Source organism: Sceloporus occidentalis, unplaced genomic scaffold, assembly GCF_023333645.1.
Source record: "Sceloporus occidentalis isolate IW3139 unplaced genomic scaffold, rSceOcc1.0.p SCAF_3, whole genome shotgun sequence".
NCBI classification, from domain to species: Eukaryota; Metazoa; Chordata; class Lepidosauria; order Squamata; family Phrynosomatidae; genus Sceloporus; species Sceloporus occidentalis.
Genome location: NW_028316983.1, coordinates 202,175,741 through 202,319,919, shown reverse-complemented (window position 1 = coordinate 202,319,919; position 144,179 = coordinate 202,175,741). Strand labels below are relative to the sequence as shown.

Sequence of the window (144,179 nt, the reverse complement as noted above, 5' to 3'; positions counted from 1 at the left end):
CTCAGATCTGTAACATTTCCACTTTAACTTACATGCTTTTTTTCTGACATTTTAGCAGCCACTGCTCCACCTGGGGCTCTACAATGCTATTGGCTTCCTGATGCATCACTTACACCTTTTAAATGTTACATTTTTAGACCCGCAAAGCACGATCCCCACATGTGGTCAATGGCCATGCCAAATGGGAATTCTTGTAGTTATAGTCAAGAAAAATAACCTTTCAGAACTCTAGATTTGACCATTACCCATGTGGATACAGCCTAATAGTTTAACAGCCAGCTATTCCATGCTGAGACAGACGCTGTCCTTTAACACAGTGTTCAAAGGGAGGAAGCAATTCCATTCTCTTTCTGTGACATACTGCTCTCTTTTCTTCCGTACTATCCTTTCCTTTGAGGAAAAAAATTTATTCGTTCATAAAGTTGGAAACCAGTCCACTAGGTGGAGCACTTGCATCAAGTATGTGTCCAATACTTGCAAATGTACAATAATATCAAAAAATGAATTAACATTTTGATATTATTATCCTAGTACATCACTGTTTTATGTATTGTACTTTATAACACAGTTACGCTGAGTTCCTGGGAAAATATTAATGAATTAATTAGAATGAGCTATGTACAGCCCTAAGTTCAATTTTATTGCCCAGCAAAAATTACACTGTAACATTATTTGATTTCTCCCCCCATTTATTAAGCATTGCTGTTTAGTTTACTTATCAAAAAGATTGGGTGCTATCCCATCAACATGAAACCATTTCCACTGATTTAAATGGAGACACTGATCATGTTTAACATTTCATATTTTTTTTTCTTATGAAATCATTAGAGTTAAAAACTGCTGGATTTTAGTTGAGTTGCCAGTTATTAATAGCTTTTCTAATTAGCAATGTTTTTGAACACTCATTTTATATTATAGATTCTGCCCTGGCTTTATTTCCTCTTCATCCAGGTTTATTTATCATCCACATGAAGTCACATACAGAGCTATGTATGGAATGAAGTAGGTTGCATCTTGGAGATATATAACATGGTATGCCTTAATGACTCCGTCCTGCTGCTGGGCTTATTTTTAGAAAAATTACAACAAGTTCTTGAGCCATCAACATTTCTCGCAGAAATCATCAGTCGGATATTGATATCATCATCATCATAAAAGAAGCTATTATACATTCAGATACAATACTTAGATATGTTCAGGAAAGAGAAAGTTGTCCTTCAGTCTTGTTTATAAGAACTTTTCAGTTTAAACCATAAGTTCTGAAATGGTGGGGCGCCCCCCCCAGGGCACAACATTTTCTCAAGGGGGAGGAGGGGGCTGACCTGCGATGTGGATTAGTTGACCCTTCAAAGAGGGGCAATGCTTGGAACATTTTTTAGGGTCCCCTTTAGCTCAGACCACCTGGCAGGGAGTGAATGGATGAGAAGAAAGTGAGTGTCAGGGTGGTATGGGCAGGCTGGGGCTTGTGTGTACATGGTGGCTGTTTGGGAGAGGGAGAAGCAAAGTTCATTGTCCCCCTTTCCTTTCCCTTTGCTAATTTTACCTATGCAACACTTACATTCATCTTTTTTATAACAAACCCAAAACAACTAACTATGAAAGCAGCCAATCATGGAAAATAAAACTAAAGGGTCAAATTTTAGGTCCAATTCAGAAAATTAGGTCCAAAGGAAAAATCCCTAGTTTCTCTCTTTGGAAGGAGCAAAATAAACCTTTTCCTTTCCCTTTGCTTTTTCCCATATACTGTCTCAAGCAGGAGAGCCCCCCCCCCCCCACAACATACACATGTAGATGTAAGGGGGGAGTAGAGGGGAAAAGTTTGAGAACCACTGGTCTAAACCCATTCAGTCGAGAAGAAAGGACACCCTTTACATCTGGGGTTGCAAGGCTGCAGCTATACCAGAATTATTTACCATTGGCTATACTAACTAGAGCTGCTGGGATTTGAAGTCCAATAACATCTAGATACTAGAGGGACACATGATTCCTACTTCTACTGTACATGGTTTGAAGCACTAATGCCTTTGCTCAGTTACCCACATCTGAGCCAAGATCAGGTTGACCATGGGTCAGTTTTACTTCCCTATCCTGATGCAATATAAGCTCTGGATCATAAACAGAGGTGGAGAAAGATAGTTAAGGCTTTTCTGCTAAGACAAAATAACAAAAGGAAACAACAAATTCAACCACAACCCTAAGAATCACAAATTATAATCCAGGAATTGCCAATCTAAAATTGTGCCAAAATTCAGTTTTATTACACATTACAGTCCTCTATAGACTGACCAACATGATATCAACTTCACTGTGCAAAAGAAAGCTCAGTAGATGTGTTGTAAAGAAACATGCTTTATATGCAACACATGGTCAAGAAAATAAGTGGATTACAATATTTCACCTCAGCACTTTAGAATAAAGAGATAAGTAGTTCCCATAATGCAGTTTCTGCATAACATGAAATTCCTTTTCTTTTTAATTAGAGGTGCACACATTGACCCACATGGCCTGTCACACTGTGGATGGCTGCTCACCATAGGCTTGGTAAAACTGTTGTTGCCTTTTGCTACCTGCCCCTAAATGATGAAGCATTTGTCATACCTTCTTCTGCTTGATGGATCACAAATTCTACAAGCCTCTTTGTCATGCTCTCTCTGGAATAGTCTTCTGGAAGAGCAGATCTGGATAATGTGTGACCTTCCAGATTTGTTGGAATGCAGGCCCCATCAGCCTCAACCATGATAGGTAATAGTGAAGGATGATGGGAGTTACAGTAAAAAAAATCTCTAGGGCTTCATATTTCCCATCCATGACCTACAGATCCCTGAGCCAGATCTTGCAGGGGAGCAGCCTGTTTCAAGGGACCTTGAGGGAGATAAAGGGCATCTTAAGAAAGAAAGCACCCAAACTGATTCCTCCAAACATGAACAGCCCCTTTTCTGAGTTAGGTGAAGAGGCTGAGCTACCATCAGTTCTGAGGGAATTCTGAGGATTCAGGTTCAGTCAGTTGCTGGGCAAAATAATTTTTATCCCTGATGAAGGGGAAAAAAGAGCCTCCTTGAGTAAATGGTTACTCATTGAGTATAAACTTCAGACAATGCAGATAGTATGCAACTGTAACTGAGAGCAGGATTTTGGTAGAAAAGCTAATTGCTAGACTGGCTGGGTGTTCTGGGAAATTAGTGAAGAAAAGTAACTTTACCCAGCTGTGAAATAAATAAAACGTAAGACCAACTATATGTCTTCTGGGTTCAAAATACATCTTCATTTATGTGTGGCACTAGTTGCTCTAACTTACCCTATCCCGGCTCAGCCATGTAAACCTACTGGGTGATCTTGGGCAAGTCACACTTCCTCAGTATGAAAGGATGGCAATGGCAAACCACCTCTGAAGAAACTTGCCAAGAAAACCCTATGATGTGTTCACCTGAGTTCAACAACAGCAACAACAAGTGAATCTTGGATCTTTTTACAAGATGCACCAGTACTGTTTGCCACTGTATCAGGGACTCTATGAATAAATAGTGAATGGTTGCTTATCCAAATGATACTTTTCACAATGACATTTGGGGGATCTGATATCAAAATTTTGCAAAGCCAAGTATGATAACTGTGCACTATTCTAAATCTTGGCACTGGTGGCAGTTGGTGACTTCCATGCTACCAGGGCAGTGAATCTACTACACATTTTATTCCAGGCTTTCTGGGAGCCCTCCAAGGCTTCAGTTGCACTACAGAAATAATCCAGGTTAATACGGCTTTAACTGCCATGGCTCAATACTATGGAATTCTGGGAACTATAGTTCAGTGAGACATTTAGCCTTCTCTGCCAGAGAACCTGGTGCCTCAACAAATAATAATTCCCAGAATTCCATAGCAACGAGCCAGTTAAAGTTAAACCTGGATTATGTCTGCAATGCAGATGCAGCCCAAGGTGCCAAAGCCTATTCCTATACCAAGTATCCAAAACCTGGTATGGATTTATTGCTCTGCTGACCTGGGTGATAAGTTGTCTCTGCTTGACTATCCACAATCAAAGCAGGTGACATGATTGAAAAGTAAGGCTGGTTAAAGCCATTTATTGCAGCCCTTTGTAGCCAAAGAGGTTGGATCCCTCTCCTCATGATGCGATTGGACTGAAAAGTGTCTGATTCCTTCCCATAATTTCTTACATAGTACTCTGGAGTATTTCCAGTATTCAAGCAAAAAGCAACATTCTTTCAGGGAAACACAAATCCCACGAGATGAACTGAAATGATACATTTGGTGAAACCCAACTTTGCAACTCCTTAAAACAAACTGTTTGAAACAAACACACAAACATCAAATATATTAATATTAATATATTATATTATATTATATAACATAGGTGGGCAACTGTGGAGTGTGTGAGGGCCAAATTTTGCTCCCAACAGGCAACATCCACTCAAATCTCTGCTGCCAGTGTCTTAAAACAAAACTAGAAGTGATTTTCAGTTTGTTTTCAGCTGGGTGTTTTTGTGTGTGCATGTGCTGGAGGATGGTTCTCACTATGGACTATCTTGTGGATCAGGCATCTTGTTAGCAGTATTTTTGATAGTGACCATTTAAAGTTAATTTCTTGTTTGCCTCAAGATGTGATACAGTTCAAGTGGCTACTTTTCGTCTGTCTGTCTGTCTGTCTGTCTGTCTGTCTATGATCTATCTATCTATCACATGACCACAGGATTTTAATGTATAATATTTGAAGGGAATTTGGGAGGAATAGCAAGGTTCAAAACCTCAGTTAGCTGATAAATATTTTTTAAAAGTTTAACATGAACAAAATTTGAAGGAAATGTGCATCCAGAGGACAATGTTCAATTTTTTTATTCTACAATTTACAATTTTGATACTGGCCCATGTTCACTGATACTGAGTGGAGATTACAGATTTTATGTGTGTGTGTGGGGAACCAAGAGAAAGGGAAAATTACCAAAGAGATTATCTGAGATTACTAAACTAATGTGGAGAACCTCCTGCTATGATGAATGGGATAATATGACAGTTGATCTGGTGATGAAAAGCAATGTCTTTTAAGCAATGTTATTATGCTGATAAATATGCAGCTTCCAGCCAAAGCCTGTTCCCTTTGATTTATTAACTAATAATAAAATGATTTAAATGAAGAAATGGGGTTAATATAAGCAATCAGTCCTGTCAAACATCCATTTCTTGTGACAAAAGTCTCTCTTTATATTGGGGAGCGCCTTTTCACATATGCATTATTTTTATGCATTATTGTTTTAATGTTGTTGTTGTTGTTTTGTTTCTTTTATGCTGGTTTTTGACCATAATAAAGTATATTCATATGTAGTCCCATGGAAATTATGCAGGGAGCAAAGAACAAGTTAACATGCTTTGCCAAAGTATTTTGTGGGTTCCCATACAAAGCTTCTTATTCTACAATCATTCTACCACTTTCATAGAATGCACATGTGGTCTTGTAGGCATTTCCCATTTATAACCCTAGCATGCCTTCTCACTGCTTCTGCCATCCTTTTCCTTACCTAAGAAAACCTGTTAAAGCAAGGAAAGTGGGAGAGCTGCGCAACAGCTGCATCTGCAAGGCACAAATAATCTGTTTTGACACCACTTTAACTGCCATGGCTCAATGCTATGGAATTCTGGGAATTGTAGTTGGATGTGGCACAAGAGCAGAGCTCCCAGAATTCCCTAGCACTGAACCATAGCAGTTAAAGTGGTCAAACTGAATTATTTCTACCATGCAGATGGAGCCATCAGCATTTGATTGGCAACACCAACACGAGGAATACATCTCCGTGAATGTATCCACAGATTCTTTGTCTGAAAGTACCCAGAACTACAATGGTTGTTAAATGTATGCTGCTTTCAGTCCCATATTGGAAGAAAGGCAGGATGTAAATCAAATTAAATCAAACAGTGAACTATGCCAGGGTAGCATATAATTGAATACCAAAGTCAGGATTGTCCAGGCTAGTATATTTCCAATTTCTGTGTATGGTTGTGAAAGCTCGACAGAGAAGAAACCAACAGGAAGAGAATCAACTACAGATACCACAGTATGGAGTTTATCACATGGGAGGAATTTCTCTTAATTTCAAATGAAAAGAAAGTGGGGCCAGAACACTTTCACATGAATTTGAATTGTGTTCAAACTGACTTCCCATTGCCCAAAAATAGCTTGCCATTGCCTGAAATGCAATAACATGAAACCCCATGATTGTGTTCAGACTGACTTCCCATTGCCCGAAATTGTGTGTGGTAGTCTATCACACAATAACGTTAAACCCCATGATTGCATTCGGATTGCCATTGGATTATACTTCCAATTTCCCTTGTCTGATAACGTCCTATGTAGAGAGATGTTGTGGCAGCTTTGAGACTAACTGAAAGAAAGAGGCTGGCAACAGATACCACAGACTGCTGAAATAACCAAACTGAGGCTATCAGGCCATATCATGAAATTATATGGTGCACTAGAAAAGACAATTATGGGTGCATACAGACAGGCCAAAATAAAGCTGCTTCAGGACACTTTAGAGGTATGCTATTTGACGCATGCATCTTAAGAGGCCAGAAGCTGCACCAAAGCTGTGCTCCAGTTCTTAGGACTGGAGGATGCCTTTGGCGCAGCTTCTGGCCTCTTAGAACACATGCATCATTTAAACAGCATACCTCCAAAGTGACCAGAAGCAGCTTTATTTTGGCCTGTATGTATGAGCCCAATGCTAGATAAATCACTAGGAAAAGAGGAAAAGCACATTACAGGTAGATTGATTCAATTCAGTAAGCTACAGCCCTGAATTTTTCAGGACTTGAGGAAAACCATTGATAACAGGGTGTCTTGGAGGAGTCTCATTCATAGAGATGCCATAAGTCAAAGCTGACTTGACAGCAGTTATCAATGAAGTACCTCCCAAACTACATCATCTGCAGAAAATTCTAAGAGCTTCATGGAACTCCAAATCCCAGGATTACCTAGGATAGAACCATGACAGTTAAAGTGGGATTGAAGTGCTATAAATGTGCAGTGTGGATACACTCCTAGTTACTTCCAATGAATGGAACTTCTGTTTGCCACAAATTCATAAGAGTTCTTAGTAGTAAGCTAGTAAAATTGAGGTGGTACACTGTATGATCAAACCTCTGTAATGTTGGAGATTACTAATTTTTAATTAGAAAATTAGCTGTTGTTTCCCCATATATTCCATATCAATGCCCATTTGTTGCCCTAAACAAAGGCGGGATACAGACCGCCGCTTTGTGGCGGTCTCCCGCCGGCGCCATTTGCTCCGCGAGGGAGCCGCAGCAGCCAAACCGCGCGGCTCCCGCGCGGAGCTTCTTTTTGCGGCGCCTTTATGACGTTGCGAGGCGCCTGGCGCGGACTCGCGACATCATAGGCGCCGCGACACGTACGGACGCTCAGCGTCCGATACGTAAACATGGCGGCCCCCATGTGGAAGGGGCGCCGCCATGTTGTACGTATTCTATACGTACTAGGGTTAGGGGGGTGCGGAAGCACCGCCCCTTCCTAACCCTAGTACGTATAGAAGACGTACTATATGGCGGTCTGTATCCCGCCAAAGAGAACTGGGTTTATATTAAAATGCACTCCATGGCAACTTTTTATTACAACTGTCTAAGCAACTGAACTTGAAAGAAACATCACAAGCCTTTATGACACATATTTGCAAAGGGATCTTTAGCACCTTTAAGACTAACTGAAAAAGAAATTGGTAGCACGCAGATAGTTCTTCACTTTTAAAATATGTGAAAGTGTCCACTGTAGAAGAGAATATATAAGGCTGCAAGCCCTAACAGTGGAACTATTGCTTTATGGACCATTATAGACCTATGATTCTGGAGCCATATTTGGGGATTATTATGGCAAGAAGAAACTGAAAGGCAGTGACAGGTAATGATTATCTGGGTATTTAATGACATCTGTAAGAGATGTGAAAGAATATAAACTCCTAATATAACACAATGAATAAATAACATAGTATGAAACACACTGTGATTCTGAAAAGAGCCAGCATGGTCTCAGTGTTGGGCTGGAACTTGAGCGATCCAAGTTCAAGTCCCCACTGAGCAATATATGTTGGTGAGTAAACTTAGGCCAGTTACTTTTCTCCCCAGTATGACTTGCATCACAATGTTCTTGTGAGAATAAGTAGGGAAGCCTTGTTGATTGGTGTGAATTGATTGGATGACAGGTGGAATATAAATGTAGCTAACAATGAAACAGTCTGCAATGCATTATATCCATGATTTCAGGGAAGATTCCTTGCAGAAAACCCATACAGGGTAGATAGGCAATCTCTCTCTCTCTCTCTCTGCACATGTGTGTGTGTGCACTCCCCCCTTGGCAACCAAGTTGTTTAATGCTTCACTGAGCTGGTCTAATACCATTAGATTTCCTAGATCATGTGTATGCTGGCCATGAATGCTTCCTTTGTATTCACTGTTAAGTGTAGCAGCACAGCCAGTAAACCTGATAGAACTGCTTTTCATTGCTGAACATGGTTGTGACAGCAGAAAGTCACCCTCAGTTAAACACTTGCTCTTCTTTAGGAACAACTACATATGACAATTATTGAAAGAGTGAACAGGAGATGGTTAAAATGGTCAAAATGTAGAAGCTGTTCAAGCATTTTTTGTGTAGCTTTCTTTAAAGGTCACAAATTAAATATGTGCAACTGAAGAAGAATCAAAGGTCACAATGAACAACTGTAAAATAAAATGAATTAAATGTGGTATAGAAATATTTTAAATGAATCTAGACTTATGTTCACAGATCACATAGAAACTGAAATCTATACATTATACTGTCTGGAGAAAAGATAACATCAACAAATAACAACAACATCTGAATGAAATTGCCATAGATAGGTTCACAGTAGCAAAAATACAAAAAGCAACACTGCTTCAAATGTGCCACATTAACTGATCATATTTTGCTGATTCTTAGGTTCTTGGTTAGGATCTGAATCATTAATGGCCCCAAACTCCACCCAAACTGATAAAATTATTTTCCCAATCTCATTTATCTTTTGTTGTTGTTTTAAAAATATGAGTTGTTATCTACTGGTATTGTAATAGAAATAAGCCATCAAATTAATTAATACAGAGATTTCATCATGTCAGACTAACAATAATTTTGACCTGAACTGTACATAAAATGGGCAACATTATGTAACACACATTTAACAGTTGAAATCTTTCTACCCTAAAAGACATAAAGGTACAGGAAGAGATACCATGAATTTTTCTATGTAGGATTACAGAAGGTAAAACATTCACTCCAGCTAAATATGTGATCAGGTTCCATTGGCTAGAGAGTCCATATTTTTCATGATTTAAATACTTAATTCTCCAAGGCTATAAATTTTGTAAGCATGATTAGTCCTCATCATTAACAATCCTCATGAGAGGCTTTCAGTGCATACATCTTGTTTGAAAGGCAGACTGGGGATAGGACCTCATTCCATGCTGGATGGGATTTACACTTTCCCTGAAAACTCAGGTTTGTACTTTAGAAGTACTCTTGGGCCTGTTACAGACTGCCAAAATAAAGCTGCTTCGGGTCTCTTTGGAGGTATGCTATTTAAATGATGCATGGGTCCTAAGAGTCCGGAGGTCGCACCAAAGCCACACTCCATTCCTAAGCACCGGAGTGCAGCTTTTGGTGCAGCTTCCGGACTCTTAGGATGCATGCATCATTTAAATAGCATACCTCCAAACAGACCCGAAGCAGCTTTATTTTGGCAGTCTGTAACAGGCCTTGGATTCATCTGTGAATCTGAAGACATAGGTTTTTGCAGTGGTCAGGAGTGCTTTTGCACAGCTAATTCCAATGTGCCAACTGTACTTGTTCCTGGAGATGTTAGATCAGACCACGGTGACATATGTATTGAATATTTTCTGTTTGGATTACTAGAATGAACTCTTAAGTGATGGTGCCTTTAAAGAGTGTTCAGAAACTTCAAAGAGCTGGTACAAAGAGTTGCAGCCAGATTGCTAACTGGAGCTGGTTATAAGGAGTTCACAACAACCTTGGTACAATACCTCTGCTGGCAACGGATGCATTTCTGGAAATACTTCAGTGTGCTAGCTATGACCTATAAACATCCAGGCTGACAGTCTATATAGCTTCCCAATTTATCTTACTCAGATTAGGAGATCCTTAAGAAAGAGAAGCTCTTCTTCCAGAGTCTCACCATCTTCACAGGTACAGCTAATGAAAATGTAAAATAAAGGCTTGGCAGTAGTTGCTCTTTATAAGTACTGAGGCTGCATCTGCACTCAGAACTAATCCAGTTTGACACCATTATAACTGCTATGGCTCAATGCTATGAATGTCTATGAAGTGTAGTTTTTTGAGACATTTAGCCTTCTCTGTCAGAAAGCTTGGGTGCCACAACAAACTACAGTTCCCAGAGGTCCATAGCACTGAGCAACTGCAGTTAAAGTGGTGTCAAACTGAATTATTTCAGCAGTGTGGATGCAGCCTGAAACTCCTCTCTCAATAAGGGTGGAATGACCTCCTCCTTACTGTTTTGTTGGCAGACAGAGACTTTATTATTATGACATATGTTCAAGAACTGAATATTGTTAAAGAAAGAGCTTCAAATATAGTGCTGTAGTTAGAGATGAAAATTTCCATAAATCCTTAAGCCATGGGGAAAAACTGTCCCCTTGGCTTTTTAAAAGAAAAAAATAATAACAGAAATTTGAAAAAGTGATATTAGGGCCTATACAGACTAGCACTTTGTGCCTGCCTGTGGGTGGAGGCAGGGTGCAGCCTCCGCATGCGGGACGCCCTAACCCCATCCCCAGGGCATCATTTTGGTATGCGCTGGTCTACACGGCACATGCCATCATGGCATTGCATGTACATGATACAGCTCTGAAGGGGCATCATAAAGCCGAGCTGCCACAGCTATGGGGCCCTTTGCTTTTTGCGGCTCCTTTTTGTACTCTCTGGAGGCTGGATCAGAGCTGCGGCGTGTGGTTGCCACGGCCCCGATCTGGCCAGTAAAGGGGAGGCTGCATGCTGCCCATCTGTACAGCCCCTGAGTCTCTTTTATGCAGAATCTACCAAGAATCATGTTCCATAGGCATAATCTGAATAAGAAAGTGATCCTGGTCCTAGGGTTTTCTCCTGCATTGTCCAAACTAGAAGACACAAGACCAGGAGGAACATGGGCATTTACAGTCCAACATCTGGAGGAGTGCACACTGACCATTCATGCCTAATGGCTTGATTGTTTATCTTTTATATTTGTGACTTGCCTTTATGATCACACATGGACTAATTTTATGGAAATGAGTCTAAATGTTAAAGTTACTCTTGAGTGTAAATATACTTTCCTGGGCATCCCTAAGTTGAACCAGTCTAGAAGCCACAAGTGGAAATCTAACTACAGTATGTGTGTAGAGAACTGCTATTATTGATTGATGCTGGGGATAGGATGTGACTATTAATGGACACCAATATTTCATTTTTATGCTGATAATTTCATTTTACTCTCTGTTTTGTAGAAGCCACAATCATCCCCTACAGGCATATTTCCTTCTATCCCATCCTCTGAACATTCACATTCATTAACATGTTCCTGGTTACAGCAACAACATTTCCAGGCAATGTGGTTTGTGTTCTCAACCTGCAACTGTTTGATTACAGTACATCTTAGCCAAGTTCCTTTCACAATCCCAATACATCCTTGTTGGGTGAAGGGTGAGTGATTCCTTTATAACATGTTATTTTTTCCCTTCTACTGAATGTCGGCTATTTCCTAGGTGTTGAAACACAATGGAAATGATTCTAAGGTTACCCAACTTCTTGTAAGCATCCGTTTAGCTAAAGCCATTCCTCAAACATTTGAAGTCCCTGTCACAGTTGGTGGGGACCTCCCAGTCCCCTACCTTTTGGGGAATAACATCAGTAAGTCTAGTTTGGCTCTTTTGAATGTGTTAGTGAAATGAATTTAGAACAAATTATGAGGTATTTGTTTGACCCCTTCCAGGAGAGACAAACCAAGAGTACAGGATCCAGCCAGATTCAGAAGATAAATCCCAGGTAGAAGGTTTGTAGTTTGTGTAGCAACTCAGGCTTGCAGTGGGAGTTATTGGCTAGTGTGCATCATCAGCATGTTGGCTTATTTGCACAATACTTGCTTAGGAGAAGAAAATTCAGATATGCCTAGTGGCACCACAGTTTTGAAAAGCTGATATTACATTAACTTTTATTCAGCTCTGGAATACTTATAGAGTAAAAGCCCCAATATGTGAGTTCTGCAGCTCTTCAAAGGACTACACATGCATATCCTCAGGACATTTTTACATGTTGCATTGCTTTATTGATTACAGCAGAGCCGTTGACTGCACAGACCATGAAAAGCTATACAATGCTCTCAAAGAAATAGGAGTGCCACTACATCTAACTGTACTAATGCATAACCTATATTCAGGACAAGAAGCTGCATCAGAACTGAATATGGGAAAATAATAGTTCCCAAATGGCAAAAGGGTCAGGTAAGGCTGCATACTATTACCTTGGGGATGTTCCCATTAGGTGAAACCCCGCGTTCTGAATCGAATCCAAGGAGTGGCGTTCCTATTAGGATCCGATTTAAACCTAGAACGGTTCTAGAGCAACCCGCAATCGTCCCCACTACAAATCGAATCGTAGAGCGGTTTAAAATTTTGAATCGAATTTTCGTCATTTAATGCGCGTTAAAAAAGACGAAGGGTCTGACCTTCGTTTTTCCCTTGATTCGAGTTAGGAACCGGAGCATTTAAATAGGAACGACAGCCTTTGAAATCGGGTTAGATGGATGGGAGGAGCCGAGTGCGATGGGGCTGGCCTTGGGGGAGTTGCCCTTTCTGTCCCCATCCGTCATGGCTGTCGCCATTTTTGCTTCCCTCACCCCTTTGTCCGCTGTGGTCTTTCAATAAGAGATAAGGATTATTTTTATTTTTTATTTTAATGGTTTACAGGCGCTTAATCTCTTCAGCGCTTTAAGCGCCTGAAGTCCCGGCTGCTCAAGCGCCTGCATCTGCCGGTGGATTGCAACCTCCCCTCTGTGTGGGGAGAGCCCATTTCTAACGGAGGAGAGGCAGGAAGGGAAGGCTCCTCTCGAAGAGGCATTCCCTGCCCGCTTGGGCTCTGATCTCGCCCAGACAGGGAAGGGAAGGCTCCTCGCGAGGAGGCATCTGATCTCGCCCAGGCAAGGAAGGGCTCTGATCAATGGGGGGGGGGGGATAGAGCCTTTCTCCCTCCCTTTCTCAAATGGAATCTGCCTTCTCCTCCAACCCTGGAAAGAGAATTTTTGGGAAGAGTGCTCTCTCCCTGCTTTTCCAGCAGCCTCCTTCATTGATCTCTGGGCTGTCATGCAAAACCTATCTGGAAAGAGCTTGAGTTTCCTAAATTCGCTTTGCCAGAAGCCTCCCCCATTGATCTCTGTGCTCTCTGAAGGGATTCTCCCTGGCTGTCTTGGGAGACATGAAGAGGGGATGCTGTCATGCAAAACCTATCCCATAGTTCCTCTGGAAAGAGCTTGGGTTTCCTAAATTCGCTTTCCTAAATTCGCTAAATTCACAAACAGTCAATGAAATGGAAACGATGCCAAAAGATAAATCGCTTCCAAATATTCCGGATTAACGTTACGTCATTCTGACGTACTATTGATTGACAGCTCCAAATAAGGTATGGAGGAGAAGAATCGCTTTATTTAAACACCGATTTCATGCCAAGTAGGAACACTTGCAGGTAAAAACTTCGATTTAAAAAACCAGATGGGAACGAAGAATAAAAGCGATTCGGAACGCGGGATAAGACCAGGGTTATTTTGAATCGGATCTATTAAAAACATTATATTTTAAATCGTTTCAAATCTTAAGTGGGAACATTCCCTTTATCTATTCAACCTTTTGGGAGCGCTTTTGTTGTATATTCCCTGCATGGCAGGTTTAAACAAGATGTCCCTTGAGGTCCCATTCCACTTTGTTTCTATCATTCTTTTTTCCACAAAGAAACATCTATCAGACCTGCTAGGTAGCTGCATTAACAAAAAGAATAATGTTTTGTGTAGCATGAAAAACAAAAAATATTGCTGTGTCTTAAACATTACTATGTTTTACTTGGCATTGACATTTGTGGATAGAGTCCTCTCGTCTTTCCTGCTACCTGAGGTGGGAGAAGTGTCATTACTGCTGCCATCCTGGTTGTACCAGTTCTTACCATTAGTGAAAGGAAGGAGGAACAGCTGCCATGTAAGCAGGCAGATTGGGCACATCACTCTCTCTGAATCTAAGAGGAAGGCAGTGGCAAACCTCTTCTGAATAAATCTTGCCAAGAAAACTCTAGAATGGGGTTGTCATAAATTAAAGTTGACTGAAGGCATATAAAAATAAGGATTTTCCAGCCAGGAACTTATCACAAATTCAGCTTCCTTATAAGAAAAAAGTACTGGAGACTTATTATGTCACTCTAGTATCTGTTTATTTACAAATACATCATGAGTATAGGTGACTAGGCAAGCATCCAGCAGGGGAGCATTAGCTTTTAAAGCAGTGTCAGTTTCTGGCCTGTGAAAGTAAACATCGTAGCCTTGGAACTCCCTAGGCTCCCTCTTGACAGCTAGCTATTAAAAAAATAAAATAAAAACCCTTCTTTCTCCAATCCTCTGCATTCAACAATTAACAATTGTTTCTCCCCAGCTCCCACTCAGGCAGCTAGGGAGTACCCAGTAGCTACTAGCTACCAGCCATTAAAAGCCATTAATGTGGATTTAAGTGACCATCTTCCAGCCATCAGCATCCCTTAAAAACACACATTAAGCTATTAGTTCAACAACCAGACAATATCCTCACTTTGCATAGGTAGTAATGGGTGAAAGAAGGATCAGTTCTCCCCGCTCTTATGGGGTCCTAAACCACACTTCTGCCTTCCCAGTGGAGTACAGAAACTCATCAAAACACTCCATAACCAGGCCTCCAAGGAGAGCCCATAAATGTATAAAGCTGTGTTGATCCATAACAACAATCCACTTCTATTTTCACCTCCAAAGGGAGCAGATCTTTTGTAAAATAGTGTATGTGTATGTGTGCCTTCAGGTCATCTATCGAGTTATGATGATCCCATTAATTTCATAGGGTTTTCTCAGGCAAGGAAAGCTCAGAGGTGATTTGCCACTGCAATAGAACAAATAGAGCCCACATCATCTTATCTTCCCATCCAATTACTTACCTTAATTGCCTATTCCAGAAGAAACTTTGGGTACACAGGGCACCCTTACTCTCTAGTGTTTCTCATCTGACTCATGGCCAGAGGTGGCCTTTTTGGGACAGTAGAATGTATCTGTGCACACTAAGTGCATTTCCTTGGTCATTTTCCCTTGATCCTTGGCTTTGGTGCAGACTGACTGACTGTCTGTGACAGGAGAGGTGTCAGAGAGAAACAACAGTGGCTTCCAGTGGCCTTGGCTGAGTTTCCCTCTTCAAAAATCTGGCCGGCATGCACATCTGTGGTTTTCAGATCTCTGGAGGGGGTGTGCTGGTTTCTTCCACAAGGAAATCTTCTATGGGAACCATGCCTTTGTGGGCATGGCTCAGGCCTCTGGTTGGCTCCTAGAAGGCAGAGTAGGAAAGTTGAGTAATTTAATGGGAATGAATTCTGACACATGCATGTATCATGAGAATGGACAATTTGAACATGGGAAAGCTATAGGTAATCAGACACAGTTAAGGTTATATTTAACCTGGAGCCACATGGTATGTGGGCAAAAATAAATAAACTAGGTGGCCAACCATTCCTGGAAATGGAGTAAACATTTCTGTTTTGGCAGCAAGATGTTCCATACTACACTGTGCTATACACAGATGTTACCAATAGACAAATGCAATAGACAGATGGCAGTATTATCTCTCTTGATTGAGTTGAGTTATATTATGTTTCTGTGCAGAGGCTGACATTCCCAGTTTGAAATCTGGCTAGCTTGGCATATTCTTATCATACAATTCTCATCTTTGGGAAGATTTTAGAAACTGACAGGCATAATGCAGATTTCATTATGCAAGAAAATGTGTATATAGGCAGCACTGTATATGATAAGCTTTCGGACATGGTTCTCTTTGTCTTTATAGAAGTGTCCATGTAACTGCTGCTCAAAAACCCCTCCCTGGACCCTCTGGTGAGAAATAATTATAGACCGGTCTCCCTGCTGCCATTCTTGGGCAAGGTAATCAAGAGAGCGGTTGCCTTCCAACTCCAGGCTGTCTTGGATGAAACTGATTATCTGGACCCATTTCAATCGGCTTCAGGGCAGGATACGGAGTTGAGACTGCCATGGTTGCCTTAGTTGATGATCTCCATCTGGGCATCGACAGGGGAAGTGTGACCTTGCTGGTGCTCTTGGACATCTCAGTGGCTTTCGATACCATTGACCACGGTATCCTTCTGGAGCGCCTGAGGGAGCTGGGTATCGGGGGCACTGCACTCCAGTGGTTCCGATCCTACCTCTCAGGCAGATTCCAGATGGTGAAGCTGGGGGACACGTGCTCCTCTAAGAGGGAACTGACATCTGGTGTCCCTCAAGGAGCTATTTTGTCCCCCTATGCTGTTCAACATTTACATGAAACCGCTGGGAGAGATCATCCGGAGACATGGGGCACGGTGTTATCAGTATGCTGATGACACTCTAATATGTTTCTCTATGTCTCCGACTGATACAGGGACTAAGGATGGTATTTCTCCTCTGAATGCCTGCCTGGAGTCGGTAATGGGCTGGATGAGGGAAAACAAACTCAGACTGAATCTAGAGAAAACGGAAGTACTTGTGATAGGTTCCTCGGGTCTAAGGAAGGAAATTTGCCAACCTGTCCTGGATGGGGTCACACTTCCCTTGAAGGACGAAGTTAGCAGTTTAGGAGTACTTCTGGACTCGTCCCTGCAATTGACATCTCAGGTAGATGCGACGGCCAGAAGTGCTTGCTATCAACTTCGATTGATACGCCAACTGCGACCCTACCTAGACCGAAGGGACCTTGAAACAGTGGTACACACTCTGGTAACCTCTCATCTAGATTTCTGTAATGTGCTTTATATGGGGCTACCCTTGTACCAAGCTCGGAAGCTTCAGTTAGTGCAAAATATGGCAGCCAGATTGGTCACCGGTTCATCAGAGGGAGCGATCAGGCAGACCCAGCAACATCGGGGACTGCCTGAAGGAAGAGGCTCCTCCCTCTTGTAACTGTCATCTTGGCCTCAGAGGGAGCGATCAGGCAGACCCAGCAACATCTTGGACTGCCTGAAGGAAGAGGCCCCTCCCTCTTGTAACTGTCATCTTGGCCTGAGAGGGAACGATCAGGCAGACCCAGCAACATCGGGGACTGCCTGAAGGAAGAGGCCCCTCCCTCTTGTAACTGTCATCTTGGCCTGAGAGGGAGCGATCAGGCAGACCCAGCAACATCGGGGACTGCCTGAAGGAAGAGGCCCCTCCCTCTTGTAACTGTCATCTTGGGCTCAGAGGGAGCGATCAGGCAGACCCAGCAACATCGGGGACTGCCTGAAGGAAGAGGCCCCTCCCTCTTGTAACTGTCATCTTGGGCTCAGAGGGAGCGATCAGGCAGACCCAGCAACATCGGGGACTGCCTGAAGGAAGAGGCCCCTCCCTCTTGTAACTGTCATCTTGGCCTCAGAGGGAGCAATCAGGCAGACGCAGCAACATCGGGGACTGCCTGGAGGAAGAGGCTCCTCCCTCTTGTAACTGTCATCTTGGCCTCAGAGGGAGCGATCAGGCAGACCCAGCAACATCGGGGACTGCCTGAAGGAAGAGGCCCCTCCCTCTTGTAACTGTCATCTTGGGCTCAGAGGGAGCGATCAGGCAGACCCAGCAACATCGGGGACTGCCTGAAGGAAGAGGCTCCTCCCTCTTGTAACTGTCATCTTGGCCTCAGAGGGAGCGATCAGGCAGACCCAGCAACATCGGGGACTGCCTGAAGGAAGAGGCCCCTCCCTCTTGTAACTGTCATCTTGGGCTCAGAGGGAGCGATCAGGCAGACCCAGCAACATCGGGGACTGCCTGAAGGAAGAGGCTCCTCCCTCTTGTAACTGTCATCTTGGCCTCAGAGGGAGCGATCAGGCAGACCCAGCAACATCGGGGACTGCCTGAAGGAAGAGGCCCCTCCCTCTTGTAACTGTCATCTTGGCCTCAGAGGGAGCGATCAGGCAGACCCAGCAACATCGGGGACTGCCTGAAGGAAGAGGCTCCTCCCTCTTGTAACTGTCATCTTGGCCTCAGAGGGAGCGATCAGGCAGACCCAGCAACATCGGGGACTGCCTGAAGGAAGAGGCTCCTCCCTCTTGTAACTGTCATCTTGGCCTGAGAGGGAGAGATCAGGCAGACCCAGCAACATCAGGGACTGCCTGAAGGAAGAGGCCCCTCCCTCCTTAACTGTCATCTCGGCCTCAGAGGGAGCGATCAGGCAGACCCAGCAACATCGGGGACTGCCTGAAGGAAGAGGCCCCTCCCTCCTTTAACTGTCACCGTGTATTTTATATTGTATTCTATTGCAATTTTTACTGTACACCGCTATGATAATTGCGGAATAGTGGTCTATAAATAAAACGTATTAATATTATTATTATTATTATCAAGGTTCGACCATATTACACCTATCTTAAAAGATCTTCACTGGCTCCCTATCTGCTTCCAGGCACAGTACAAGGTGTTGGTTATTACCTATAAAGCCCTACATGGCTTGGGCCTGAGTTACTTACAGGACCGCATCTCCCTATATAATCCGCCCTGCACTCTTAGAACATCGGGTAAGAACCTATTGGAAATAGCAACCTTTAAATATGTTGCTACTTCGCAAAGAGCATTCTCATCAACGGCTCCAAGACTTTGGAATAGTCTTCCTGAAGAGATCCGCTCGGCGGCCTCATTAGAAACATTTAGAAAAGCAGTTAAAACCGAGCTTTTTAGCTGAGCAGATCTCCTCAGGAAGACTATTCCAAAGTCTCGGAGCCATTGATGATATGAATACCCCCCTGATATAAATACTCTCCTGATATGATATGAATGATATGCCCCTGTCTGTGTATGATCCCTGCCTTGCTTGTTGATAATAATAATAATAATAATAATAATAATAATACATTTTATTTATAGACCGGTATTCTGCAATGATCATAGCGGTGTACAGAACAAAAATGCAATACAATACAATCTCTCTCCCTCAAGAAGGTGGTTGAAGGGAGGGCTTGTCTTCTTCCAGGCAGGCCTGGTGGAGCTAGCCTGCCGTTCTCTCCCTCAAGATGGAGGCTGAAGGGAGGGCTTGTCTTCTTCCAGGCAGGCCTGGTGGAGCTAGCCTGCCGTTCTCTCCCTCAAGATGGAGGCTGAAGGGAGGGCTTGTCTTCTTCCAGGCAGGCCTTGTGGAGCTAGCCTGCCTTTCTCTCCCTCAAGATGGAGGCTGAAGGGAGGGCTTGTCTTCTTCCAGGCAGGCCTTGTGGAGCTAGCCTGCCTTTCTCTCCCTCAAGATGGAGGCTGAAGGGTGGGCTTGTCTTCTTCCAGGCAGGCCTGGTGGAGCTAGCCTGCCTCTCTCTCCCTCAAGATGGAGGCTGAAGGGAGGGCTTGTCTTCTTCCAGGCAGGCCTGGTGGAGCTAGCCTGCCGTTCTCTCCCTCAAGATGGAGGCTGAAGGGAGGGCTTGTCTTCTTCCAGGCAGGCCTTGTGGAGCTAGCCTGCCTTTCTCTCCCTCAAGATGGAGGCTGAAGGGAGGGCTTGTCTTCTTCCAGGCAGGCCTGGTGGAGCTAGCCTGCCTTTCTCTCCCTCAAGATGGAGGCTGAAGGGAGGGCTTGTCTTCTTCCAGGCAGGCCTGGTGGAGCTAGCCTGCCTTTCTCTCCCTCAAGATGGAGGCTGAAGGGAGGGCTTGTCTTCTTCCAGGCAGGCCTGGTGGAGCTAGCCTGCCTTTCCCTCCCTCAAGATGGAGGCTGAAGGGAGGGCTTGTCTTCTTCCAGGCAGGCCTGGTGGAGCTAGCCTGCCGTTCTCTCCCTCAAGATGGAGGCTGTGTTTAAAATGCATTTTAGGGGGTATACCCCAGTTCTGGTGCTGAATGGGCTGGATGTTGTCTGGTATGTTTGTATCAGACCCAGCATTTGGGCCATGTGTCATCTGGTGTCCTTGTTAGGAGGATGGGGGCAGGGAAGCTGTTTAATTTAGCCCATGCACACCGGATCTTAGATTTCAGATCTCAGAGAATGCAGTCACCATGACTGACAGTCAGCGATCATAGGAACATGTAATCTAAAACATCTGAAAGACCAAATGTTCCTAATCCTTGTTTTTGTGTTATATGTATGTATTTACAGATATTTACAGTGCCAAACCAAGTGGAAACTGAGATGAAGGCATGCTCCGAGGTTATAAACCATAGCAAAAATAAGCTCTGATATTCCATTTTCACACGGAAAATGTGAATCATTACACTGGCATGTAAACAGCATGGCATAAGTGCAGGAATGCAGGAAAGCCCAGGCAGTGTATGGAAGTGGTCTAGAGTATGTATCCTGGGATCAGTGAGATGCAACCACTAGCACCCTTGCTTGCCATATCTTTTTTTCATTTGAACATACAGGCACACGAGTGGCTAGCTGCGCCATCAACTCATTGCACCATTGACCTGTCACACACCCCATGATGCAAAGGTACAACAAACATGGCAGGTCACCAATAATGCAATGGGTGTAATTAAAACGTACACAAACCAGACACTCCAACAGGGAGGCATGGTGTGAAAGAGGAGGGAAAGGAAGCTTGTATGAGGAGTGTTCATAATTGTCTTTTGTCAGTGCATCACTGAGTGAACTAATGCACTGTACAGGTGGTGTGTCGCTTGTGCAACTGTTTGGCTGGTCACACAGGGCATCTAATGGAATGGCAGCTGGGTGGGAAGAGGGAGGTAATTACCATTCTTAGGTGGTGTGTTAATGCGATGGTGCACATGCACTGGGGGGGGGGAACCCTAAGAAGTGCAGCTTGATGCTGTGTGATACAGAACTTTATTGCACAGGGCTCCAGGCAGGGACAAGAACGGAACAAGAGGAGTATGAAAGGGAACGGAATGAGTGGGGGACTCATTTTACTGAAGACAAGGGAGTTCCTCACTCATTCCGTTCCCTGCCCTTCCGTTCCCAATCTGTCCCCAGAGGAGGAGATTTGAACAGTTCTCAAAAATCGCCCCCTCTGGAACGAATGGGGAATGGAATGAGCGAGGGACTTTGCATGCAATAAAATGCATCCGCGACTCATTCCACACTCGTTCCTGGCCCCTTTCGTTACGTTCTCATCCCCGCCTGGAGCCCGTAGTGCGATAAAGTTCACAGACACCCCATGGGTATTTGGCCCACCTTCAGAGTAGGCCAGGCTGACACTGAGGCTTCCACTTGCTTTAAAAAAAAACAACAGGATTGGTCTATCTGTTCAGCCCCTATATATGAAACAGAAAACTGCTGTGGGTTTAAAATGGAATCAGTTTGAGGAGAAGGAGAGCTCGTGGGTGTATGCATGTAACCTTATGGTTTACTATTATGTTTGACAAAGTTCCTGTATGAGTAAAGTCAATTTCCACATGTTAGCAAAGAGCCCAGTGAGGCAGAAAACAAGGAACAGGTCTACTTCAGCTAGATGCCTGCGAGGGAGTGAACAGGCAGGCCCAACTCCATCAGGGCTAGCCTGAAGAAGAAGAGCCCTCCCTGCAGTCCATCTGCCTTGGTCCAGGCCTCAGAGGGAGAGAAGAACAACTGGACCTCATCCCCTTTCCCACCATTCCCTTCTCCTTTTCTATCGTGTCTTTTAGATTGTAAGCCTGAGGGCAGGGAACTGTCTAATTAAAAATAATAATTGTAAGCCGCTCTGATAGCCATTAGGGTGGGGTATAAATACCATAAGTAAGTAAGTAAGTAAGTAAGTAAGTAAGTAAGTAAGTAAGTAAGATGTATCAGGGCTATTCATGCATAACTGGAGATATAATTTATATACTCCCAGGAAGTATCTGAAGCAGCAGACATCACTGTGAACAAAAGACGCATCTTGAAATTCCATAGCTGACTATAGGGATGTATATGATACCACCAGTAGTTATTTTTAAAAAGTGAAAAGAAAATGTAGCAACTGTGCATCTTCTCTTTTGATGTTTTGTGGTTTAGTTGTAGGAAGTGACAAGTTAGTTCTATGGTCAGTCATAAACTGAGTGTCATCTGTGTTTATACTCTCAATATTATGGCCAAACTATTTCTTCAATTCGAGGTCCCCCAATTTCTCTGTTTTTTTTTTTTAAATGGTTAGAAACCGCATAATTGTAAAAAATGTATGAGGCTGGCATAGAAGGTAGGTTAACAGTCAGTTAATCTCAATCTTTATAATTCTTTCTCTCGAGTTGAAAAATTTAACTTTGTATTATATAGTCTTTTACTCTAGCCATTGGCTATTTCCCATGATGCTCCAGGTTCTCTCAGATACAATAATCAATGTTAGTACTGTATTTTCAAGCAATATTTAATTGTTGACTCTACTACAATCAGTAGAAAGACCAGCTCAATGCAAGAGTGTTTCAACATGACCTGATTAGTCTCGCTAATTCTTTCAGGAATCCCATCGGCCTTCAACTTGATTAAGATGAAGAGAATGATCTTTCAGTACCTCGTGACTACAGTTTTGTTTTGAAAATCTAAATCAGTTCTTTTTGTTAGGTTTGGCTCCCTGCATGTTCTTGTCTCACTTCCTTTCTACAATACCATAACATTTTTGTAGGAATTTTGCCTTTTCATTTCCTTCATCCCCTCATCCACATTTTCATTTTTAGATGATCTTGTTTCTACAGCAGAAAGGACTTTGACTGTCCTTTCTATTAATTATTTTAGACACGGCCTAGAAACATCAGAATGTTGTAGCCATTTTAGTTTTGAAGGGTTTCCTCTCATAGTTGGTTGGATTTATTATCACACTGTAAACCATGGGATCCAGGTGCTACATGTGTATTAGTGAATTCCAAGACTGTGTCCTTCAAATGACTTGACACATATGCATTTTTTTGAAACTTGGGTATGCCTGAATACTCACAGTTGAGTGATTGTGGTTTGTGGGATATAGTGGAAACCAATGACTTTTTTCTCCTTTAAAAGTGAAGTTTTGGGAAGAAATAATTAAATTACATGATAAGTTGAGAAAAAGGGAATACCTGACCATTTATCCATTCCAAATTTCTGCACTGTATTGCCCTACCTCCATCTCTTGGTGTTAAAAATCATACATGTAAAGCACCCTGGAGGAAAAAAATGTGTTTTTTGAGAACAAAGAAGCATAACAAGGAAATAGTGGGGTAAACTGGGCACCACCATGAGACAGTCGTCTTAAGTGGCTGTTGCGAAGTGTCCTGAAAATGAAGTACAAGGACCAAAAGTCATCCATTAGTACTTTGCAAATTGATATGATTTCCTGTATCAGGCAGCCAAATGTATTTGGCTGGCCTTGATGGTGAACCATTTGAAGCAAGGAAATGGTTAAGCAGTGGATGGGTGGGAACAATGTAATAATATTTCCTCTGAGTTCTGCCAAAGCAAGAAAAGAGTCTTGAACAAGCTATATTATGTCCTTTTCTATGAAAGGTCCCTATTATATAAGATATGACTTTGTATTTTTTGTTAAAGGATGTCTTTTAAGTTTTGCTTGCATAGTTTTACCACCCTTGAGGCCAGGAAACCTGTAGTTAGGGACAGGTTTGTTTAACCCTCATGCACTAGAATTAAAACAAAACAAAACAAAACAAACATAAAGACCTTGCATTGTATGAGCAATTGTATGACTTGCACAGTGTGAAGTGTGGGCTATTTTTTAAAAAAAAAATCCAAATGAGAATTCTTGTACAGAATTGAATGGTAGATCCACTGCCACAAGGGCCGTGCCTCCACTCTAAGTTTTACCACCACTCCTCTCACCAATGCCCTCAAGTCAACCATAACTTATGGCAACCCTGTAGATGAGACATCTCCAGTGCCTTTATGCTCCACTGCTTTGCTTAGGTCCTGCAGGTTCAGAACCAAGACCTCCCTGATTGAATCTATCCTTCTGGCATATGGTCTTCCTCTTTTTCTACTGCCTTCCCCCTTCCCTAGCATTATTGTATTTTCTAATAAGTCATGCCTTCTCATATGCCCAGAATACTACCACCTCATTCTTGTCTCAGTTGACTTCCAGGATGATTTCAGGCTTGATCTGTTCTAGGATTCATTTGTCTTTTTCACTGTCCATGCTATCCTCAGCACTCTTCTCCAGGTCCACATTTCATATGAGTTGATTTCCTTCTTATCAGTTTTCTTTATTGTTCAGCTCTCACATCTGTACATGGGGAATACAATGGCTTGGATTATTCCAATTTTACTGCTTAGTTATATATCTTTATTCTTTAGGATTTTGTCTATTTCTTCCATCATTGTCCTTCCCATTCCTATCAACATACTGGCACTCCCTTTGCTTTTCATGATCTCTGCAGTGAAATGTTGTGCTGCAGTCTATAAAGTATAGGCTGATTTTCTTCTGGAATTCCTTAATGTGCTCATTTAAGCATAATATGTTGGCACTGTGGTCCCTAGTGCCTCTTCCCAGCAGAGCCAACACTAGGAGGAGCAGAGGTCAAACCCAGCATGGATTTGCTGGCCCTGCAGTGATAGATTCACTGGGGATACTTGTTTCAATGGCTGGGACCAAAAGACAAAACAAAAACAAAACTCCACTGACAGCAAGCAATGGATTATTTTAAAAACTTCTGCCTTTTTGTAAACAATTTGTGTAACTGCATTGATGACAATGTGTAGAATGCCTACGTTGTAGCTGTAGGTTTTTGGGTTTTTTTCCCTTTTTTTGGTGGATTCTATAACAAAATGTGTCCCTGGGGGATTTAAAGATCCCTTCTGGTACATGAAGGAAACTGATGGAGAAAGAGGACTAACTTCTTGGCTTGAAAAGGTCAAATAAGCTTTAGCACTTTCACACTGTCAGGTATTACATTGTTTCACTCTTTGATCAAAGAACAAACAATAAAAGTTCTGCAAAAAGTAGGCTGTGTTGACATTTCAGTTTCAGACCTTGGTGTATTCTGCCATCTGTTTTTTTATTGTCTGTACAAGTAAGGAACTATAAGAGTGCAGAAATAACATTATCAATGTGCAGTGCACTCTAGTTTCTTAACACTATCTGCATATGCTGCTGAAAATCTGTCCCTATGTTAAGCTCACCAAAAGGACCTGCAATATGGCTATAATTTTCAAGCTGGGATTCATGTTAAGGAAAGCCTGGCTCAGGAGATAGTGTATTGTTACTATAAGATTGTCCCAGGGCAATCCTTTAGGCTGTGCTGTGAATCAAGGGCCACACAGGGAACAAGGATGCCAGAATTGTTTTTAAGGTGTGTGTGCTTGTACAGGGCTAAGCATTGGCAAACAGATTATTATTAATTTTGCCTAAGTACCTTAAAGGCACCACATCCTGTCTGATCTTGGAAGCTAAGCAGGGTCAGCTCTGATTAGTACTTGGATGGGAGACCACCAATGAATACAAGGTGCTGTAAGCTATAATTTCAGAGAAAGGAACTGACAAAAACCATCTCTGAGCATTCCTTTCCTAAAGAAAATATATGAAGTTTATGCATTCACCAAAAATGTGTGTGCATTTATTTTCAGCTACTTGAGGGGTGAGGAATTACTTTTCCATCCATTATTGTTCAAACATATTTTAATATTAAGATTCTTACAAGCACAATGCTACTTAGAAGAAGCCTCCATGTGTTCAGTTTAGGTTACTCCCAGATAGGTGTACATGGTAGGCAGCCAATATTATTCCTGGAAGAGCTCAGTGACAATAGCTGTCAGAACATTTCTTATTAGGAGGAGTAACTAATACCCCTAATACCCTATGACCTGAATAGACTGAAAAGCTGGGTCAAAGCTAACAAAATGAAATTCAACATGGAGAAATGTAAGGCACTGCACTTAGGGCGGAAAAATGAAATGTACAGATATAGGATGGGGGACACCTGGCTGAATGAGATGGCATATGAAAGGGATCTAGGAGTCCAAGTAGACCACAAGTTGAACATGAGTAGACAATATGATGTGGCAGCTAAAAAGGCCAATGTGATTTTATGCTAAATTAAAAGAATGATCTATAGTGTCTAGATCAAGGGAAGTAATAGCGCCACTCTGTTCTGCCTTGGTCAGGCCCCACCTGGAATACTGTGTCCAGTTCTGGGCACCACAATTGAAAAAGGACATTGAGAAACTGGACTAGGTCCAAAGGAGGGCAACTGAAATGGTGATGGGTCTGCAAACCAAGCCCTATGAGGAATGACTTAGGGAGCTGGGGATGTTTAGCTTGGAGAAGACAAGGTTAAGAGGTGATATGATAGCCCTGTTTAAATATTTGAAGAGATGTCATATTGAGAAGAGAGCAAGCTTCCTTTTTGCTTCTCCAGAGAACAGGACCCACAACAGTGGATGCAAGCTACAGGAAAAAAAATTCCACCTCAACATTAGGAGTAACTTCCTGACAGTAAGAGCTGTTAGACAGTGGAACACACTCCCTCAGAGTCTCCTTCCTTGGAGTTCTTTAAACAGAGGCTGGATAGCCACCTGTCAGGTATGCTTTGATTAAGAGTTTCTGCATGGCAGGGGGTTGGAGTGGATGGCTCTTGTGGTCTTTTCGAACTCTATGGCCCGTTACAAACGGGCCAGAAAGTACGCGCAGAGCGCGTACTAGGATTAGAAAGGGGCGGTGCTTCCGCACCCCCTAACCCTAGTGCGTGCTCTGCGAGCACAAAATGGCGGCGGCCGTTCCACACGGCCGCCGCCATGATGACGTCATGACCGCGCCGCCTCTATACGCCTCTTCACACAGCTGCACCCAGCAGACCAAAGGAGAAAGGGGCCACGCAGCCCCTTTCTCCTCCTCCCCGCCACCGCGGGGTGTCCTTGGGGCTTGAAGCCCCAAGGACACCCCTTTCCAGGCTGCAGGGAAGGGGCTTTTTGCCGCTTCCCTACAGCCCAGAAAGCGGCTGATCGGGGCCTCAGCGGCTGCCGGTCTGGCCACTGAGGCCCCATACCCCGGGGAAAGGGGCGGGTACAGGCCGCCGCTTTTCGGCGGTCTGTAACCCGCCTATGATTCTTATTTTTTGATTGTTTAATATTCTTCTGATTAATATGCCCGAGGAGGGTCAACCTACATAGGAGTTCTAATGGTTCAATTTTGCCAGATCATTGAGTTGGGGCTCACACCCCCCCCCCCGCATCCTTGTGTTAAAGGAGCTTCAGCCCCCTGCTTGCCAGATCCAGGCATAAGACATTCAGGGACCAGATGGACCAACTCAGTGCTTCTAGTATTGTGGTGCAGCCAGGAGTTTGAAGGCCTTACGGATATGCATTGCTTCATTAGCAGGGATGGTGATGTCATCTGTCATATTCCTCAGTCTTCTCTGCACCTTCTGAGTTTGGTCAGCAACTTTAAAATTGAGATTTAACACTCAGAGCAGATTCACCACTCCAATGACACAGAAACCACCAGCTAGCTTTGGCCTGAATACAGGATTGCCACAAAACCAGGACAAAAATTTGTGGGACTGGATTGGGTATATTATCAACAACCTGCCCTTAAAATAAACCCTAAAATATACACGACACATGTTCACGTTTAAGATTGTTTTGTTGCATATTTCAATTGTCGTTGTTTGTTTGTTTATATATTGCTATCAATTTAGATAGCTCAATCCTATGGAATCCTGAGATTTGTAGTTTGTTGTCTCACCAGAGCTCCCTGACAAAGCCTACATCACTCACAAAACTACAAATCCCCGATTTCTATAGCATTGAGCCATAGCAGTTAAACCAGTGTCAAACTGTATTATTTCTGTAATGCAAATTAAATCTATGTTTCTGAATTCTAGCTGCTTGGAAGAGAACTTAGATCCAAAACACACCGCAGAAATAATCGAGTTTGAGACCATTTAAGTGCCCGGTCTTGTTGCTAGGGAATCCTGGGAACTGTAGTTTATTGTGTCTCCAAAGCTCTCAGTGGGGCCATTCTCACTGGCACCTTTGCGCTGGAAGGAACTGGGAAGCTTTGGTCTCTCCCTCCCCGGATCCCTCCGGAAGCACGTGCTGACTACCAATCAGGGGCATTTTAACCCGAATGCCCTCTTGGGAGAAATAGGGTTGAAGGTGAAGGTGCCTGGCTGTCAATCAAATTAGTTCTGTGATGGTCATAGGTGACGTTTGCAGCACTCATTGGGCAAAGTGTGCTTTCCGCCCCTCCTTTTTTTAAAGGACCAGGCACCACTTGTCAAATTTAAAAACCTCTGGTGTGTGTGTGTGTGTGTGTGTTGTGGGCATTTGGGTCAGTGCAGGAGATCTGCCCTTGGCCCCATTTTCAACCCCAAAATGCAAGCTAGTGCCATCTCTGTATCCTGTATCCCATTCCCTTGCCACCCCAGAATGCCTCATACACAGGTAATAATAATAATAATAATAATAATAATAATAATTCCTCACCTTGGAATGCCAGAAAAGGATGCATTTTTTTCCTTTCCCTAGGCTACCCCTGAATTCTTTAGAGACAGTAGCAAAAGCTGTATCAATTTGCCAATTTGCCAAATTGGAAAAAGAAACATTGTAACATTCGCATTGGAGCATTCATTCGCATTGCAGCATTCATTCTAAAGGAAAAAAAGGTTTTTGCAAAGTAATCTTCTTGCAAAGGGCTCCTGAGGAAGCCAGATCTAAATATAGATCTACCCATTGCAAAAGATATGCGCATAGACAGAGAAAAATAATAATAAAAAATAAAAGGGAAAAGGTCCCTGATGGATAGCAGAGGCTTGGCTTGCTGTGGCCCCCTGACCTGCCCTGAATTGACCCTTCCTCCTGCTCATGTTCTATCTATATATCTATTGCAAAAAATATGCGCATAGACAGAGAAAAATAATAATAAAAATAAAAATAAAAGGGAAAAGGTCCCTGATGGATAGCAGAGGCTTGGCTTGCTGTGGCCCCCTGACCTGCCCTGAATTGACCCTTTCTCCTGCTCACATTCTATCTATATATCTATATATCCATTGCAAAAAATATGCGCATTTTTTGCCAAAAATAATTAAAAAAAAAAAAACCAAAGGGAAAAAGTCCCTCCTGGAGAGCAGAGGCTTGGCTTGCTGTGGCCCCCTGCCCTGCCCTGCCCTGAATTGACCCGTCAGTCACCCCCTTTTTGCCTCCTGTCACCCTTTTGCCTCCAGATTCCCCTTTTTCCTTCGGCTCTTTCCTCCTCCCCCTCCCTTTGGATGAGGGGAGGGAATGCTCTGACCTCTGCCTGCCCTCTGACCTTAATCCCTCCCTGAATTTGCCCCGATCATGATCGAGGGCAAGTTTATATTTCGCGGAACCCTAGTCTTTTAAGAAAAGATGGATTTTAGCCCGAATCTGGATAGCCCACATTAAGGGGCATTTCCCTGTGCAAGCCTCGACATGGATTGTGACAGAATCGGACTCAATATGAACTTCACGTGGAAGAATCGGTTTCAAAACCGGTTTAAAAGGTAGTGTGAATGGGCGATGAGAGAGAAGGCTAAATGTCTCACAAAACCACAGTTCCCAGAATTCATTAGTATTGAGCTAGGGCAGTTAAAGTGGTCTCAAACTGGATTATTTCTGCAGTGTGTTTTGGACCTTAGCAAAGATTGGTTTTGGGGTTTTCCAACTGTTGCAGTGACTAGGGATGGCATCTCTCCTCTTAATGCCTGTTTGGAGTCGGTAATGGGCTGGATGAGGGAAAACAAACTCAGTCTGAATCCAGAGAAAACGGAAGTACTTGTGATAGGCTCCCCGGGTCTGGGTAGTGAAATTTGTCCACCTGTCCTGAATGGGGTCACGCTCCCCCTGAAGGACTCAGTTCGCAGCTTGGGAGTGCTTCTGGACTTGTCGCACCAATTGACATCTCAAGTGGATGCAACGGTCAGAAGCACCTGTTATCAGCTTCGGCTGATATGCCAGCTGCGACCCTATCTGGGCCGGGGGGACCTTGAAACGGTGGTACATGCTCTGGTAACCTCTCGATTGGATTTCTGCAATGCGCTCTTCATGGGGCAACCCTTGTATCAAACCCAGAAGCTTCAATTAGTGCAGAATATGGCAGCAAGATTGGTCGCTGGATGTTCCAGGACCAACCATCTAACACCTGTTCTGCAAGATCTTCATTGGCTGCCCATTTGCTTCCGGGCACAATACAAGGTGTTGGTTATTACCTATAAAGCCCTAAATGGCTTGGGACCAGGCTACTTGGAGGACCGCCTCTCCCCATATAATCCGCCCCGCACCACTCAGGTCAGCCAGGAAGAACTTGTTGAGGGTTCCAACCATGAGATATGCGTCAACCTCGCAAAGGGCCTTCTCCATCTCGGCCCCTAAAATTTGGAACACTCTTCCTGATGAGCTCCGTTCCATCACTTCCCTGGATTTGTTCAAAAAGAAGCTTAAAACCTTTTTTTCTCACCAGGCTTTCCCCCATGTCCCTTGATACTATGTGGCTTCCCTCTATATGTACTGGCATAATGGATTAACAATTCAGCTGGCTTTGATTTGTGGTAATTGGTTTTATTTGTTTAATGTAAGGTTTTAATACAGTGTTATTGCTATGTTTTTATTGAAATTTTTATTCTGTATTGTTTTTATTGCATTTTCTGTACACTGCTTTGATCATCATGGAAAAGCGGTATAAAAATAAATTATTATTATTATTATTATTATTATTATTATTATTTCACTCCTATGGGGATGGAGTGGGGGAGAGAAGCTCCCAAACAGCTATGAGAGTAAGAGAGACTCCCTCCTACTCTAGAAAGCATATCCAGGGTAGCTGTGTTGGTCACACAGCAAAGTACAATAACATCCAATATCCACAAAATAGTGATAACTTTTTTGTCCAACCAAAATGCACAGAATAGATGATGCAAGCTTTCAAGGCTCAACTGACTTCTTCATCAGGCAAAGGTCAGAAGAAAGGTATCACTGTTTTGTGGATTTTGAATGTTATTGTACTCCTAAACAAAAGGGAACAAAAGACTGGGTCTTAACTCATTGAGATTTTTACCTCTAACAAAGGTAAAGCCTTTTTTTTTAAAAATGGGACTGTGTTTGATGTGTTTGAAGCAGCATCTAAATGTTTTATAGATGCCACAACACCGAGACTTCTTGAGCAATATTCTCTGCCAAAGGAGGAGGAAGATAGCTTCACACAGGAGAGAGAAAAAGAAAGGAGGTTTCTCACAGTGGATGTTATCAGACAAGGGAAATTGGAAGTATAATCCAATGGCAATCCGAACGCAATCATGGGGTTTAATGTTATTGCGTGATAGACTAGCACACGCAATTTTGGGCAATGGGAAGTCAGTCTGAACGCAATCATGGGGCTTCACGTTATTGTGTGAGAGGTGATCACACATAATTTCGGGCAATGGCAAGCTATTTTTGGGCAATGGGAAGTCAGTTTGAACGCAATTTGAATTCAAGTAAATTTGCTGAACTAGTGAATTCACGTGAATGCATTCTGGCCCCACTTTCTTTTCCTTCGAAATTAAGAGAAATTCCTCCCGTGCAATAAACTCCAGTGTTACTAATGGACTTATTTGCACATTTGATTTCTTTGACTTCACTGTTGTCTCCCAGCCCCCCTTTTCATTCACTCACACCCACACCCACACTCTTCTATTGGGCAGACGGAAGGAAGCCCCATCAGCAAGCAAAATGTTCCACCATGCATGCAGTATTGCCTCATAGTTGCCAGGACACAACACAACCTCCTCAGCTACTCAAGGCCTCTGCTTGCCTCCCTTCCCTTCCCCCTCTGGGCAGCATGTTGATGAGTTTTCTCCTGAGATTTCACTTCTGCCTTCAGGAATCCTGGACCCACTGCTTCAACTGGCCAGGACATTTTTCAAATGCTCCATTCTGGGATTTTCCTGGTTTTTCAGCAGTAATGGCAACCCTACCTGAAGATGCCCTTTCACATACAAATCTCCTTTGATTTTAAAATCCAAAAGGGTTAAATTTGCTGTTGTTGTTAATGTTAATATTAAACTATTGGGAATGAGAAATCCTACTACAAATCATCTGGGGAACTGTCAGTAGTTTTGTTTCTGTCCTCTGCCTACTTTGGTTGAGAAATCTGTTGAAACCCAGGTTTGTAACGCTAAGTATCTTGCCACTTAAGAACACACTTCAAAACACCCGGGGCTTTCTAGGAAGGATATTTCTCTTGTTAAAATGTGAAAGGGTGCCCGATAGGAAAGATCTTTGGGATACCAAAAAGATCTCCAGTGAGCTGAGTGAAATCATGTTACTTTGATGTAATCCAGGTGGTGCTACTGTATGTAGTATTATGCTTGGCTGCTTCAAAGCATAACTTTCACATCACGCTACTTTAAACATGCAGGGGTAGCGGCCATTAACAAATACAAACAAAAATCCATCAGCGAAATAGAAATTCTATTGTTTTTAGTATTTCTTCGATTATTTTATGAATTTCTTTCCAATCGTTTTTTGGCATAATTGCATTTCCACCAGAGATGGTAAAATGCGCCTGGCTCCTTGTCACATTTCCAACATCTGTCGTTCCTATTTTTATATATTTATGTGGGATAACATACCAATGGTATTGCATTTTATGGAGCCTTCTTGAGGAATCCATTGCCCTCTGCCTACAAAGAGGCCTGTGACCCCCTCTTTTGAAATCCAGTGTGTCCCCATTCTATTGAGGTTACAGACCTCTTTGTAGGCAGAGGACAATGGATTCCTCAAGAAGGCTCCATGTTTTCGTTGTTTGGAATGGTGACATATTGGATTGCAAAAGAGGTGCAAATGGACTTAAAATTTCCTGAATTTTGAAAATCTCCCTATTGCTTCATGGCCAGAAGGAGGAGGACCCTGTCTGCAAAAGACTGAAACAACATGCAGGCATCTGACTAACATCATTTCCACCCTTCCTGTTTGGTTTGTAACATCTTGTCTGATGAAGAAGCCCATGGAGCTTTGAAAGCTTGCAACAAGTATATTGTGCATTTTAGTTGGCCAATAAAGGTATCACTGATGGATTTTTGTTTGTATCACACTACTTTGTTCTTCTTTAAATAGCTAGGACAATTTCTACCACAATGTGGTCAGCATAGCCACAAGTCCAGGCCTGACACAACTAACCACACTTTGGCCCGTTACAGACGGGCCTAAAAGTGTGCGCTCCGCGCGTGCTAGGGATAGAAAGGAGAGTCCTTTCTGGACGCTCCCAACCCTAGTACGCGCGGAGTGAGCACAAAATGGCGGTGGCCGTTCCACATGGCCGCTGCCATTGCGACGTCACAACCGCGCCACCTCTAAATGAGGCGGCGCGGACGTGACATCCTTGCGCCACGCAAGGGTGCTTAGAGCGCCCTTTACGCGGCGTAAGAAGGAGCTCCGAAACGGAGCTCCTTCTGGAGTTTGTGTCGCTGGCAGCCCCTTTCTCCTCCTCCCCACTGCCACGGGGTGTCTTTGGGGCTTGAAGCCCCAAGGACACCCCTTTCCAGGCCGCAGGGAAGCGGCCTTTTGCCGCTTCCCCGCGGCCCGGAAAGTGGCGGATCGGGGCCTCGGAGGCTGCTGGTCTGGCAGCTGAGGCCCCGATACAGCAGAGAAAGGGGCGGGTGTAGGCCGCCCCAAACGGGTGGTCTGTAACCCACCATAGATTTGCAGAAAATGTGTTTAACACAGCTCTTTCCCCCTCTCCCTTCCAGACTGAAGACATACAAATGTCACAACCTCTCTTTCTCTGTATGATTTCCGTGTCTTTGATTCTTATATGCCTTGGGTCCTGGTTATCTGAAGGATCGTATCTCCCTTTACAAGCCCACTAGAGTGTTGAGATCATAGGCAGAGGTCATTCTCTCTGTCCCACCACCTTCTCAGCCTTGTTTGGTGCGAATAACAGAGAGGACCTTCTCAGTGGCTGCTCCCAAGCTTTGGAACTCCCTCCCTAGAGAGGCCAGCATGGCTCCATCCCTGCAATGATGTGCAATTTAAATGTTAAGGTTTGTATTTTTAACATGTTACATTTTAATTTACAATTGTTTTAACTCTTAAAATTGTTTTTTAAATTTTATATTTATATATTTTAATGTTGTACTGTTTTTAAATTGTATTGTTTTTAAGTTGTTCGCTGCCTATTGGGGGAAAGGTGGGGTGTAATAAAATATAATCAACTTCATCTAGAAACACATAGAAAAGTGTCCAGATTTCCAAAGTAATCCAGCCTGCCTGACTCTGCCATGTGTTTATCACACAGGGTCATTGACTAGCCATTCTGCAAAGTCTCCAGCTCCTGTTCTCTCTCTCTCTCTCTCACACACACACACCCTCTTTCTGTTGGAGGAGAGCAGACTTCCGTGAGAGAATCACACAGAGACACCCTGAGAGCCCAGAGGAGCTGGGGAGCGCCTGCTAATGGCTGACAGCTACATTGAGGAATCAGAGCCCTTTTCTGAGAAAGGAGAAACTGTGGAGTGGGGTTATGAAGAAGGTAAGGAGATTGGGGGGTGGTGGTGGGGTTTCAGGCTGTAAGCTTAAGTAAGTAGACATTTACACCATGTGTGAGTTAGAAAGCTGTGTTGACTTTAACAAGTACACATTTATTCCTGCCATCTGAATACATTTTGCTAATGCTCTCTTGATATCAAGTGTCATTTCAACAAAAGCTTTCTGCCAAAGAAGAAACTATCACATTAGGTTTGCCAGTGAATCTATAAATGGATGATTTCTGTTTAGGTTCTACTTAAGACGTGTGTCTGTGTCTGTGGGTGGGGGTAACCCTTGAAATCAAATGAATTGTTTCCACAGTAAGCTGTCTTTTTTCGAAATGCAAAGAAGCAATGCAAATAGTTGCCTCTCTGCAGATAAATCCAACATTCCTGCTCTGTGTTTGAAACTCAAACATCGTAACTCTGACAGCACCTACTGACTATACACAAAGAAGGTGGATTACTTTTGTTATTGTTTTACTGTCCAGTGAGCACAGACTGTGGCACGTCAAAGGGATTTTTAATCCCTTCTCACTTTCATAACCCAAACTGTATTTAATATGGTGGGTCCAGAAACATTTATGGTTAGAAACCAGGATGCTTAAGAAGACTGCACTGCACTATTTAAATGAAGCACATAAACACAGGATATTATGACAAGGTATTATGTATGTGGTATAAGAAAACCTTATCAAATTCACAGGGTCACCATAAACTGACTGCGAACTTGAAGGCACACATAATTATTGTCATTTGCTGTTGTAGTTGTGTGCCTTCAAATCGTTTCTGGCGACCTCAAGATGAACCTATCGCAGGGTTTTCTTGGCAAGATTTGTTCAGAGGAGGTTTTCCATCGCCTTCTTCTGAGGCTGAGAGAGTGTGACTCACCCAACAAAAAACCCAAAATTACAGGTAGCTGTGTTGATCCATTACAAAATAATACATACATGTAAATGAAAAGTTAGATTATTGCCACCTTAACCTTCACAAGGTAATGTGGAAGCTCTCAAGTATATTAGTATTCTCCTTCTCTTCTTATTGGGTGCTGAGTAAATATTACACATATGGAGGATGAATGTTGCTTGGATACGATGAAAAAGAATATCAGGACCAACATCACAAAGCAAGTTTTGGAGTTTACCAGAGTTCTTTAGTTTGAAAGAAAGATTATTTGTTCTTGTTTGCCAACTAATCTCCTGTTTTCATCTAGCACAATCTCACCTCGTTTGCAAAACATTTCCTTCACTCCATCTTAGCAACTGTAAACTTGGGGTTTGTCATCACTGTATGGTGAAAATGACAAAGTGGACATTTTCTGAAACAGGGTGAACGAGATGTTATGGCAAGCTAAGTTGTACTAAGTAAAACAGCAAATTAATTGGCAAGCGCGAACACATCATCACTATTAAACTGCAAACTTTTGGTGAATAGAAAAGGATCTGATGTTTCATTTGGTCTAGTGACAGGCTAAGCTAAGCTAGTCTTAAAAATCCAGAATCAGGATTTATTCCATGTTTTTGGCTGAGAAAGCATTTTCTCTCCAGATAAGACTGGTTTTTAGAAATTCCAGTTATATTATGGAGAACTGGAGTTCTTTCATTAAAAATATTCCTGATATGGATCACTAACCAAGAGCAGTGGTATTACTATCGTTGTGCAGGGTGTGTGTGTGCAGACTGTACCAGGTGGTACCCTAAAGGGTGAGGTGACACCACTTCTCCTCAAACATCTCCTTTTTGGCAGAAATGGGCTGTGGCATTTGCATGTACCCCCTCAAAACAGTGACAGTGGAGTGAGGCTGAGTGGGAGGAGAAAGGAGAGGTTTTTTTTTTAAATATATATATATATATATATATATATATATATATATATTTAAAAAGTTAAAAGTTTAAACAATTTTGTAAAAAAACCTAGTCTTTCAAAAATTTAGTTAAAATATCACATCTTACCAAATGTTCACTTTAACCACATGAAACTATGTACATGTAAATACATTTAGGATGTGTATGAAATTTATAGGTATAATTTAATTTTGCTAGTTGTTTATGTCATGACTATTGCCATTACATTCAGTGATATGGGAATTACAATTTATGAGTAACATCAGTACAGAAAACATTCCTAAGGATTCTGTATGGTGTGCTTTGGGAGGAAGGGGAAAAAGGGGTGGTGGTGGTTGACACCATGGCCCAAAACACACTGCAGAAATAATCCAGTCTGAGACCACTATAACTGCCCTGGCTCAATGCTAGGAAATCTGGGAACTGTAGTTTTGTGAGACATTTAGCCTCTCTGTTTGCTCTAGTGCCACCATAAGCTACAATTTCCAAGATTCTCTAGCATTGAGCCAGGGCAATTAAAACAGTCCCAAACAAGATTATTTCTACAGTGTGTTTTGGGCTCGTGAGTTACCATACCAGGTGACACTAGCCCAAGTGATGCCACTGATCCACACTAGATGCAATATTAAAAGTGTGTCTGCATTTAGTGTAAATGTTTTTGGAGAATACAAATAGCACCTGCTGGTATATGTGATAATTATTAATGGAGGAATAATTATTAATGGAGGAGCAATAATAATAAAAAGAAAGTAAGAAATACTGTAGTTCAATCCTTTCTTTCTGTGGCCTGGAGAACATGTTACTATTTTCATGGGGAGGAAATCCACCTGTTGGGACATATAAAAAGATGCATTTAATGTCACAGCTCATTAAGCCCATAATTTGGCTCTGTTCTGTGCTTGGAACATATTAGAAGTACAAGGATGATGTGGACTAATCTCTTTAGGAGCTTTAAGAGACTTAAGAGACTTTAAGAGATAACAGTTCAGGAATAATCTATTTAGACTCTCCCATTGACAGAAAGACTTCCATCAATGGAATGCGGGAGGGGGAAGATTCTCTTTTCCCTGCAGGGGCCCTTTCACACTATACAATTATAGCACTATATATAACTTTAAATGTCATGGTAACATCCTGTGGAATTCTGGGTTTTTTAGTTTTGGGAGGCACCGGAGGGCTCCGGCTGAGAATTCTAAATACCTCTCCCTAAACTGCATTTCCTTGAATTCTATAAGACGTTGCCATGGCCATCCCTACATAATCTGCCCCGCACCCTCAGAACAACAGGGAAGAATTTGCTGGAATCAAAAACAACTAGACTAGCCTCAACTTCCCAAAGAGCTTTTACCACAGCCACTCCAAGACTGTGGAATAGTCTCCCAGAAGAGATCCATCTTACTACCTCCTTGGAGACCTTTAAAAGGGCAGTTAAAACAGATCTCTTCTGGCGAGCACACCCACCCGATCTTGTATAAGATCCACAGATCCACCTCTTTGAACAGGATTGGAATATCTTTATTCGAACAGTCGCTTTTTGATACCTTGTTTTTAATTGCTATTTCTTTATGTATTTTATTGTTGTGCTTGTACTTGTATTTTTATACTAGGTTGTAATCCCACCTCGATCCACCCAGGAGAGGCAGGAAAATATAAATAAAATTTTTATTTATTATTATTTAAAGTGGAACATGGCACCATAAGTGTGTAGTGTGAAGGGGCCCCAGGCTGCCTTTAATGTCCAGAGGCTCAAACAGCCACAGTTTAAGAGCATCTGGAAATACTGTAATATTTCATTTCAGATTAATTTTTTTCCAGGAGTTGAGTGGGGGTTAGTTTTTCCTGATGCTAATGGAGAATATCAATCACCCATTAATTTGAATTCAAGAGAAGCCAAATATGATCCCTCTCTCCTGGAAGTAAGTTTGTCACCAAACTACGTTGTATGCCGTGATTGTGAGGTCATCAATGATGGACACTCAGTTCAGATCATCTTAAAGTCTAAATCAGGTATGCTTTCCTATTGTTTACTGTTTGTTTTAGGCTATGTCCAGATTGAGTACTCCTTTCATCATTCCAAATTAAACTGATTATAAATTGCAAAAATTATCAAGTAGTCAGAGATATACACTTGTTCAGTAAACCTTATAAGCATCTTGTAAGGTCATCATTATTATCCCCATGTTACTGATGTGAGGTGTGAAGTTGAGAGAAAGAGGTTTGCTTCAGGCCACAATGGCTAAAGTGTGATTTGAACAAGGAATTGCCTGGCTCAGAGCACATTATTTCTCACCAAACTTTTTTGGAGAACAACTTCAGGGCATAGAACTGTGGACAGATACAAGTTATCAGATCAAAAAGAACATCCCAGAAGTTTTCAAGGTAGGAATATAATGCTTGCATCTGATCCTTCAAGCATTACAGAAATGCTACTGTCTTTCTGATTTCTTTCTTGTGTTTTCAACATGTTAATTAAGGAAATGGAAGGATAGACCTGGTCCTAAGACAAGTGAATTCTTATAATTTTTAGTGGTGGAAGAAACTGGCTTGCATAGGATGGGCAACACCAATATAGGATGGGAGCTGCATGCAAGCAGCTCCCAAATAATGTTTTGGCTCTGTGTTTTTAGCTTCTGTGGAGAAAAGAATTGCACACCCTTTACTGCTTAATAACATATGGCACTAGCATTCAGAGTTAACAATATGCAGAATGTTTTGTACTTAACATATTCTTGGCAAAACTTTGAATACTATGAAGCAGCCAGGAGGACAACAAGTAAATTTCCCATCCTGTATATGGCCAGATGGTAAGCAGGAAACATTTGTCAGTGGATCCTACACTGGAAACGTGCATCTCATTGGGAAGAATATTTGATGCCTTTCTGAAGGCTGCTTCAGACATGGTCCAGAAGTGACAAGAGAGGAAGCATGAATGACTGCTGTCTCCTTTCCAATCTGATCATGTCCAAATTGGACAGAGACATATGAGGAAAACGTAATGTTATGAAATTGGGGTTGAATGAAATGGCTTTTGGCGGTTCATTTTGGAGATTAGTTTCCATTAACAGTGAATTCTGCCAAATTTATCAAATAGGGCTGCTGGAGATTGCCTTAAGGGACCTAGAAATGTATCTGGGTTCCTTTCACTTTTTATTATTAAGACTGCTCTGAATTCCTGGACTCTTTTGGAAGGAGACAGCTATTTCAAAATCAGCATTAAACAAGGTAGGAAGTCAGTCTTGCAGCACCTTTCAGACTAACCCATTTATTTCAGCATATGCTTCTGTGGGCTATAACCCACATCTTCAGATATTGTAGCCCACAAACACACTGAAATAAGTTGCCACAAGGCTATTTTTTCTCTTCCCATTTTATACTGAAACAGATTAACACAGCTGCCTTTTTGAACATTTCAAAAGCAGGGCTTAGTCCCCCCCCCCTCCCCAGCTGTGGAATGTAGTAATTCAGTATGTGTGAAAAAAGCAGCTTAGACTGGAGCCAAGACAGCCTGAGGAAAGATCAGAGCTTGAAGATTTCTCAGGAGCTCTAAGGCAGATACCCCTAAAAATCTCAGTGGATCAGGCTCTGTTCTTTTGTGGTTTCTCTGCTATGAAAATATACAGGAAATAAAATAAGTAAATAGATATATACTTCTTACTTCTTATATTTCAAAAACTACCCAACAGCCTAAGTGGTCTAGGTGGTGAACCTCCACCTATGTTCAATCTGTGTATTTCTCAACTAATAAAAATATTACAAAACACCAGTAAGTTTTCTGGGTCATCATGTAAATGTAAAAAGTACTGCGATCCAGTGTAAGCACTGGAAAGTTTGAAATCTCATCGCTCAGACAACCAGTCTGTGCATAGCAATTTATTCTTCTGATTTAGTGTAGAATGCACATCTATTCTCAAGGACATATATGTCTTCCACTCACGTGACCAGGAATGATGAAGCTAGGAATTGAATCACACCCATTTTCCTCCTCTCACCAAATCCAGAAAATGTCTGAAGTGATTCATAGTATTTTAGTTTCTGAAACTGACGACCTTTGAACATTGACATCACTACAACCAATCTGGAGGATCTAAAGATATCAGTGCCCCACTGGTAAACTCAAGGCTGGACTTCTGCAATGCACTGTACATTGGGCTACCTCTGTACTAAGTTTGGAAACTTCAATTAGTGTAAGACATGGCAACTAGATTCGTTACTGGTGCATCTAGGAGTGATCATATTATACTTATATTAAAATCACTCAATTGACCCCACCTTTAGCCATATGACAGAATGCTGACTAAGAAGCTTATTGCATCCCCCCTCCCCCCCCCCCGTTATGGGCATGGGAAGGGGCTGCTCGGGGTTGTGCTCCTCAGTACTGAATGGGGAAGGCTTAGCGCTGAGCGGCAGAATGTGGCAATTTTGAGGGCACTCTGAGGTGCAGTAAAATGTTTTTCTTTTCAGACTCGCGCAGCCCTGAGTGGCCTCTTCTCATGCCCATAATGGGGGGAAAATGGATGTGATAAGCTTCTAAGGGGTGGTAGAGGAAATGAAGGTAGATGCCTCTGGAAATTCAGGCTATAGAGCCCTCTTCACTATCTTACCCTTGCAGCCCTTTAAATCAACTGTCTACAGATCACTGAGTTTACTTAATCTGTTCTGTCCATTCAGCAGCATATCTCCTTGCAATCTATGCCACTTAGTCCTAGGTCATAATGCTGCTTTCATACAAACCCTTGAAAGTACCTGTTGTCCATGGGATTGTATTCCCAGAAACATGACAGGCTTCTTATCCCATTTATGACACTGCATTGTTATGCATTGTTATAATTTGTTGATCTTGTTGTATCCTTCACTTGCTATTGTAGTTCTTGCAGAACATAAAAATGTAAGAATGTGTAAATTTACAGTGCTTTATAAATAAAGGTTAATAATACTAATACTACTACTACTAATCATAATAAGAAGAAGAATCATCATAGATCAGACCAAAGCCCTATTTCTTGCAGTATAAAGTTTTCACAGTGGCCAACGAGCTGCTTATGGGAGCTCACATGCATAAGACAGATGCAAGAATAGCCTCTCACGTATGTTTCTCAGCAACTGTGGATACTGAGTGGTATATTACCTCTGACACAGGATGTAGAACCATAATGAGTGTAGTCATTGATAATCTCTTGCTGTTGTGTAGAAATTAATCACAGATATATGTTTTTCTCATTCTAGATTTTCTATACTTGAAATTTTGGATATGATGGATTTTAGTTTTAGCAAATGGAAAACATGAAAAGTAAGATTATTGAATTGGAAACCTTGTCTTTAGATGGTCATGCATAACTTCCTCAGAAGTATAGTACTGCAGCTTTTCAAGCATATATATCTGTCTGTGTATCATTCAGGACAAACTTGTAGAAAAAGAGCCATAGTGGACACATTTGAGATGAACCCTGGTAAACGTTCTGGGAAATACATATAGTGCAGGTTTTTTTTGTTTTTTTTTTAAAATACAAATAAATGAGGACTCACAGGATTCAACAGGGACATGATTCTTCATTCTTAAACCAGCAAAAATTGTAGGTAGGCAGCACATGGAAAGTTTGCAATTATATCTATATCTGCATCTATTTGTTTCTATAGCTATATGTCATATATCAGCAGAAACCTGTTTTTGAACTTTCCCTCCATGTGTCATATAAGGTGGCTGGGGCAGAGTGGATTTTCTGCATTTAGGTGCCATTATTTGGTTTGGATAATGTTAAAGAACAATAACTAAAAATATGTAATTATGGCCACTACAGTAAATTAATTTGATGTATTCTTAGCTGAATTTTGCTTATGGGAATTGTTAAATCAAATGAGCCCCTTTCTTGTTTAGTGCTAATGTGTGCTGTTGATAACAAGGTGACTTGGAAAGCTTTTATTCATAGGATTGCTGTAAGTAAAAGACAGTTAACAACAACAAACATGACACTCACAATTAACCTTGACTTGCTCTGCATGGGGTCCATGAAGAAAATACAACAACAATAACAACAACAACAACAACAAAGCATGGTTAATCTGAATAATGGTAGCTCAGGTCAAATGGTAGCTCTGTAAAATTTGCAGCAAACTGACATATCATACACCTGCCTAAGCCATGAAGATCAGGGAAAGCACACGTCTCAGAAAATCCCATATAATATTTTAAAAAAAACCCCACAGATGTTCCTCTGACACCCTTGGAAAGCAAGGATGGTCAGTGATGATGTTCAAACACCACTCATCCACAGATGTGCTGTACCTATGTACTGTGACAATGGAGGGGGCAGTTATTGATCTTCAGGGTTGCTGGTTTCTAATTCCCCTTTCCCATTGAAATTAGCTTTAATTCAGTGGGAGGAAAATGTTTTGCGGCAGGTCCATGGCAGACTCACATAAAAACTACCCCTCTCCCCACACACCCAGGGGGATGCCAAAAGAAAGTCTCATTGGGGCACATTAACAGTCTCTCAGCACCACCTTCCAGAATTGGCTGTTCAAAAACAATGCATACATTTCCCATGTCAGACAGAGCTTCCCCAGAAAACTTCTATGGTTGGTGGTATCAAAGGTCACTGAGAGGTGCAGGAAAATTACCAGGTCCATACTTTCTGCAGTCTGTGTCCCTGCAGAAACCATCCCACAAGGCAACCAAGCTAGTGCATAGTTTATAACCAAGCCTAAAGCACAATGTGACAAGCCCAAATAATGCCATCTCAAAGTACCTAAAGTTAACTAATAACTACCTGCTTCGTTCTCATATTCAAATATGGGAAATTGGCCATGGGTGTAAAATTATTAAGGCCCTCTGGATCCAGCCCTGGATTCCTCAGAAGAGGCATGTTTATGTTATTAATAAATATGCATCCTATATTATATGCAGAAGTCTTTCAGGTGGTGAAAATACAGACCTCACAGATATTCCCAGGAGTGGTAAAGACAGAATGTTTGTCTTTAATTATGAAAAATTGTCATAAAAATGAGAAAGGAATGGCATACCACCTGCCAAACTTATTATATGAAGTGTGAAGCGACAGAACAAATGAACCAAATTTGTGAATTGTGACTACTTGCTTCCAGCATTTCACCTTCACCCTAAAAGAAACACTTTCCCTACTATTAGCTGGGAAAGTCCTCAGCAAACCGTCCATTCTAATGTCACCAGCTATAATTTGTGCTGTTTTCTTTTTCAGTGTTAGTAGGAGGACCATTGCCTCGGGGGCATGAATTTGATCTGCATGATGTTCGATTTCACTGGGGCAGAGAAAATCAACGTGGCTCAGAACATACTGTTAATTTTAAAGCTTTTCCCATGGAGGTAAGCACAGCCTTAGCATTTCTCCTCAAAACATTAAACCATGGCCTAAAAACCTGTTGGTTTCATTTTAACCCAGTGGCTTATTGATTTATAGTAATACTTAAAGGCTATCATTTGTACAGGAAATTCACATGTATGGTATTGTGCCTCTGGTACAAATTCTACTGCATGATTAATTGGTCTTAAAGTTAACCCACAATACTATTAACTCCAACATTAATAATATTTTAACAAGATCTCCTATATTAGCATTTCCAGTGTCACCTTGACTAATACCTGGAACAAAAAGGCACTAGCATTCTTTGCTTGCTTTGCTAAGCGAGCTGGTGTCTCTGCATAGGCCAGGATGCTCCACGGCGAGCTCAGTGTATTCTGGTCCAGGAGCTGCCTCGACAGTCCTCTGTTACCTAGGGCTCTCCATTCTGACATTGGGTGGCTGTTTGCATGTATGTCCTGCTCTGCTACCCAGTGTACTGTTTGCACCAGACTTAGGGATTGGCCCTACGTCATCCAGATTCTCGCCAAAAGGACTGGGGGAGGCTAGTTTATATAGCCCATGCAGACAGGGCCTAAGTGAAAATCAAGTCAAAATCATCAATGGATTTTTTTTCCAGTTGTTGAAAAAATATGGCACAGATGTATGGATAATTTCCAGTTTTTAGTGAAATACTGTACAGAGTTTGAAAACAGTCACAGGGTGACCGCGGTCCTAAATATTACCAGTTTGCAGCAATGGAATTCCATGTATCTATCTATGATACTGGCTGGTAATATTCAGGTATTTCCGCATGCTATGCAATTAATCTTTCATACTATAAAAGCTCTTTCAATGCATATTTGTTTGGCATTAAACATTTTCAGGCTATTTATCTTAATCCCTTTAGAAGCTTGGAAACAAATTTCCTTTCCATTTTAATTCTTTGTGGGATTTGTTATTAAGCACTGAGCTGCTGTGATAAAGACTTGTTTTCAGTACTGTGCCAAAAGAATTTTGGGCCCACTTCAGTCACACAAAATTTGCTTGGTTCTCTCACTAAAAAGAACTGTCAAAAAGTTGAAAATCTGCACAAAATCTTGAGGGTTTTAGAAAATTAGAACAGGCAATGTTTTAACATTCCTTGTTCACACAGTCCTCTGTGTGAAAGAAGCACTAGGGAGTTTTTCTGAAGAGAGACATAAATCAGCATATGAAATCTTACACAAGTATAGATTTAAGTGGAACTTTCAAAATGGAATGAAATAAGTTAAGCAAGCTTTTGTTTTTCTGTGTCTGCAACAAATCTGATAGCACAAGGGAGGCATTTTATTAGGGCAGCCCTCCATGACTTGATACCTGGCAGATATGTTGGACTATGGCTGCATATGCACTCCAGAAACAATCCAGTTTGACATCACTTTAACTGCCATGGCTCAATGCTATGGAATTCTGGGAATTTTAGTTTTGTGAAATATTTAGCCTTCTCTGTCAAGAGAGCTCTGGTGCCACAACAAACTACAAATCCCAAGATTTCATAAGATGGAGACATGGTAGTTCAACTGGTGCCAAACTGGATTATTTCTGCAATGCAGATGCAGCCTATGACTCCAATCACCCACATCTAACATGACCGCTGAGGTGGTGGTAGGCATGGTCCAAATAATCAGAAAGACACCAGATTCTGTATTAGAGATTAGATTCAGCAATGTTTTCTTTGCCCTTTTGGGTTCTAGTGGAACATGTTTCCATAGTGGTTTAAAAATACATTTATGTGTGGGCATTAAACATTTAGTTTGGTCACAGGCAGGGATGTAGCTATAAGGGAAGCAAAATGAGATCTTTGCCCCCAAATAAGAATTCTTCCCTCTCAGTCCCTAAATTTCTAGCATTACATAGAATGAGACACTGAAAATTGTTTAGTCTTATATTTGATGTGTTTGCATTCTTTTCTTTTTCTTTTCTTTACATGCCTAAACTGTATTTCTGAATTCCCCAAAGAAATGGTAATTTACTGCAATTGTAGGACAAAAGGAAAATTTCTGGCGGAGGGCAGAATTCTTATTGTGGGGCTTATTTGCTACAAATCTATGCATAGATATGGCAAAGTCTGCTTCTCTATAACCAGGTCCAATGCACAGACATTAGTCTCAGGTTAATGTGACCATCTCCATCATAAATACACAGAGTTCTAGCTATAGGCAATAATTGCATGCTTTATGTGAAATTCTGTGTTTTTAAAAAAATCTCTGGCAGAATAACTTCAAAACAGAGAAGTGTTTCCTCTCCCTACAGTGACACTTTCTTGAAACCCACCTCTCCTGACTTCTTTTCCATCTGGCCATGCTACCTAGATGGCACTGTTGTTATTTTAAGATCCAGGCATCTGGTGGGTCATTCTTATGGAGAAAGATGCGTTCATCATTGGTGGGCATGGTACAAGCACCTGAGAAGACATATTTGATGTCACGAAGCTAGCATGTTTGATTAAATTTTGGTGACAATTTCTTTAGTCTGGAAAAGCTGTTCTTCCATAAATATATTTATTCTGAAAATCTAGATGGTATGAAATGTGCTAAAATTGGGATGGAAAATAAATTAAAGGGTTTTTTTAAAGTTCTGTCCCCCCCCCCCAAATATTTTTTCTTCTTGAAATGACAAAGGCAAAAATGTCAGAAAACCATGAAAATATTTTTAAAATGCATGTCTAAAACCATGTATGTTTCAATAATGCGTAGAAACAGAATTTCATTAAGGGGAAAAAATGTGTACAGGGGATTCTCTCTATCCATTGGGGACCACCTGTGGGTACCAAAATCTGTGAATGCTCAAGTCCCATTATATGCTATGGTGTAGTAAAATGGTGTCCCTTATATAAAAAGGTAAAATCAAGGTTTGCTTTTTGTATTTGTTTTGTGTGAATTTTTTCAAGGTATGGTTAATCGAATCCATGAATGCAGAATTTATCGATACAGAAGGCCGACTATACAACAATGTGTACATTAGAAAATGTACAAATACAAATACATTAAATTCAGGATGAAGAAAACAGCATTTCAAACTGTTGGTGGGATTTTGAGAAATGTGATGAAATTGATACTGAGAGATTTCATATCCTTCACTGAAATCTTGACCCTGAATGCCTTACCTTGCACCTTAGGATATAACGTTTTTAAAAATTTGGTTATCTTTACTGTTCTAGAAAGTTTATTAATTATATGTAGAATGCTGGATTCTTTTTGAGCTAAGACAAGTAAAAATGAATTTACATGATTTTATATTTTTTTTCTATAATCATAGAAAACTGGTATATAACATGCAACTACAAAGACATGTACCTAAATAAGTTAGAAAAGAGAGCTGCTTCACACAGCATGCATATCATACATATTCCTTGTGTGCCCACACTATATTGAGTCATATGTTAAAAAGAAATATGCCTTTTAAAAGCTGTGTATATGTGAAGGCATAATGGTTTTTTCATCCATGTACAAGATGATATGCTTTGCATCCCTACACAATGAAAAGGCATGTGTTTCACAACTCACCTTTAGGGGTACACTGAATATACACAATGTGGTGTTTCCCTTGCCTTTTGTGAGGCAGTCCTGAGATCTTTATATCTCCTCAGATAATCACCCAAATGAACAACATATTAATATACAAAATTGTTGTTGTGTGCCTTCAAATTGTTTTTGATTTATGGCAACCCTAAGGTGAACCTATCATGGGATTTTCTTGGCAAGATTTTTTCAGGAGAAGTTTGTCTTTGGCTTCCTCTGGCAGAATATTGCAAACATATTGGTAGAGAAATCCTTGAAATGCATGGCTTTTAACAAGAATATTGTTGTTGTTTTCAAAACTTTAAGGAAGATTAGGTTGTCAAGTTCTGTGTTACATTTCATTTTTATGGGAAGAAACTACATCCTGTATCTTTAAGTGAGGCAATGTAGTTATTCTTCCTGAACATCTGGAAAATTTATCCTTAAGATTAGGACATTTTGCTTCATGGCTGAACGGATTAGTTAAATAGAGGACCCCTGGAACTGACACTCTTGAAATAAATTACTGTGTTGACTTGATAATATCTCTGTCTGAGATAATATCTGGGCTTCTTGTTTTGTTTTTAATTAATATTCAGCAAAGAGCAAAGAGGAGGAAATCTGTCAGTTCCACTATGCAGAAGCATAGGAACCTTGGAAGCTGCCTGATACTAAGTTAGACCATTGACTGGTCTAGCCCAAAGTTATCTGCTTTCACAGGTAGCAGTGACCTTACAGGTTTGGTGGAATCTTTTAATAGCCCTCCATGGAGATGCTGGTATGTGTGTGCCAAAGTATCTGCTTTGCCACTGAGCTTTCTTTCACACTAAGAGAAATGTGGTTTTCATATTTTTCTATAGGTGACAAATTGGTGGCAAACCACATGTATGGCATGTAGAAGGTTCCAAGTTCTCTGACTTCACTCTCAGCCATGTATGTATGTTGGGGTCTGTATAGGGACCATGGCCTAAGGTGAGGAGAGAGTCTGTAATCTCAAACTGAATCAGCCTCACTCACACCTACAGGTTGGTCTAGGAAAAAAACTTCTATTTAATGGAATCCTGCTTTCTGGGAAAATACCAAGATAACATCCTTAGTTTAAACCAAAGCTGGTACAGGAACAGGCGGTGAAGCTTACCCTTCCAGACCACAATCCCCTGTTCCCTCCAGCAGCTGCTAGTTTGCACACACAAACACACATTCATCCAAGGATTAATTATGTGCTTTTCATCTCCTCCCGTTTGGCTCTTACATTGGTCACTGCTGTTGCATGAGAACTAGACCACAGAAATTTCACAGCATGCTATTGTCAAGCACATTCAGTATTTTCCTCTGTAGCTAATTCATAGGCTGGAAGGTTTGTTTTACAAAATTGGAGTCTTATCCTTAACCTTCCGGCAGCAAATAACAAGAAAAAAAGCAGAGAAAGCACTTGATACTATCGTTAAGTACAAAAGAGAGGCATCAAAGCTTAGTGATTACATTATTATCCAATGATAAGGTCTGTTGAGTATCAGGTTTGCTTTGTCTTCTTTTATTTAATGCAAGTGGTGAATTCACAGGGCTTGAAATGGACTTTGGTTTCAGGTAATTCAGCAACAGTGATATTGAATGATACAGCTGTTAATTAATAAAAAACAATGCAGGCTATTTGAAAATAAAGCACTTAACATCTTTGCATTGAGCTGTTTTAAGGAACTGCTTTGAGTCCTGTTAACAAACTTGCCTTTTCCTTGGTAATGTTGGGGCTATACAGACTGTCCCTAAGGGGTGGCCTGCAGCCGCCTCTCTCTGTGCTGGATCAGGGCCGTGGCAACCTCACACTGCAGCCCCAATCTCATTTTCTGTGGTGCACAAAGAAACCACAAAAACCTTACTGTATAAATATCCAGGATATATTGGACAATTTTATATTTTCTTGTGGCTTTCAGACATTAATCCTGATTCAACATATAATGTTGCTAGGTTCAGTGCAGCAGTGCTTAAAATTCATTGGCTGATGGCTGGTGTCACAGACCAGACCTAATGAATATTGCTTTGAAATCTGATGGATAGAGTGCTTCATATAATTTTTAAAATGTTTAAAAATGTTTTTCTATATCCGTGTTATATGTTAAATATATGTATATTTTATTTTGATGTTTTTAATGGAATGTACCCCACTTTCTTATGTTGGTCTATGGGTGTAATAAAGATTCATTCATATATACATATAAGTTAAGAGATACTTGCAGCAGTTGGATTTTGCCTGAATTTATTGGAAAGGGCAAGAGTCTGCCCCTCTTCTTCTGCCCTTCCACTGAGTTAATTGAATGCCAGCTACCTTTACATTTTGAACTCAGTTTTCAGCAACTGAAGTAAGCTGAGAACAAAGAGAGAAAGTGGGAAGAAGAGCTAGAACTAGGACATTTTAAAAGCAGAAGAATAAGTAGATGACAGAAGATTAATCAGGACTGTCCATGCTGAATCAGGATAGTTGTATGGTGTGGCATCTGTGGTAAAAGTGGTACTAGGCATATACAGAAAGAACTACACTGTAGATGCACACCTGGTGAAGATATAACACAAGGGTGGGAATCATGCCTCCCTCCAAATGTTGTTGGACTGCAAGTCCCAGAAGACTGCTAGTCTATAGTCTTAATAGTTAATACTATGATATCATCTATTCAGCTATATCAGCTATTCAACTATGGTCTTTTCTAGATATGTCTAAAAAGCATGAGTCCTTGCAGTATATCTTCTTAGCTTTTGCCATGTTTTTCTGAGCAGAACAGACAGCTGTGCCTTGTAGTTTCTTTTAAATGACTTACAGCAAGATATTAGTATGGGCTACTGTGATTGTCCTGGTCAAATGATAACATTAGCACTTGGATAGGAAGTGATATGCTTTCTCAAAAGGCGAAATTTTTTGGCATCATTAGTTTATGCTAGGGGGCAAGAGAAAGAGAGAGGTGCCAGTAGAATCCAGTGTAAGACTAGCTAGCTTGTTGAAATGGTATAGACAACAGTGATCTATGATCGCCTCCCTGCCTTTCCTTTTCCTCCCCTCATCTTTTAATGGGATTTTGGATTTCTAAGAAAACATGAATAAAAGGGTTTGTGTGTAGGGATGAAAAAAGAGTTTGTGGATGAATGAGTCATCTAACCTTCCTTCCTCCTTTCCTCTTTTCCTGCCTCCAAATCAAGGCCTCATGTCTTAGAAAGCAGCTGGCATAAAAATACTGTCTCTATGACTTACCTATTCAGAGAGAAAGCATTCAATAGTTGGCTCTCATTTTTGAAGGCTGATGTTTTATGACTTTTGTATCACATGGCAGTTCTCAATATCATTACTTTTATATTTGTTGTAATTCAGTGGTGGTCTAAACTTAATAGGAGGTGGAATGTGGCTTTCATAAAAAGGCAAATCATTTTTAATATAGTTCTGCAAAGAAGGTAACATGAATCATTTAATGCTCTACTGATAATTAACAGAGTGATGCAAGAGTAGTGGGTACAGAGTGTGGCTTTTCATATATCACTCACTATATCCCACTCCTAGAATCAAAAGTTTGGCCCCATATCTTATATTTTTAAAGAATAAAGATAGTTCTGCTGTGTGTGTGTATGCCTTCAAGTCGTCTGTTGACTTACAGTGCCTCCATGAATTTCATCAGGTTTTCCTGGCAAGGAATACTCAAGAGGTGGTTTTGCTAGTTCCGGCAGCTTACAGCACCTGGAATTCATTGGCAGGCTCTGCTAAATACGATGCTGAAAATGAACTTTTAGTATTCCACAGTAGTCCACCAGAGTGTCTTCTACAGCTTATCCTAAGCTAAAGGAAAGTGTCTTATCCCAGAAAGTGACACCTGTGAAGAGGAACCTAGGTCTTATCATGCAATGCTATACAGCTGGGAAAAAGTGGGCAGAGTCTATAATATCAAAGACAAATTGGAACTTGTTTTTATTAATCTAGAAATCTTTATAATATTAATCAATGAGCACAATAAAGATGTCTAACTAGATTTGTGCATTTGAGTTTTCAAAAGTCCACCTAGTTTTTAATGAAAAACTAAGAAGACTGGCAGAACCAAACAGATAACATAGGTATCCAAGGTGAACACTATTTTGTATCTAGAAGACCTCAGATTCAATCAATGGCCTTCACCAGTTCAAGGATGCATATAGCGTAAAAACCGTTTTGGCCTAAGTGGCTGGAGAGCTGCCATCAACTAGTCTGGTTGTTCCAAAATATTTTGGTGCCTAAGGCAGAGCAAAAAAGAGCAATTTCCTCCACATCAGGTGCCAGAGTTTGGGGGGGGGGGGGGAAGGAAGAATGGAAAGGGAGGGGAGAAAAAGAAAGAAATGTAACAACATCTTTACGACTTAATTGGTTTTTTAATTTTAGCATGAGCTTTCATGGATATAAAACCACTTCTTCAGATGCAGTACCAAACAATATTAAGGCCTCAGGTATAAAATATATTTATACTGTTGTGAGTGTGGGATACTATGTAATAAGATCCAGAAAGATGCAAATCATGTCCCTTGCCCATGCCCAGGTCATTGCAGATGTCAGTATTGATATGTGAAAGCAATAAATCTGCTTACCAAAAAGTTTCCCTGATTCAAAACACCCTCTGGAGATTTCCACATGTGGCTTTTAAACCATGATTTCCCTGGGAGGGAAGTGGCTTTGACGATGCTGATCGCATGACACAACTTCCCTCCCATAGCTATCCTGTCCCCCAGCCATCTTTTTTCATTCACAGAGGAAAGTCATGAATGAACTGACAATCCTGCAGTGCCCCAGGTGAAAAGTCATTCCTGGGGCAGTTGAGTAATTGCCAGTCATGTGGTGTCAATTTAACTTAAATCATGGCTGCAGAGCTCTGGAACTGTGCAAAAAAAGTTGGGAGGAAAACCCTAAAGGCATGCTGGGTAGGGCATACTGTTGTTGTTGTTTATTTATATAGTGCTGTAAGTTTACACAATGCTTTACATAGTGAAACAACCAAAATACAGATAAAAGTATGCCTACAATGTACAATCTAAAAACAAGAAGCTGGAAATTATAAAATTAACAACATATCATTAAAATAACTCTAAAACAATTAGCTTATAAAACAATACTGATTAATACACGTTATCTACTATCAAAATCAGGTTGTAGGTTGGAAAGCTTCCCTAAACAATATTGTCTTTAATTCAGACATAAAGTTGGGATAAGGGAGGGAGGTGGGGTTCAGGGAGAAGGCAGGAAGAGAGTGCAATGGGGGCAGCAGTCCTGGTTGCATGAACAAAAAGAGGTGCAGTGGTGGCCACTCTACAAACCATATGCTACCATTTTATTTAACTTCCATTACTGCAGTGAGAAAGGGTCTAGTGCAATGGTTCCCAACCTGGGGGTCGTGACCCTTTCTTGTGGGTCGCCAGGTTGGGAATCCCCCCGCCTCCCCCTCCCCTTCTCCCTGTGGCTGCTGGCGCAGGAGCAGGCATCGGCGGGGAAAAGGGGAAGGGGGTGGGGCTCCCTCCTTTCCCTTTCTCCCTGCGCGTGCCCGCGCTGGCGCGGGCACACACAAAAAGAAAGTGGCGGGGGGTCGCCTCCTCCTCTCCCTTCCTTCCCGTGGGTGCTGCCACCCACGAGGAGGAAGAGGCGGGGGGGGTCACCTCCTCTTCTCCCTTTCTTCCTGCGGGTGCAGCCACCCTCGAGGAGGAAGGGGTGGGGGGTAACCTCCTCCTCTCCCTTCCTTCCCATGGGTGCAGCCACCTGCGAGGAGGAAGGGGCGGGGGGTCGCCTCCTCCTCCTCTCCCTTCCTTCCTGTGGGTGCAGCCACCCGTGAGGAGGAAGGGGCGGGGGGGTTGCCTCCTCCTCTCCCTTCCTTCCTGCGGGTGCAGCCACCCTCGAAGAGGAAGGGGTGGGGGGGGTCGCCTCCTTCCTTCCCGTGGGTGCAAGCACCCATGAGGGGGAGAGACGGGGGCGCCTCCTCCTCTTCTCCCCGGGGCTGCCAGGCAACCGCGGGGAGAAGGGGACGGGACTGCAAGCCCCAGCGGGCTTTGCAACCAGAAGTCCCGCCCCTTTTCCCTCTGCACCCTCCCTGATTTGTTGGGAGGCCGGGAAGGGGCGGGACTTCTGGCCGCAAAGCCCACTGGGGCTTGTACGCGGCTGAAAGTCCCACCCCTTCCCAGCCTCCCAACCAATCAGGGAGGCCGCAGGCAGGACTTTAGTCCCCAATGGGGGGTTGCAGCCCAACAAAGGTTGGGAACCGCTGGTCTAGTGTGATAATCTTCTCTGAGAATATTCCTTATGTTACAGTGATTCTTCTGTTAATATATGTTATGTACCATGAAACCTTTGTCCTTGTCCATAGCTCTGCTAACGGATTGGAATTTGTGAATATAATTCAATTCAGCTGTTTCCCCTTTTAGTCTTCCTTTGTAATTTCCTTATTCAAGAACTGTGATCTGTTGATCCCTTACTGTGTGTCCAGAAATGTTCAAATGTTCTGCAACTAGTTTCTTGAGTATTGCCATTTCTAATGTCAGATTTGTGTCCATTAAATATCTTGTGTATAGATTGCCCTGTTTGTCCAATGTAGAGTGTAGAAGGGCATTGCTGACATAGGATGGCATACATCTCATTTGAGGATGATCAAGTAAATGCATCTCTGATAATGTGGGTTATATTATTGCTCCTTGTAATATTGCTTCCAGGGTAGACGTGGGGACAGAGTTGGCATCTGAGTTTGTCACAGGATTTTGTTTCTGTATTACCATCTAAGTTATGTATCCTGTTGTGAGCAAGTAGCTATTAAGATTTGGAAGCTGTCTGTAGGCCAACAAAGGCCTACCTCCCAGAGCTTGTGAGAGGGTGATATTATTCTTCAGAACTAGTTGTAGCTCACTGATGATGTATTTTAGAGGTCTCTGCTGGGGACTGTAGGTAGCTATCTTGTGTTTTTGGTCTGTCTTATAGTACAGTAGATGGTTCCTGGGTATTAATCTTGCTTTGTTGACTTATTTCTTCACCTTCTTCAGTGGGTATTGTAGTTTGAGACATGCCTGTTGTAAACCTAAGAGTTTTGAGTTTTTGGCTTGTGTCTGAGCAGATGTGGTTCTGTCAAAGAGCTTGGCTGTAAACAATAGATTTGGTAGTGTGTTCTGGTTGGAAACCAGAAGCATCTAAGTATAGGTATATGGGTTTTTGATACAGTTTTATGCTTAGAAGTCCATTGTGCAGTTGCACAGTCATGTCAAGAAAGTGAAATTGTTGTGTGGATTGTTCAAGGTTCATATTAATAGTAGAGTGAAAGTTGTTGAAATCCTGGCGGAACCTCTCAAGCGACTGCTTTCCATGTGGCCAGATTACAACTGTCCAACACCACATATTATAGAGTCCTCTCAAAATATCCCACTTATGAATTTGTGAAGGAACTACACAAATTATTCAGAGAATTCACATCACAACTGATGTACAGAACCAAATTCAAATGGATATTTGAGCATATGGTATTCTTCTAGAATATGTTTCCAGAATTGTAAACCAGCATGGCCACTGGCCATACTGACTGGGGAATTCTGATAGCTCTAGTCAAAAATATAGCTCTACAAAGGGCATGAACCAGCATAGTGTAGTGGTTTGAGTGGTGGACTAGGATGTTAAGAGGCTAGGCTTCTTAACAGTTGTAAACCGCTTAGACACTGCTTAGGCGGTATGAAGCGGTATATAAATAAAGCTTGTTTGTTTGTTTAGGCTTCAAATCCCCATTCAGACCATAAAACCCACTGAGGGACATTGGACAAATCACATTCTTTCTGCCTAAGAGGAAGGCAATGGCAAATCTCTTCTGAACACATCCTGACAGGAAAATGCTGTGATAAGTTTCCCTTACAATTGCTGTTAAGATAAGTTTGTGCTAGGTTTGGCTTAGGGTTGTCATTAACAACTTGAAGGCACACAACAACAACAAGATGCATATTATCCCAAGTCAGAAAACTTATTTTAGCATGCAGCATTAAAAAATTCCAAAAGCATCTCTCTGTATCCCTGACAGTAAATACACAATAGTGACCAGTTAAGTAACTAACAACTATGCACCTCATTCTGCCTACCAGGCCAACTACACTAGATAATACTGAATGAAATGATGGACAAATATTCCAGTTTAGTGTCAGCCAGCTTGGCCACTTTTGTTTAAAATTGCTGTTCTAAAGGAATATTCTCTTTTTTGAGGTTGGTATGATGTTATTTATTGTTTGTTATTCAACATATTCCCCAGGTGGCTTACAAAAAATAAAAAAATAAAACAACAGGAAATTGATTCATTCATCTTGAACTATGTTAGCTTATAATGTATTGGTTCCATGGGGGGGGGGGGGGGGGTTGGTTGAGCACCTTGGGAAAGAGATGGCTCCCTAGGTTGTCCACTGCTCCACTCCACACACTAAAAGAGCAGGGAAGGAGGAGCTATAATTTTCAAATTATTGCTTTTCTTTTTTAATAAAAAATACTATTTTACTGAACAGTACTGTATTTGAGTATTGACTGTTACTAAGGTAGTCAGAATTATCATAGGCCCTGAGGCTTAGGGATGATGTATCACAAGTTAGACTTTATATACATGGTCACCTTTCTTGACTCCATACTAACCCTGACAGTTATTATTATGGTTACTGTCCAATAGCTATCTGGCTAAAGATGGTAGAATTTCTGTGTTCTGCAGGGTGCTTAACTGACTTTTCAGTTTTGCAAGATGTAATCATATTTAGTATATCTTAGATTTTCATATAATTCAGCATCAATTCTCTTCCAAAATAAATATTTTGAACAAATGACAAATTTGAATTTGGCACTACCCTGCCAACAAACACATTTTCCAGAAACTGGCCTCTTTCTCTTGCTTTGTGCTTTCTAGTTTTTAGTCACTTAATGATTCACAACGTACAATCAGTTCTATCTCACTGAATGACTGCTATGTTTACTGCAATAAGATTTCATTCATTGAGGCTTGTCTGTTGTATTCACTTATCTCTCATTTCAAGTTGTAAGTTCATTCATGCATGGTATTTCTGAATGTGTGCTAGTAGTCATAACTGGGCACTTGGTTTGCTTAGGTCATTATATGCTATCACTGCATTAAGTCTAATTTGTGAGGATTTTCTTTTTAAAAAGAACAACTGAGGAGCAGGACTGCATCTGCCAGTTGTGCTTCCAGGCCATGTGCAAGAACATGTATAACTGCAGCACACAGGAGATACATGCCTGTGTGTGGGGAATATTAATGATTTGTCTGTTCTTTCTAGAGATGTAAAATGTCCAAAATTTTTAATATTCTTTTAAAATTTTATATATCTATTTTGTTTCAAATAGAATAAAAGCTTCTGAACTGCAAGGAACTTCTTTGAATTTTTATTACAAGCAGGCAAAAAACAATACACACATAAGAAATTATCAACATACTAATAATCAACATTAGTAAAAGAGAGAAAATGTTTTGTCTTTAATCTTCCATAGTGTCAAGCAGCTCATAAAAGGAACTGAGAAAAGAATATGAAGAGAAAGAATTGCAGTGATCAAAAACTATACATTATCTTATATAAAAATGCTTCTTGTTATACAGTAGTGTTCTTTGGGAGGAAGAAGTATATGCACACTTTCTTCTTAAACACATATATATATATATATATATATATATATATATATATATTCTAAAATCCTTTTCTACTATTTTCTCCCAATTTTCAATTGTATTTGGAAAAATATTTAATAATAATAATAATAATAATAATAATAATAATAAAATTTATTTGTATCCCGCCCCTCTGAGAATAATCGGGGCGGCTAACAAAGTTAAAAATACAAAACATATAAAATCCCTGGTATCCTCCCCTCCTCAAAAAAGTATTAAATCCAATGCAATATTTAAAAAACAGAAACAACAACAACAAAAAACAAACAAACATACAAGTTAAAAACTGACCAGAAGGTCAACAACATCATACCAACAAACAATCAGTGGGAGCAGCAGTATCTTTCCCAGACGTTTTTCTAAGGCTGGGTTCTCTATTCTGGGAAGGCCTGCCAGAAGAGATCCGTCTTAACAGCCTTTTTAAAGCTGTCTAAGGATGTAAGTAGACGGATCTCATCTGGCAGGCCGTTCCACAGTCTGGGGGTGACGATGGAAAATGCCCTCTGGAAAAATATTTGGAAACAACTGGAAAAAAATGTTGTTTTCTGGATTTTCCCTATCCTTCCCCTCCCCCTCCCCAGCCGTTACATCTGTAGTCCTGTCTAGAATTATCTTTACTATCTTGGTCCTGATGGCAAGGGTCCTTTAAAGTGGAGTTAAGTCACACTTTCTCAGCCTCAGAAGATGGCAATGGTAAATCCCTTCTGAAGAAACTTGCCAAGAAAACTCCATGATAGGTTCACTTTAGGGTCGCCATACGTCAGTAAAGAATTGAAGGCACACAAACAACAACAAAAAGAGGACTGACCTCATGCATCCAAAACATGTGCTCTGTTATGTAATAATAGTGCTGCTAATGGAGGGGGGAAGCATTGAAGAATATGCATGAATGATGTTTTGAGAAGTTATCCCATCACTGCTGTGTCATTGCCAGTGGCACTGCCCCCTCCATTGTCCACATCTTTGCCATGGATCTAAAGTGCTTTGCTAACTGTCCTTGAGCTGATTTTGACCCATGATGACCCTGTGGATCAGACATCTCCAAGACTTTCTGCCCTCCATTGCTCTGCTTAGTGGAGGGGCTTTAGGCACCTAGAATTCCTACAAATGAGGCCAAATCCTGGCCCAAGCAATCTCCACTTTCATGGAGAACTTCTTCCCATGAATGGTGGGTTCTGAATGTAGAGTGCACAGGGGCATAGTAATGGTTGCACTGGAAGCAGCAAACAGAGCTTGGAGAAACTACTTTTTGGGACTCCAACTCCCAAATCCTCCAGCTAGTATCATTTTGAGAATTCTCTCCCACAAAAATGTTTTTTCCAGACCCTGCCACGGGGTGTGGAAGTGATATAAGTAGGTTGCTATCCACTCATTTGTTCATTATGTATTTGACTTTGTCTGGATTTCACTTTTAAAGCAGGCATCTTCAGACCTGGTAAACTCTTGTGCCCTGCCATTCTGCCTTTGCTTTGCTGTTGCTTTGCAAAATGCCTTTGTGCTTTGTGACATGATGAAGCCGGAAGCTGTTTCCATAAGCAGCCCACATACTGATTCAATGAATTTTAATTTCTTTTGTTCCCTCTTTTTAGGCTGTGTATGGCTAACATATATTATTTTAAATCACCCTCTTTGAAATTGAAAGCCTTGGTATCAGCCCTTAGAATGACTCCCTGTGAAGATGTGCAGCTTAATGAACATATTCACTGTTCTTAGTGACTCAGCTGTACTCTCTCCATTAACCCGGGATAAGTTCTCAACTTGGTATTTATGTAGATACCTGTGGTTATAATATATTATTTTTATTTGCAATTAAGAGTTTTTGTTCAACATTTAGTTTGCTAAGATGCTAATAATAGCTGATGATCAGTCAGGACAGCTGGCATAAGGATAGGGAAAAGATGTAAAAGAAATAGGACAATCAATTGGGATGAAGAATTGAGTAGGGTTTTCAGGAGCTGTCCATTATTAAATAGTTCAGGGTTAATGCTAGGTCTAATTGTATATTAATAAACTTCTACTTGTTTATTCTTTTTTGCAACTATTTCTGGCTGTTCCTGTTAGGTTTTGATAGAGAGTCTGGGTCACACTTACCACAGTGGACAAGACATCCACTGGTCAATCTAAGGATTGTCTTGAAGCCAAACCAGGGAGGAATCTGGAGAGGAAAATGCACTAGGTGAATAACAGGAGCCCAAGGTTTTAGAGCTGCAGAGCCAGCCTAGGTAGGGGATCTATCACAAAGAGTGACAGAGAGTGAATATTCCATGCCTTCCAGCATTTACAACCATTCTTTGCTGTCAGCATCAAAATCTTTGCATGGCTGAGAGAAACCTTTGCTGGCTTCACAAACTAAAAAGGCAGCCCCAGAATCTGGAGTCTACAGCCTTGGACTTCTTGAAAATAATCCACTCATCAAGGAGAGGCTTATCTCCTAATTGAAGCTGTTGTATGAGGTGGAGGTTAGGTTGGATTGACTTGGAAATGAACCAAGTCATTTCTTGGTTGGTTGGTTGGTTGGTTGGTTGGTTGGTTGGTTGGTTGGTTCAATCAAGTGGCTCATCTTGTCTAGTTATACTCGCTATTTAGAGGGCTACCTATCAAACTAATAAACTAAAAGTAATAATTCATATATGCTAACAGTCATCTCAATTCTCCAAGAGCCGACCATTGATACAAGTTGGAGCTGTACACTCCATACACAAGAGAAAGTGATAAGGCATGCTTTCTTTATCCTTAAGCAAGCATTGACAGGCTCTCCTTGGTGGAAATTTTTGCACACAAAACAGTTCACAGAAATCAAGAAGGAGGATGGTGTATTGACTAGAGTTTTGGACCAATATTGGGGAGATCTAGATTCAGGTCACTACTTGGCCATAAAATAAACAGAGTGTTCTTAGGTCAGTTAGTCTTTCTCAGCATGATCTACCACAGAGGGTTGCTATTAAATGAAGTTGGGAAGACAGCTTTGTATGTTTCCTTGAAGCCATTGGAAAAAAGGAGGGAGATGAATGTGCTAAGTAAACGATACATAATTTAGAGTATGCTCCATGGTTATAGAATGCTGACTGAGTCGGGGGTGGGGGAATTAAATTGAAAACTTGGGGTGGGAGGTGGGATGGAATAGATTAAATGGAATCCTATATAGGGAGCTTTCTGCATTGTAATGTTTTGTTGCATGTCAAACATTTATCTTCCTTCTTATTATTGCTATTATTCAGAAATGCCATAAGAGGAAATGAGCTGTTACTTTTTCATGGGTGCTTTACTACATACAGGCTTGCCACAGATGAAATCATTTTCAGAAATGACAGAAGGAAATGAGAAAGGTGGAGTTCTTGTTGACCTCCCTGCCCATGAGAGGGTGTGGTTGTCAAGGCATCAGTTAGAGGAACAAGAGGGTTACATTTTGATCTGAGGTTTGTATTCCTGGATATCTGGGTTCAGGCACCTAATATAGCATAGTACATCCTGGCTGGATTTCTTGATGTGTATGCTTGTGACAGAGTTAGAAAGGCCAGGCTTTGAGCTTAATGTAATATTTTTGTTCTGTGAACTCATAACCTTAGCAAGCACTGCAGAATAACAGTAACTTTCCCAGACAATTTTTTTTCTCTCACAAGGGTTATTTCATTTAGATACAAAAGAAGTTGCTCTAGTAGTCTGGAAACAAAAGACAATGCTTCTAACTCTACCATATTCCTTCTAGTCTTGGGCCTATCAGCAACATAGGACTACATCTCCCTTTGTCCTCTTCTTACTGAGCAGTGCTTCCCGTCACAGTTAGTGTTTTACCACACAATAAAGGTTCATGTAGCACATACCTGTTGCACACAATGAAGATGTTTAACCTTAAGATGTGAGGTTCAGGATACTGTGTTTTTGGAACACAGTGTGCTTAAGGAAACATAGGATACTTCCACAAGACAATGCTTCCTTTGCTAGCTAATTGTAAATTGCCAAAGGCACCTATTTGACATATTCCCCACACAGTTAGCAAGACACCCCGTTCTCATGTCCATGGCATTCTATGAACTTCCACTTGAACTTGATTGACTAGCTGGAAAAGTGTTATTAATGTTAGGAAAAAGCATTACATTCCTGCATAAATGTCAAATTGAGAGCATCTCTGACATGCCATCATGCAACCAGTCAGAATGAAATTTTTGATGTTCAACATTTCACGTCTTTATTCCTTGTAAGTATAACCAGTCATTTGACTTGTAAATCTCTCCCCCCCCTCTCTCATTCTCACTTCTTTTCTGTTGCTGATCCAAGACTTTTTGCTATCTGAGGCAGCAGCAAATGGTGCATTCACATCTAATTCAAGGCATCCTAGGCTCGTGTGTAGTTTCTTTGGCACATGAGGCAGAGGATCTCACAGACATCTTCCCTAACATTAAAAGCAAAACAAAAAGAAAAAATTGAAATGAATACAATACTGCTTTCTGCTCTTTCTTGATACCCCATATGTACTTCACGAGGCAGCTGCAAAGTGGCAATTCAGCTTTTAAGTAGATTGTGGGGAGAGTGTTCATCATTTAAATTCTAAAGATATCTGTTTTCTAGAGCAGAAGTGGACCTCTAGTTATCTCAGCCCTTTTCGTGTTGGGACTTTTGCACAACTACTGGAAAGTTCTGGGTCAGAAACCTAGTTCCAGGAGCTGTTGAATTTGCTCATTCCTGCTTTAGATTATCAAAACCTGACTAAGAAGCTAGGAGCTATACAGGTTTTATAAGACCAATATCCTCTTTACACAAGGAGTTAAATATATGCTCGTATTTTGTCAGAATAGGGCCTGAAAGTTAATGGCCATACAAGCCAAGATTTGAAAGCCAACTTTAAACAATAGCTTGATATCTTGGCTTATTTTAGATAGCCATTAACTACTGTTTTGAAGCATGGGTGTCAGATTTGAGCATCCACAGATGACAAGCCAGTGTTGTCTCCAATGGTGGTGTGTGCACATGGCCATGCCACCATTTTGGACAACCCCATTGTCCTCAGTGGTGGCGTGTGCATGTGGACAACAGGACTTCACCTGAAATACATGCCATTGGGGGGGACAATGGAACTTGCACATCCATGGATTTGGTATCCATGGGGGGGGGGGCATCTGGAATGGATCCCCATAGATAACAAGGTCTCACTGTATTAAAAAGTAGACTGCAAGGAATAGGATATCAACCATCAATGTTAGATAACTTAGGAGGAATAATCCCTTTCTTCTCTGCTTAATAGTTTAGGTTAATATTTGATAGTCAACATTTCATATCATTATTTCTTGTTTGGTGACTTTAGAAAGAATCAGAACATTTATTTAGATCCAGATTATGTATTATGACAAATTTCAGGCAAGATATACAACTTGATGTTGTGTACTAGCAAGAGGCATTAGATTGAAAACTTCCAATTACCTCATAACAGTTCCATGACATACTTTTTACTCATTCTGAAGCATGGTTCCAAACAAGTTGGATGCCATTTGTGGCCATATTTTGTAACTATGGCAGGATACAGACCGCCCCTTTGGGGTGGCCTACACCTGCCCCTTTCCCCAATGGATCGGGGCCTCAGTGGCCACAGCGGTACCCCAGAGGCCCTGATCCGCCACTTTTCCAGGCCTTGGGGAAGCAGCAAAAAGCCGCTTCCCTGTGGCCTGGAAAGGACAGTGGTGGGGAAAGAGAGAAAGGGGCCACTCAACCCCTTTCTCTTTTGTATCACTGGTGCAGCCGTGTAAAGGCTGCACCAGCGAAACAAGTGGTCGAAGGAGCTCAGTTTCAGAGCTCCTTCCAGTGCCACTGAAAGGGTGCCACAAAGCGCCTTGCAGCGGCGCGCGTGCGTCACGCCCGCACTGCTCCGTTTGGAGGCAGCGTGGCCGTGACATTGTAATAGTGGTGCCCATGTAGACAGAGTGCTGCCATTACCACGCTACGGTTACATTCTAGGGTTGAGGGACGTCTGTAACAGACACCCCGAGGCAACCCTAGCACGTATCCAGGCCGGCGCAAAGTGCCAGTCTGGATACTGCCTATAATAGACATCTTCCTACCACAAGGTTCATGAAGCCAGCAGTTGTGCTGTGGAAGTTTGAAATATAACCAAGCTACAGCAGCTGGTTCAATATCTACTCTGGGACAAGGAGGTAAGGCATTGGACAGGACAGAACAGGCGTGGTCCCTTTATGCTCTGACGCGTTCAATCCAGAAGTCTAGCATTACCTGCCAATTAAAGAAGCTGCTGTGCATCAGGATTCTCCAGTGGGGCATGCAGGTACAATGGGACCCATAAAGCCACATCCTTCCATCGCCTGCCCCTTTTGAAATGGCAGGAGAGCTTTTTTTTTAAAATCTATTTTTCACAGGGTATCTGAGAACACAGGGGAGCAGAGTCCTGACAGAGACTGCATCTTTCTCCTTCTTATTTTGCCTACAATGCTGTGGAAATAAACATGGCTGGAGAAATTCTTCGCTGTACATATGTCTATGGCTGCATTCCTTCTCAAAGTCATTCCTGGTAAAAGAGGAGGGAAAGATTCATTTAATCAAAAGGGGCAGGAATCCCAAGACAGAGAATGGGAGAACTCATTTTAGAAGAGGATTCTGACAGTTTTACAATGACTTACATTACAGTGAGAAATAACTCGAGAGTGGTAAGGAAGGGCAGCCATTTTGTAAATGGTCATATGAACATCCCTATTTGTGGTGGTGTCCATATTCCTTTTTCAAAATACTAAGTGAGTTGTTGAGATCAAAATCATACATGCTGGGTATGAAGTTTGGAGTCCAACCTGTTTTAAGCATCTGGCATTATATTGTTCAGAAGTGATTATTAATGTTATTTCCATTGCAATCTACTATCCATGTTCCAAACATGTGGATCCTTCAGCTCATGTTAGTCCTCCACCTGTCAGGGGACTAGCATGAGGAATATGTTGTCTTCACAACTAGATTTTGAATGACACAAAGAATATCCAAATAAAAGGTTACTAATTTTTATACCTGATATTTTTCCAGCTTAGTGGCACAGTAGTGTGCTGAGACAGTGTGGGAAGCTGCTTAAAGTATGTATCTCTAGGGATACAATAAAATTAAAGTAATTTATTTCACCGGATGTTTTAAGAACATTATTTGTGGTTCCTCAGAATGAGGAAATACCTCGGACATTTTTTCATTTATACAGAAAGAGAATGTTTCAGAAATAACTGATTACTTGTATGATACCTTCTCCTAGTGGGAAAAAAAAGTTCCTAAACTCTCCAGGAAAGTTTCACCAGAGCTTTTGCACACTGAAACTCATGGCATTTTTCCTGCTATAGATTATAGTCAGGTGTGACCTGTTATGTATTATTGGAGGATAATTGTTACATATTACAGTAGCATGTTGGGCATCTTTTTGAAATAAGATTTTCTATGGATGTCACATACTAGTGACATCCATAGAAGGGTCAGCATTTTAAGCAATTTTTTAAATTTAAAATAGATATAGAAAGGAAAAAGGAAAGAAGAATCTCCTTTTTTAGTTCATTTATCCCATAAGATGCATTTGTGTGCATTTATTCCATAAGGCACGTCAAAAGAGACTGCACTAATCGCCAAGTAAATAGGATCTTTTGTAAAACCTGTCCCAGGAATTCTCCCTGTCTTTTCTATTGAGGATTTTGTAAATAAAAGGTTAAAGCTGGACTCTAGGTTTTGTCAATTGTAGTGTAATGTTCAGTCATCCACATTCCACCAATGCTGCCAAGTGAGATGGACAGATGCACATTTAAATGGCTGGATTCTTCAGTGGTAAACACAGAAATGATATTTTGAAAGGGATTGTGATTTCTCACTCATCCTTACTACAGAGAAAACAACAACAATTTAAATGAACTTGTACTATCTGCAAGCAAACTACCTATAATCTACACTGGATATGAAGGATACAGCACATATTTTACCATTTAAATTCAAGTACTCTTTGTGTATATGTTGTGTTTATGGGTTATGTTTTATACTCAAGATTTTAAAAGTAAAATGAGCTCCTTTTTTTCATATAGCCCCAAGTACACTTTTCTGTATGGGTAATGTAACATTTTCTGTATCTCCTCCTCCTCCTCCTTTTAAAGCACAAACCTATTTTCTGTGGTGGGAATCTATTCCAGATCTTTACCTCTTTGAACATGACCCATAATGAAACTAATGGTAACTGTACACAAAATGTTGTTCAATGACTCAGAAAAATGGTCACAGTAAACTAGGCTATTGTCCCTTGTGGCATTGTTACAACTTTTTACAGAAAAGTATATGCTGACATTAACAAGATAACAACAGGAGTGGTGTTGAGTATTGTTTTCTCAACAGGGTCAACGGTTAGAACCTTAACTTTTAGTACAAGGAGTTTCTTTCTATTGGCCTCTGTGTTGCAAGTTCCTTTCTCTGCACATTATGCTGCACAGATAGCACGAGTGCCCTCTGGTGGAGACCGAGAGTAAAAACAATCAAGAAAAGAGAAATGATGCACCAGACAGTGTGGCACCAGAATGAGCTTGTGCCCTGTTTGGATAAAGCCATTTCATTTTGTTGCTTTTTCCTCACAAGAATCTGGGACTCAAATGCCAGCATATGATTTGGTATTTAAATGAAGCATTTAATATGAGAAATGGCTAGAATTGTACATGCCTCTGACAAATAACTAAAAAATAACTTAACAGGTAACTGAAAAAAACAACGTTAAACAGTATAATTTGCTTCTTTATATTCACTCGACACATAACATTTCTGAATACCAGAATGAACAATCAGCACCTTCTCCCTAATTATGGTTTGCTGAATATTAATATTATTATTTCCTTTTAAACATGTTTTTAAGACAAAGGGAAAGCATACAATAATTGCAGCTGCAGTTTTCAGCTTAAAAAGCTTGAGGAAGTGAGAGTTCTTTTGAATTAAGCAACAAAGTTTTGAAATCCTAAATGTCACTGGTCATTTCCCCTCTTATGATCTGTATTTCAGTAAGATACTGTTGTAACATTGTATGTGTTAACTTGATTGGCAAAAGTTTGCTTTAATTCTGAGTAGACATATATTTCTGCTTCACAGTTAGTCAGTTCACAGTATGGTGCAGTATATAATACACACACACATACACAAACACGCACACTCAGAAGCTGCTAATCCCATTTTATATGTTAACTGTTGTAAAAATATAGAATATAAATGAGAAAATACAGTGTTTGGTTGCAAAGATCTCTAGTGCTCACGAGATTCTTACCTGAAGATCATATTTTTCAATAAGTGATATTCTCTTCATTCCTCTGTTCCTTCTTCTCTAGCTCCATTTAGTTCACTGGAATTCTACAATGTACCACAATATTGATGAAGCAATTGGGAAGAAGAATGGCATAGCCATTATTGCTTTATTTGTGCAGGTATGTTTACCTTAACTTTGATGTGACAATGTACTGTATAGTGCTTTTGGCATTATTTATTATAAGTGATCTGATCATTATACTAAATAAAGGTGAATGAATAGTGTGTCTCATCACAACACTGCAATGATTTTTTTCTGTAAATTTCTTCCTTGAAGGAAGCAGCCATACTGTAATTACTTTAATAAGAATATTATGCCTGTAATCCCCAATCTGCCTAGATGGCAAGAAAATTCTATGCAAGTCACTGATATCAGGTTGTTTCCTATCTCTGAATGAAGCAGGTGAGATTTTTTTTAATGTGCAGTTAGACGTAAAATATATAACTAGAAAAACTGCGCAGTTTCAAAACTGATAAATATACAGTTAGAAAAGGAACACCAAAAGTGTTTGTTAGGTATTTACATGACTAAGTTCATAAGGCAATCTTGGTGAAAACAGAAGCCCAATTTTGTAGAGGTAACAAATCAAGCAATACAGATTTGATGAGACACCAGAAATGGCTCTTGCAGTAGGGTAAGTAAAACTGTGCTGAGATTTACAGTGGTCCCCAAACATTTTTGGACTACTGCCCCTTTCCTCTTAGATGACAACCCTAGTGCTAATATATAGTGTGTATTTCTGGATAGTAGGTCTAGTGTTCTACTGCAAATTCAAAACAACCAATCTTGATTGGTGCTTCCTTTGCGTCCAGTTACCTTGGGAGCAGCAACCAAGCACCTGGCTGAGCAGAAACCAAAAAGTACAAAATTTATAGCGCTTTATAAATAAAGGTTAATAATAATAATAATAATAATAATAATAATAATAAGTATCTTTACCATGCCAGCTTTGCAGCAAAGGCCAATGCAGGCAAAAGACCTCTCAGTTATTGCTTAATCAGTTGCTTGATTGCTGTCTCAAAATGACCAGATGCAAAGGGAGAAATTTCTGTCTGGTAAGGAAAGACTTTCAACCCTTCTTCATTGGGGCAGAGAGGGGTGCAGCTGGTGTGTGTTTACAGAGGCCACATACTCTGAACTGGAGACTGGTGTGGATGGGGAAAGGGAGAGATATTAACTAGAGGAGCCATTCCAAGGTGAAGGACTCTTTGAAAGAGTCAACCCCATCTTTTCCCAGAGATGTTCCTCCACACCACACAAACATTGTTTCTTCTAATGTGAAGTTGAAGGCTTTCTCGGCTGGCATCCATAGTTTTTTGTGGGTTTTTCAGGCCATGTGGCTGTGTTTATTCCTGACGTTTCACCAGCATCACAGATACCAGCCACAGATGCTGGTGAAATGTCAGGAATAAAAGCTTCCAGAACATGGTCACATAGCCTGAAAAACCCACAAAAAACTATTTTTCTTCTGTTACTTTTTCTCTCAGTCTGTCCAGTGAAACAAAGCAGGAGGAGCAGCACAGCTCCAGCATGCCAGCAAAGTCCTGGCTAAGCTTGCAAAGCTTAATCAGGGACCCAAATCTAAAAGCTCCTTTTTGCCATCATTTCTCCCCCCCACACTACATGCTGTAGCCCCTTACTCCAGTCAGTCAATGTGTCCCAAAACGGCATTGCTACAATCCACAGAAGTGATGCCCTGTGTCCATGCCTTGCAAGAGTTTCCTAACTGCCACTACTAACAAAAGATGTGGCTAAGGGAGTGAGTTCATGTGGGCAGGCAAAGAGAGGGAGACGCCTCTACATGAAGCAATCAGTAAGCCTGCATGGTGGTTTTAAGAGAACCTGAAAAGAAGGTTCTTGCAACTCTCATCCCCACCATGATAAGGCTGCTGGTTTCTCTTGTCTTTCTTGTACCGCAGTACTTTGATTGAAGCCCCCCGTGTTGCACCATTTTCTCCTTATTCCCCTCCTGGATTTTTCCACCACCAGGGAGGTGTAACATCCACTTTGGGAATCATTGCTTTAGTGCATGGACCTTTGAACTATCCTGTTAGTTAATGAATTCATTAACTAACAGGACAGTTCAAAGGAACAGTGGAAACTTGGCATCTGTGGACTTGCTATTCACAGATTTAAGCATCCATGGATGGCAAGCTGCTCATTGTCCCCAATGCCGGCATGTGTATGTGGCCATGTCACCATTAGGCACAGCCTCCATTGTTCCCAGTGGTGGTGCCTGCATGTGGCTGTACTGCCATTAGGGACAGCAGGGCTTCATCTGAAGTCCCATTGTCCCTAATGTTAGTGCAGCCACATGGACGCACCACCATTGGGGTCAACGGGACTTGAGGTATTACAGATTTTGGTATTGTGGGGTGGTGCTGTCTGGAACAGATTCCTTGCAGATATTGAGATCCCACTGTAAGATATGTTTATAAATGAAGTGTTGGCATATTGTAGAGAAGAGTTACTGATCACTGTGGAGAGATGGCCATAGATACAAGTTGTCAGCAAGGAGCAAAGCATGCCGTGTGCTTGTCTGGCTTTTTTAGCGTGGTGATTTGTGCAGCTGAAACACCTGCTGTTATGGATTGAACTCATAAATCTGTTGTTTCACAACAGTGTGTAAGAGGGCCTCCAAGAAAGTATCAGCTCACCCTTCCAAGAGTGAATCTGATGAGGGGGCACTGTGTCTATGAAACTCTATGGAGATAGGAAATCTTGTCTATTGTGTGAATATGTACATTTAGATGGCCCCTTTAAGAGTTGTACTGAGAGACCAAGGCTGTGGAAATCTGCATTTTAATGTCTTGGAGATGGACATGCTTATATGTTCTCAGGAGCCCTTTACATAGTGATGTTGAAGAGTGGCACTGTATGCCTTGTTCACAAAACTCAATATGGGATTTATAAATAGTGGATTTCAAAGAAGAAATAATTTTAGAGGTACATTGGGAACATTATAAATTGCCTGGTTCACAAAACCCCAGACTTGTATTATGACATTTTTTTTTTAAAAAATAATGGCTTTAAAAGAAGAAAGATTTTTTTTTTTTTATGGGACATTCAGAACACAATCAGACTTATATTATAAATTGCCCCCGAAAGGAGAATATTAGCAGGCCAAACTTGCTAAGGATCATTATATTTGATATTGTGGTAGGTGTAAGAACTTCTGTACACAGACATGGGAAAGATCAAAGTCCACAAGAGATAATAACTTGGCTAAATAAGCTTTGGGGCCTTCTACTAATGAAAGAGATTATTTGTAATTTAAATGAGAACAAATGCGAACAGACGTTTTCATGAAATAGCAGCCCATTATTGCTTTGTAGAAGGGCATGAACATTCAGAACTAGATGTGAAGTACAAAATTCATATCTTGATATAAGAAAGACTGATTTATATAAAGGAGCAACAATATTGTTTTGTGTTAAGAAAATGTCTTTCTCTCCTTACTTTAAAATTATTTTTAAAAGAAGAATTAAAAATTAATAATTAATGGAGCAAGTAGAACTGCCCTGAGTTTCCAGTTTTCCTGGGTCATTTCTAAGTCAGATTTTCAAGTTTTGGGAAGCTCTGCTCCAGCTAGTACAGCTTGTAGGAACAAGGGAGGTAGTAATTACTGGCTTGGGAAGACTTAGAATCATAGAATCAGAGAGCTGAAAGAGACCACAAGGGCCATCCAGTCCAAACCCCTGCCATGCAGGAACTCACAATCAAAGCATCACCAACAGATGGCCATCTAGCCTCTGTTTAAAGACCGCCAAAGAAGGAGACTGCACCACACTCCGAGGGAGTCTGTTCCACTGTTGAACAGCATTAACTGACAGGAAGTTCCTCCTAATGTTGAAATGGAATCTCTTTTCCTGTAGTTTGCATCCATTCTTCCGGAGCTTATTCTCAGGAGCAGCAGAAAACAAACTTGCTCCATCCTCAATATGATATCCCTTCAAATACATAAACAAGGTTATCATATCACCTCTTAACTTTCTCTTCTCCAGGCTAAACATACCCAGCTCCCTAAGTCTCTCCTCCTAGGGCATGGTTTCCAGACCCTTCACCATTTTGTGGCACTCTTCTGGACACACTCCAGCTCCTCAACATCCTTTTTGAATTGTGGTGCCCCGAACTGGACACAGTATTCTAGATGAGGCCTGACCACCATAGAATAAAGTAGCACTATTACTTCCCTTGATCTAGACACTATACTTCTGTTGATGCCGCCTAGAATCGCATTGGCATTTTAGCAGTCACATCACACTGTTGACTCATGTTCAACTTGTGGTCTACTAGGACTCCTAGATCCCTTTCACATATAGTCTCATTCAGCCATGTGTACCCATCATATATTTATGCATTTCACTTGTTTGCCCTAAGTACAATAGCTTACATTTCTGTGTTGAAATTTATTTTGTTAGCTTTGGTCCAGCTTTCTAATCTATTAAGGTCATTTTGAATGTTGATCCTGTCCTCTGGGGTATTAGCTATTCCTCCTAATTTGGTGTCATCTACAAATTCTTTCATCTAAGTCATTGATAACAATGTTGAATAGCACTGGGCCCAGGACAGAACTCTGTGGCATCCCGCTGGTCATATCTCTCCAGGATGAAAAGGAGCCATTGCTGAGCACCTTTTGTGTTCGGCCAGTCAACCAATTACAAATCTATTTAACAGTTGCGTTGTCTAACACACATTTTACAAGCTTGTTTGCAAGAATGTCATGGGGAACTTGTCAAAGGCCTTACTGAAATCAAGATATACTATATCCACAGCATTCCCTTTATCTACCAAGCTGATAATTTTATCAAAAAAAGAGATCATATTTGTCTGGCATGACGTTTCTCTGAAACGTATGTTGACTTTTTGTGATTATGGCATTGCCTCCTAAATGTTCACAGACTCTCTGTTTAATGATCTGCTCCAGAATCTTTCCTGGTATAGATGTCAGACTAACTGGACGATAATTGTTGGGATCCTCTTATTTCCCTTTTTGAAGATGGGGACAAAGTTTGCTCTCCTCCAGTCTGCCAGGACTCCTCCTGTTCTTCAGGAGTTCTCAAAGATTATTGCCAATGGCTGTGAGATTACATTTGCCAGTTCTTTTAATACCCTTGGCTGTAGTTCATCTGGTCCCAGAGATTTAAATTCATTTTGATTAACAAGGTATTCCTGTATTACTCTTTACTTATTCTGTGCTGCATTTCCCCTATTGTATCCTTTGTTCTATTTTCCTCAGGTTGAGCACACTTTTCCTTTTTTGAGAAGACTGAGGCAAAGAAGGTATTGAGTAATTCTGCCTTTTCTCTGTCCCCTCTTAGTATTACACCATCTTCTCTACCTAGTGGCCCTACCATTTCCTTCTTTTTGCTGTGAATATACCGTAAAAAGCCCTTTTTATTGTTTTTAACCTCTCTAGTGAGCCTGAGCTCATTCTGTGCTTTAGCTTTTCTGACATTACCCCTACACATGCTCGCTAGTAGTTCGAATTCTTCTTTGGTGATTTCCCCCTTTTTCCATTTCTTATACATGTCCCATTTAAAACTTAGCTCTCCTAAACTTAGTTTTCCTAAAGTCACGAATGCATGTCTGACTATGCCTGGCTTCTCTTTTCCACTGTATAACAAATTCCAGGAGAACATGATCACTCCCACCTAAGGGTCCCATCACTTGCACCCCATTAACCAGGTCATCCCTGTTGGTTAGGGTCAGATCTAACTTGCAAAATTCAAGGCCACCCACCCCATATGGAAACTGTTAAAGATTGCTGAAGCACTCCAGAGTCCCCAGTGGATTCTCAAGCACTGACAACCTGTTGCCCAAATGAGGAGAGGGCACATCATCCTCTAGCTATGGAAAGAGGCAGCTATCTGTGGTTGGTGCTCTGATTCATTGGGGAAATGATCTCAAAGTTTAAGAACACATCCTGAAAATAAAAACTTAGAGCAACTAAAGATAAAGAGTGTGGTGATTGAAAAGGAGTATGTCTAAAAGAGAGATCCCCATTAGCTGGATTGATGAAGATTGTATGTTAGAAGTGTAGGCCCATGGGCCAGAATTTTCCTATGACTGCTGAAGAAGAAAAGTGTCATCTTTTATATTAGAGTAGGATTTTCAGCAACTACAGTATGTGACATAGGGACTATGCTTACCAAATTTCCATTTGACACAACTGTTACGAGGTACAAGAGGCATCTAGCTGCCCTGTTTACAAGTTCCATAATTTAAAAACAGTTTGTAGTATGAAATAATTACAACCAACTTCATTGATAGCACTTTTATGATATGCAACATAAAATTATATCCTTGAAATGGTTTCTAGGAAAAGAAAGTTGTCATTCATATTTGATACTGGTCCCATTTTTCAGCTTATATTAATTTTACATGTTTTAAAATAGTATTACAAATGTCTCCAAGACTCTTGTGTTTCATTGCAAATGTGTATTGAGACAGGATAGCTTAAAATTATCAATGTGGCTTTACTTTTTTCTCAGTTATGTATCCTAGTGGACTCTTCTGTAAGCTCTCCTCCAATTTCAGCAAAACTAACACTGAAGTCTTCAGAAAGTTGTATAAAATTGTTAAATAAATCTCTTTAGCTTCATATAACTTATCATTTCTAAGCTTAGTTTATTTAAAGGACTGTTGCATTGCTAGCTATCTTGATTTTAATTAAAATGTCTTTTTACCACATTCTTTATCCTGATGAAATGTAATACAACCTTTGAATAATGGCTTACTAGGAGGAAACCAACCAATATATTGGACCCAATATTGGGGTATCTAGGTGTGCACGTGGAAGTCCAGAATGTGGATACATATCCTCATTTGTTTCAAAGTATTTTTCAGAGTGACCCTGTCTTAGGTACAGTGAGGTGGTTACATCAGGCATTCGATTTTTGGTATCATGAAAAGGTAGTGGATTGTGAGTTACTAAATTATTACAGTCATCCCTCCTGATTCACGGACTTGGAGTCTGTGGTCTCACCCATTCACAGGGTGAGCGAGGAGGGAGAAAATGGTGCATGTGTAGGAGCGTGCCACCATTGAAATCAATGGCAACCTGAATATCGGCATTTTTTCATATTTGTAGAGGGTGGATGGGTCTGGAATGGATCACCCGCAAATTTTGAGGAACGACCGTATTTTGCTATTCTTCTATTCCATGTATTCTTGAACCCTAGATACCAAAATTACTTGATTGGCCTTAGGTATGAAGCACCTTGCACTGGGGATGAGGGTGACACCATTTGCTGCTTTATCCCAGACAGCAAAACAGTTTAGCCAGTTTACCAGAATAGCATAATGGAATTCTGCACTTGTTTTTTCATGGAATATTTAAGAAATAGATTTCTTCTCAAGATACTGAATTTCATAGGCATTGATCAATCCAAATAGAATTTCTTCTGACTCACCCAAATAAATTTGTTCTTTGAGTTGTGGCTACTCCTATCATACTCCTAGTTATATGATAATTGTGAGGCTAAAGTAGCAGTGGCAGAAAAATAAATGCCATTTTGAGCTGCTTGGAAGAGCAGTAGTATATACAGGCAGTGTCCAAAATTATGTCCTCTCAACTCAATGCACAAATCCACGCAGCCCAAAAATAGGTAAAGATCCAGACAAAACAATCTTTTTCTCTCTGGTTTTCAGAGATGAATAAATGGTAACCTTGGCCTCTTTATCATACAGTGATAGCTGATTATAACAAGATATACAGTAGTAATTATTGAAATATTAAGGCATAAAGGGGAAATTAACTTCTTCTGCAGTTTGATGCCTTGATACTCTTTTACCATCTGCTTTAATCTTATATAATCTGTTTACATTTCTGGTGCTTTGTTGTGCAACCTTCCTTGAACTTCATGCAAAATGTCATACAATTTCAATGAAATAAGCACATTATTGGCTTCATTTGTTGACAACTTTGTCATTGCATAGGTTTTGGGCGAAGAAATATCAATGCCATTGGCACTGTATGTCAATCTTTATTTATATTTATGCACTATATTTCAGATAGGAAAGGAACATTCAGGCCTAAAGGCGGTGACTGAAATTTTGCAAGATATCCAGTACAAGGTAAAGCATGGTTTAAAGGAAGAAGTATTTGTTTCATTGAATAATTTGGGAATGGGTATTTGAAGGGTGGTGGTGTGTAAATATATGTTAAAATGTATAGAGATTAAAACATGACAATAATTTTAAAAAAGAATACAAACCATAGGCTAGATATAGGAAGCTATAGGTTCTTATTACTCACATTAGCAATGGTTCAGTAGGCTGGACTGAATGTTGAACCACTTATTATGTTGCCAACTTAAACGCAAGCACAAAGAAAGACAGAACATGCACACACACACACCAATATCTAAAATCTTGATGTTCTTATCCTACTGTTTGTATAAATCGTACTTCCTGTGTTATATTTTGGATTAATAGAAGTGATTTTATGAAGGATAATAAACCAACAGATACAATCATCCTTTGCCCAAGAACATCTTATACAGAAGTGACAAAGTGTCCATTAAAATATTGGAACAATAATATAGGCACAAAATAGGTAGGAAATAGAGCAGAAAAGAGGGCTTGGGAAGATATGGATTATTATTTTAGTTCTGCCACTAATGTGTTATAACATTTAGCTGGAACTCTGAAAAATGGCCAACCGCTGTGAGATTTTTTGCACTTTCAGAATTTTCACTTTCAGACTCCTGTTTAGGCATAGAATTTTTTTCCCCATAAAACATGTTTACAAAATATCCTGGAATATGACAATTTTTCTGTTTTTTTTTTTTTTTGGAAAAACGTGCAAAGCCTCTCATAATCTCATTTTCCAGGTAGAAGACTCTTTAGTCTTACATGCAAGAACAATAAAGTTTCATTGTTTGATTGTTTTCAATATTAGGATTGGGCTTTTATTCCACCTCTTTCAAAGTGCATGCTTTTTTATTTAAAGTGTGGTAATTTATAGTCCATTTTCCATGAGCCACAAAACCCTTTTAAATTGCTCCTGCTTTGTCTTAAAACAGAAGGCAAAAACAATTCTGGTTTCTGTCAAATTTTCAGGGAAAGTCCAAGACGATACCATGTTTTAATCCCAATACACTATTACCAGGTAAGTGTTTATTGCTTGTTCACAAAAAACTTTACTGTAAAAAATACATGTATAGCTAACTTTCAGCACAATCTTCTCTATAAATCCTTTGTCCATCTTTCACTCAAAACAATAGTTTTAACATCACTGGCTTGCTAGCAAAGGTAATTCTGAAAATGCTGTATACAACATACACAGCAGTGATGATGAATGGTCTCTGTCAGCATAGCATATATTGACTAGTCACCAGGTAACATTTATATTCTTCACAGCAATGAGTCATAGCTTTCTAAATGTCTGTCTCTAAATTATCAAACTGTACTTCCAATAGAATTCAGGCAGCTAGTTTATATATTCACCAGTGATTATAGCTTGGGGGAGATAATTTCTGGAGTATATTTTACAATGCAGAATGTTTTGTAAAATTTATCATGCAAGTTGCTATTATGTCCATCTATGAACTTTTGCTTTTTCCGCCATGTCTGTGTGCCATACTGCCTTGTATAATGAGTAACTAAGCTTTTGTTAGAAAAAAGGATATCCACTCAGTGGCAGCAGTGAGGAGCAGGAAAGAGGGATTGATCCAATGATTTATTTTACAGCAAAGTTGCACTGTGCTAAGCATATTCTTTGTGCAAAAGATTATTAACAGCTGGTACTGGGAAATGTGCAATCATATTTGTATAAATAACTATGTGCCTCTAGGGACCCCCCCCCCCACCAGATTATATAATCTGTTCCCTTTTGCATTTTCTCTTCTGATTTTTTGTCACTTATAGACCGACCTATAGTCACCACAGGTTTGTCTTCAGTTCTTCCAACATACAATATCCTTTTCATTTCTTACATAACTAATAGTATCAGGTCTCATATTTTCTCTTTTTCTTTATAAAGTAATTTTCTAACATACATCTTTCTGTTAATTGTAAATGGTCTTTTGTTGATGGTTCCAAGCAACAGCTTCCATACATTAACAGGGGAATATAATGGCCCTTGATAGCGCTACCACCAACTGGCAAGCAGAGTCTAGACTTCATGTCTGTTCATGGAGTGCTTGGCAGGGCCTGAATCTAGGGGAGGCCTGAGTGCTAGGGGAAGACTTTCCTATATAGTTACACAAAGAGATAGATGAAGTGGGGAGATTACTTGGAAAGAAAGCCTATAAAAACTGCACATTTTGTAATAAACAAAATAAAGTATGATTTGGTCTTATTAACAATTAGGTCAGCAGGATATCTGAATATGAAATGTAACTCCAAATTGAAAATAACAAACATTTCAATTGTGTTTTATCACCACAAAACACTGAAGCCTTCTCTGTATGCCCTTTCATGAAGAGAGCACTATCTCTCAGGTGCAGAAATATGTCTTGGATCCCAGTCTTGTATTATATCTACAGGGACAGTATGCACAGGAATGTCCTCTAATTCTGTAGACTGTCTCACATACAGATCGTCATACTATGCAGTTACTGACATTTTTACTGAGTGAGATATCTTATAAAGCACTTCATTCATTCTAAACAAGGGAAAAAATAATAATTTTCTCTACATTCTTCAAAGTTTTGAACAGAAAAAAAAGATTATCCTATCACCCTCCAAATGATTTGTCTTTGTCCCTGTGTCTTCAAATTTCTGATTACAGTATTCCTTCAATTTTGAAAGTGAAAATAATTGTACAAAAATGCTTTCATTACTTAAACTAGGCTGCCTAATTTCAGATCCACTGTTACGAGATTATTGGGTGTATGAAGGCTCCCTCACAGTTCCACCTTGCAGTGAAGGTGTTACATGGATCTTATTTAGATATCCTTTAACTGTATCCCAACTCCAGGTAAGGGCAGTGATTGTAATGATCTTAGAATGTAATTTGTGGTGAAAGGTTATAGCGTGCAAATATTTTACAGGGTATTACATTTGCTTTATCTCAAAGATCTCATTAGATCAGTTGGTACATGGCTTTTAAAATAAAGGTTAAATATTTTGTGTCACTGAGAGCAAAAGAAAGGTCAGAAATGAGAAGTGATTGTTACTAGCTATCACATGCATTACCAAAAGAAAAAGAAAAAGAGTATTTACTAGGAAAGATGACAAAAATGTCACTGAACAAAATTGATAGATACACAGATAGACAGGTAAACCAGCTCCTTAAAATTTGCTTTTTAAATAATTACTTCTAGATGTTCGAATAGACACACAGATTAGCTCTGTTCATGCATTCAGTACACATAAAGAAGAATGTGCAAGCAGGTGTCCCCGATAGACCAAGTGCGTGTATCAGCAATGCTCCCTGGCTAATGTGTGATTGGTTTCTGGCCATGTGGAATGAAACATCTGTGTTCACATATGTTCCTTTCAAATTGCTGATGATTGAACTTCAGCAATGGAGGAGGTAGGAAGGAATGGATAGTTTATACACTATCATTTAGCAGAGGTTGAAAAAATTACTTTAGGGAACTACAGCGGTAACTATTTCTAAAATGTGGAGTGAATCTAGTCAGTGGATTCTTAACAGCCCCTTCATCTGGTCTATATCCATGTGTAGTGTATATCTGGTCTATATCCATGTGTAGTGAAAGTCTAAGGTTGTGAGACAAATTCTTCACAGTGATAAATTATTATTGCTACATTGTACCAATCTATAATTGAATTATGTACCTCTTCTTAATTTAAGTGGTCACTGTCACTGCTTCGAGTCACTTTGGAGGTATGCCGTTTAAAGGATGCACACATTCTAAGAGGCCAGAAGCCACACCAAAGCCATATTCTCTCCAGACATCACAAGATTTCTTTACTAAGGATTGGACCACAGCTTTGGCACAGCTTCTGGCCTCTTAGGACGCACACATCATTTAAACAGCACACCTCCAAAGTGACCTGAAGCAGCTTTATTTTGGCCTGTCTGTATGGGCCCGTAGTTTGATTTTGATGGAAACACCTAACTCTGAATTACATATCCTCTCCAGGTGTAGGGAATTCTAGTAGACGAGAGCTGGTGTATACACCATGTGCATCACTTAGAATCACAGAGGGCCATCCAGTCCAACCACCTTCCATGCAGGAATACACAAGCAAAGCATCTCTGAAAATTGCTATCCAGCCTCTGTTTTAAAACGTTCAAAGAAGGAGACTCCACCACTCTCTGAATCAGCATATTCTGCTGTTGAACAGCTCTTACTATCAGGAGGTTCTTCCTAATGTTGAGGTGAAACATTGGCATCAGTAGGGGTGTGTGGACTGCACCAGGTGACATCCTAAGGGGGGGGGGGACACCACTGCTCCTCAAATGCCTAATTTTTGCAGAAATGGGCTGTGACATTCATCTGCTTCCCTTTAAAATGCTTTAAGAAACTGTGGGAGTGGGGTGAATTTCAGTGGGAGGAGAACAGAAAGGCCCCAGAATTTTTTAAAATTAAAATTTCAGATTTCAAAGTTTTATTTTTTTTAAAAAAATAACATTTTTTAAAATATGGGAATTATGATTTATGAGTAACATTAATGAAAAAAAAGCATCACTAAGGATTCTGTATGGTGTGAAATGGGATGAGATCAATGGGGGGATGACACCATGAGTTACCACACCAGGGGACAACACCTGTAGTTTGAATCCACTGCTCTGGGTCTTTTTCTCCGGAGCAGCAGAAAATATTTATTCTACATTTGATTTTGTTGTTCTTAGCCTTCAAGTCATTTCTGACTTATGACAACTTCTTCAGAGGGTGACTAGCCCAAGGTCACCCAGTGGGTTTCCATGACCCTAAGGTGAATCTATCCTGGGGTTTTCTTGGCATGTTTCATTCAGAGGAGGGTTTTCCATTGCCATCCTCTGCAGGTGAGAGTGTGTGACTAGCCCAAGGTTACCCAGCCGGTTTCCATGGTTGAGTGTGGATTCAAGCCCTGGTCTCCAGAGTCATTGTCCAATGCTACATCATGCTGACTTTCTTGATGTAGTGTTTGCTAATTAATTGGAGTTGGAAGTGTGAATAGACTTCAATGAAAGTATGCCATCTGAAGTGATACGATTTTTAAATCTATTGTGACCCATTCACACATGCAAGTCATTCATTACCTAATATTAATGCAATTACATTCCCCAGTTTCCCAAATCTGGTAAGTCAATACATAAAGAGAATCAAGCTGAGATATAAAGGTAAAGGTAGTCGCTTGACATGAATGTCTAGTCATAACCCACTGTAGGGGGAGGTGCTTATCTCCGTTTCTAAGCTGAAGAGCCAGCATTGTCTGAGGAGTGCTCTGGTGGTCATGTGGCCAGCATGACTGTATTGAACACTGTTACCTTCTCACTTAAGTGGTACCTATCTATCTACTTACATTTGCATGCTTTTGAACGGCTAGGTTGGCAGAAGCTGGGGCTAGTGACAGGAGCTCACCCATCATGCAGCACTTGGGCCTCGAACTGCCAACCTTCTGATCTTTCGATCATCAGAATTGGCATCTTAACCACTAAGCCACTGCATCCCAGCTGAGATATAGCCTAGTACTTTATAAGGTGTCTTTTAAACTACCCACCAATCTGAGTATGTTAACATAATAACAATACTGGTTTTGTCTAACACCAGTGTTTCCTCTTTCCCATCTAATAAAACTTAAATTAAATTTAACATACCATAGTTTCATTGCATTTCTAGGAAACAATGGCTGAAATCTTGCATTGGACATAACTATAGTGATGGAGTTCATCACTGTAGTTATGTCTGATGATGTCATCCTGCAAAAAGCTACTGCTTCATCCTAGCAGTGCCTCATCCAAAGGGTTTCTGAGACACTGTAAGATAGAATCAGTGAGAAATGATTCTGCAGCACTCTCCTATGCACCAAGAACAGACAGCTGAATAGTCAGAGATCCCTTGAGGTCCAATGCAACTGCTTGTTTCAAAATACCCTGCAACCAGGAGAGCAATGCAGACATAATTCCTCAGTGTCTTAATCTGCAGTGCCTCAGAAATCCTTCAGATGAAGTGCTGCCAGGCTGAAACTGTAGGTTTGGGGTGGGGAGTTACATTTGGTCATTAATGACCATAAACATGTAAGTAGCTATGAGAATAAGTCCAATTCATGGGAGGAACATGGAAGATAAAATACATATGTACATGGAGTGTACTGTGAAAATCTTAGTACAGTATGATACTTAAGTTTCTGCCTGCACTTACTTTTTCAGCAATCCTTCAGCTTTTAATGTGTTTATTGTTGACTTTCACTTACATAGATATAAAACCAATAAACATCTTCACAATCTGAAGCCTCTCTTTCAAAGCATCTTCTAAGAATCTCCTAGTCCCACATCTCCCCCCTTCCTTTTATTTTTTCAGTACAAGCTCCTCCATTCTGCCTTTCAAACTTAACAAGAAAACAATACAGATTTTAAAGCTGCTATGTTGAGGGAGAAAAACCTTAGCAACAGATTTCTAGCTGTTCTTCAAATAAGCAAACATACTTCAAAAAGTCAGTTTTGAGTACTTCAGAAACTGTGGTACTTCCAAGCACAGTAATGGTTTATCATGTGAAATGTCTTTCAGAAATGTGACTTTATGAGTCAGCAATAGTCCACTAGATCTGAGTTTAAGCTTGGGCCCAGAATATCATCAAACCACTACTCAGTTATGGATGGCTTTAGGTGTCATTACATTCATTTTTTCTAAAAAGTAACTTTCCAAATCTTTCTTGCTTTATCTATGGTGCAAGACAGACCGCCTCAAAAGGGCGGCCTGCTGGCATCCTAATTCCCTCTGAAAGGAAGCTGCAGCCGCCAAACTGTGCGGCTTCCCTCTGGAGGAAAAAGAACCCAGAAAAAATGGGTTCTTTTTGTGCCACAGGTTGGATGTCACGAGTGCGCCAATGGTGCACTTGTGATGTAAGCAACGCATGGCACCATGAGGATGCAGCGTGGCACTTACATCACAATGGCAGTGTCTGTGTACATGGGAAGCTGCCGTTGTTACACCGCCACACTGTGCTAGGGTTAGGGACCGTGTGGTTGTCATGCGGTCCCTAACTCTAAGATTGGTACCAGCACAGTGCATTTGCACGGTCTGTATCTCACCTAACTGGAATAAAATTTTGGTTAAATGAAGCAAAAGGCAAGGAGAGCCTCCCACATCCTTATGGGAGTGAAAATATCTGGAATAAAATCTTTAATACTCCTCATGCAAATGAGTTCTAAAACATTTTCTTTAAAAAATATCAGCTATTGTATGTATCTTCCAAAGTTGCCACAGTTCTGATTCAACTTTGTGGGGAGAAAGGAGTTGGGGAAGGAAGCAGCCCAAAATTAGAATAGAGTATATACTTATGCATGCAAAAAGTCCTATGCTCAGAGTTTTCTATTTTTAGCTAGAGTGTGGAAAGACTCTTAAACCCATTGCTTCAGGCCACTGTATAAAACACTTAGCTTGAAAGACAGCAGGTCTAATTTAATATACAGCACTTCCCTATGCTCCTATATGTTGTTGTCTCTTTCTGAGAGAACTGATGGAAGGACTCCAGGTCCTTCTACACTACACAATTACAGCACAACGATTCCAGTTTAACTCCCATAGCTTATGTAATAATGGGATTTGTAGCTTGGTAAGACACTAGCTCTCTGTGGCTGAGAATTCTAAATGCCCCTCTCTAAACTGTAAATTTCAGGATTCTATAGGATGTTGTCATGGCAGATAAAATAGAATCATAGTGCTATAACTATGTAATGTGAAAGGACCCTCTTATTTTAGGCACACATCAGCATGACTGTTAAGCATTGTATGCATATAAATTATATATTTCTCACATTTATGGTTGATTTTAGGATGCCTTTTAAAAATATGTATGGTGTCAATTATGGACTGCTGGCTTATAGGTAAATAAATAGAAATAAAAATAAATACTATTGAAAATAAGTGTTTTCTGACAATGGCCGATGTATTCAAATAATTATTTCTTTGTTTTTATTAGATAGAAGAGTTTCGAAGACTGAGGACACATGCTAAAGGGGCAGAACTCCTAGAAGGCTGTGATGGAATATTAGGAGATAACTTCAGACCAACGCAGCCACTTAGTGACAGAATCATAAGAGCTGCCTTCCAGTAGCAGAGCCAGATATTGAAGGTAATCATAATGTAGATAAATTTTAAAAACTGACTAGTGTAAACTGGAAATTCTGTGGTGATTTCAATTTAATTTGGATGTAGATATAGTGGTTTCACTGGAGACTGCAATGAAAAGGTATGATATTTCAGTTAAAAATATTTCTACTGAATCCAACTGCTGGTCCCAACTGAATAGAACCATTAAATAATGTGCATAATATATCAGTACCACTAGAGTAAACTCATTGTTCAGCTCAACTAGAGCATACTTGTTAAATAAATGGAACTTACATAAACACTAACTTATCAGATCCCCATTGATTAAAAAACAGGTTTTATGTTGTTATGTGCAGATTTGTAATTAGATACAAATTATTGTTTCTATTACTATTCTGCCTTAATGAACTGTATTAAGAAATTTGACTTCATATGTTCCATTCCTTTAAGCCTATTCTTCCAGCAGCTCTGAATTAAATTTGATGCTGTGTTGGAGAGCCATAATTATATCACCTATTTAATTCCTTTTAAAATCAGCTGCAGTTACACCGTGTCCAGAGTAAGAATTCAGCTTCATTATATGGTAGTCATATGGTAGTCATGTGACATTTGCAATACTACAGTATGTTCGGTTCTGGTGACCACATTTTAAGAAGGCTGAAAGGCTGTTATGTAGACTTGTTCTTTCCTCAAAATGGGCAGAGGTAATGCCAATGGACAGAACCTGCAAGTAAGCTGAGTTCAGCTAATCCAGGAATGAGCAACAAAATGTTCTTCAAATGTTCTTAACTATTCCCATCAGACCTAGTGTGTGTGGTCAGCAGTTAAGTATTATGACAGTTATATCCCAAAATATGTGTAGGGCATCTGGTTGTCTACCCATACGGTTAACATCAGGAGAAACCTTCTCTTGATGAAAGCTGTTGGACAGTGGAACAAATTGCTTTAGGACATGGTGGGTTCTCATTGTCTGGTGGTATATAAGTGGGAGGGAGGACTCACAGCAGTTTACAACAATTTGAAAAACACATAGTTAAAATCCACAAGATACAAAAGTTTAGTCAAGAATAATAAAAATATTAAAAACATATTCTTAAACATGCATACACACCAGCACAACAATTAGCAAGATCCAGCACATTATTTTGGTGGGACAGGCTATATATATGGTTAATCATCAAATGCCTTCTAAATAGAAAAGTCTTTACTTGCCTGAGAATAGAAAATAGGGAGGTGAGGAGACAGTGCCATTCCGTCATCCCTGCACCTTCCATTGCTACTGCCTAGTTTTGTACTCTTGCCACATTGCAGGAAAGAACAAGACTACATAACAATCTGCATTTGAAATACATTAGTCAAATCTTTCTTTAATCTTGTCTTTTTTAGGCTAATCACTTGCCATCACTTTAACTGCAATGACTCAATGCTATGGAATTCTGGGATTTGTAGTTTTGTGAGATATTTAGTCTTACTTGTCAGAGAACTCTGGTGCCCCCACTATACTACAAATCCTCAAATTCCATGGCATTGAGCCCGGCAAGTTAAAGTGGTGTCAAACTACTTTATTTCTGATATTTGGCAGCAGCCTGAGACATAGCTTAAATGGTCTTTTTAGGAATCTCCAAGGACAACATACCACAGTTTGTCCCTTATGCATCCACAACATGTCTAATGTCTCCTAGATTTAGGCATTTGGGTCTGGAAGGGCTCTAAAAAGTCCACAGGTCTGATTCTTCTGTCTGAGAACCCTCCTTCAGAACATGAAAAATAAGTAATTCAACCAAGAAATTGTATCCAAAGATCAAAAATGGGAGCATTGTGGCAGCTTAAAATTTCAACTGCACATTTAGAAATACACTTTAGTCATCTAAAGAAAAGGGGCAAGCAAAGTGGTCCAAGGTAATGTGAAGACAGCATGTATAAAAGACTTCTAGATGGGAATGATTTTCAATTTCTCCCTCTCTGAATTGCTAGAAATTTGGAGACTGAAGAAAAATTTCATTGAAGTGGCAGAATTCTTCTTTGCCCCTCATCGATGCTGCATCAACCGCACAGCGCGGCACCAATGCGCTCTCTAAATAGAAGCCACATAGAGTGGCTTCTTTATAGGAGCAGCCATGATGCCACCACTTCCAGTGAGTGTTGTTTGGGCATGCAGATGCCTGTGTGTCATCATGGCATGCCCCATGTGGGTGAGGCTGTGGCAAGATGGTGCATGGGCACTGCTAGTAGGGCTGGGTGCATATGGATGCCCAGACCTCTGGAGCCCTAAAACTGGCTCTAGGCTGGAGCTTTGCACCAGGGTGTACTGGCCCAAAGTCTTCATTTTGCTCCCCTTGCAGATACACCCCTTAATGACAGTAGTAACAAGGCATTAAAGATTTCATCACAAGAGAAACCCCTATCCATGAAGCAAATTCCCATGGGAGAGCAAGACCAATGTTAGCTTCACTCTGGTACTGATGAACCTGCCAGCTGCCCTCCTACAGACTAGAACAATTCCAGTGTACCTCATTCAGGTGGAACTAGCAAGTGTAGCCCTATGTCCCCCTCTCACATTTTCTAGATACCTTGGGCTTTATTTGCAAACAGCCTTTAGGTTTCCACCATGTCCTAAAATGCAGGCTGATCTGAAATGGAACAATATACTTCTACAAACCACTCATCATAAGTAGCATCTGGTGCTGAATAGCATCTTGCCAGTTTTCTTGGCTTTCATGGAAATGGCTGGGTTTTCCAACCAGTGATTTCATCAATAACTAATACACAGGTATTTTGCCAAACATAAGCTAACTTCTAACTAACCATTTGTGTATTATTTATATATTATTTTTCTTTCCAGGATGTAAAGTGCATACATAGTTCTTTCCCTTTCCTATTTATTTACACAAACAACTCTGTGAGATAAGTTAGATTGATTTACTGTGCCCCCATTCCCACTTACAGATAAATCGGTGTGCGATCTGAATCAATGGATCGATTTGACATTGGAGCGTGGTTCCTACTACATTTTCCCCGATCCCATTTTCTGTCATTTTCTGGCATCAAAATAACCCACTTGTGGTTTGCATTCACAGTGAATCAATTCAAAATGATTTGGTTCCATCCATCCAAAGGGCAAATTTGAATCGATTCTGATCCGCTTGTGGTTCACACTTGCGCAGAATCGATTTATCGAAAAAGACACAGAAAAAATCAGTGTCAAAAAGACATGGGTTAAATCGGTCTAGTGCATGTTCTCTCTCTCAGAATCGCTTCAGCGATTCTGATTAAATGGGAACCAGGGTCGTTTGAACTGGTACGAGCCAAATGGTGATCCGGTTTAAAAAGTAGTGGGAATTAGGCCTTTAACTTATTCAATATCACCCAATGACTTTAACAAATAAGTGGAAATTTCAGTTTAGTAAATTGTTCTACTCCTAATTCAAATTAATAACTACTGTATTAAAATGGGTCCATGAAATAATTTGACATAATATAATATCAAATATATATCTTCAGATGTAAACAGAGGGGGCTACGCATTTATAACAATAAATAAATAGAATATGTGGAAAGGTGGAGTTAATCTAGATGATCAATGAACAACAAGTTCTTAGAATAAGTTATGTGGATCTTTTAAAGAATGAAAGTATTGTTTGTCTTACCTTTTGCTAAAACATTAATTTTATATCAACATAGACATTTAACTTTAAGCAAGATGATATATTTAACATTCACGCAATTATATGAATTTACTTCAGCTGGAACTAGAAACTGGATTTGGGCCTATATCATCTCATACTCAATACACCCATAATAAATGCATTAAACACATTTTAAAACATTTAATATTTATTTCTTTAATACAGTGTTTCTGTGTTTGCCAGAGTAGCTTAATTTCATTTAGTTTTATTTCTGAAGAAATAATCCACATGAACAAGTATATAATGTGTAAATTCAGTTACAGAATAATTAGCTACTCAATCACGCTTACATCACAGTTGGGACTAGCAAAGAAAGAAAGGAGCTACTGTTCACAAATATATAGAAGATCAGTGTTAATTAGTTTAATGCTAATTGAGGCTGAGAAGGTACATGCCTACCCTAAGATAGATTTTGGCAAAAGCTATTATAACAGCAATGTATCAGGGTTTGAACATAGTAACTTGCATACACAGCCCAATTTAATTGATGTATTTCTGTTTTCTTAAGGAGTACTTGGTTTTGCATATTTTCTAAGATCTTGGTTCCATACTTTCTCTGAAATAGCTTTCTTTGGAAGCATTACCTGATGAATAGCCCAACAGTGATACAAATAATCCTGTCATTGTATGAATAGTACAATAACATCCAAAATTAAAAAACCAAAGTCCAGGATATTTCCTGGACTTTACGACTCTTTGCCTGCCAGAGTTGAGATGCCCCAAAAGGAGGAGTGGCCTATCCTTCCATACTGTCTTAACTTTTAACTTAACTTACCATCTTTTGTTGCAGAACAGCTAAAACAACATCTTGGCTAAATGTAGGCCTGTGACTCTTTAGACATTTTTTTCTTTCTTGTGTATGATTTTAACACCTTTGTTTGATGAAGAAGCCAGTGGAGCTTTGAAATCATTCTGGCGGGATACATACCGCCATTTAGTACGTATAGGATACGTACTAGGGTTAGGAAGGGGCGGTGCTTCCACACCCCCCTAACCCTAGTAAGTATCCTATACGTACAAGATGGCGGCGCCCCTTCCACATGGGCGCCGCCATCTTTACGTATCGGACGCTGAGCGTCCGTACATGTCGCAGCCTTTATGATGTAGCGAGTGCGCCCCTGGCGCCTCGCTACGTCACAAACGCGACTGAAAAAGAAGCTCCATTTTGGAGCTTCTTTTTCAGTCCGCGCGGGAGCCGCGCCGTCTGAAGGCTCCGGCTCCCCCACGGATCTACCGGCGGCGGCGGCAGACCGCCGCAAAGCGGCGGTTTGTACCCCGCCAATGTATTTTGTTCATTTTGGTTGGTTCAATAAAAGTATTGGTGTTTTGTAGACTTTGTATGCTATTGTGCTTTGCTATATGGCCAACATGGTAACCCCTGCATATGTTGATTGCATGAAGAGTTATATTATCTAGAGCAATTTAGAATTCTGATCCAAGCAGGGTGATCTTTTCTCTCAAGGATGCAACTTATATTCTGATCAAAATGATGATCCTCATCATGTTACTTGTAATGAAATTTCAGGGTCCTCTAGTTCAAGTTTAATTTAAAACATTTATCACAATCATTACTGTGCTTGAATCAGGGCTATCTTCAAGAATGGCTCGTGGTGCCAACTGTCTGTTTTATGACAGGGTAGAAGACTGAATCCACCATGTCTTGGGCGCGTTACAGACTGCCTAAAAGGGCGGTCTGAAAAGCGCCATCATTTGCGGCGCAGAGGAGCCCCAGTGGCGAAACTGTGTGATTCCTCTGCACCGCAAAAAAGAAGCTGAAAAATGCAGCTTCTTCTTGCGGTGCGCTAATGACATTGCAAGGTGCCAATGGTGCACTCGCGATGTCATTAGTGCTGCGCGATGTGCGGACGCTAAGCGTCCATTATATCAAGATGGCAGCACCCATGTAGAATGAGCGCTGCCATTTTGTACGCACCGAGCACGTACTAGGGTTAAGGGCGTCCGGAAAGGATACCCCTTTCTAACCCTAGTACATGCTCGGCACGTACTAGGGTGCCCGTGCGGAACGGGCCTTGGATATTGATGTCTAGTGCTGCCAGATCCCAAGTAATTCCAAGTAATTCTGGGAATGGGGAACATTTTTGTAGGGTCATGATTACATAGGAACAGCAAATAGGATTTCTCCCCTTGCTGTTGCTGTTAAATTGTCTTTCAGAAGGATCTGAATACAAAAAGTAGGGTTCAGATATGCCAAGTGTTCCAAACAAGCATTGCAACATGGCTTGGGGTGGTGGGACACTTCAGCTCTAAAAAATTCTCAGGACTAGTTTCATCATTTTTTGGATCCTGGCCACTGTAATCCTTTTGGCAATCTGTATTACTTTTCTAGATATTATACAACAGAAATTAATACCTCTTCAAACTGATTCCATGGCGGGTTCCAAACCGCCAAAAAGTACGTGCTTGGCACGTACTAGGGTTAGGAAGGGGCTTCCTTTCCGGACGCCCCTAACCCTAGTACGTGCCGAGCATGTACAAAATGGCGGTGCCCATTCTACATGGACGCCGCCATTTTGACGTAGCGGATGCTTAGCGTCCGCATGTCACAGCACAGAAATGACACCGCAGGTGCACCATTGGTGCCTTGCGGCATCATAACCATGTCGCAAAAAGAACCCGATTTTTGCAGGTTCTTTTTGCTGCGCCAGAGAATAGCGCGGTTTGTCTGTTGCGGTTCCCTGGTGCAGCAAACACTGGCGCCGGCAGACCACCCTTTTGAGCAGTCTGTAAAGCACCCATTAAAGGTATTTTAAGAGAAGCAAACAAGAACATTGGTTCAGAAAGCAAAAATAAGGATGGCACCCGAATGAAAGCTTTCTAGGTGCTTTTTTTTCTCTAAAGGAATGCTAACTGTTTTTCTGAATAGAAGGGTACTAAAGTCTAGGATGCAGTGGCTCAGCAGTTAAGATGCTAACTCTGATGATCACAAGATCAGCAAGTCAGCAGTTTGAGACTCAAGTACTCAGTATGGCAGAGTAAGATCCCGTCACTAGTCTCAGCTTTTGCCAACCTAGCAGTTCAAAAGAATGTAAAAATGCAAGTAGATAAATAGGTACTACTTAAATGGGAAGGTAACATTGTTTTGTGCATTCATGCTGGCCACATGACCAAACAGTCATCTTTGGACAATGCTGACTCCCTTGGCTTAGTAACAGAGATGAGCACTGCCCCCTGCAGTCAGACATGACTTGACAATCTTGCCAAAGGGGAAACCTTTACCTTTAAACTATAGCTCATTGTGTTCCAGTGCCATGTGGAAAAACACAAGGCTCTCAGTGGCCAATTAATAAGTAGTTTGATATTACCTTGATTATATTTGGATGGTATAAACTATTTTTGGTGGCTCCAAGAAGCCAAGAGTAAATGGAGCAGAGATGCTGTCTTGTCCATGTCAAGAGATGTAATGATAGCAAGTGTAAATGCACCTTATCCTAGAGAACCAGTTCCTGCTGGCTAGCAAGATAGCGACTGCATGGGCACAGAACAAAGGCAAAGCACTGCAGCAGTAACACCCAGACTGTTATTGAAACTGATTAAACATTTATAAGGACCTTTTGATATGATATATATAAGGTATTCAAAGAAAGGGGGGGGGGACACAAAATACCATTAGACAAAACTGAAACCGCATGAATTTAAACCATATAATAAACTAGTGTTTATTAATGTTAACATAATACCCAAGTTTAAACACAAAATTAATTTATGGAGTTTATCACACTGGGAAATACCATCAGTATCGCACAGTTTGGCAAAAATTATCACATGATATCATGCGATGTCACAAATTATCCTGTAATCATAGCGCATGAAATGATTATCTTGTGAATTATAGTGCCACTTATTATTCATGGGATTTACCCGTGAATAAAAAGTGGAGCTGTAATTCCTTTTTATTCACAGGATAATCACGGGATATTTGCGACTTTGTGTGACATCATGTGATAATCTTTGCCAAATTGTGCAATATTGACGGTAGCATCCTACTATGCTCCTATCTTTTTTCCCAGTGTGAAAGGTTTCATACACACCTTATACACATAGCCTAAAGGTACTTTTATAAATATTTTAAATAATTTTGTGCATAAAACAAAGTTTGTGTACACTGAACCACTGAAAGCTTTTGGTTTCTGGAATATTTTGGATTTCAGAATTCTGAATAAGGTAAACCTGTAAAAGATTTAAATAATTCAGTTCAATAAACTGGAGTTACATATTAGTGCAGCTATATTTGTGCACTAAATTCCTATGTAACTTTACTCAGAAATAAGTCACATTGAGTTCAAGATTGCAGATGGGTGTGAAACGTCTTGTGAAAGGCAGGCACAGTGCCTAGAATGCCACTGCATAGTACAGTATGTATTTGTTTATATATCGAGGTACAGTATTCATGGCAGTCAAATAATATCAGGAAAGGAAGTGATTATTAGACTGATGTAATCTATAGCACCTAATATTGACCTGGGACATTGCCAAAGGAATCTGGGTGGCTATTTCCCCCTCTGGGGAATTACAGCTCATTTCCTTAAGAAGGCATAGGGACTGAACTGCAGGAAGGAACTAAAGGAATGGTATTCAGTGGGAACATTACAGAGCTGGGCTCATGTTTTAGTTAGCTCTTCTCTTTTTAGTCCAGAAGGGAAACTCAGTGATGTAATTTTATACAGTGGATTCCTTCAATAACATATTTATGGAAATGTCCACAGATCTATATCCCATTGAAAATGTTACTGCTTTAGTTTTCAGTTTTCTACCAAAGGTAGACTTTAGGTTTATACTTGGAAAGAGGACACACAACTGATGGAAGATAATAAAAAACCCAGTCCCTAGAATGGAGCAATTCTACAGAAATATTAGGCATAACAGAGAGTTATGTTCCACTAGTTCCACTCCATTACCATTTGTGGATTTTCTTCTGATTTACACTGCTACAAGAGAGAAGAGTCAGATCCACCTCTGCTGTCATGAAACTCCTTTCAGTTTTCACTGTCTCCCTGCCTGGACATAAACAGTCTTTCAGACTCACTGTGGAATTTCAGTAACATAATTGTTCCATTCTCTTTTCAGAAAGAGGAAGACAATGCTCCCACAGTGCCCTTGGATGAGAAATGGAAATGTTTGAGGCTGCTGCTTCAGTTTCCTTACAAAGCTGGCTTTGTCTGCCTTCATCTAATTCAGACTTGATAGACAGCTGTGACAGTTGGCTTGTCCACATGGTCTAGTGAAATTCTGGGAATGAGCTTTATATTACAAGAAGAAAACACTTTAAAACTTCCAACTTGCTGTTGTTAACTTTTTATTGCTTATGACATCCAAGTATTTCACAGCACTGCTCTATAGCTGTCTGCAGCTCATAGTATGTTTGGTGGGATAATGATTACTAAGAATACACTACACACTAGATTTATCAGTTTTTTTCTAGGCCAGTGTTTGAATGCTCTTGTCTTCTTTTTGTCCTGCATATAAAAAGATAAAGCAAAGGTATGTTATACAATATTAACAATTTACTCATGAATGAGAATATATTATTTGAGAAGTAATACATATTTTAGAAGTTCTGTTCTTTCTCAATAAATTTAAAACTACTGTCTTCCACTTGTTATAAAAGAAAAATGCATTGGCATATTTGTTTGGATTAACAATGGGTATTTGTGCAATTTCAGTTGATTTAGGTACACAGAACACCAGCTGAAGGTTAAATATATTGGCTACAGTTGAGAGAAGAGTTGTAAGTGTGAATGATTTTTCCAGGAATGGAAGATTGTTCCAGGAGCAAAAACTGAGGATACAAATCCTGATTATTTTATTTTTATATCCTGTGCAAAGAGGTGTTTCAGAAGCTTAAATCCAGTTGCTGCTAAATTAAATGCAGTGAATTAATGTGATTTATATAAGTGTTGGGCAGTTCTGGGCACCACAATTCAAAAAGGATGTTGAAAAACTGGAGCGTGTCCAAAGGAAGGTGACTAAAATGGTTAAGGGTCTGGAAACTTAGGGAGCTGGGGATGTTTAGCCTGGAGAAGAGAAGGTTAAGAGTGGATATGTTAGCCCTATTTAAATATTTGAAGGGATGTCATATTGAGGAGGGAACAAGCTTGTTTTCTGCTGCTTCAGAGAACAGGACCCGGAACAATGAATGCAAGCTACAGGAAAAGAGATTCAACCTCAACATTAGGAGCAACTTCTTGACAGTAAGGGCTGTTCGACAGTGGAACAAACTCCCTTGGAGGATAGTGGAGTCTCCTTCCTTAGAGGTCTTTAAACAGAAGCTGGATGGCCATCTATTGGGGATGCTTTGACTGAGAATTTCTGCATGGCAGGGGGTTGGACTGGATGACCCTTGTGGTCTCTTCCAACTCTAAGATTCTATGATTCTATGACTTACTCTACTCTACTTGGGACTTGCAACTAGATCTAGACTAGAATGTTAAACACACCTACTGTAATATTGAGAACACTAGAGCAAGACCTTATATTTCATCAAGACAGGGCCTTCAAACAGATGGCCCAAAAGGGCCACTGTTGGGCCAATCCAGGGGTCCACCGCTCCTTTTTGTGGTCTATTCAGGACCGTGGCAGTGAGCGCCATCAAGACTGTGGCATCTGTTTGTACAAATAATGCAGTTTGATACCAGTTTAAGTGCTGCAACTCCACCCTGTGGAATCCTGGATTTGCAGTTTTACCATGTCTTTAGCCTTCTCTGCCAAAGAGTGCTGGTGCCTCACAAAACTATAAATCCCTGGATTCTGTAGGATGGAGTCATGGCAACTAAAGTGGTGTCAAAATGCCTTATTTCTGCAGTTAGATGGACTCTCAGTCCCCCTGGAGTGGGTTTCATCTGAAACATAGGTTCAAAAATGGTTTTTCTGTAATGCACCTTTAAAGTCTGACTTTTAATTTTTTCTTCTTCCAGGCATAATTGGAAGAAATCTGCTTCCATAGTCTTTACTTTATAGAAGGAATCAAGGCTTACCAGATTCAGATTAATAACAGCAGACGTTTTTGTGCTAGAGACCTCCTTCTATTTGTGGGGGAGAGGAGTATCCAAATAAGGACATGTTTATTGCCCTAGATATCTTGTTGATCATTTTCCAGAAAATAGCAACAGACAGTATATAATGTGACCTTAAGCAACAAACCTGCAAAGATTCAAAAGGATTAGTGGAGTGGTTTATGTGAAAAAGCAATTTCAGTTATGTGGAGAAGGGAAACTCTTTCCCTCCCATTTCCAACATTTTTTTTTTTGGGGGGGGGGGAATTTGTATCAACTCAAATTTGTATTGACTCTGAAGACCAAGGTTCGAATCTTCGCTTGGCCATAGAAACACACTAGGTGCTCTTGAGCCAGTCACATCCCTTCACATCAGAGAAGACAATGGAAACCCCACTCTGAACAAATCACCATCATCCACTAGGGGAATAATAGAGTTTTAGAATGATAAATGGAGGGGCAAAGGCAAGGTTTCTAAAGTAGCAGATTTAGTGGCATTAGCAGTATGGTCATTCACAGACCTGTTCTTGATTCACTCCACACTCCAACTCTTACATATTTCCAATTTTGCTTTATACATCTTGTGCCAGTCCACACTGTACCATTCTTGTAAAGGTGGTATTAATTGCAAGGATTTCTATGTAGCTGTTCTTTAAAAGTTTATTTTAACTAGAATCCAATTTATTTCTCATTCTGTTGTCTGGGAGAATCAGCATGATGTGCTAGTTTGAATGTTGAATGGATGACTCTGAAGACCAAGGTTCTAATCTTTGCTTGGCCATAGAAACACACTGGGTGCTCTTGAGCCAGTCACATCACTTCACATCAAAGAAGACAAAGGAAACCCCCCTCTGAACAAATCTTGTCAAGAAAACCCCCGTGATAGGTTTGCCTTAGGGCTGCCATAAGTTGGAAATGAGCTGAAGGCACATAACAACAATTGCCATTTAACTGCTAACTGCTGATGTGCTGCCTCAAAGACACAACTATCCCTTCTTTAAACTGAACTGGAACTGAACATCACTTCAAAAGGATGATATAATCTGCCAGTTTTCAAAGAAAAGATTGTCCACTGCAAAACAGGCCACTTCACTATCCTAATTTGTTTATCTGCCTACATCACAACAGACTAGGAAGCATAAAGGCAGCAGCAACAGCTTACATCTACATGCTGGTTCCATAATGTACTCTGAGTGAAGCTCATTCCTCAGTTACAAAACATTGCTCTTCTCTACTACTTATACCCAAGGCCTGGACACTATTGCTCAGTTCATATTGTTCTTTTAGGGCCCTTTCACACCATATAATTATAGCCCTGTGAGTCTACATTAACTGCCAACCTACTTTAACTATAGTGCGCCCGTGCCATAGACGGCTTTCACCTTATGCTGAAAGCCATGCACCGGTTGTGGCAAAGGCATGTGCACCCGTAGCTCATGCGCTGTGCCATGCGCATGACCCCCATTGTTTTCAATAGGGTTTGAGTATTCATGGTATTTCCCTTATGCGGGGGTGGTGGGGGGGGGCAGAATGGATCCCCAGGTAAGGGAAGGGCCACTATACTTTAACACTACTTTAACATTCTGAGACTGGCAAGTTAGGGAGGATTTTTTAGCATTCTCAACCAAACTGCAACCAAACTAGCCTCACCAAAGTACAAATCCCAGGATTCCATAGGAACTTGCCATGGCACCTAAATTAGAATATAGTACTATAATTGTGTAGTATAGAAGGAGTCCTAGAAATGTGCGATGTTGGAATTGTTCTCATCTACCTAAATTGATTTTATTTATACATTATCTTGAGATCTCATTAAATATGTGTGTAATATAAATATTTTAATAAATAAAAAAATTGGTGGTGAGCTTTACTACTTGATATGTACTAAAATATGTGGCAAGCTTAAATGTGTGGTTTGCTTATGATAAATCTGATTTTGTCATGAGTATGAAACCTAAATGTATGTGTTTAGTTTATGAAAAACACAAGACCTTTAGTTCCCTTTATTTATGGATGTGGAGGAAAACTGGAAGATTTATTTTATGATAGGATTTTAAATATGTCATTTTAATTGATTCTTGACTGCCACTCTGAAACATGTTCATTTGCAGGTTGGAATATCAGAAATAACTATCAATATACCAATAAACTGTGTTGGTGAATCCTTGCATTCAAATGTGGATACAGAACCTTGTCCAGAAGCTGATCACTGCTCCACAGGATTGGAGCTGGGGCCAATGTGTGCAAAGCTAATGATTGAGTAATGATGATCCACTGATGGGGAAGAGTGTATTTGAGTTTTTCTCCCCTGCAGATACCCAAATGTCAGTGTTGAAGAATTTAGACCAAGAGTCCTTTCTTCATTGCCCGACTTCGAGCTTTGGAAATTACAGTGTTAAGGTAGTACCAGAAACTGTAATAAACATAGGAAAGGAACACAGGAAAAGGGAATAATAGTTTCTTTACAAAACAGACATTACGTAATTTGGTCTGCAATGCATTCTCCATTTCATAGCTAAGATAGCATAGAGCAGCCCTAGATAAGAAACTTGTGTTTTTTGGAGATTAAATATAACTCAGAATCTGGTAGAATCTGTAATATGTTATTGTGTCTTCTTGGTCTAAGTGTGTGACTCTCAGTGAGAGGTTTATTTGATTTTAATTTAATGAAATTAAAGATTTAATTCCCAAACAGTACATGCTTGGAGGAGGGAAGGCCATGCCTTTGATAATTCTGAGTTGAAGGTCAGAATCCAGTGACAGAACACTTGCTTTGCATGCAAACAGTCCAAGGTTCAATCCTGGGCATCTTAAGGGAGGGCTATGATAAAATATTGAGTGAAACTCTAAAGAATTGCTATGCAAAATTGCTATGCAGAATTGCTATGCATTGGTATCACTTCATATAAGAGGATGTTAGTGATACAGAGGTGTTAATATGTTAGATGCAGCTTAAAAACTGTTGGACCAAGTTCCTTATGAATAGATCACTTCAAAGCCAGTTCAATTGGTTCAAAAGTATCTCAACTTATATGGAGAAATATTTTGGTTTAAAAGTATCTCAACTTATATGGAGAAATATTTCTACATATGGACAACTCATGGCCCTTCAGATGTTGTCCTGTAGTGCCTATTGGTCCTACCCAGTACAGTTAAAGGCAAGAGATAATGGGATTTGCAGCCCATCAACATCTAGAGAGCCACTCATTCTGCACATCTGCCCCACAGCTTATGGGAAGATGAATACCCAGTTGATATTATTATTATTACTTCACTTAAACATAGTTTTGAGTTTTTATAACAATGGAAGAGTTATGTTTTGGAGTACAGTACAATTGCCACAGGACAGGCAAGTTATTGATATGATATAGATAGAATTGTTCAGTATACAATAACAATTCAAGTGAACTTGACATTACTAAATTGTCATCCTTTTGGCCCTGGAATAGTAGGGTAGGTGTTCCCTGGCAACTATCCTTTGCAGATGTGTGGGAAACTGCCATTTGAAGGGGGAGCTTAAAGTTACACACATGTGCACTACAGAAGTTTACACTGTTGTGGATGCAGTTTGTCATAAGCTCCTATTTTTTACAGTCTCTGTGTTAATAATTGTTGTTTGAAGCTGTTCACTTCCTTTAGGAAGGGCTAATGGAAAAACAAGACCTGGAAACTAAATAGTATATTACATGAGACTAGAAAATTAATCCAGGAATGTACTGGAAAACATAGTATGTGATTTCATTTATATCATGTTTAATAATACCCAAGATATACCCAATGTTCCAAAATTTCATTTTTTTCTTGTAAAGTGTTTTATTATTATTTCTCTCTTTGCCTAATTAAATGTGCCAATATTTACAGCAACACACTATTCCTTATAAATCTCATCAGCTGCCACCTAATACAGCACATTACACCTGCACTGTAACAAAGAGATTAATGACTTATTTTGTGATCATTTCAAGTACCACTATTGTTTATGTAGCCCCAAAATAATAACAGAGCTTAATATTAAATCATTGAAATATATTTAATTACATTGACAAGTCCTTTACAAAATTCCTTTACAAGCTATACCAAAAGTTGTTGTAATTTAGGTGAACACGATCACATTACAGCATTCATGCATGAATTCTCTTTAATTTTATTGGGTCTTGCTTGTCTATCTAAGCCTACATAATTGCTTAAGTGATTTTCTTTCATGATTGTCAAAAAGTATATGTCAGTGCAAGTATATTGTTTAAGGAGAGGGCTAACAGAGTTAAAAGGAATGAAAGAGTTTCCTTTCAGATATATTTTTTCTCAGAAAAATCGCTGGCTGAATGCTTTTGGAATGAAAGTGAATGCTTTTGGAATGAAAATAAGCTGGAAGACTGGGAAAGCTCTCCATACTCAGGATCATGGAGTTACAGAGAAGAAGAAACTGAAAATAGAAAACTGGGGAACAGAAATGGTGAAAAAACACAATGGGCCCGAACAGGCAGGCCAAAATAAAGCTGCTTCAGGTCACTTTGGAAGTGTGCTGTTTAAATGCTGCATGTATCCTAAGAGGTCGGAAGCCGCGTCAAAGCCACACTCCAGCCCTAAGGACTGGAGCGCAGCTTTAGTGCAGCTTCTGTTGCACTTAAGATGTGTGTGCCATTTAAACAGCATACCTCCAAAGTGACCCGAAGCAGCTTTCTTTTTGCCTGTCTGTTCAGGCCCAATATTGCAAAAAGGAACAGCAGAAACTGAACTCTGAATCAGAGAGGAACAGTATCCTGGGGTGTATAAACCTCTCCGTGGTGAGCCAATGCAGGACAAAGTAATTTACAGTTGAAATATTCAAACTGTTAGATTTCACCTGTGCTCAGAGTGTATATTTGTATATAAACTCAAATACCATAAGATTCCAAAGATTTCTTGGATTTTCCTTCCTGCTAGGTCATCCTGGAATCTCACATACTGGGGTCTCTCATAATTGTTCTGAATTTTTAAATGAATATTTTCTTTTAATTTATGCATATAATGCATACAATATGCATCATATGTATGCATTATATGCAAATATATTTATTTTGGCCAAGATTGAAGCTAGTGCTAGGCAGACTTGGCTTGAAAGCGGTTAGTCCTGGTTCAGAGAGTTTGTGAAGGAAGGTGCTGTAGGTAAACAGAATGTATCAAACGGTAGAAGCTTGCATCTAAGAATATTCAGACAAGGTTTTGATTTCAGGTGTGTAGCTGATTTTTCAGCATCCTTTTCTGAGATTTGTTGTTGTTATTGTTAAAGCCTCTTTGTATTTTTCACAATTTTTGGTATTTTGAAATTTATGTAGCTATTTTTAGGTAGAAAATAAATAGAAATAGGCCCCCTCCTTCACCTTTACAGTTGTGAAGAACTTTTATTTTCATGTAATGTGAAATCTTTGCAATATTATGCAATTTGATTATTGAATAAACATCAGGCAAACCTGAGTGTATGTATACTACAGTCACATCAATTTGATACCCGCCATGGCTTCATTTTATGCCAAGCAGGAATATGTAGTTTGGCGAGGTTCTTAAATTTCTCTTCTAGAGAACTCCAATATGTTCTCCTGAATTACAGCACTAGAAATCTAGTGGAAAATGTTCAGTTCCCTATCAATTTACAAAACCTATGATTTCATAGGATGAAACCTTTGAACTGGTATCAAACCACTGTAACTGTCATGTACATGAATTAATTAATTAATTAATTAATCTTATTAATTTTATCGGTTAACAACTGGTGATCCCTGGGGGGCAAGATCTTTTATGTACCATCTGAATTGTTAAATGCAGTTGATCAAGTCCTTGTTTCACATCTCCTGCATTGTGTGGTTCTTTTATTCCGTCGCTTTGCAGTCAGGAAAACACACACACACACACACCCTTCACATATAGGAGACAGAAAGCCTGAAAACATTTCCTATTGGATTATGCTTTTTCATTTGCCATTCATCATTGTCCAGGAAGTAGTATGTATGTAGAAGCCAGTGTCCATTAAAGAATGTATTTTATGAGTATTTGATAAACTATCTCTTGTTCATTACATTCCTGTGCAGTGACATCGTTTTTACCCACCCATCCCAAATTACTATGAGCAGATGAGTGATTTTAAAAGAGCATAGAAAATCTTCTAATCCTTAGCTCACAAAAATGGATTTCAGCATTCATAGAAAGAGAAGCTGAAAAGACACAGTTCCTCTTGTTTCCCTGTTCTGCTTTCAAATGATATCCAGTTGTTCAATTCCTGTTGAGATTAATGGGAGTCAGTGGGACACCATGTACACAAACCAATGGGAAGTTTCTACACAAATCTGGGGATGGGAGAGAATTTAGTCTAGCTCATATTTTAAGCAAAGTGACCTAGCGTTTATTTTCAGGACTAATATGAAGGTTGGAAAACAGTTCCCTTTTAGACTGCAAATTCCCCTAAACTTTGAAATGCCATTCACAGCTCGAAGACTGTGTATAATTTTCACACCAGGACGATTGGCAGAACCATTGAGGGACAGTGGGGCTTTGATGCCCTCCATGATGAGACCACTATTTTCAAATGGAAGCATGGTCTAACAGAGCAAGCTGAGGCACTTGATTGGGGGGGGGGGGGAGAAGTCAGTATATAAGGATGGTATGCCCCCCCCCCCACCTGCCTGTTTTACAACGCAGCCCACTCTCCCACCCTAAATGCAGTTTGAACTTTGTTGGTCGCTTTGGGTCTGGGGAGGAATTTTTGCCTACCCTATACTGGAAATTGGCTAAGGGTGGCTGATAAATACGTTTCACTGGCCCATATGGGGTTAAAGAATTGTTTGGTACACACCATTGGCACCCCTTTGTAGTGAAAGGTTGGGCTATTGATCAGCTTGTACACGTCAAGGGGCGTGGAGTTGTGAGAGAACCTGCCTTTGGGGTAGACATGGGGTTTTTGTTCAACTTTACAAATTCAAGGGAATTTGGGGGAGAGTGCCTTATGTTTACCTTCCCAGGACTGGCTGAGGATTCAGTCCGAATCATCGGATTTACCTCAGGGTTCAGTGTTTGTGCCCAAAGGGAAGGCTGAAGAGGAGGTCTAGGATTGACACCTGGCTTCAGCTGGTCCCGCACCAAGCTTTTTCACTTTAATCATTCTCTCACAGTTTGACGTTTAAGGTTTAAGTTCAAGTGCTTAGCTTAAATAGGATATAGATCAAATAAATGGCCCTTTATTCATCCAATTTATGTGTCTGGTCTCTTTATATCATGGTGGGGTATCAATAGGGAAAGATATATACAAAATCATTTGTAGTATAGGAAAATATATACAAAAATACACATGTCAGGGAAAACTATAAACCACATAACACACACACAAACACACACACACATTAATAAACTTCATGAGAAATTGACATGGTCTAGAAACAAACTACTTTAACCCCATTCTAAACTATCTTCGGCAGGATACAGATCACCCTTTTGGGGTGGCCTGCACCCACCCCTTTCCCTGATGGATCAGGACCTCAGCTGCCACAGCGGCAGCCCCAGAGGCCCCGATCCACTGCTTTTCCTGGCCTCTGGCAAGCAGCAAAATGCCGCTTCCCTGCAGCCTGGAAAGGGGTGTCCTTGGGGCTTCATGCCCTAACGACACCTTGACAGCGGCGGGGAAAGGGAGAAAGGGGCCACTTGGCCCCTTTTTGTCTGTATCACTGGCCACGCCAGCAATATGTGGGGCGGAAGGAGCTCCAAAATGGAGCTCCTTCTGGCGCCGCTGAAAGGGCGCCACAAGCACCCTGCAGCAGCGCCAGGACGTGATGCCCATGCCACACTGTTTGGACACGGCGCATCCATCACGTCAAAATGGCGGCACCTATGTAGACAGGGCCCCGCCATTTTGACGTACAGAGTACGCCCTAGGGGTGCGGGGCATCTGTAAAGGACGCCCCGAGGCAACCCTAGTATGTATCCAGGCCAGCACTTTGCTCCGGTCTGAATACCACTTTCATTATATCAACAGAATTTCAGAAGGGCCAAGTCCTTCTCAACCTGAGGATAATGGAGTAGAGGACAGAACAGGGGAATTTCAGCACAGAATAAGTAAAGAGATAGTAGAGGAATACCTTGTTAATCTAAATGAATATAAGTCTCCAGGACTAGATGAACTACATCCAAGGGTACTAAAAGAACTGGCAAATGTAATATCGGAGCTATTGGCAATCATATTTGAAAACTCCTGGGAAACAGGAGAAATCCCAGCAGACTGGAGGAGGGCAAACGTTGTCCCCATCTTCAAAAAGGGGGAAAAAGAGGATCCCAACAATTATCGTCCAGTTAGTCTGACATCAATACCAGGAAAGATTCTGGAGCAGATCATTAAACAGAGAGTCTGTGAACATCTAGAAGGCAATGCCATAATCACAAAAAGTCAAGATGGGTTTCAGAGAAACAAGTCATGCCAGACAAATCTGATCTCTTTCTTTGATAAAATTACCAGCTTGGTAGAGGAAGGGAATGCTGTGGATATAGTATATCTTGATTTCAGTAAAGCCTTTGACAAGGTTTCCCATGACATTCTTGCAAACAAGCTTGTAAAATGTGGGCTAGACAAAGTAACTGTTAAATGGATCTGTAATTGGTTGACCGACCGAACCCAAAGGGTGCTCAACAATGGCTCTTTTTCAGCCTGGAGAGAAGTGACCAGTGGGGTCCCACAGGGCTCTGTCCCGGGCCCAGTGTTATTCAACATCTTTATCAATGACCTGGATGACAGAAGTGGGAGCATACTTATCAAATTTGCAGATGACACCAAATTAGGAGGAATAGCTAATACTCCAGAGGACAGGATCAACATTCAAAATGATCTGAATAGACTAGAAAGCTGGGCCAAAGCTAACAAAATGAAATTCAACACAGAGAAATGTAAGGTACTGCACTTGGGGCAGAAAAATGAAATGCACAGATATAGGATGGGGGACACCTGGCTGAATGAAACTACGTGTGAAAGGGATCTGGGAGTCCAAGTAGATCACAAGTTGAACATGAGTCAACAGTGTGATGCGGCAGCTAAAAAGGCCAATGCAATTTTAGGCTGCATCAATAAAGGTATAGTGTCTAGATCAAGAGAAGTAATAGTGCCACTGTATTCTGCTCTGGTCAGGCCCCACCTGGAATATTGTGTCCAGTTCTGGGTGCCACAATTCAAAAAGGACATTGAGAAACTGGAGCGTGTCCAGAGGAGGGCGACTAAAATGGTGAAAGGTCTGGAAACCATGCCCTATGAGGAATGACTCAGGGAGCTGGGGATGTTTAGCCTGGAGAAAAGAAGGTTAAGAGGTGATATGATAGCCCTGTTTAAATATTTGAAAGGATGTCATATTGAGGAGGGAGCAAGCTTGTTTTCTGCTGCTCCAGAGACTAGAACACTGAACAATGGATGCAAACTGCAGGAAAAGAGATTCCACCTCAACATTAGGAGGAACTTCCTGACAGTAAGGGCTGTTCGACAGTGGAACACACTCCCTTGGAGTGTAGTGGAGTCTCCTTCCTTGGAGGTCTTTAAGCAGAGGCTAGATGACCATCTGCTGGGGATGCTTTGATTTGGATTTCCTGTATGGCAGGGGGTTGGACTGGATGGCCCTTGCGGTCTCTTCCAGCTCTATGATTCTATGATTCTATTCTATGATCCTTACTCAGATGTTCAGAATAGAATTAAAATGTATTTGTAAGAAGTGATTATGTGCTGACCCCCACACCTGCATTATTACTCTTCTGTTGAGAGCAAGAATCTAAAGAGGATAACCTTCACTATCCACTGAGAGTTTATTTTATTTTATTTATTTTATTTATTTATGGTATTTATACCCCGCCCTTCAGCCCTAAAGGCTATCAGAATATATATGCACAAGGAGGCTATTTTTATATTGTTTTTATCCATACGTGGAAAATGTTGATGGGAATAAAAGTAGCACACTGTTCCCTAAATGTGTTCAGTTTAGTATTGATCTGCTGGCTGTAGTAGGGTTACAAATGTACAGGAACAAATGCAATTTTTATTCAGTTCGGTAGTGCTTGAAGCATATATTAAGGAATTCGCTTGGAATGTTTTTTAACATAGTTTATTGTTTAATCTCTTTTTATGTATAGTTTATGGTTTTATGATGGGGGGAGGGTTGGGATATGAGGTTTTTTGTTTGTTTGATTGTAATTTTAACTGTATAATGTTTTATCCTTAAACTGTTGGAATCCACTTTGATTCCTTGCGAAAAATGGAATATAAATAAATATCATCATCATCATCATCATCATCATCATCATCATCATCATCATCATCACCATCATCCTCATGATATTCCAGACACATACTTGGCATATTGGACCCAAACCTTTACTATACAATAATCAATAATCATCCATTGTGCAGAATTAATGACCATGATGTTTATTAAGTGCCCAACAAAGTAGTTGCTGTACTAATAAAGAACAAGAACACTAGCTGTGGACTTACAAGACTGTGTAACTATCCTGAAGGAAGGAACAAAAGGGGAAGGACTGAATAAAGGGAAAGAAAGTAAAACATTAAATCTGTGGTTCTCAAACTGTGCAGAGGGACTACTAAAGCAGGCACGAGAGTTGCTCAGGGGGTACAGGATGCTTGAAGGTCCTGTCCTGCCTCCTCTTCCTCTTCACAAACTTTTTACATGCAAAATTTACAAGTGTTGAGTTAAAAATGGAATGTACATAAATTAATCTGTTCTAATTTGAACTTTTAAAATATAAAATGTTAAACTATGAATATAAATGCATGCAAATGAAAATATGCACATTAAACAAACAAAATATTTGTATTCATATACAAGGTCAAATCAGGGGCGTGCGTGACACCCACATATAGATATAAAGGGGGTCACAAAGGTAATAATTTTTAGAACCACTACATTGGGTAGAAAAAAAAATTAGACTCAAAAGTTATCAAAATGAGCCAAACCTGATGAGAACAGATTAACAGTACATAATTAAGGTGTTTTTTTTAAAAGGGGTTGTTGTTTTTTGGTACACAGGCAAAAATAGAAACAATTCTACATACTGGGGGGAAAGAAAAAGAAAAAGCAACATGGTAAACTGAGGAAAATGATAGTTTTTATATATTTATTGGTACTTTCCAAAGAAAACTAGGTCAGCATAATTAAGATCCGTTTTGGAGGACTATGGAGAGGCGATAGACGCAGCAAAGAACTCGTTCTATGCTGCGCATATCACGTCCGCGGAGTCGCGTCCAGCAGAGCTGTTCAGGGTAGAGAGGGAACTTACGCAGCTTCCCTCCTCCCTGAACCCTATTTTGGAACCATCTAAGGCCTGTTGCGACCAATTTAACAACTTCTTCACGGATAAAACCTCTCGGATAAGGGCTGATCTCGATGCCATTGTTGGGTCAGAAACCAGTGTAGAGGTTTCCAGAGCTTCCGTGGACTCAATTAGATTGGATCACTTTGAGTCTGTAAGTACTGAGGATGTGGACAAGATCCTTAGAAGTGTTAGGAAGACAACCTGCTCCCTCAATCCCTGTCCCTCATGGCTAGCGGCTCAGGGGGGATCAGTAGTAACTACCTTGTTACGCCGAATAATAAATACATCATTCAGGGATGGGCAATTTCCATCTAATTTGAAAACGGCTATTGTAAAACCATTGTTAAAGAAGCCCTCCCTTGACCCCCTGATGCATAATAATTATCGGCCGGTATTGCTATTGCCATTTCTAGGGAAGGTGATCGAGAGGGCGGTTGCCATCCAGCTTCAATCGATCTTGGATGAAACTGATTTTCTAGACCCATTTCAAACCGGCTTCCGGGCGGGCTACGAGGTTGAGACTGCCATGGCTGCCCTGGTCGATGATCTCCGTCTGGGCATGGACAGGGGTAGCGTGTCCCTGTTAGTGCTCTTAGACATCTCAGCGGCTTTCGATACCATTGACCATGGTATCCTTCTGGGACGCCTGAGAGAGTTGGGAATTGGTGGCACTGCGCTCCAGTGGTTCCATTCCTACCTCTCGGGTTGGTCCCAGATGGTGCAGCTGGGGGACATGTGCTCCGATAGGAGGGCATTTACATCTGGTGTCCCTCAGGGAGCCATTCTGTCCCCCATGCTATTCAACATTTACATGAAACCGCTGGGTGAGATCATCCGGAGACACGGGGCACGGTGTTATCAGTACGCTGATGACACCCAGATAGTCTTCTCTGTGCCTCCGGCTGCTGCAGTGACCAGGGATGGCATCTCTCCTCTGGATGCCTGTCTGGAGTCGGTAATGGGCTGGATGAGGGAAAACAGACTCAGTTTGAATCCAGAGAAAACGGAAGTGCTTGCGATGGGTTCTCCTGGCCCGGGAATGGTTGTTTGTCCACCTGTTCTGAACGGGATCACGCTCCCTGTGAAGGACTCAGTTCGCAGTCTGGGGGTGTTTCTGGACTCGTCGCTCTATCTTACATCTCAGGTGGATGCGACGGTTAGGAGCACTTGTTATCAGCTTAGGCTGATACGCCAGCTGCGACCCTACCTGGGCCGGGGGGACCTTGAAACGGTAGTACATGCTCTGGTAACCTCTCGTTTGGATTTCTGTAACGCGCTCTACATGGGGCAACCCTTGTACCATACTCGGAAGCTTCAGTTGGTTCAAAACATGGCAGCGAGACTGGTCACTGGCTCTTCCAGGACCAGTCACATAACACCAATTCTGAAAGATATCCATTGGCTGCCTATTCGCTTCCAGGCACAATACAAGGTGTTGGTTATTACCTATAAAGCCCTATATGGCTTGGGCCCAGGGTACTTGGAGGACCGCCTCTCCCCATACATTCCGCCCCGCACACTCAGATCTGCTGGGAAGCAATTGTTACGTGTCCCAGAGGCAAGATATTCTACCACCACTCAGAGGGCCTTTTCTATCTTTAAACAGAGGCTGGATGGCCATCTGTCAGGGATGCTTTGATTTGGATTTCCTGCATGGCAGGGGGTTGGACTGGATGGCCCTAGTGGTCTCTTCCAACTCTACGATTCTATGATTCTATGATTCTATGATCTCGGGCCCCATCCTCTGGAACTCGCTTCCGGATGAGCTCCGCTCGGCCACCTCCCTGGAACACTTCAAAAAGGGGCTTAAAACTTTTTTGTTCCAGCAGGCTTACCCCTAACATTCCATGTTGCCCCCTTCTCTCTCCTCATTGTTTTTGCAATTTTGTGCTAGTTGGAAAACTTTTTAGCTGGATTTTAACTGTTGTAAGATGTTGTAAGATTTTGTATTTTCTGTATTTTAATTTTGTTGTATATTGATTGTATTGTGTTTTTGGCTGTTGTGGCCCGCCTTGATCCCAGGAAAGGCGGGCTAAAAATAAAGCTATTATTATTATTATTATTATTATTATTATTATTATCACACCTAGCCTAACCAATCTGCAGAGATGCAATTTCTGTACCTTTAATTTTTTAAATTTCTTTTCCACACAAAGTAGGAAATAAAAATAATGAAGGGGGGCATTTTCTCCCCTCTCATCACACCAGAGTTCAGGATCACACTACAAGATTCAGGACATACGAAGGAATTATTAATTCAATGGTAGATGATTAATTGCATCATCTGCTACTATACAATAGGTTATTAGACCTTGATATTAACCATTGCTTCTCAAGCTATCTGATGTCATGAACTGGCAATATTTTTCCTACAACATCTTGTATGGAGCCAGACATGTATTAACCATTCATGACTAGCTTACATGTAAGATGGCAGTTCCAGTGGATAAAATGAATGACACCATTTTGAAAAAGTCGTGACATTTCTTGTGAGAAATGCTAATGAATTTGAGACAGCATCTAGCTATATATTTTAAGACCAATCATGTTCAAGTGTGGGAATGTGTTCTGTACTTTCTGGGCAGTTCTGCCTCTGTACAACAGTAAAGAACAGGGATTTACATGCATGGACAAATGCCCAATGTTACCCTACAAGGTGGGGGAGGGATGTTAGGTATCCCCACCAGCAGTACCAGCAACTCTTTGAAATTGTGGCAAAGTTATAGTTCAAAAGAAGGCCTGCAAGAAGAAAGCGACTTTTGGGGATCTTTTCACCTATGGATACCAGTATTAACTGCAGAGAGCACACCAATTTCAATGAACAGAAGTATTTTATTTAGAAATGTGCATGGGTGCATGCAAGCATACAAAGATCAATGCAAGATTAAGAACCAGGCTATCAGAAAGAAAGATGTGGTAGTTGGATTGAGGGAAATTACGAGTTAAAGAAGGCAATAATTCCCAGTCCACAGAAAATGGAGAGTGGCTCATCTGAGATTTACACAGAGAGAATGGAACAACATGGCTAGGGCTGGAGGATATTTTTAATCCCGTGTAATATCCCTGAGGAGTGTTTGGTATGATATTCAGGGTGCCAAAGGTCTTGATGACTTCCCCAGGGAATTGACAAAAGGGATCTGGAATGATGGTTTTAGCTTTGAAGTGACAAAATATTGATTAGATTTGAGGCAATCCCTCAATGATTGGGCAAAAAGGGTGAACAGGAACATGTCATGAGGTGATGTGAATGGTCTCAGATTGCTTTGTCATTAGACTCCTTTTATTTCCATTACAAGAAGAAATGGAAAGAGGTTTTTTTTGGGGGGGGGGGTGAACTACCTATTTCTTTGTGTCTAGGTTGTTCTCATGTCCTCAAGTCAGCATGACTACTATACATATTTATTTCTCTGGTTTCTGCAGGCCATCATGGCCTTGGAACATGCTAGATATTAGTTATGAAACTTCATATCTAGCAGCCTGGGTGTAGGGTGGGCTAACACTATGCACTTACTGGCAGGGGAATCTAATTAGAACCTTTGTAGTGGGGAAAGAAGGGGGTAATTTTCACATTGCTTGTGCTGCAAAAGTGACACTTATGCAGAGGTTTCAGGTATGCAGACCAAACATAGCATGAATTTATTTCCAGCAAATGAACTAGGTATTTTCAACTATAGCAGGCATAGCATGGTCAGCTCAGAACACCAGCAAGATCCCCAATAGCTTGCTTTATTTTAATGAATAAAGAAAATGTCAGGAACATCTCCATCAAAATGTTTCCTGATCAACAGGTTAAAATAATCTGCCACTTTCTTTTGATGGCCAAGAAGACAGCTTGGAAGAATCAGTGATGCCCTTTTGATAGGATGGATGCAGAGGAATATATGATGAATCTGCTAGCTTAGCCTCACTAAATGTTTAGAATGTCAGATTCTTATTTATTTTGCACAGTGGGATACCACAATTCCCTCATTCAGTGGCCCATGAATGATATGATCACAAGGAGCCTACAATCCATTCAGTCTCCATATCTTGGCCAATACAACACTTTGAAAACTGTTCAGGGTTCATTCTTTTCCTAGCAAGTGCCAGGTTCTCTTTATAGAAGAATGTTTCTCACATTTTGACATGTGTGGGTTTGTAGTAAACACACATAATATGTTGCCTTTATTATATCCACATTATAAAACAAGATATGTTGGCGAGGATGCACAAAGATTCTTCTTGCCAAGGACAAATACCTTAAGCTTAATGGCATGCTTAATGTATAGTGATCTCAATGGGATATAAGTATGCTTTGCCTTTCTTTGGATTCTTGCTATTGTCCTCAGTGAGTAAGTGGGCATAACTGAAACTATGCTAGCAAAGGTGATTAGTGAAACATTTACTCATTTTTTTTCTATAACTCATATCAATACAGTATAAGCCCCATGGGTCAGATTATAGTGTAAGTAAATATGCTAATAGCTTTAGTTAGGATCTCAAATGCAAGCCTGTTTCTTGGCATTTGACTCCTAGGCATGCACAGTATATTTTAGAATAGAATGCCTGTTAATGTACAGAATGCCATCTCTATGGATATAAGTCAAAGACATAGTTGTGTTGGTGTGGAAAATCAGTATGCAAAGGGGTCTTGAAGCACAAGACTACAAAAACCTCTCTCTTTCAGTTATGAGATTATTGCACTGCCTTTCCTCCCAGCCTCAGCACAGGCTGAAACTTTTGGTTTTTTAAAAATTTATGTTTTCACACACCTCCGTGCCCAGTATAGAGGCATTGTCTACTTGATCTTGGCATCTCGTACCCGATCTGTATTTCTCTGGCACTTTTTAAAGAATGGGAATTTCCCGTTCTTTGCAAAGTATGGGAGAAGTACAGATCAGGTATGGGATGTCTAGATTGGATATGTGATGCTTCCGGAATGGGCATGGAGATGTGCAAAAACACCCATTTTAAAAAATGTTTCAAAAGTTTCAGCCTGTGCTGAGGCTGGGAGGAAAGGCAATGCAATAATCTTTGGGTCTCAAAGGTTCTATAAGATCTCTATGGATATAGAGTTTTGTTTCATTCTTGTAGGGTTTTTTAATATTCATTTTGGAAATCTCATTCTGATTCTCAGATTCCATGTGTCTTTTGTTTAACTGGTTCCTGTAAAACATGGTTCCCTACCTGCTCTGTGTGTTTCTCATTTCTATCTGCTTTGCCCTGAGGAGTCTCACAGTGATTCCAGTTGAAGAGGTTGTGGATGAAGGTACTTAGTGTAGGGACAGATTACTTTTTTATTTGGTTCATTTTAAAAAAGAGCTTTCCAGATCTACCTATCTCATTCATAGGCATGGTGGGAAGAGTGGGAGATTTTTAGAAAGTGAATACAAGAGGGTAAAATTGGGACAGATGCACATATCCAGGAGGATGGTGCTGAGAGTTTAGCTCTTAAAAAATTGGCTTTTAATTTCAGTGTACCTAACCATCTTGTTTGACTTGTTTTTAACAAGAATTTTTTTTACATATTTCTTCATAAACATGAAAGAGAGAATTTGGGATTTGAAAAATGTGAATGCATAACCAGAGAGGACCTTTATTTATTGATGTATTGATGTACTTATGTATTTATATACCACGTTCTACTCGCAAAATGGCCATCAAGGCAGCTCATACACAACATTAAAAACCACTCTGAAAAGAAGAGTTTTCCATTATTTCTTGACATTGCATTCCCTTTAACTAGCTAAAAAGACACAGCATTTGGGTTTTAATTTGTTTTTATTAGTTCTTTGTGCTTTTATTGATAGTGTTTGTAGTTTGAGTTGTTTTGGTCAAAGACTGTAAATAAACATACATACAGATACAGCATTTTCAAAGTCTACTAGAAATAACTAGCATTATATAATTTTATTTTTGTAAAATTAGTTCACATCTATTTCATAGAGTCCTGTTTTCAGACATTGGAGTTTATCACACAGGAGGAATTTCTCTTAATTGTGAATGAAAAGAAAGTAGGGCCAGAACGCATTTACGTGAATTCACTAGTTCAGCAAATTTACGTGAATTTGAATTACGTTCGAACTGACTTCCCATTGCCTGAAATTGCATATGGTAGTCTATCACACAATAACGTTAAACCCCATGATTGTGTTCGGATTGCCATTGGATTATACTTCCAATTTGCCTTGTCTGATAAACTCCATTCTTAATTTATTAATATTTGATGCTATGTAATTCTGAGGGATGTTGGGCAATGCACACAGAAACCTAAATCTAATTGGTAACCCCAGTTAGAATAGATTTATCAAATCAATTGTTGAATGTGAGTCAACACTTATGTAAATTCCATTGAACCACTGCATCTTCTCAGATTGGGGCCACCAGTAGGAACCAGCCCAAAGTGTACTGTTTAAACTGTAACACAAATACAAGAATGATTTCACATAGTCCTGAATATTCTCTAGTGTCACATTCAAAAAGAGAATGATATCACTGGTCAGACAATGGGGTTGCTGCCATTCTTCGAATTCTAATGACTGTCCACCTTGAAGATTCTTTGGAGCCATGGATCAGGAAGCTGAACTAATGGCACTGTTTACTCCACAGCTTGAAAAAAGTTTTCTTTTTTAAAAACTGTTGTATTCTGCAGTCCACAAAACTAATTTTTGCAAGCTATGTCTGTTTCCAAATTTAAAGTTAAAAAATGTTGCATGGAGTTAACAGCTTTGTGATTAAAAAAGTAAGATGATTCATTTTTCACTGTATAACTAGATTAATATCCTAGTAGAGGCAATGAATCTTCAGAATTATTTTCATATTTTCACAAAATGCTTTAATTTATACTGTGGTAGGTTAGAAGGCAAAATGAAGATTATACTGTACTTTCTTCAACATCTAACAAATCTCTATGGATATGAATTTTATATACTTATATTTATTTGGGCAGTTCCATTAATTAACTGAATTTGGTGGGAACCATAAATTTGAGCTTTTTTTCCTGGTTTAATATAGATATTGAGGAAGAACATGTTCAGAGCCCTTTGTTATTTACTTGCATTTTAAGATGAAAAATTGTTGGCCCATAATAGAAGTTTATCCAATAGCTTGCCAGTTCTGTCTCTCTCTGTGCAATATCTTCAACATGATGAACCAGACTTGTAGTGAGACAGTGCCATCAACTGTCTTGAAACTACATAGCAAATAAACAATTGAATATACTCTCAAACCATTCCTGTGTACTATAGGAATTTTTTTTTAAAAGTCTTGGGTTCCTTGTAAAATCTCTTTGTTGTATACACACAGTGAAACCAATGCAAAAAAGAAAGGGAACAGAAATACATTCAGTGCATGGAGTAAAGAAGTCCACTTCTGATAGTGTTGCCATGTCCTCCTTGTGTTGGCCCATTCATTAAAGTGAAAGGCTGTAAACGTATACTTTTTTTTTTTTGGTGGAGGAGGGCAAGAGATATAATACAAAATGTTCTGGACAAGCACAGACAATAACATATTTTTTTCCTTTCATTTTTCTTAAAAGTTTATGGTTTTATTTATTGTTGTTGTGGTTATTGCTGTTGCTGTTGTTGTTGTTCAGCATCCTCTTCCCAAGCAGCTGCAATGGTTTTCCTGGGCAATGTTCCAGAGCACCATAACCTCATGTTGCTGCATCAGTGATGTAGCACCATTCAAGGGGTTCTCTGTGGGAAAGCCAGGACCATTGAGCTGTTTGGAGTAGAGCTGTCTGTCACTGAGACAAGAAAAGAGTTTTTTTTAAAAAAAAAAGCTGCAGCAGCAGTAACTAAAAGCTTCTTTTTCTGCTGCTATATTTTAGCTAAAGCACTCTGACCCTCTGAAATTTTACTGTTTTTACTCCCAACCCCAAAGATATATTGCCTCTTTACTTTCCTTTGGCATCCCTGAGAATAGTTGGGACAGTTTGTGAAACTAAACAGTGGAACTACCACTTGGCCCAGCTTGATTTTCAGAGAAATACCTGCACTGTCAAATGTTGCCACCAGAGGATGTACAAAGCACATACATCGCTAAACACACATAAACAAAAAATTAAGCCAGATCCTCTCCCAGAGGTACTGTATTTCTAAAGATATGAAAAATGTCTTAAACAGTTCATCAAGAAGGAATGTGCCAGGGAGTGTTATGTATTAAATTAATTTACTAATGCATTTATCCCCACAGTTCCAGTTAACCTAAAAGTAAATAAGTATTATTTCAGCTGTACTGCTGAGATACATTGTACATACAGATTACAAACAGACTATCCTGCACTATATAGTTCCTGGAAAAGGGAGGAGCTCCACTATTCTAATTTATAATACAGATCAAGAAGCAGTTGCAAATAAAGAAGATATCTGAATAAGGAGATTAGGAAAGGGCAACATTTATTTTCCTGTCCCATTCTTCTGTCTCTCTGTTGTTTGCTATTCTTCTTCCTCCATCCCTTAGTTCCTTTGTTATTTCCCCCAATTTTGAAAGCTAGATTGTAGCTACAAGGAGCATTTTTTTAAAAAAAACATTGATATTCTGTAATACAGAATTATATCTCCTTCAAGATGTACAATTGTGCAAACATACACAGTGTTGAAACTACACATAAGCAGTCTAGTATCACATTAGAACAGAAAAACTGACTCACCACTATTTGAAAAAAAAGTTTTTAATAATAAAAAACAGGTTAAGCCAGTAATAAGCTTCACTGAATTAAATGGAATTAAATCAAACCTATTTGAGAGTACATCTGTATGTGACTGTGTAACCTGTGCATCTAAAGTGATATTTAAAACATTCATCTCAGAGTAAACTCTATTTACAATCTTTGCAAACAGAAATGAATGTAGGTAGATTTTGCATCAACCAAATAGACTTTCTTTAAAAACAAAGCCACACAATTCTGTTTAATAGAGTTGATGATTTATTAATAAAATTGCATGCTTCAGGCTGGTGCTGTTGTGTATAAATATGATGGAAATGTATAATGTAATATTTAATTTTACAAGATGTTTCTTTTAATGTTCTCTGCTTTTCTCATTCAAAGGCTGACCCAAGACATTTTGCTTCTGCAACCACCCACACAGCATGGACTGAGAGGCATCCGGATCTCTTGCAGTATGATCAACAATGATAAGCTGGTGTGGTAGGCTCTGAGGTCATGTGCTATTTCACAAAATAATCACCATCTGAAACAACTCAGTTTGGTTGCTTATGAAACTAGACTTGCTTGCCCATTCCAATCCCAGCTTTACAGTATATCAGATAAAAATCCTTCTTCCTACTCCTTGAAGCTACCATTTTAATCTTGAAAACTGAATAAGTAGATAATAAAAACCTCTGCATTCCCATTAAGACCCCTCCCCATCAACACATACTTTTTTTGTCCAGTGTGCAACAAGGCTAAATTGAGACGGAGAGAGTCAGGGATAAGTCTTCATTATTTTTTTATTCTCTGCATCTTAGCCTTCTAATGTCAATGGCATTTCAAGCCACCCCCACCATTGCCATTATAGTCTTCTGTCTTTTCTACCTATTCTAATTTGCATAATTTTCTGATTTTCCTGTTTTGCTATCCTTCAATGATTCCTAGTCTAGAGTGGGCTGGCGCAGAATACTAGTTTATACTGTCTTTTGCTGTATTGTTAAGAGATGTACTGTTCATAAACATGAGAAAACGTGTTCTGTCCATTGGTGAAGGTTATATGGTTAGGAGATCTTTTAAAGGCTTCATTTGAGGGGAGCTAGTGGTGAAATTATTGGAGGAGAGTTTTAACATTCCCTTATACATGCACAGTTGGACTGATCTGCAGTGGAGCTCTGCATGCATTGTTATTAACTGCCCTCAAGTCAACCTTGACTCATGGTGATCCTATGGATGAGACCCCTCCAAGCTCCCCTATCATCCACTATCCTGCTTAGTTCCTGCAGGCTCTGACCCATGACCTACCTGATTGAGTCTAGCCATCTGGCATGTGGTCTTCCTCTCTTTCCATTACTCTCCACTTTTCCTAGCATCATTGTATTTTCTAATGAATCATGCCTTCTCGTGATGCAGCCAAAGTATGGCAACCTGTTTTGTCATCTTGGCTTCCAGGGAGAGTTCAGCTTTGATCTGTAGTAGGACCCATTTGTTTATCTTTTTGACTATCCATAGTATCCTCAGCACTCTTCTCCAGCAACATATCTCAAAGTTGATTTCTTCCTATTCACTTTCTTCACTATCCAGTTGTCATGTTCATATGTGATGATGAGGAATACAGTGGCTTGGATAATTCTAACTTTAGTGCTCATTTGTATATCTTTACATTTTAGGATCTTTCATAGCTGCTCTTCCCATTTTCTCTTCTCTCTCAACTGTAGTCTCTGTTCTGGTTAATATTTGATCTGAGGTTTGGGAAATATTTATGATAACTAATTTGATTTCCTTGTTATCTAGGTTGAATTTATGAAGATCCTCCATGGTCATTATTTTTGTTTTCTTTATGTTCAGCAGTAAGCCTGCCTTTGAACTTTTTTCTTTAACTTGCCTTAGTAATTGTTGCAAGTCTATGATGTTTTCCATTAGTATTATGGTGTCATCTGCATACCTTAGATTGTTGATGTTTCTTCTTCTTATCTTCACCCCTCCTCCTTCTGAGTCTAAACCTGCTCTAAACATGCTTGCTTGCAAGTTAAAATGAAAGTAAGGCTTTCCTCCACACTATGCTTTTAATGCAACTTCTTCTTTAACCATGTTGCAATGACTGTTTCTGATCCTTTCTTTAGTCTGTGAAAAGAGCAGATAGAAACCACTTTTAGTTGTGCAATGTTTGTGGTTATAGAATCATAGAGTTGGAAGAGACCACAAGGGCCATCCAGTCCAATCCTCTGCCATGCAGGAAATCTAAATCAAAGCATCCCTGACAGATGGCCATCCAGCCTCTGTTTAAAGACCTCTAAGGAAGGAGACTCCACTACAGTCTGAGGGAGTGTGTTCTCATGGTCCAAATTGCACCATGTCAGTTATAAACAGTGGAACAATTTTCCAGGCATATCTCTGATAAATCTGTAAACTGAACGTATATTTATAATTCTAACTGGATGGAATATCAAGTTTCAATGAACAGGACTATGCCAGTAACAGCACTTTAGCTGTGTCTTTTGTTTCAGTAACAACTCTTCAGAAGACTTACTCATTATAATCAGTGGAAAAACCTAATACAGTTAGTCCCAAGTGAACATATCCTCATTGCTCCATCTGAATGGTTGTGCATGGTAAAAAAAGAGAGAGAAAGAATGGGTAAACACTAGACAACTTGTTAGGTTGAAAAGCTAGTGTTTTCAGGTGGAAAAAAAGCATGCTTTTGTAAAGTGGATTTTTTTTCTTGCAGTAAATGAATGGACATAGGACTAAAGGTAAACATAATATAGTTAACAAAGTAGATGTGTTCCTGGGCACTACTTCCTTAACAGAAAATTTGGTACCAGAGGCAGAAATAATGGAAAGAATGAGGTTAGGTTCCTTCACCAGATAAAAGAAGAACAATTCCACATGGTTCAGCATAACTTTTACTCAAAAATGTGCACTTGAGAAATAAAACAACCAGGTCAGGTAAGCCTTGCAAAAAACAAACAAAAATAAACCAATAAATAATAAATAGAAAGTTTTGCCCAAAATTTATTCAGAGGTGATTTTTTTTCTTTCACTGTCTTCTGCGTTTCTTATGATTTCCATTTTGGTCACCATGGGGCAAAGTAGATGGGTGGATAGGAGTGGCCTCTGGCTGCTCCAGCCACAATTGGCCCCCAATTGGACCAGGACTGCAGCGACCACACACCATGGTCCCAAAGCCGGATGCTGCCATGGTCCCAAATGGGCAGCTGGCAAGAGCTGCTTTTCACCACTTCTTTTCAGGCCACCTTCAGGCCACCTTAGGCAGCCTCAGAGCAGGTTCCAGCCGCATCAGGGGCATGCGTTGTCTGCATACCAAGTCCCTTGCTCTAAATTTTCAAAGGGCTGTGTGAGGTGATATAGTTCTTTCAGATCTTGCAGATCAGGGACCTGCAGGTAATTAAAAATATAAGTGAACATTTCTGAGATCACCCTCAAAGACTCATTGAAGAGGAGACATGAAATCCAAGGGAGAGGCAAGACAGAACATTATGTCCAAACTAGGGCATATAGAGCTGAAGTGTGGCACACGGCAAGCAGAAGTAAGGCCTTTGATAGTAGGCTGAGTGTTTCTCTTCCTCTAATATTTAATTATAAATTAGTTGAGCACTGATATAAATTAATTAATAAAAAACCCTGGTCACTTGAAAAGGTACCCCTCATCAATCCAGCAGGAAATTTTTCAAAACATTATTTCCAATAAAATAATCTGCAAAAATTGACAGTCTCTATGTTAGTATCTGCTGAGTCAGTGACATATCCAAACAAGAGGAAAATACCTAGAAACAAGGGGAAAACATTTTACCAAGTACCATGTATTAGAGTTTACTCATATTTATTTATTTACTTATTTAATTTATACCCTGTCTTTCTCCTCACCTGGGATCCAAGGTTCAATGCAAAAGTAACTGATGAATCTATAAATTAATTACAACTAGAACTTGGAAGCGTTATGTTCTTGAAATACAGGAACTACAAGAATCCGCAACTGGCATGGCCAATGACCATAGTGGTAGTGGGGATTCTAGCTGCAGTAACAACAACAACAACAACAATAATGATAGAACCTTTCCAGACTAGTTAAAAGTCATGCAATTAACAATCTGATGTTTCTTGAATCAGGTGACAACTGTAACATTTCATAAGAGTACAGGATTTAATGATATCCATATGATGTACAGGTCCCCATGTAGCCCATATCATGAAATGTTTGATTTGCTATTTCTCTATCTTTGTGCTATCTTTCTTTCCCTACTGCTGTGATACCATTTTTTTTAAATTTTCTATGGCTGCTGCCACTCTCAAATTTGCTACACATGGCAGCTTTCAATTATCTTTATAGCAGTCTACTTTTTGTAATGGACTTCTCTCTAGCCAATTTCTAAGCTGTAACTTTATCCACAAGTTTCCTTATTTGACTAGGACTTTTGAGCTTTTTCAGTGGAAAGCTGACAGAAACCTGTCTTGTTACATGAATCTCCTTAACACATTTTCCAGTTAACTTAGAAATCGAAATGGAAATGTTATGGTACAACTCCAGGGTGTCAGGTGGATCTAAGATACTAACTTGAGGTGTTCCAAAGTATAAAACAATGAACACACCAGAGTTCAACACAGCATTTCCGCCTCTAACCAAAACAGTGGCCTGTTACAGACTGCCAAAATAAAGCTGCTTCGGGTCTCTTTGGAGGTATGTTGTTTAAATGATGCATGCATCCTAAGAATCCGGAAGATGCACCAAAGCTGCACTCTAGTCCTTAGGGCTGGAGCATGGCTTTGGTGCGACCTCCAGACTCTTAGGACCCAGGCATCATTTAAACAGCATACCTCCAAAGAGACCCGAAGCAGCTTTATTTTGGCAGTCTGTAACAGGAGTGTTACTCCAAAAAGGTTCATGGTACTCTTTAATAGAAACCAGCTCTCTTTTGCTCAACCCAGCAAATTTGAAAGTTTAAGTGATACAAGGTATTCCTCTCCATGGGGAAACTGTCAAATTTAAAAATAAAATATGCAATTTCTATAGCTGCCTTAAATCTACTGCCTTAGATTTGTGGTCTTAAAATTGCAAACCCAGTAATGCCCTAGCCTTGAAATGGGGTTCATCCTGCTTCTGGAAAATCAAGGCTTTCCGCATTGAATTAAATAGGATTTCAGTAAGATCTTTAATAGTGGTTTCATAGGCATTTTCATAAGCGAAAACATTATTCTTTCAAAAGGCTGAGTATTTCCATCTGCACCCAACTGTCTGCCACATCTCTAGGGAAGAATTATAAAAGAAACTGAAGCATGTCAGTAAATGTATCTCACATTGAGACTTGGTTCTTCAAATTGGAAAGAACAGTTTTTTTTAAAAAAATTATTTGCTCTGCTCTTTAAATAGGCATCTTATTTCAAAGTTGTATATACTAGTCTAGAATGTTATTGCATGTCAGTGGATTTCAAAGACTGGTTGGAGCTTTCTTAACTTCATGGATGGAGGAACCTTCTCATATCACCATCCATCCATCCGTCACTTTATTTATATGCCACCTTTCTCCCAGCCTGGAATTCAAGGTTGCTGACAAAAAGGCATCTTTCTTTTGCATTAGCCTCCCAGCCTGAGGCCAGCCATCAGCACAGAACAATACACATGCAAATCACTCCTGCATTCCCAGGCTCACACAGTATATATATAGACCCACTTTTTCCAGGCAAACATTCTCTGAAGATGCCAGCCACAGATGCTGGCGAAACATCAGGAAGAAACTCTTCTAGAACATGACCACATAGGCCGAAAAACCCACAGAAAACTATGGATACTGGTCATGAAAGCCTTCGACTTTACAAAAAGGCAAAGATTACAATAAAAAAACCATATAGTTAAAAACATACACAATTATGATTAAGCAGAATTAAATAAGGACAGGAACAAATTAAAATCTTACTTGAATATATATTAGAATAATATAATACAATAGAAAGCCCCCTCCCCCCCTTAAAATCAGTTTCCAAAGGCTTGCTGGGGGAAAAAAAGAACCTGCTGCTGAAAGGAAAAAAGAAGGAGCCATTCCCTAGGGAGAGAATTCCAAAATGTGGGAGCAGTCAAAAACAAGCTTTCTCTCTCGTTCTTACCAATTGTGTCTGTGAAAGTGGTGGGATATAGCGAGATTCCTCTGGTGAAGATCTTAAATCTCAAGCAGACTCATATGAGAAGATACACTCAGCCATGGTGTCAATGGGTCTCACAGCTTGATTAGCCATTAAAGAGCTGAAGCTGTAGAGAAAAGTTGACATCAGTTTGTGGACTATAGCTCTCAGTGTCTTTCACAATTGAGTATGCTTTAAGGTCTCTTAGGAGTTTTACTCTAACAACATCTAGGCCTGCATGATTCTCACCCCTGCTTTAGCCTTCCCCAACCCCCACAATCTCATTGTTAAATTATAAGTAAATCAAGTGATCTGAAGTTATCTTGAGTAGATACTGTTTGCCCTATGGACAGAACAGGAAGAGGAAGTAGGCAGCAACATGAATGGCACACAGTCTATCTACCCCACTCACTTCCATGACAGCATTCTCTGAAGATGCCAGCCACAGATGCTGGTAAAACATCAGGAATAAACTCTTCCAGAACATGGACACATGGCCTGAAAAACTCACAAAAAACTGTGAATGGCATTGTTCACTTCCCCCCACCTCCTGCTGCTTCAGCAAACAGGCACCAATTCTCTTACATGCCCACACAGGCCATTAAAATCACCAGCAGCAGAAGGAGAACTGATGATAAGACAAATTGTTATTGTTATCTTCTGTATCTGTTACTGCTGCTTCGCTATGTATGAACTGGGCAACTACTCTCTTCACAAAAAACACTAGAAGTGACTACCCTCTCAGCAGAAGAGAAGAAAGAAATCAACCGTCATTATTATGACTACTGTAAATTATTTACTGTTTTAATAATATATTATTATTCTAATAAAAAGTAAGGCATATCAGTGCTAGGTAGCATCCATACTGGATGCTGAGACACTGTTGTGTCATCAGATAAAGATGGACACACAAATCTGCAAGTGTATCTTTGGTGAGACAATTGGTCTTTAGATAATACTGTACATCATAGCAGTAACCAATGTATTCTTCTTATCATCTTGGCCAATAAAAGGAAATGAAGGACTGCAATCAGTTAAGTCATAAATTAAGTTAGACATTTTCCAAAGAAAGAGGAAAAATAGTTATATTTTCTTTTTTTAAATGAAAGTCATTACTCAAGTTAAAATTTCAGGTTTAACAGCTGGAATCCTTTATGGAAATTACATCTTTGTAAGTGGGTTATGCATGCAGGAATTCAAACTGGGCAGTTTCATAATGTCTGAATCCAGTACAGGGATGGTAAAACGACTGTTGCAAGGTGGGACCAATGCATAACAGGAGTGATGCATGTTGGGCACGTTTGCACATTGGGCACTCTTGCCATTACCATGATACATATCTTCGCAGTTTCTTAGCACCTCTGCTATTTTGCTAAGTATACATAAAGGTACGTTAAGTAAAAGGTGATATAGGATTCAGGCAAACATTTTTCAGTATTGTGTTATTAATGAAATTTAAACGTATTAAATAACCCATAGTGTTAAAAAGCCCACAATTTTTTAGATTACCCTATTAGTTCTTTACATTACCCAATTAGTCATTAGATCTTTGTAAAATTACTTCTCCCTGTTTGGTTCCCCAGAGTTGGACAATGATAAAGTTTATATCACAAATAGTAAAGGCAGCTTAGAAGGGTGGTGGTGGACTTTTTTGCAACAATGGCCTCGTATGTTCTTTGCCAAACATCATATAGGTGTCAGGAAACTGAATTTCAAAGGACCTGGCACTTTTGTTGGGCTCCCCATTGAAGCTGGCAATCTAAAGAAAGGAGGTGTGCTTTAATTTTATGTGCAGCAGTGGCACAGACAGGAAAAGACAGAGGGTAAACAGGAGATGGGTTTATGGTGATGTGGGTGAAAAATGATTATTTAAAAACCTAAGTGCAATTGATTGAGGGGAACTTCCTGCAGCCCTTCCCCCAGCTAGTTGTAAATGCTGTCCCACCTACAGCTACTCTGCCTGTTGCTCATCTTGCAGACATCCTTTTCCTCTAGTCATCCACTCTACCTGCCTTGCCTGCCCCACAAATTCAAAGCTCAACCACAGATTCCGGTGACCCCAGCTGGGCAGCAGCATCACAGGTAAACACCACCATGGCAAATGCATCTAATGATGATTCAAGTGACTACCACAGGTACTTGGGGGTGAGATTCTTTTGAGGGAGGGATAAATTCCCCAGGTTCCCTGGCCCACCAATGTGTGACTATTAGGTACTCTGACAGGGTGTACATCACAAGCACCAGGAGGGGCTATCTCACGATTAGGCTCCCACTTCACCAGTTTTTCACCCAGTCTTTCCACATAGGTGCTGTGCCTAGCAATACTATTTGAAAGGTGGGCTGCCAGTATTCTAGAGATTTCAAGCCTTACATGAGGAGTCTGCTGTACTCCACCTTCCCACTTCTTAACTATTTCTGTTTTTTGAGTAGGTCTTCCCTTAAAAGTTTGGATAGAGGGACTGAGCTTGGGTTTTTGAGGATGGAAAGGGCATGCAGACTTCTCAAGAGGCTGGGAACTTGGGATGGAGCACCTGGCCAACAGTACGTAGTAGGGCAAAAGAGGAATGCAGGGAAGTACTCTGCTTCCCTGCCCTATAGAACTGGCTACTGACTGAAGTACTGCCTCATATTTTATCTTCCATCTGGATGAGAATGGCCTAAACTGGATGTCAGGGCTTCAAATCATAGGCATGGTGATTGGGGACCTCTATAATAGCCAACATCTGTTTCCATGTGTTCCTATCCTATGGACTTTGGATTTTCTGACACCATGCTAACCATGATATCATCCACAACCTCAGCTGGATAGATAGCGCTGCTATCTCCCTTTTAAGCATATGTGCAAACTTGGATTACATGTACAGGGGTGATGGCATTCACCTCTCCTCAGACGGTTGTGACCTAGACATTTCCTTCACTCATCAACTAAGGCAATTAATTCAGTGGGCTTGTAGGGAGGAGAAGGGGTGCCAAGCTAGGCTGGCCCCTTCCTGTGACATGTATTAAAGGGAAAAGGAAACATCAGGCAGTAGTTAAATGGTGAGGGGGGTGGTGGTTGTTGGAGGAGGGAAAGCTTGGGTATTTGCAGGGTGTCTCTCCCTGGACAGACCATTTTGCTCACTGCACATATTGGAAATTATGGCAAACTTTGCCAGATGCATACCAGAAAGCTGTTACATATGTAATGCCCTGTATGAGCTGCTGTCGGTCTAGAAACCATGGAGCCTGTCATCCTCTTACCTTTTTCCTATACACTGTATCCATAGAGGAAGTGCATGTGAATGTATCTGACTGGTAAATATGTTGTATTAAATTTGTGGCCACCCTACTTAAAGCACAACATGGTGTATGGACTCCCTGTCTCAGTGCAACTCTCCCCCAGCACCATGTTTCAAATAGATTGATTCTCTTCCTATTAGCTTTTTTCACCATCCAGCTTACAATTCTGGATTTCAATGTATTCTTTCCTCTTACAATGCAAGGTGCAGAAGGGACAGGCATCTTTTAGTGTAGCTCCTACTCAGAAGAGAAGACTGTAAATTGTTTACTTCGTTAGGATGCCTTCCCAGTTATATATGCTGAGATATGTAAAATAATCCAGAAAAATGTGTGAAAAAAACCTGCAGATTTAAAAAAAAAAGCTAATTGGACTATCTGTTGGATGGTGGAGCAAGCAAATATACACGTCCAGCCAGAATACCAATGTGATGCTTTTGCTCATGTCTAACTATCACTGTTTCGACCAAAAGCAACAGTTAAATAGTCTGGTCACATACTCAAATTTCTAGAACATGTTAGACTGAAAGGTACAGAGCCAGGATTCCATATGGACAATCCTAAGAAGATAAAATGGGAAGTTTTGGTGCTAAGATAGTACTGATGCATGCACGAGAATGGTAAAATACTTTGTATGCTTAAAAGCATTATAAAATGCTATAACAGTAACAACAGCAACAACAATGATGAATTATAAAAGGCTAAAGCAGTTCGAGCTAAATTTAGATAGCACATGATGGCTCTATAGTGATAGACCGGCGTCACCACTGTGAAATTGTAAGTTAATTTTTCCTGCAAAGCTATAGTTTAAAATGGGCTTCTGGGCTCTGAGCCCTTCTGGAGTAAAATAAGAGATCAGAACAGTGTGTATTTAAAATTCTTCTGCAGTATATTGAGTACTTTCCAAGCACAACTTAAAGCTTATTATGCCCTTTACATTCTCTTATGAAGTTCATTGTTGTCACAGTAATTCTGTCTCACTTTGGATGAAGAATGTATTTCATTTATTTGGGAATTACGAAGGTTTGTGGTACAGTGAAGTGGTTAAATAATTGCCAAGTCACCATAAAGACATGACTCTGTTTAATGTGCACAATCTTAAATCCATTCAGCTACAAGCCAAGCAGAACTAATCAAAATATTGAAGATAGGTCCTCACTGCCAAGCATCTCGTCGGCATTTGCCATTCCAGGCATTTACAAGACCAGAATATGAGTTATTTTATAGCAAGGGAATTGGATTTTTTGTGTGTGTGCGTGTGCATGAAATAAGCCATAGCTTAAATGAAACAAAATAAAAATCTTCTAATATAATACTACAGAGTTAGAGGCTTGAATTCTTTTTATTACAAAAGTTAATATGTCCAAAAGGAAGAACTATTCTAATCTTGGAGGTTTCAGCCATTTTAACTATATAGATGTCTCTTGAAAAAAGCAGGTTCTACTAGAAAGCTGGGTTAATTGGAAGATAAAATGTAAAGATTAAAACCACCAATTCATAATCACAATTAGATTTTTCTGTACTTTGCATTTTAGCATCTATGAAAGCCTTCCCACTTAAAGATCTTGCATTATTTTAGAAAAAATATATGAAGTTATATTTTTCCTTTGGAGGGAAAAATGCTTTTGTTTATTGCATGGTTCTCTCTAGGAGCCTATGGAAGCCTCTTGCTGTCTGAAACAAGTCCAAAGTTCATTCACCTTCAGCCAAGGAATGTGCCTTTACTCATTTTGCTAACCTAGAATGACTAGGAAATGAATCATGGCTTGGGGACAGATTAGGAGGCAATGGAAACCTCCAATCAGCCAATGTGTGGTAAAAGAGGTTAAACACAAGAGACAGTAAAATAAGGCTCAGAACAGTGTAACATGTTATATTTGTGAAATTAATTTGATAGTACTTTTGAAATTAATTTGGACGTCTTTGCAGTTGTCAGCCTCCAGTTCTGAGGTCCCAATGTTAAGCTTTTGACATAACATTGGGATCCTGGAAGTGGGCTAGGAGGCTAAGTAAAAATTATTACTGGATATAGCCTGAATCCAGTTGCTAGTCCCAACTACTGAAGGGCCTATTGAATCCATTGTTGAATGATTCTAGCTTTGCAGAATAAATAAAAAATCTCATTGATTAAATGGGTCTACGCTAGCTGGGACTAGCAATTGAATTTAGTCCAATATGTCAAACTTTGAGACCACCTAAACTAGCTTCTGGGATTTTGCCTTGACTTTTGTTATACAAATGAGATTGTTCTTCATAGCACACACTGAAATTAATGATGTATGTCAAATGTCTCATAGAAAACTAATCTAAGTTAAAGGTACATAAATGCCATTTATTTATTTTGTCATATTAAAATGAAGTCATAATTTCTACTTCAAAACAGCCTTGTTGTAGTGAGCAGCTAACACTTACTGTTCTGAGCATAAAATACTTTTGAAAGTGAGGGAGATGTAGCTGAATGGAAGAGAAAGGATTTCACAGTACTAAAAATCCTTTTATGGTATGACTCATGATCCTGGTAGCAATTATATTCATCAGGTCTGTTTACAATAGATATGGATATATATCTTAAATCACTGATGGTTTTCTTGAATCAAAGAAGTCAATGATAATAGCTGTGCTATTCCATACGATTTTGCTATATATTTGTGTATTTTTATACTTTATAGAAGAATATGTGACTATGACATTTTGTTGAAATGGGTTGATATAGAAGAAGATTGAAGTAAATAAGTTTAAATAACATAGCAAATGGGAAATTCGTATTTTGCTAAACCACATCACTTAGGTCTCTTTTAACTGAAATAGACCTGTTTCAAAGAAGCAAAATCTATTTTTAAAAACTCTTTTCTAAAGCTTTCCTTCTACATAAAGAGTTGAAAGGTCTGAAAATAAAGCACAAAGTTTGAGCTATGTGTCCCATGCATGCGGGCTGATAATTAATTGTTGTTTATAGATAAATCGTTCATCACAGTCTCCATTAATTTATAATCTGGTCTTTGTTCTCACTATGCTGTTGCCTTTGACATAAGGAAAATGTGCCCTATACCACCATACTACAACATTCTTCATCATTAATTTATGTTGTTGTTGTTGTTGCTGTTGTTTGCTGTTGTGTGCCTTTAAGTTGTTCCCAACTTATGGTCATCCTAAGACAACCCTATCACTAAGTTTTCTTAGCAAGATCTGTTCAGAAGGGGGTTGCCTTTGCCTTTCTCTGTAGCTGGGAGAGTGTAACTTATGTAAGGTTATTACAGTTGAGCAGGTATTCCAACCCTAGTCTCCACAGTTGTAGTCCAAAACTCAAACCAATATACCATGCTGGATCTTAACTTTGGCGAAAACACAGTCCAAATGTCCTCTGAGTAGGAACCCTATAAAACTGAGTTCATACTCCCAGGAGATTTGTTACCCCATTCAACTGAATGTGCTTAGAGAGGCCTTTTCAGGCCTTTGAAGGTCTAATTGAATTCTTGGCATGTGGGTACATGGGGAATGAGGTTCATGTGCACATTTTTATCCTTGTCCCCAGTTTAGGTTAACATGTGAATGAATGTGTCAAAGGGCTCCATGAGTGTTTCCAGACAGAGAGCTTCCCATGAGCATTTTGAATGCACTATGTAGTTTTTTCTCAACAGATGAAAGAAGGGGAGAAATAACAAGAAAAGGTTACAGTGGTGAATGACATTGTTTGAAGCACTGGTAAATTTGAGGGAATAACGCAGGCTGATGACATGCCTTTTTTTTTTAGAGAAGCTTCATTTGGAACCACTCTAAATTAATAAATAATAAATAAATAATAAAATTTTTATTTATATACCGCCCTTCCATCAGATCAGGGCGGTTTACAGCAATTAAAATACAATAAGCAATGAACATTAAAATCATACAAGAATTACATAAAACATAAAAACAAAAGGCCCCAGGTTAGCCAATCCCGTTGCCAGTGCGGCGGGGGGGGGGGGGGGTCTATGGGACCTTATTCAGGGAATGCTATCCCAAACAGGTAGGTCTTCAAGTCCCGTCTGAATTGGGCCAGGGAGGTAGCTGAGCGGAGCTCTATGGGCAGCATGTTCCAAAGGGCCGGGGCGGCGATGGAAAATGTCCTCCTGGTAGTGGAGACAAACCTCGCCCCGGGAACCCTAAGTAATTGCTGCCCAGATGTTCTGAGGGTGCGGGGCGGAGTGTATGGGGAGAGGCGGTCCTTCAGGTATCCTGGGCCCAGGCCATTTAGGGCTTTATAGGTCATCACCAACACCTTATATTGCGCCCGGAAGCGAATGGGCAGCCATTAGGGACATTTTGTGGGATGAAGAGTGGACCTTACTAATTATTCTAGGAAATGAAATGGTCAGACTCAGCAATTGCACAAAGTTACATGCACATGCATATAATTCTCCACTAATTTCATTCTTGAAGGAAGCAACAAGCAATTTTAGCAACCCCCTCCCCGCCACTCTGTTCAAAGGCTGTGTAGTTTCAGAGTATTCATTTAGGGGCCTATTCTATTAAAAATTACATGTAGTATTTTTGCACAGTTTTTTCACATTCATTTTCTCTGCAGAAATATTACCTTCTGTGCAGAAAATCCTGTGTATGTACAGAAAAAGCTGTAGCTGGAGACTGATTAAGTGTAAAATTTGTGTGTGTGTGTGTTTATAGTCAAGACAGATTTTTCTTCACAGAAAACAGCAGAGAGGGACAAGAAACTCAGTGAACAGAAAATGCTTTTTTTCCTTCACAGAAAATGCTTTTTGTGCAAAAATAACCATACACAAATTTTGTGCAGGAAAACGTCCTGAACTGCAAAGATTCCCACCAGTCCATGAATCTCCTCCTCAGGGTTTCTCTGCATGCTTCCAAAAGCCACTTTTTTGAAACATTTTAAAATATTCTTCCCATCCCTAGCACAGTGGAAGCAAAATAGTGAGGAAAGAAGGAGAATGTAGTGTATGGGAAGCTTTTAAAGGGAAAAGGAGTATCAGTTTATTTTCCTGTGAGGAGTCTTGTTATCTGGTATGACCCAGAGCTCAGAAATATTACTGTTAGCACCAATGTGTGTTAATATCAAATCATGAAAGGAAGGTGATATGCCAACATCAAAATTTCTTTTTATAAAGCTAAGATGAATTAACTAGTGGTTTAACTCATTAGTTTTTGAGCTGAGAATGGTATTGAAAGTACTATCATGACTAGTAAAAAAATTAAAGTAACAGGAAATGTTAAATTAATGTCCTTGAGTGATAATGACTAAAATCATACAGTGCGCCCACATTATACGCAAGCGCACTATACACTGATTTCAGCATACGCTGAAAGCAGCACTGGAAGAAGTGGCAGCACGCACCAGAACAAACAATGGTGTGTGTGCCCATGGCGTGTGTGCACTGCAAGGACAAGCCCCATTACGTTTGATGGGGCTCGAGCATACATGCTTTTTCTTTTACGGGGGGGAGGGGGCGGGTTCAGAACAGATCCCCCGCATAAAAGAAGGGGGCACTGTAATTGAAAATTTTAAGAAATTGCTATGGTGAACTAATTTTTAAAGAATAATTTACATGCTTTGGCAAGAGCAGCATCCCTTCTGTTTCTTCACCTACCTTGGGGAAAACACCAAATGACTCCCCGAATACTTAGTAATTGGGTATGTGTAGCCTTCCAGAAGTTGTTAGTTTACAAGTCCCATCATCCCCAGCAGGAGCTATGGTGGCTAGGGCAAATGGTAATTGCAATCTGACAGAATCTGGTAGGCTGAATGTTCACAGCCCTGGTGTTAAGTGCTTTCTTTTGTTTTTCACTGTGCTTTCTGGAGGGAATGGACTAGTTTGTGTCTGGACCACAGGGAAATTTCCCCAGTCATATAAAGAATATTGGCTAAAGATGGGTTTCAGCTTTGTCTATAGTAAAGAAAATACAAGAAACAGAGCTAAAGTTGACTTGTTTCCCCAACTGCACTTTCTTTTGAGATTATATGGGGCTTTTGCTTTGGTATCCTTTTATAAGGACTAGCCTCAAGGCAAGAGGAGCAAGCCAGGAGCTTTTAGGTGAGATAACTGATAATCAGTTGTCTTTACCTCATTCAGGTAAACAGTATCATAACCAAGATGATATGGGGGATGATGATACTGATGGTGGGAGAAATTGACCCTGCAGTGTGTGCCTGTTCTGTCTTTAAGCTAGTAAACTATTTTGAATAGCATATCTTTCTACCTATTGTAACCACAGAAATGAATTTCATTTGCTATTAGTGACACATTGCTACGATGTAACATTTCTAATGTAGATTTTCTTGGACCATCTATGTGCAATCAGTTGAGTTCACCTCCATAATAATATATGCTCACTACAATGCACAAAGATCTCAAACAGTTACTTTCTATAGCCACAATAAAAACATGAAGAGCACCCTTAAAGGCTAGAAATCCAATACATTTTTAGTCCATAGTTTTTATCTAAATACCTGGTTTCCTACGAATGTTGTTCTTTCTGGACAAGAAGTCTCTGAATATGTACAATTTGAACAAAACAAGGCAGAAAGGAAAAAGTATTTCTCCAAGCTTGCTGATCAAAATGTGTTGCTCCCTTAATAATGGGTTTCTTTTGACATTGTGATGAAAAGTAAACATATCATTAAAATGGCTCCATATATTCTGTCCATCATAAGCTTCATTAACTGATGACTTGCTTCACAGACGTGCTAATAGATGGACCACATTTTTGTTTATTTATTGACAGTGCAATATCTCTGGAATGTGCATAAACAGTCTTTGGTTGTGAAGGAAGCAACTTTGCTTTGGAAGGAACTTTGGTGTTATTGGACTTATTAACAGCAGTATTGTTTGATTGAGCTTTAGTCTGTGAATAACAGGATTGAAACTGAAAAGCATCAATATTGCTGCCATTCCTGGCAGGCACTGGAGTATTATGCACACAGATTGGAGCTGATATCTCATTGTACAAATGCAGAGACCCAGAAAATGTCCAGTTATTGAGACTCTGCAGCAGGAGGACAATGTTCTATTCATGGGCTCTGCAGCACAAGGTCAGAGAATGAAACCTGAACTAAGTGTAAAGTTCAAATTAGTTTTGATGAGGACCTCCCGGCATTGAAGAGTTTGGCAAAAAACAAAAAAACAAAAAACCCAAACACCCTTTCCCAGAATTCCCTGCCAAAGATGTGTCCAACTGTCCTGAATACATGTAATGGGATTATTTCAGACAATATATTTGGGGATTCAAGGGTAAAGCTTGTAAAAAGCTAAGAAGAAATTCTGAAAAAGGTTGATGTAGTTCAATTTCCTGTTTCTGAAAACACAATAGAAGCTCTATCAGTCTTTCTTTCTTTCTTTCTTTCTTTCTTTCTTTCTTTTTGTAAAATAAAACCACTATTTTAGGAGATACTTTGGAAACTGGTACTAGAAAGAGACATAGTAATATTTATGCATGGCTGTTTGGCTAAAACTATATTTACATGAATTTAAAAGTTGGAAGCTGACAGAGATAATCACCCCCCTTAACACTGCTGACACCCTGTGGTCCTTCTTAACAGCTCTTCTTTATGTAACAGCAGCTTGCAGAAACAAATTTAGAAAACTCCTTTTTCATTTTATTTTGCAGAAGGTATAAAATATAAACCATGTCATCAGCATTGGTTATCAGGAATAATATTAGACAACCATTCTGTACCATTAGGCTTGTGCAAAATTTTCATATAAATTGAAAATAAACCTATTCGAAACCATTTCTGAAAACATTCTTATTTTGTGGAAAGGCCAGTCCCAGAGCTTCTGTAGTTTTGCATAATAATATTATTACATTGTGAAGAAAGTATGACTTAGATAGACTTTTGTCACTCAGGGGGGAAATAGTCTGGATTTTCTAAGTATGTTACAAACATACTTGGAAAAAGTAGGGTAGTACAAGAGAAAAAGAGGAGAGACCTAAATACAAATTTCCAAACACAAAGCTGTATATTCAGATGACCTTACCCATAACACAATTTAAATGTTATTAGTGAAAAAACTCAATTTCAATGTTATTAGTGAGGGTAAAAGTGCTAGTTTATTATAGTTGATGTCTGTAGGCAATGCAGCTTCATTTACAGTCCCTGGGGCAGCGATATGCTGAACTCTGTTTTCAACAGGTAGCTTTTGAATAATGTTATTGGTAATTGCTTTTTAATACAGAACCTGCTTTGCATTAAGACAGTCAGCATGAAGAAACCTCAGTTAGCTCTTTAATCTACTTTAACAAAAAACAAAACAAAAACAAAACCCACAACTACCTTAAGAATTTTCTTGACAATATATTTCAATTGGCTTATAGATTTTATGTTAACAAGCACTTATTTTTCCTTGCCACCCTAAAATAATACATCTTGTACATTCTGGAAAAAAAATGCTGTTCATCATATTGCAGAGATGGTTTATTCTTCCAAATGCCTTGTGGAAAGAACCTAGATGATTTTGTGAAATGGAGGAGCATCAGTGACTTTAATTACTTTGCTTTCTTGATCAGATTGATTGGTATGAGATTCCTACAGATTGATGTGAGATTCTCAGCTCCCTGGGTTGCATGCCAGTTTTCTTTCTCTACTAGAATTCACAAAACCTCAAGTATACATACATTTTAAAACTGCTCCTTACATGTGCACATAGTACACATGTGCACGTGTCTTGTGGGGTATGCCTTTACTATGTGGAATGAGCCCCACCACCACAACCCCCCTCAGAGCAAGGGGAACTGGTGCTGCTATTACTCCTCCTCCTCCTCCTCTCATTCATCTTCCTGCCTATTTCTCAAAGAATTAATAACTCATACATGAAAACAAATAGATCAGGTTTTACCTATTCATGATTCAAACCAAAGCAATTTCTATAAGGAGTTAATATGTTAAAAATGTAGACAGTGTCATTTACCTGACCCTGCATTTCTCTCAGTGGCAGCATGTGTCTACAATCCACCCCTGACATCAGGCATACATGATGGATGTTTGGTTTAAACACAGAGGAACTTTACGGATATTGAAAGGAAGTCTGTGGACAATGAGAGCTAGCCCCGTACCGCTGCCAATAACTGCAGTGGAAAGGGGTCTTTACCATCCATATGTTCAGATCAAACTTCTCTGTATGAGAAAGGACTCTTGCCTAGATGTAAATTCATACTGTTAGAAGTTACACCAAGCTTCCTATTGGGTAATGTAATGTTTGCAGCAGATCCATTCCTTGATCCAAGCTGAGTTTGTTAGAAAGTACTGGACTAGGTATAGTCAGGGCCAGATAGTTCAACTGCCGCAAGTATTCCTGGTCCCCACAGGCTAGGGGCCCAGTGTTGAAGGGAAAAGGTGTAGTTGACTGTTTCTTCATTCATAGCCACTTCTTGAATCTCCCAATATTTTTGGCAGATATTCTATTAGTGTGATATGCATGTATAAGTTGTACTACCACTTAGGGCAAATTGGATGTTTTGTAACAGAAGGGCTTAGAAGCTTCTCCCATAGGGCCCTCTCCTGCTGCAATTGTGTTGTCTGAAAAAAATGCTTGCAATTGGGATGGCAGTCTTACCTCCCACACCTTCAAACCAAATCCAGAATTAGAGTGCCTGTTAGCCCAAACCTCATCACACACTGCTTCTGCTCTCCATCCCTTCCTTCTGCTCTATCCAGTGGCTGCATGTGACAGGAGGGCAAAAGGGAAGAAGCTTTGGGAAGCTTTGGGAAAGAGGCAGAGGAGGAGGAAGGAAGGAAGGAAGGAAGGAAGGAAGAGGAAAGAAGTCTTAGCCTTTGCCTACAGAGCAAAACGTGTGTGTGTGTGTGTGAGAGAGAGAGAGAGAGAGAGAGAGAGAGAGAGAGAAGCATTGCAGTGACAGAAATGATTCTGGAAGGGGATTGGATATCACTTCCATTTCCTCACACAAAGCTTGCCCACTGACCAGGCAAAATTGGAAGAAAAATGCTATTGAAGATGCATGATATCAGCGCTAAAGGAGGTCCTTAGATGATTTTCTTTGTAAGTAAAAAGGCTTCACTATGATATCCTATGATGCAACAACAAAATGGCGATGACTTCATATGGGAGGGCGGAAATGAAAGTGCGGTTACCCCGTTATCCTAGAGATTTGCTGTCCTTGTGCACAAAATTCCTTAGTGTACCATTTTATATTTTGCTTCTTAATTAACATGTTTTAAATGGTTTTTAATTTAATTTTAACCAAACTTTTAAAAACGTTTTTAAAATCCCTATGTGTATTTATTAGTTTTTAATCTTGGCAGCTGCCTTGAGTCCTGGTTTGCAGAAAAGATGGGGTATAAATGCAGCAATTCAAAGCCCAATACAATTTTTGTGGCCTCAAGGGCAGAAATTGACCTCCAAACCTGTTGGAGTGCACTAGGAGATCTTTCAATGTTCCCAGAGCAAACCTTAATTCATAACATAACAAAAGAAATAGGATTTTATCAAAATTTTAAGAAAATAAAATCTCATTTCTTTTGTCTAGTAATGGCCTTTGGAAAACATTGCTGAGTTATCAAGTACACCAGTGGCCCTGTCTGCACTGGCTATGATACTCTGGGAGCAGCTGCCCTGATCAGCCCCTATTACCTTGTCCTTTATTCCTGTACCACATGGCTGCCTTCATAGGCATCCCACTGAGCTGCCCAGTTAATCTGCCAGTGCCACAGGTCATTTGCTTCTGAGGTCAGAAAGAGGTGATAATAACATAGCTGGGCACATTGTTCTGACTACAGAGTGAGTGAACCACAGTGGTAGTATGCACCAGCCACACAGTGGGACACCCATGCAGACAGCTGCAGTAGCACAGGAATGGGGGCTCTGGATATAAGTGGAAGATCCAGAGTAACAGGCAGTTTTTTAAAAGGTGTGTTTTGGAGGTTCTGGTGCAGAATGTGCCAGATGTTGTCTGGACTACTCACACCAGAACTGGGGTTTGGGATGTGCATTGTCCAATAAGATGATGCTAGAATGGGGAGAGGGAAATGGGCCTTTTGACCCCTGCAGACAGGGCTAATGTCTTTCCCCCCAGTGCTTTCACACTTCTAATAAAATGTCCTTGTAGGGCGAAGAGGTAGTATCCCTCATCTAGCTTTGTTGTATAAGCTGTCTGAACAGCCCTGTTCTCAAGACAAAGAAAATAATGAGGTTTGGTATAAGAGGAAACCCCCGCAAACAAGCCCCCCCAAAACCATATTGCGTCCCAGAATCATATCCAGATATGGTATGTAATGAGACTGCAAGTTTTGCTTTCCAGATAGTTCAATGACACCTTTTAAGCCATCTTCAACCATCTAGGAGAGTAAGAATGACCAAAATTGTTGGTCAGCAGCAGTGGCCAATGATGATGTGTGCTTGCAGGGGCACTGATGCCTGTTGGTCTCTGTATACAAATGTGTGCACTGCAAAACTATAATCCTCTACCTCCAGGGAGTCACTGCTGGGTTCTAATGGCATGTCTATGCTATTTGATTTATGCTTGATATTAACAACTGTGCCAGAGGAGGGGGAATCTTTTCCCATAGTGCAGAGTGAGGACCTCCTTTTACTCAAACAAATGGAGGGGCAGCCATTTCCCACCCAAATACATTAAATTATTCCTCCAATGTTCCTACTCCTCTGATGTTGTAAAAAGGCATTTGATTTAAGCTTATGAGTTTTTCTTCTTAAACTTGAAATGGCTGACCTAACCACTGCAATAGGCTGAATGCTAGGATTATATAGATGTTCCTAATATCAATGTAATGTTTAGAGTATTCTAAATTATTGGTTTATGGTGAGAAATCTATTAATCTATCTATTTGCCTGTTTCTATATTCCATTTTCTTTCTCTGTTATTTTAAATGCAAATGTATTCTATAATACCATTTTACACTATTTATCTGAATATTTACATACCATTTTTTATTCTTTTGGCAGAGGATGAAAGTATGATCACAACTGATGTAAAGATGAAGTTCATTACAACTATTTCAGTAGAGTTGTTTCAGCTGAAAGCTTAAAGAAGAGCAGGACATCCAATCCTGTTTTTTATCAATTGCCAGGTTCCTCCATAGTTTCCAGGGTAGGTGATTTTTTTCTTATCGATCTTGGGGTTTTGCTACATCTGAAAGTGGGTTGTAGGATGAAAGTATCCTATTGAGGACATACTGGATTTGTTTCTTCCACAGAAACAGAATAGCTAATTCATTTTTGTTCAGTAATGAATGGATGATGTACTTAGTAAGAACCCTATCTATTATTAACTGACAGGAACTAGTAAGAGAGAAGTGCTACAATTTACTCTGTGGTCAAAGCCTCAAAAGTTTAATGTCTCTAACATGACTAATATACCAGATAGCAAATACGCCACAAAAGCATTCTCATAAAAATTCCACTGATATTAATAAATATATTAATATATTGGGTTAAACCCAAATGTTATACAGTGGGCCCTTGTTATTGGGGTTTGATGCCAAGATCCCCCGTGGTTACAAAAATCTGTGGATGCTCAAGTCACATTAAATACAGTGGCATAGTAACATGGTGTTCCTTATATAAAATATTCCTTATATAAAAGCAAAAAAGTTTGCTGTTTAGAATTTATATTTTTGGGGAAATACTTTCAAGCCATGGATGGTTGAATTCATGGATAAAATATCTGTGGATATGGAGGGCTGTCTTTACCAGTGGAAGTCCATTAACAAAAAAAGAACATTCTCTCTTTCTCTCAGAGTCTTCCATGTTGTCTGAACTTGTGCTCTGGGAAATTTTAGACATCTGGAGGGAATGAAAGGGAAGGGGGCTGGTGGAGCGGGGAGGTCAATATCCTCTGAAGGAAAGAAATTCCACCACCAGAATAGCGCCATTGGATCCACCCCCATAGTGAGGAAGACAAAAATAATAAAATAGCAAAATAGTAATAGCCAGAATGCTTAGAAGGAAAAAAATTAGATAAGAATGAGTAAGAGATGTCTGCATGATAGATAACAAATGGGTCAGAGAGGCATCCTCCTGGTATTCAGGGCCTCTTTATTGCCCTTAGTATCTCCAGTTACCAAAACAAGAAATGCCAGGCTGAGACTATGTGAGATAGTAATAGAAAGCAGTCCAGATAAGAGATGTCAATAATGAAACCATGAGGGCCAAGAAATGTATATGTTTTTTATCCAATGAATGAAAAGGGGTGTATGTGTTTGTATCTTATGTATCCAATCAATATATGACTTGTAAGTTATTTATTTGAATTCCTATAAAAACGTAACCCGCTTCTATACCAGGGTTCCAGAATCTGGAAAATATTCCTCTAGGGCCACAAGCCATGGTGAATAAAAATGCTGAACTTTCACTCATGTCTGGGTCCTCTTGGTTTGTCTTCCTAGAATATCCGCTATATTTCTAGCCATAAATTAGTGGTCCTTTGGTGTCACTAGCTAATGATCTTTCTCATCTCCATGCTGCTAAGTAACTTGCACTGGAACTGTTTGGAGATAGGGAAGAAGGTGATACTGTGATTCACTCCCTCTATCTACACTTGTAATCGATGACATGAAATCTTACAGTGCCAGTATTTGTTGTTCTCTAAATTTTGCACCTCTCCAATGTAAAAAAATGGAAAGAGAAATAAATACCATGTGGTAAATTGTGTATCAGAAGCCATGCATCAGACTGTTGATTGGAGATGGCTACAAAAACATACAACTCCCTTGCTCAAATCTCCCTCTGTGGGTATCACCAAATTAAGCGATGTATTTAAGAGAAGAATTAAAAAAAGACTATTGGGTAATGTATGCGGATCTTACAAAATCACATCTGGGGAAAAGAGAAATGAAAATACAAGATGAATTACAAAAAGAAGGGTTTATATGTAATTGGTTTACATATAGACAACTTAAAGAAAGGTTTTGTATGGATCAGAAGACTACAGGAATCGGTTTAGAAACCAGATTAGATAAAATGATACAGGATAATAAAAAACAAATATCTAAGCTTTATAAACTAATACGAGACTATGAATTGGAAGAAGAAACAGTTAAAGAGTTTATGATAAAATGGGCTAGGGATATAAATCAACCTATACAATTGGATCAATGGGGAAAAATTTGGAAGAGGAAAATAAAACAAACACTAAATATAAATTTAAAAGAAAATGTTTACAAATCACAATACAGATGGTATTTGACCCCATTTAAATTATCCAAAATAAATAAAAATAATGGAAATAAATGTTGGAAATGCCAGAAAGACACTGGAACTTACATGCACTGTTGGTGGAATTGTGGGAAAGTTACAACCTACTGGAAAAACATACATTCAGAAATGAAAAAGATATTCAGTTTTAAAGAACGTATGGACCCTAAAATGTACCTCCTTAATATAATTGATAACACCAAATTATATGAGAAAGAAGATAAATTATTATTTCACGTTATTGTTGCAGCGAGAATGGTCCTTGCAAAGTATTGGAAGAGAGAAGAAATATCTACGATGGAGGAATGGAGATTGAAGATGATGGAATTGTACGAAATGGACAGATTAACTGCAATGTTGAAGAAAAAATCGTTAAAAGTGTTTCGTAAGGAATGGGAATTGTGGGGAAAATGTAGAAGAGAAAAAAGAAAATATACAGACGGTCATTTTTGAAGTTTAACAACTTTTCTTGTTGTTGTATAAAAATTGAAATGTAAACAAGAAAGTTTACTTTAATAAGGTCAGAACAGTAAGACATGGACAGAAATAGACACAAATATATAGGAAGGATATATGAATCTTAAGGAGAAAAAACAAACAGTGATAAGAGTTAGTAAAAATAAGATAAGATAGACAGAAAAAGAAATAGCCTTAGGAAGTGTAATAATAAGGAACTGTATGATAAGAATGCATATATAAGTTAACAAATAATTTTAAGATGTATGACTTTTTTGTTGATTGTTAAATTTCTTTTTTTAATCAATAATAATAATAATAATAATAATAATAATAATAATAATAATACTCCCTTGTTCCAAGAGTTCTGTTGCCTGGTCTGTTGCTGGGCACAACATATAAAGCCCTATACAGCTTGGGCTGAGGCTGTCTGAAGAACTGTTGTAAACTCTGAATAGGAACCTGACCAAGATTTAGGATCTTCACAGCATGTGTTTATGTCCATCTCACCATCCTTCCAAGCATGGCTGGTGGGAATCCAGGAACTGGCCACCTTAGTGGCTGAACCCAGAACTTTATCGCACCTGTTTTTTAGCACGTTATGGGTACAAAAAGAGGACGCTTGTGTGCACGCACGACTGCCCAAAAACGGATTTTACCGCACGGCAAAGCGTCCCCCAAAAGGCCCCGTTCCATTGCGGCAATCCATCCCGGTTCAGTGCTGAGGCACATGAAATGTTCTGGTCGGAAGTCTTCCAACTGAGCAAAATGGCGCCCGTCAGCACTGAATCGGATGGATTGCCGCAATGGAATGGAACAGGGCCTTTTAGGGGACACTTTGCTGTGCAGTAAAATCCATTTTGGGGCGGTCGTGCGCGCACACAAGCATCCTCTTTTTGTACCCGTAAGGTGCCAAAAAACGGGTGTGATAAAGTTCCCAGTGTCTGGAATTTTTCTGCTAGGGAGAATAGACTTGCCTTGTTTTAATTCTGTATATAATTACAATAGTTAACAATAACCTTTTGTATGTTTTACATGTTCTAAGTTTTGTAAGCTGCCTTGAATTCTAACAACAACAACACATATATGGAAAATGAAAATAAAAATGCATATGAATTTTTGTGTGGGAGAATGGGCATGCAGATTTTCCTGCAGATTTTGAAAATTTGAATGTGATGGAGAAATGGAAGAGAATGAACATATATTTGAAAAAAATAATGCAAGCATTATAGAAAAGTGTTACAGGAAACAACTGTCAGATTTTGTTGTTGCTAAGTGGCTTCAAGTGAACTCTGACTTATGGTGCTCCTATCATAGGGTTTTCTTGGAAAGGTTTATTCAGAGGAAGTTTGCCCTCACCTTTCTCTTAGGCTGAGATAATGTGACTTGCCCAAGGTCAATCAGTAGGTTTCCAGGGCTGAATGGGAATTTGAACCCAGAGTCTTAATCTAGCTTTAAAATTACTATTCCCCACTGACTCTTTATCAAATTTATCCATATGTAATTCACAGAGCTTGTATCTAACCCTCCATTTAACAAGATTTTCATCACGTAGGACCTTCATGTATGCACTAGATGTTGGGTGTGTAAAGGTCTAGAGTAGCTCTAGACAAAAGGATTAGTGTGTTGCCCTTCTTCTATCTTACTTATTGTAGAGGGTGTGTTTCATATTAGCCTGTCATAATTAGGCATATAGTAAGATAAATTAACATTGCTGTGACATGAGTTTCTACAACAAGTAAGATAGAAGAAGGGCAACACACTAATCCTTTTGTCTAGAGCTACTCTAGACCTTTACACACCCAACATCTAGTGCATACATGAATGTCCAATGTGATGAAAATCTTGTTAAATGGAGGGTTAGGTACAAGCTCTGTGAATTAGATATGGATAAATTTGATAAAGAGTCAGTTGGGCATAGTAATTTTAAAGCTAGATTAAGACTCTGGGTTCAAATTCCCATTCAGACCTGGAAACCTACTGATTGACCTTGGGCAAGCCACATTATCTCAGCTTAAGAGAAAGGTGAGGGCAAACTTCCTCTGAATAAACCCATAAACAGCTGCATACTTTTGTGAAGTAAAGAATAAAGTTCTAATCTTTCAGTATTAGAAAAATAGCAATATTGCCCTATGGAGAAAGGACCTTTTGTATTGATCTATTATTTTCCACTAGCGTATATCCACTTGATTATGTGTCTTGTTAGAACATCCCCAGTTGATTCAACTTGAGTGCGTCTGACATTTCCACAGTTACTCAGATATTCTACCAAACAGCAGGGGAAATCTTGCTAATGAAGAAATAACAAGTGGAAGATTTGTATAAATATTTAGCCAATTGCAGGAAGGTACTATTAATTTTGTTTTAATGCTGGCCATTGAGAAAGCACAATAAGATGGCTTGTTGTGTCTTCTGAAAAAGTGTACTTGTGTTTCTTTTCCTGTGCCACAGGGCACTTTCATTTCCTGATTCTATTATATACTAAGTGGCCACCTGAACCTTCCAATGAACTTGTTCTATTGTGTTTTTCTATTTTTAATCCTGAAAGAGTAAACACATTTCTCATCAGATGTGTTACAGACTGCTATACATTGCAGAGATTTATGAAGGTGCCACTAGGTTATTACAGAGCCATTCATTTATAAATAAGTGTCCATTCTGAAAGGAAGCCAGAAATGATAGCAGCGTTTTCCATCATTTCAAAAATCTATATTAAAAAAATGATGCCCCTTTTTATGGCAGCAACAGCTCTATTGCTGTAATTTGGACTTCATGCTTTTCAATGTCTGTATGTTTCCAGACCTAATGTATGATTCAGGTACAAAAAAGATGATGCATTAGATTCTTTAGAACACAGTCCACAAAGAGTAATGCAACAGCTGATTCAATATTCATTTATAACAACCAGAGTACAGTCTGCAGGCCATGCTCACTGGGCATCATTCAGGCTGCAAATAAATATATACCCTACTTTGGATTTCAGGAATTCTTTTGCAAACTTTACTGTGAAATACCTTCTTTGACATTGTAGAGAGATCTTGTAGCACCTTTGAGACAAATAGAAAGAAAGAAAATTGGCAGCATGAGCTTTCATAGACTTCAGTCTCCTTCCTCAGATGCATCTGAGGAAGCAGACTGAGGTCTATCAAACCTCATGTTGCCAATTTCTTTTATTCAGTTAGTCTCAAAGGTGCTACAAGATCTCTTTACATACTGATTCTACAGACTAACACAGCTATATCTTTGAATTCTACTTCTTTGACATTGTTTGCAGATATTAACAAGCTGATTTTTCTGAAAAGGTAGTTACCATTCTATGGAGCTAGTGTGGTATAGTGGTTTGAGTATTGGGACCTTACTGCACAGGTTCCAGGCATGGGATGAGAACGGTCCAAAAGGGGCTGGGAAGGGAACGGAATGAGTGGGGGGCACATTTTACAGCACACAGGAAGTCCCTCACTCATTCCGTTCCCTTCCCTTCCCTTCCCAATCCTTCTCAGAGGAGGCGATTTTTGAGAACTGTTCTGCACAGTTCTCAAAAATCACGTCCTCTGAGATGGATTGGGAATGGAAGGGAAAGGAACACAATGGAATGGGGACTTCCTGTGTGCAGTAAAATGCACCCCCCACTCATTCCCCAGTCGTTCCTAGCCCTTTTTGTTCCATTCTTGTCCTGTGCCTAGAGCCCCTGTGTGGAAAGGTCCTAGGACTACAACTATGGAGACCAGGGTTTATTCCCAGATTGGATGTGAAACCCTCTGGATGGCCTTGGGCACGTCACATGTTCTCAGTCTCAGGGGAAGGCAATGGCAAACCTCCTCTGAACAAATCATGCCAAGAAAACCTCATGCCAGGTTTTGCCTTAGGGTCACCATAAGTCGGAAATAACTTGAAGGCACACAACAACAACAGTTATACAGAGCACATGGAACCCATACCTAGAAGGTTTTAGCCACTTGTGGAAAGACTTATTTTTGAACTGGAAACCTTGTTTAGTATTGAAATCATGTTGATGGCTTTTTTTCTTTTATCATAAGTTATACTGGCTTGAGGCACTTTTTGGAGTGGCATGTAGCAGCATTAAGAGGGATGGCTGAGGAGGCCATCTCTATCACTAGAGAAAGCTGCCTTGCTGGCTCCTGAGGCTCTCAGAAACAAGCAAGGAAATTCCCCCTTCTGACGGGGATGACTTTCAGTGCTATCACCTATCCTTGCAGTGTTCATAGATATTTTACCTTGTCGCTGTACCAGTGCCTATGCTACCACCTACATTACCTGGGCGTAAGCCCCACTGAATACTGTAGGACTTAAGGCCTGAGTAACTATGCATAAGATTATGCTGAATGCCCCCTGCTCACTAGATGAAGAGCTAGCTAAAGCTTTTAGCAGAGGCTGGATCTGAACTACAGAAATAATGCAGTTTGACACCTCTTTAGCTGTCATGGCTGTATCCTATGGAATACTGGGATCTGTACTTTGTTGTGGCACTACAGGTCTCTAGGAGAAAAGGCTAAATTTCTCATGAAACTACAAATCCCATCATTCCATAGTATTGAGCCAAGGCAGTTAAAGTATCAAACTGCATTATTTTTATAGTGTGGATGCAGCCAGAATCTTTCCCATATTCAACAGCCTCAATTTTCCACTCTGAGGCTCAGAGCAGAAGAAGATAAAGGATGGAGTTATAGCCAAGAGCATTCTGTAACTAATTTCAAATGTCCTCAGCAAGTGATTGGTTCAGCTCTTAGACAAGAAGGATGTGTTTCCTAGTAGTCTTCTAGCCAGCAGAAAGAGAAAATCATAGAATCATAAAGTTTTCATTCGCTGCCCCTCACTCCTGGAACCTTCTTCCCCTGCAAACAAGCCATCTCTTCTTTAACCAGCTTCAAAACGGAGCTGAAGACCATCCTGTTCAGAGAAGCGTTCCCAGGCATTGCATAATTGTCACTGGCTATTTGATGTTCTTTTGTTGTCTGTTTTATTGAATCACTTCCTGTATTGCTATGTATTTTATATGTATTATCCTACTAGAGAGGCCCCCTCCATCTTTCCCTTCTCCTTCTGTGTCGTGTCTTTTAGATTGTAAGCCCGAGGGCAGGGAACCGTCCAATTAAAAAGATTGTATGTACAGCGCTGTGTAATAATAATAATTGGATGAAACTACATCCAGACCAACTCCATTCTGCCATGCAGGAACACACAATCAAAGCACCCTCAACAGATGGCCATCTAGCCTCTGTTTAAAGACCTCCAAAGGAGAATCCATCACTCTCTGAGGGAGTGTGTTCCAATATTGAACATCTCTTACTGTCAGGAAGTTTCTCCTAATGTTTAGTTGGAATCTTTTCCCCTGTAGTTTCCATCCATTGTTCCGTGTCCCAGTCTTTGAATCAGAAGAAAACAAGCTTGCTCCTCAACTTGACATCCCTTCAGATATTTCAACAAGGCTATCGTATCACCTTTTAACCTTCTCTTCTCCAGGCTAAACATACCCAGCTCCCTAAGACTCTCCTCTAGAACATGGTTTCCAGACCTTTCACCATTTTAGTTGCACTCCTTTAGACATGCTCCAGCTTGTCAACATCCTTTTTGAATTGTGGTGCCCAGGACTGCACACAGTATTCCAGGTGAGACCTAACCAAAGAGTGTTGTTATTACTTTCATTGATCTAGATACTATATTTTTATTGATGCAGCCTAGAATCACATTGGCTTCTTAGCTACCACATCAAACTATTGATTCTTGTTCACCTTGTGGTCTATTAGGACTCCTAGATCCCTTTCTTATGTACTGTTGTTAAGCCACGTGTCCCCCATAATATTTCTATGCATTTTTTTTTTTTTGCCCTAAGTGCCCTTACATTTCTCTGTGTTGAAATTCATTTTGTTAGTTTTGGCCCAGCTATCTAATCTATTAAGGCCATTTTGAATTTTGATATTGTCCTCTGGAGTGTTAACTACTCTTCTAAATTTGCTGTCATCTGCAAATTTAATAAGCATCTCCTCTATTCCTCCATTCAAGTCATTGATAAAGATGTTGAATAGCTGTCATGGCCAGCCAAGATCAGCTCTCGGAGGATGAGGAGGAGGATGAGCCTCCTCCAGAGCAAGGGCTGATTGAGGCAACGCCAGGTGCTGTTCCTGCCCTGCCAGGTCCCAGCTGTGATCCTCCAGTCCCAGAGGAGGAGATTCAACCAGGTCCTAGTGCCACAGAGAGGCTTCCTTCGGTACCACAGCCTAGTGGTGAGTCTGGAGACGAAGCTTGCCTGCAGGTGCCTTCCTATCAAGAGAGAAGGGCCGAGAGTGCTTGCAGGCGCAGATCCAGGAGGATTGCAGAAAGACAGTTAGCAAATCAGCCTCAGGTGGCTCGAGGGAGAGCTTCCCTGATTTAAGTGGAAGAGAGGCTTGAGTTTGTTGCTAGAGTTTATTGCATGAGCCCTTGGTGTGATTGCTGTCGCTCTAGCTCCAGACATCTTGTTACCTTGCTTCCTTGCTACCTTGACCTCGGACCGGACCTTTGTTATCTCTTGGCTATTGTGACCTCGGACTGTTTTGACCACGCTGCTTTCTGGCTTCCTGACCTCGGCTCGTCTTTCGGCACGCTTGACTTTCTGCAACCCCGACACCGGCTTGTTTCCTCGGCTTGCTCTTTGACTGCTTCTCCACAAGGTTTGTTTTGTCTACACGTATCAGCATAAGTCAGAGATTGCTGGCAGCAATCCCGGACAATAGCACTGGGCCCAGGATAGAACCCTGTGGCCACTTATTTCTGGAGGAAACACATTTAATAGGGAAAAACAGATTCCAAACCCTGATGTGTACATAAGGGGAAATGGTCACGGATCTAACACGCTTTCCGTGTCAAGCTGCTCAACTTCAGTTAGAAGTGAAATGTCTATGGAAATGTGTAGAATTGTGCACTGTGGAATCCATAAGAACCCACTTGCGCACCTGGTCCAGCCAGAGCAAGTGCTGTGGAAACAGACTTCAATGAGTGGCTTTTCTTACTGAATTGTCTAAAG

The 144,179-nt window shown here is 40.2% G+C and overlaps 1 protein-coding gene across 3 annotated transcripts; it reads left to right on the top strand.

The window, feature by feature from the left end:
- The first annotated feature begins 34,522 nt into the window (after positions 1 to 34,522).
- Positions 34,523 to 91,582, top strand: CA8 (carbonic anhydrase 8 (inactive)). 3 transcript variants are annotated; one of them, XM_089518881.1, is made up of 9 exons: positions 34,523 to 34,638; positions 38,293 to 38,484; positions 43,689 to 43,813; positions 66,312 to 66,407; positions 74,306 to 74,368; positions 75,356 to 75,404; positions 77,104 to 77,216; positions 82,334 to 82,486; positions 91,236 to 91,582. In XM_089518881.1, exons 1-8 carry the CDS (start codon positions 34,563 to 34,565, stop codon positions 82,466 to 82,468), a joined length of 849 nt encoding a protein of 282 aa, XP_089375007.1. In that variant the 5' UTR covers positions 34,523 to 34,562; the 3' UTR covers positions 82,469 to 82,486; positions 91,236 to 91,582. The 3 variants fall into 3 exon arrangements, with proteins under 3 accessions (XP_089375007.1, XP_089375010.1, XP_089375009.1); XM_089518884.1 differs by lacking the exon at positions 38,293 to 38,484; XM_089518883.1 differs by lacking the exon at positions 66,312 to 66,407.
- Positions 91,583 to 144,179: the final 52,597 nt, after the last annotated feature.

Excerpts from the sequence above, each read along its gene's own strand:
- CA8 (XM_089518881.1), top strand. The coding sequence starts at position 34,563 with ATGGCTGACAGCTACATTGAGGAATCAGAGCCCTTTTCTGAGAAAGGA. Across the intron at positions 75,405-77,103 it reads TCCCAATACACTATTACCAG|ATCCACTGTTACGAGATTAT; the intron begins GTAAGTGTTTAT and ends GCCTAATTTCAG. Across the intron at positions 77,217-82,333 it reads TAACTGTATCCCAACTCCAG|ATAGAAGAGTTTCGAAGACT; the intron begins GTAAGGGCAGTG and ends TGTTTTTATTAG.